The sequence below is a fragment of the Eptesicus fuscus genome, chromosome 18, assembly GCF_027574615.1.
Source record: "Eptesicus fuscus isolate TK198812 chromosome 18, DD_ASM_mEF_20220401, whole genome shotgun sequence".
In the NCBI taxonomy this organism is placed as follows: Eukaryota; Metazoa; Chordata; class Mammalia; order Chiroptera; family Vespertilionidae; genus Eptesicus; species Eptesicus fuscus.
In genome coordinates, this window is record NC_072490.1 from 27908221 (window position 1) to 28051265 (window position 143045).

General features: G+C 46.4%; 3 protein-coding genes across 8 annotated transcripts; 1 reads left to right on the forward strand and 2 right to left on the reverse strand.

The window, feature by feature from the left end:
- Positions 1–19715: 19715 nt before the first annotated feature.
- Positions 19716–26220, reverse strand: ANAPC13 (anaphase promoting complex subunit 13). 5 transcript variants are annotated; one of them, XM_008152992.3, is made up of 3 exons: positions 26131–26220; positions 23571–23696; positions 19716–20719 (listed from the first exon to the last, which is right to left on the reverse strand). In XM_008152992.3, the coding sequence occupies exons 2-3, from the start codon at positions 23667–23669 to the stop codon at positions 20594–20596; spliced, it is 225 nt and encodes a 74-aa protein (XP_008151214.1). In that variant the 5' UTR covers positions 23670–23696; positions 26131–26220; the 3' UTR covers positions 19716–20593. The 5 variants fall into 5 exon arrangements, with proteins under 5 accessions (XP_008151214.1, XP_054585517.1, XP_027984614.1 ...); XM_054729542.1 differs by having other exon boundaries at positions 26135–26200; XM_028128813.2 differs by lacking the exon at positions 26131–26220 and adding an exon at positions 25986–26081.
- Positions 26064–77470, forward strand: CEP63 (centrosomal protein 63). 2 transcript variants are annotated; one of them, XM_054729541.1, is made up of 16 exons: positions 26064–26215; positions 29154–29191; positions 34729–34797; positions 35735–35912; positions 52093–52188; positions 53002–53124; positions 57187–57300; positions 61954–62187; positions 62433–62572; positions 63562–63696; positions 66808–66922; positions 67572–67769; positions 69119–69205; positions 73835–74040; positions 75019–75298; positions 77095–77470. In XM_054729541.1, the coding sequence occupies exons 1-16, from the start codon at positions 26141–26143 to the stop codon at positions 77251–77253; spliced, it is 2247 nt and encodes a 748-aa protein (XP_054585516.1). In that variant the 5' UTR covers positions 26064–26140; the 3' UTR covers positions 77254–77470. The 2 variants fall into 2 exon arrangements, with proteins under 2 accessions (XP_054585516.1, XP_027984535.2); XM_028128734.2 differs by lacking the exons at positions 26064–26215; positions 29154–29191 and adding an exon at positions 26608–26662.
- A 19724-nt stretch (positions 77471–97194) lies between these two features.
- KY (kyphoscoliosis peptidase) lies at positions 97195–139681 on the reverse strand. The gene is made up of 11 exons (XM_008152949.3): positions 139546–139681; positions 136364–136426; positions 132306–132368; positions 120715–120789; positions 118648–118710; positions 116908–116990; positions 113771–113879; positions 112251–112368; positions 103709–103897; positions 102235–102425; positions 97195–98090 (listed from the first exon to the last, which is right to left on the reverse strand). The coding sequence occupies exons 1-11, from the start codon at positions 139679–139681 to the stop codon at positions 97195–97197; spliced, it is 1986 nt and encodes a 661-aa protein (XP_008151171.1).
- Between the last annotated feature and the right edge of the window lie 3364 nt (positions 139682–143045).

Genomic DNA, 143045 nt, shown 5'->3' on the forward strand with positions numbered 1-143045 from the left:
GGCTGCAGAGGTGGAGGGGGGCGACATTGCCCCATCCCTTCCTCCTGCTCTCACCTTCCTTCCTCTTCTCCAGGCCCAAATAAGTCTGGAGCTAGCCAGCCGGGTTGGCGACTATCCAAGGTCTTCTGCCCACACTGCCTGGCCATAGTCCTGCTTAAGTGTGATGAAAAGGCATCGGAAGTTCCTTCCTATTTACCGAGGAAGCGTGGGCTTGTCTCCCGGGAACAGAGTCCACAGACTTTCTGTGATGGAAAGCACCATGGGTCAGAGCTCCTGCCCTGCCTACCTGGACTCCGAGTCACTGGGTCAGTTGCTTCTCCTCTATGCACCTCAGTGTTCCTACCTGTAAAATTAGGGGACCGAGTTGCATGGTTTCCCTGGTCCTCCATCTCTGACATGTGTAGGCAGCCTTGTGTCCCTTTGGGACAGCTCCATAACTCGGCTTTGGGGACCCCTTTCTCCTCAATGGTATGTGACATGTGTGGAGTGTTGGCTCTGAAGTCCCTCCTGAGCATGCCAGCTCTGAGGGACAGGTTGGAAATCTTTGGCAGCTGAGACGATGGCAGCTGGGTTGTTGGATGTGTACCAGAGCATGTGGTGGAATTGGACCTTCACATGGACTTTCTTTTCTTTTCCTTTAAAACTTAGGAAAATGACTGTTTTGTAAGGGTCATGTTGGGGGCACTATTTTGAAAGAGACCACTCAGCACTCCCACTAGTAGTTCAAGATGGGAAAGACTTGCTCCCTCTGGGTTGAGCATGTGCCATGGAGATTCCTGGGGCCCGGGTGGGTCGAGGGTGGACAACAAGATGGAGGATGCCACAAGAGAACCCTGGCCTTGGAAGATGTCTGGGAGCTGAGAGAAGCCAGCATAACAAGGGACTCTAGAAGAGCTGAGCCGGCGGTTCTCCAAGGAGATGCTTGAAGCAGTGGTGGAGAGGAATTTCAGTGCATGGAGTAAGGGGCCAATGGGAGAGCCAGGTCTCCAGGCTGGGCCTCACAGTGGTGCTGTGGCAGGATGCAACCCAGCAACCCACAGAGAGTTGTCCTCACATGGACATTGGGCAGAAGAGGCAGCAGTGCTGGGGCTGAGGATGAGTGAGAAGCATGTCTGAAACCTGGTAGAGACACAAAGGATGGCACCTGAGAACCCTCTGTAAACATTAGGTGAGCACGAGCTGCAGAGAGCCCAGATTCCCTGATTTGGGAGCATAAGGTCTGGGGTAGAACTAGAAGTGATCCTTCCTTTACAACTAGGGGCTGCAGAGACCCGGAGTGTGAGGACTGCTCCTTAGCACTTAACCATCAGCACATAGAGATATGGCCCAGAACAGGGAGGAGAGCTGACTAGCAGAGCAAAATGTGTAGGTCCCAATGCCTGTGGGTGTGTTTACGGAACTGCTGCCGGGATTATCATCATTGCGAATGATCCATTACGGGAATGTTTTCATGAACTGTGACCCAATTTACATGGATCCTTTTGTTGACTTTTGCTTGGTAACCAGAGTACCGCTGTCCAGGCCTGTCCCTCACATTTGTGGAGCCCAGGTCAAGAGTGCAAATGGAGGCCTACATATTTAAGTTTAGCTAACCACCAAATGGAATAGCAATGTGAATTCTTTAATATTGCAAAATGTTCCTTAGCCATCACATACATACAGCTGCTGTGAAGGCAGCGCTAATTAATGAGAACCTCCAGAGCCACACGAAGAGAAGCGAGAAAGTGAATGCTCAGCACTACTGAGAAATTATTTTCTGTTACACAAGAATCTATTGCAATCTTGCTCTCTGAGAGAAAGGATTGAGTAAGTTAATTTGTCTTTTCTTGATCTAAGCACAGTGCCCATCTCCAGTGCCACACCTTCACAGCACTCAGTCGCCTTTGTCTTGAGGATCCAGAGCAAAATGTCTGTTTCTTCACCCTCTCACTTCATCACCGAGCAATCCTTTCTTCCTGAGTTTCTGCCCCTGTGCTGGAGATGACATTGCTGAATTCAAGTTTGTTTTTTGTTTTTTATTCCTTATAGGAAGCCTGTTTCCCCATCCCTGCACATGGACTTTCCCAAGAGGCTAAAGCAGCTCTCTCTGTGTTGGCCAACCTGTTTAGGGTGCTCTGAGATTACTCCTAACTCAGGAAAGCCTGTGAGATGACATTCCAAAGAGGACTCCTCCCATCTTCTTTCCTTTAAATAATTACAGGTGTGTTCCTCCCAAGGCCCTGAAAGAAGTTCCCCATGGGACAAAGGCCCGTGGAGGTGATCCAGGCTCCGCTTTTGGTCATGTGCACTCAGACTTTCAAGGCCATCCTCTATCAATTGTCTCAGGCACTGAGGATGCTAGCAGGTAGAGTTCTGGGGAAAGTCCTGTGTTCCTTTCCTCCTTGGTCATCTTAGGACACGAAGCCAATTGAAGGGCAAGTTGCCAGAGACTCTTCAGTAAGAGTCTCTTTCTACCTGAGTCTCACTCACTTGCTCTGTTTTCCAGAAAACATTATATTACAGAAGAGGAAATTTCTCCAAGATCAAAGTGGGAAAGATTATGTTAATTTAATCATTTACTTATTCAACAAATGTTCATGACATGTGTACCAGGTGCCAGCAATTGTTCCAAAAGCTGAGGACGTGAACAAAACAGAGAAGCTCTCTCCTCTCACAGAGCTGATGCTTTAATGGAGAGGAGAGACCATAAACAAAAGGAAAATAAATGAGCAAGACAATGTCCAATAGTAATGAGTTCCAGGAAGACAAACATGATGTGATGGAGAAAATGGGCTCTTTCTGGGCCGGAGCACTTGTTGTGGACAGAGTTGCTCATTTGGGTTGGTGGCCAGGAAAGAACTCACCAAGGAGGTGCCATCTGAGCTCATACCTGAATAATCCCAAGAAGCCAGGCATACAAAGACCTAGAGGTAGCACTTCCTGGGTAGATGGAAGAGCAAGGGCCAAGGTGCTAAGATGGGAATAAGTGAGGTGTGTTTGAGGAATTAAAAGGAAGTTTAAGTAGCTGAAGTGCAATGAACTAGGGGGAGGGGAAGAGGCCAGAGATATAGATTATGTGGTAAAAATAACCAACCCACCACACTAAGGAAAACTTCAACTAGTCCATGCCCTTCTCAATCTCTAGGCACCTAACACGAGGTGCCTATTGTTGCAGAGGTCATTGATTTGTAATAGGATATGGGACCTGAGCTGACTTTGGTCACTTCCACAGTCACACTTATTTGCAGGTGTATGTGGAATCCTTCATCCCCACAAAGCTTCTAGATGGTCTCTAACACATTTTACTCTCATCCTAGCCAAGTCAACAGAAAACTCAGCATTCCAAACCATGTAAGTAATTTGTGCTACATCAGAGGGAAGTGGTTGGCTCTGTATGCTTTCCAGAGATGCCTCTGACTTCCACGTTAACTCTTTTGCTAGGCAGCAGCAGGCTACACACCAAATCCGACTCAAAGAATTAACACCAAAGCTTCTCACTGATCAAGTCAGGGCTTCACAGAGTTTTGCGTCACCTCCACTAATCCCCCCTAGTGATGGTCTCTTCTCCTACTTTCCGTTGACTGTTTCGTTAGTGTCTTGCGAGCATTTGCGATTCACGCTCCCCACCCACTGAAGGAATCTCAGAGCCACCCATCCTTGTCAGGCAGCCATCCATCCTTGACTGGAGTGTTCCTCTGTCTGAAGGAATTGGTCCCTTTGCTGGACAAGTTTAGTTACTAGAAAACTCACCTACCTCTTGAATGGACATTTCTCTTCCAATAACATTCATCTCTTTCTCTTTGCAAAATCAGAACCAGAATCCAGTTTTAATTTTAACTTAACGTTATGTCACCAGCACTTTCTCAGGTTATCAAATATTCTTGGGAAACACAGGGATTGTAATAGCTGCATGTTACTCTATTATGGAAACGCAGAATAACTCATCGAATCCTCCTCCTATTGTTGGCAAGGAATTGCTTCAAGTCTGAGAAACACATGAAAGGTCATTCCATTGGAGTTTCTTATTTTCCAGATGAGAAGACTGCATTCCCTGAAGCTAGTCATTTGGCTAAGCCTGGCCAGCTGGTCAGAGGCTCAGCTAGGACCTGGCACTCCCAGGCTCAGCCTCTGCTCTTGCTGTCGTCACATGCTGCCTCCTGGGCCTCTGCGAGGCACTTTTTGGAACCTAACTGTAGGGCACTGCCTACATTCTTTCTAAATTACATTTTGTAATTTGGGGCCCATTATTCCTGCCTGTCAAGATCATTTTTATCTTCTGTCATATAACCATTAGCTAATGAGGGACACTGTAGCCAACATCAGAAACTGTGGCTTGTTCCTCTATCAAGATGTGCTTCCTAAATCACCTCTGTGCCCACGAAAGGGAATTATTGTCAAAGCTTTTATCAGATAATTCCAATGGTCACCAGCAATTATAGAGGAGGGTGCTAATTAGCATACTTCAGTCCGTGTTTCTCAGGGATCCCCTGGCTTCTGACGTTCTGTGATCAGCATTCCGGCAGATGCCTGGACTCTGCCTAAGGCCCAGTGCTCATGAGATGGAAGAGGAATAATTATTGGGTAGGGAAAAGAGGAGAGGGGGAACTAACATTTGTGACCAACTCTGCCCAGCTCTGGGTGCCCAGGTGTGGATAATAGAAGCATTACAGGAAGGGGTCTTGGAGGATGGGATTGGTATTTTGGGGGGAAAGCATGTGATCAAGGGTAGATCTCTTTTACTCAGATTCACCCTGAGGCTGTATTATCATACTCTACGTGGAAGAATTCACCATGGTACAAGTGCTCATGCCTAGGAGGCTGGAGTTACCTCTGCTTTTTCCTTCACATTTTATGGAACACATCTTACCCGAATTTTATCATTATCTAAAATGAATCTTTGACATCAGTGTCTATCATCACTAGAACCACTTTTTGAGTCACCTAACATCCTTTTTACCAGAATGCCATGTTCACGCACATCTAAGTCATTTGAGATGCAACCCCTTTAAAACCTGTCTTTGGAAATGGTGTGGCTTGGGTTTATTTTGCATGAATATTTTTCATGTATTGCCTTTCAGAACACGCTTAATTTATATGAATGCCATTGGCAGGCACCAGAGAATGTAATGGTTTCTATTTATGGTTAATGTTAATCCATTGACCATATGGTAGTTTCAATTTCTGGTACAAATTCCTTTTGCATGCTGTTATTGCTCATTCTTGGACTGCTATAATTGTGTAATTTATCAATGTGAAAAATGGACTATGAAATGTAATAGTCCAGAGCTAACATGGACAGCAGCAAGGGAATTTAGTGTGCTCAGAGAAGAGCTGTTTCCATGGAAACTAAATCCTTTGAGCAAGACCTCGGGATCCCTGGGCTGCAGTGTGTGTCCAGGTGTTAGGCCCTAGTTTCCAGGCTCATCTCTGACATGAGTTGCCAGGTGCCATGGGCAAGTCCCTTAACCTCTTTGGGACTTAACATTATTATCCCTTTCAAGAAGAAGTCAGTCTCATTCCGTGTTTACTAGACTTTGGAATATTAGTGACCAATTATATGTTTCTTGAAGTTGATATTTTGGAGCAATTTTAGATTGACGAAGAAGTTGCAAAGATAGTACAGCTCTTGTACATACCTTTCACCCAGCTTCCCCTAACGTTAGCATCTTACATAACACAGCACATTCGTCAAAATTAAGAAATTGACATAGGTGTAACACTGTGATCTACAGACTTTATTTCCCAGTTTTTTCATGAATATCCTTTACCTGCTCCAGGATCCAACCTGGGATACCACGCTGTCGTTAGTTTTCGTGTCTCCTTAGTCTCCTACAATCTGTGACCATTTATCAATCTTTCTTTATCATGACCTTGTTAGTGTTAAGGAATACTGGCTAAGTATGTTGTAGAATGTCCCAACTAGTAATATTTTTTAAGAAGCAAAACAATATTGGATGACTAGTGTAGGGCTGGAAAAGTTAAGACAAGTGACTATATGAGTGAGGTCTCTGAGTGGCAAGGGTCCTATCAAACAGGGAGTTTATTGGCTCATGTAACTAAAAAGGCCAAGGGCATGTGTGGCTTCAGAATGACCCTCGTATCCAGTTCTGCCCTGTCTCTTGGCTTGGTTCTTCTCTCCTCTGAGCTGTCAATCATTCTCAGATATGCTCTCACCACATAGTTACAAGATGACTGCCAGCAGCCCACATGGCTATCTGCATCCAGTGCGCGTGTTTGTGCGTCCCACCTTCCCAACTAAGCTCTCAATAGTTCTGGTTCTGCCATCTGCCCATCCTTGAACCAGAAGGAAAAGACAATCTCTTTTCTGCTTCTGATGTGAGGTTGTGTTGGCCAGCGTTGTGGCCACCATCTTGGGACCTTGAGGGGAGCAAGATGACTGCTGAGGAAGGCACAAGAGCCTTTAAGATGAACAAGCACCTGGGTTCTGGGTGATGCTGTTTAGTTGTGGAATTAATCAATTCTGATCTGGGTTGGTTAGAGAAATAATAAGTGCTTTATTGCTAAGCTTCTGTTAGTTGAGTTTCATATTACTTGCAACCCACAGCCTCCTAAATGAGATTGCAGGTTTCCTAGTGGATATAGGACATTACCTGGATATAGTTTGCTTGTTGGGCTTCTATATTTGACAATAAGTACAAACTCAAGCTCAACATATGCTGGCTCATTAGATTTAATGTTGGAAAATCCTGTTTCACACAGGCATTTTGACCAAAAAAAAAACACCCACCAAGTTATGCTCTTCAGTTTCGCATAACATATGTAGAACATCTGAGTAATGCTCCAATGTTCCTGGTCGCTTCTTTCCATGAAGTCTAGAAGCAAGTTGTGGGGACAGGGGACAGGAAGGGTCTGAGCTCTCACTTTGAGCACATCCAGTACTTAGACTTCTGCTTATCCAATGGGGACAGTTTGGAGTTGGTCAGAAAGGGACACCTTGCCTGTAGGACACTTTCTCATGACAAACATTTGGGTCCCCTGAGCTGAGACGACCTCGTCTAAGGCCCTTTCCACTGGGTCAGGCGAGTACTGTGTGATGTAATGGCCTGGAGACCACCAGGCCAACCGCAGGGGCCCTTTCCCTCAGTGTAATAATTATCACCGGGATCATGGAAACCTGAGTGATTGAGATTTTTTAAATAAAGGTTTTTACGAAAGGATAAAAAGGCTTTTCACCTTTTAAAAATCACCGAGATTAAAACAACAACAACAACAACAACAACACAAAACAGTGTAATTATTACTGAGGAAAACAAACACCAGCCCAAGGTTTCCCTTGAAAGAGTAATCTTTTCAAGGGCTAAAGGAATGACCATTTGGAAAGACGCTGGCTTCTCCCAGCGTCATGCCCTACACCTCACTTCTTTAATGATGGGTATGAATCGTTTTTGCTTGCCCTTCCAGTTTTTTTTTTTTTTTTTAATGAAAACAGTTCCTACTCCTTCCTTCCTTCCCTCCCACGCACACTTTCTCACGAGCAGATACATACTTACATGCATACTCTCAGACCTCTTGTGGATCCACATATTTTGGGCATGTATATAAAGCCATTTATAGGGGTTTAATCCATGAATCATAAACACAAGATTCTCATTAGGAATGGGCAGTGGCCTCTTGAAGCTCGCGTAGTACTTAACTATTTGAAGATGGACAGCTCTCAGCATTTTATGAGAGGCTCAGAGGTTCCTAGTCGACTTTGCATTTTAATATTAAAAACTCAGATATGGTATGAAGCCAAAGAGGCAGTCACAATCGGATATGATCACAGGGCCTGGCATAGCGTAAACTGTCAAAAACATTTGCTGAGAAAGTGAGTAGCACTTCCCCCCATTTTTAACTTCTGAATAAGGGAAATAAGGGCTTTCAGGATAAAACGTTACTGAGCAGAGCTTTAGGGAAAAGCAGTGACTTCAAGATAAACAGCAAGTATTTCTGGATTAAGTGCTGAAACCATTTTTAAGTTTCTCTGTAGACGTCAACAGGGCTGTGGACAGTCTCCTGCAGATTTGTTATTTTCTCGGTGAATGGAATGTCATCTTTAGCATAAAACTGGCTGTTTCTTGTGTCCATTTTGGGGGGTGGTAGTTGTTTTCAGCATCCTACCCAAAGCCTCCAGGCCTGGGTACTCCCTCCACTGCTGAGGCGTACACTTTCCCTTCTTGCTCTCAAATTAGTTTGACTGAAACCCTATCTTTATGTGGGTCAGGGCTTCCTTTTTCCTTAAAAACTTTTTTCTCTCACTTGAAAAAACAAACAAAAAAACACCCTCCTATTTCCAGAAATTCCTTGGACTTATTTCCTGTTGGCTGATTCAGGGGCATTTTTTGCTAATGAAGTTTCAAGATGATTTCTTGAAGAGGTTATAAAGTTATGTAACTTTGCTCATTTAAAACGATCTTCTTTGCTAAATTCTTAACTGTTGAGAGTCTCTCTCTTTTCACAACAGAGGCTCCTTCTCAACTACTGATGGTTATAACCATGGGACTGGAGTGGATTTTACACCATGTTAATCTCAGTTTCTAAGAATGGCAATGCATTATGCATTTCCCCCGCATTTTCTGATCCCCGGGTTAACAATTTTATTACTTATTTTACCACTGCCCATTTATACAATTTCACCTAAACCCATTTGTGGACTTCAAGGGTCTACTCTGGGCTCGTTTCAGGCCCCTGGGACACACTGTCAAGAAAAGAACCTTGCCTGGCCAGTGTGGCTCAGTGGTTGAGCATCCACCCATGAACCAGGTGGTCAAGGTTGGATTCCCTGTCAGGGCACATGCCTGGGTTATGGGCTTGATCCCCAGTAGGGGGCGTGCAGAAGGCAGCCAATCAATGATTCTCTCTCATCATTGATGTTTCTATCTCTCCCTCTCTCTGAAATCAATTTAAAAATGTTAAAAAGAAAAAGGAAAAAAGAAAAAGAACCTTGTATCAGGAGCCAGGACATGAATCCAGTCCTCTACTCTGCCTTGGTTTCCTCATCTGCAAAGCAAAGAGCCTGCAGCAGATGTCTTGATGGTTCCTTCAGCTGGTGACTCTGTCCAGGAATGATGCCTGCCATTCTCTTTGGAAAGGCCTCAGGAAAGAAAGTTCTAGAGACCATAGCTTCTTTTGTAAACATTTTCTGCCTAGTATCGGCAACATTTTTTCCTCTCTCACGTATATCTTTTCTCATTCAATGAAGGCCCGCTTTTCTTCAGCCACATGAATGGCTGGCATCTGCACACGGATGGTGTAGAGTCGAGAATCCAGAATCTGGCTCCAGGTGACGCCGTTGGGGTGCTGGGCCGGGGTCCTTTATTCTGAACACTGCCGACCCCTCCTGTGCCTCCCCCGACCCCCGGGGTTCAAAGCAACAACAACACAAAACTTTCCTGAACTTTCCCGTTCCTCTGCCTCTGCGGCCTGGCTGCGAACGCTGAAATTCCATCCCGTGTTTGTTGTCACCCCGCGGGCCCGTTTCCATGGTTACCCAGATTCCAGGCGCTGGCCCAGGGCCCTCCACAACCCATCCCTCAAAGTCTCCTTGGCAGAGGAGTGACATTCCTCCTCCCTGCGGAGCCGCATGGAGAAGGGGGCGCTCTCCTCCCGCTGCCCCCCCCCCCCCCCCCCCCGCCCCAACCCGGCCCTGTGCGCCTGCTGTTCTATACGTGGTTCTGTCCCTCATCAGTTTGGGGGGGGGGGTAAGCACAATCGAACCATTTTCTTCGTTGCTCTTTTCCTCATTTAAGCTGAGGAATTACTTTCTTGTACTAAAAACATTACACCCTTGGCAAGCACTCCAGATGGTTCTCATTAAAATTCCAATTCCTTCTCTTTTTTTTTTCCTTCTTTTTCTTTTTCTAATCTCGACCCTGCTGCCTCCCCCATTATCCACAAACCGCTATCTCAGAACTGAATGAGGCTTCCTGAGTATCCCAATCCCAACGAGTGGGATCTTTTCAGAGTCCCCTGTTGTGGCCACGAAGGAGCCGCCGGCTCCTCTTCTTTCCAATGGCCGCCTGTCCCTCCATGGGCTGGTTGAAATATACACCTGGGTGGGGCCTCGTTGATGTTAAAGGTGCCCTTAGCCATGGCCCTCCCCCTCTGTAGGGAGAGGAGAGGAGGGACAGCTAGGTCCTTGCTCCCCAACAGGCCCTGGTCCTGACTGTGCCCCCCAGAGGGACTGGGGAGAGGGCTGCTGCCCACCCCAGTCAGGCCACAGGGGCATCTGCAGGCTCCTCAAGTTGCAGGCCAGGGGAGTGAGAGATACTTGCTCTAAGAAACGGTTGAGAAAGATTGGCAATGCCTTTTGGCCATAATTGCAGCTGAGTGAGCCACGGGCTTTGCTTCCAACATCTGGAAAAATCTGCTTGCACAGGAAAAGTGTGTGTGTATCCAAGGATGTGTATTTGAGGTGTTTTTATTTCCATCGTTATATTATGAAAAATGTTAAAAATACAGAAATGTTGAGAGACTAGTACAATGAATGCCCATATTCTTCCACTAGATTCATTTTGTCGTTCTTTCTCTCTTTCAGATATGATGGATCCAACAAGCAATCTCTAGCTTTTGCTTTGACATTTGAAAGTTAAAAAATCTTGCCCATATAATGTTTTATAACCTTTACATTTATGTGTTAATGCAATGATATTAAACATAACATTCTTCTCGTAAAATATTCAAATGTTGAAACAGAATAGAAGTTAGAAAATAGCAGCAAAAGTCCTGCACAAGCCCCTCCTCAGCTTGCTTCCCCTACTCTGCAGGGTAGCTTGGTTTGTGCCCTTCCTGCCTTTGTCTGGGTTTCTGCAGACATATACATGTTTAAATAGAAACATATACTTTCGTTGTATGTGTTTTAAGACATAAATGAGATCTCACTATACATGTTGTTTTGCAATTCATTCTTCACTTGGAAATATGTCCAATGTCTTTCCATATTAGTCCTTGTAGCCCTGCCTCACTCTTTGCCGACTGCAGAGTATTCCAAAGAACAGTTGTACAGTGATTTTCGAAACTATTCCCTCTTGATGGACATTTCTATTTATTGTTGTTTTTCCATTTCTTACAATGGTGCAACTACTGCCCATGGCAACTGTTTCCTTAAGGACATGTGGCAGTATTTCTCCTTGACAGATGTCTAGAGGTGGAGTCTATGCACATTTTACACTTGGATGGATACTGCCAAACTGCTCTTCAAAACGCCTGCTCCAACCTACACAACCTCCAAGAGAAAGCCCGTTTCCCCTCGCCCTCACCAACATTGAATTTTATTAGTCTTTTTAAGTGTTCACATTCTGAAATGAGAAATGACTTCATTGTTGGTTTAATTTGTATTTCTTTATTAGGTTGACCACTGTGTCAGAATTCAGCAACGGATGACAAATAGTTTACGAGATGGACAGATAGAAGCAGGGGAGGGAAACGGCATGACTTAGTATAGGACTCTGGGTGCTTACAATTTTGTCTGGTTGGGTGGAAGAGCGGGTACTCTGTTGAGCTTCCAGGACTGACTCCCAGAACTCCAGTGCAGAACCGATCCATCCGAGGAAGCTCCCCTTCTGCCATGACTAGGAAACTGGGAGTTCCAGAAGCTATGCCCCAGCTGCTGATGTGGCAACTTGAAAACAAGGAAGCCCCAGCCACACCTGATTCCAGGATTGCACAGCTCCAGCTGCGCGATGGATGCCCGGCATCCCGTCTACAACACTCAGGAAGCATCTAGACACTGAGATCTTCATACTGATGCAGGAAGAACCAAACCAAACCAACACACAAAACAGGACCCCGAAGCCCCACCAGAGTCGGTAGGTCTCTGGAGGGTACATCTGCCCAGGGGAAGCCAGGTCACAGGCAGAAGCTCAGCCCCAAGGGATCCTGGCAGTTGGCTTTAGCTTTTCAAGCTCCAGCAAGGCAAGCTACCTAGAAGGGAGGTCACACATTTGATTTGGCTACAAAAGCAGAAAACGTGTGTGGATATCTATGCCAGCAGCTTCTTTATGACCTTGTAATGATCTGTTTACGATGCTTCTCTCACCTACTGGTATTTCTCAATGTGGTCCCTGTTAGTAATTTGGATAGAACAATTCTTTATTGCAGTCTATTTAAAATCCAACCTACCACTAAATGCAGCAGTATTCTCTGACACCCACCTCCTTCTCCCCTTCCCCACAAATATAATCCCACACGTTTCCAGACACACCAGCCCCACCCCTGAGTTGGAAGGATGAGAGAGAGGGAGGGGAAAACTGATACTGAATTAGAAATGACAGGATTTCACCAAAAGGCACCTTCCCAGCTCACTTGCTAATCTCTAGATGTTCAAGTCAAGCTTGTCTTTCAACGGCTATCTTTTCACAATGTCTCCATCCATCCGTTTGTCCATTTTCCCAGTATTTATTGAGCATGTATAGTGCACGAGGCACACTGGCCACTTTGTTTTAGAGTGTGGCTCTTTGCATAAGTGTTTTATCTGGTCCAGCACATTATAATCTCAGGTATAATCCATGTCTGATCCTCCGTTGCATCTCCGAGTGCTTCCCACAGAGCTGGTGCTCCTGCTGAATGTTAGTAGGACAAAAATTGCTGAATGCTGACACAAGTTTTAACATACATCCAAATCTTTATTCAAAGGCCGTGAGAATATTTTTCAAAACAATGCTATTCTTATTTTTGCAATATCTGCATTGTTATTTTTGAAAATTTCCCATAACCCCACCACTTTTTCAGAAGGAAATGAAGATGTGACAATTTCCTTCCTCAGCCAGTTTAACCTTATCCTTGGAGGCAATGATTGCCAATAGTTTGTTGTCTTTTCTTCTTTCAGACTTTTCAAAACATTTTAATGCAAATTCACATGTAGATATGCCGACGTGTTCATTTATTATGTTTAAATTAGCACATATATGAAGAGAGCTATATGAAACATGAACTTGAGAACAAATTATGAATTTACAAAGTAAATCCTATATAATAAAGAGGTAATATGCAAATTGACCATCATGCCCTTGCACAAGATGGCCGCCCCCATGTGGTCACAAGATGGCCACCACAAGATGGTCAGCAGGAGAGGGCAGTTGTGGGTGATCAGGCCTGCAGGGGCAAGGCAGTTAGGGGCGACCAGGCCAGCAGGGGAGGGCAGATGGGGGCAATTGGGCCGGCAGGGGAGGGCAGTTGGGGGCAATCGGGCCGGCAGGGGAGCAGTTAGATGTCGATCAGGCTGCCAGGGGAGTGGTTAGGGGGTGATCAGGCTGGCAGGCAGGTGAGCAGTTGGGAGCCAGCAGTCCCAGATTGTGAGAGGGATGTCTGACTGCTGGTGTAGGCCCGATCCCACAGGGGCCTAAACTGGCAGTCGGACATCCCCCGAGGGGTCCCTGATTGGAGAGGGTGCAGGCTGGGCTGAGGGACACCCCCCCTGCAGTGCATGAATTTCGTGCACTGGGCCTCTAGTATATTATGATGTTTAACTTAAGTGTATGTAGTTCTTTATATCTACAAAATGGTTTTGAATACATTGAACTCATTTTAGTCCCCAGCCCTGTGATGTAGGCTCAGAGAAGTTGACAGGCAGACTTCTGGTCACACAGCTGGTACGTGGTGGAGCTAAAACTTGAACTTAGATCTTCTGCCTCCTAATTCATTCTGTTTCTACTATGCAAAATAATCCCTGAGGGTTATTTGGGAATGATTATTTACATAATTAAATTATTCTTTGTTTGACTTCAGAGCATCAATGTGGAACTCATTTGAAAGCTTATTTTATTATATTGAAAACAGACAACAGCTGATATTTATCGGGTGCTAACCATGTGCCAGAAACTGTTCTAAGCACTTCACTTGCATTGTCCCTTTTAGCCTCCAATAAACCTATCATGTAAGTGGCTTTACCAACTCTATTTCCAATGAGGAAACTGAGGTTCAGGAAGGTCAATAACTGGTTGGGGGATGCTGGAGCATGCTATACTTTTTTTTTTTTTTAATTTTAAAAAGTTTCTGCATTGTTTCAAGTATTATATATTCCCGCCCCCCCACCCCGCCCTCCCCGGCCAATGACCTCCTCCAGCCCCCTCCACCTCCCTCCCCCAACCCCAGGCCTTCAGCACTCTATTGTTTGTGTCCATGGGTTATGCATATATGCATACAAGGTCTTCGGTTGATTACCTCTCACCCACCCACCCTCCCCTGCCTTCCGTCCGAGATTCTGCACTCTGTTCCATGCTTCCATGTCTCTGGATCCACTCCGTTCATCAGTTTGTTACTTTGGTTCCACATGAGTGTAATCATGTGATACTTGTCTTTCTCTGACTGACTTATTTCACTTACCATGATACTCTCCAGGTCCCTCCATGCTGCCTCAAAGGGTAAGAGATTCTTCTTTTTTATTGCCACATAGTATTCCATGGTATAAATGTACCACAGCTTTTTCATACACTCATCTACTGATACACTGGGTTTTGAACCTAGGCCCTTCTGTCTCCAAAGTCTGTACTCTTAGCCATTATGCTTTGCAAGTAGCCTATGTACGTTTTGTTTACACGTAATTTCAAATAAGTAACTAATAACCTATACAATAAAAGGCTAGTATGCAAATTGTCCCCACAGACAGTTTGACTGACCGGGAGTTAGATGTGCGCTGACCACCAGGGGGTAGCGTGGAACATGGCGATGTGGCGCTGTTAGCAGGTGGCAGTGGAGGCACTGCCAGCCCTGATGGGCCCGGATGAGAGAGGGACCACGGCAGGATGGTGGAGCAGGTGAGTGGGCGGCGCCAGGCCAAGGCAGGTGCAAGCGGGGGCCCAATCACCCCACTGGTCGCCCCACAGATGGGCCCTGATCGTCGGCCAGGCCTAGGGCCTCTGGTATAAAATAAAACAGGGTGCAAACTGATGTAAGTTGTACTTTAAAGGTATTTGCAATATAAAAGAAGGTAAGTCTAGTGCATAGAGTAAGGTATTTAGATAAATGCTTGAATACGAGGAAGAAAAACATCAAGAAAGGATGAAGTAGGAACACACACAGATAAAGATTGATTGCTTGGTTGATTGAGAGGAAAAGAGAAACTGGGTAAAGAAGTTGGAAGCAGTCAGTGGGAGGCGTGGGGACCAGAGCTGCAGCCCTTCTCACTCCTGCCAAGAGTTCAGTCCATCTGGGACTCTCCAACCCAGCTGGATGCTCATTTTTTCTGGTACTCTCAAAGCCAATGTTGCCTGTCCTCCTGGACCAAGAACTGGGACACATGAGCACCTAACCTTCACCCTCCTCCCCCCCCCCCCCCCCCCCCCCCGAGGGCAGCCCTGGGTGAGCAGGAGCTGTGAGTGAAGAGGAAGGCATGTCTCAACATCTGTACTGCCCCCAGAGAGGCTGGGAGGAGAGCAGTGGGGAGCACAAGAGCCTGGAAGATGGGACAGGGGAGAAGTGCCTCACCAGACTGGCCCATGGTCCTTTCTGTCTGGGCTGAGCCAGGGGTGGCCATGTGGGTCTTAGTTGACAGATGTTAGGGCAGTCCTACTGGCAAAGAGGTAGGGATGCTGCCACCTCACTCTGCCTCAGGAAGTGCTGCACAGTTAGGTTCTATGCCAGTTAGCGTGACTACCCACATGTGAGCATGGGGTGGGGGCAGGGAACCGCTGGAGACTGAGATGAGGGTGGGAGGGAGCATGGCAGAGATGCCAAGAGAGTGGAGGCAAGATCGTGGCATGGGTGGAGGAAAACCCCTTTTGCCCTTGGGTGGTGGCACCATGATAAAAGGGATCTGAGTCACCAGGGAAGGCATGGAATAACTGGGATGGGTTTATACACCCAACTCCCTCACTTCCTTTGGAGTCATTTGGTTGTTTTCAAATTCTCCACCCGTTGCCGGCTCCCCATCTCTACCCGTCAAATCTGGTTCTCATGTGTGTGTATATGTGCTCAGCTGGCTCGAGGTAAGAATAAAATGAGCTCAAAACATAGAAAATGGTGACTGACAATTTTTGATCTATAAAAACGTTTTGATTTTTTTTCATATGGTTCAACATGAAAGGGTAAATTAAGTATCCAGGTAGAAACCCTTCATAAATGAATGAGTTGATCGTTGCTCCAGCTCTGTAATTGTGCTTCTGGCAATTAATTTCAGTCAGAGGCTCTGTTTTGAGACAACTTCATTGCTATACCCAGAGCGACAGAGGATTCAAGACAGTGGGTCAAGTTAGTCGCCGTCCCACAGGGGATGGCTACCATAGATTTAAGGACCAGCTACGTAACTTATTGGGCCTGGTACAAAATGAAAACATGGGTCCCTTGATGAAAAACTATCTGAATGTGGGACCCTGTGTGACTGCACAGGTTGCATGGCCATGAAGCCAGTCCTTGTTGGCTAAGGGTCAAAGGCAAGGTCAAGATTACCCATTTGCTTTTCCGTTCTAGCCCCTAACCCCTCTACCCCCCAATTGCTTTCCTCAGGATCTGACCAATGGCATATGGAGTGGCAAGGAACTAGGGAAAGAATTTAACTGTGGGTAAAGCAGGGCCAAATCAAGAAAGCAAGCTTTGGCCTGGCCAGTGTGGCTCAGTGGTTGTCAGCTCATGAACCAACTGCTCGATTCCTGGTCAGGGCACAGGCCTGGGTTGTGGGCTCGATCCACAGTAGGGGGTGTGCAGGAGGCAGGCAATCGATGTTTCTCTCTCATTGATGTTTCTATCTCTCTATTCCTCTCCTTTCCCCCTCTCTAAAAATCAATAAAAAAAAACATATTAAAATCTATTAAAAAACATATCGAGTGAGGATTAAAAAAGTTAGAATAAAGGAAGGTTTTGAAAACAGTCATTCCATAATGATGCCTAAATCATTTAAATGATTTAACACCAAAACGTGGGGAAACGCTTAATGAGAGTCCCCAGGCCTGACGAAGAGTTGGGGTCACAGGTGAGCAAAGTTCTGAACTGCCCTCACCTTCTAGGTGCCCTCACTTGGCCTCCTATGAAGCACCAGTGAGGAGCCCACTAGGTGAGTTGCCCAGCCCAAGGGTGGGTGGCCAGAATCCCAGGGTTTCACATATGCAGAATCACTTCCAAGCAAAACACCACATTTATTCAGTACCTTCAGTTTCAAGTTTACTGACAGATCTGCCAGGGATTGACTTTCTTATAGAAATTGACGCCCCCTGCTGGCATGCTACTAACTAGCATGGGTACTAAATTGTTCACTCTCAATGTACCCAAATTGGAAAATACACACTTGGGATTTAACCTTGAATAAAAACCAGTGAAAACAGCATGACTCATGCTGCTATGAGTTATATATGGATTCGGTAATAGGTTGAATTTTTAAATGTTTCATGACTCCCAGGCTCCTAATAAAAATTATTCTTTCAGTTCTTTAGCTCAATTATAGAAACAAGGTTGACATTTTGAAATTCTGAATGTCCTGATGGAATATTCCTCCCATTTCAGAATGGAGTGGTCACAGTAGGCTTTACAGGGAGGTCACGTGGTCCAGGGAGAGGATCCAGGTTTGGGGATCAGACAGCCTACGTTGGAATTCATTTACAATTTGAGTGACTTGGAGTAAGTCTTTTAACTTGGAACATGTCATTTAAGTTGCCACCTCCTGATCAAGGAGGGTAAAAATATCCACCTTCAAAGTGGACACCAGGGCTAAAGATCATGTGTCCGAAGCACATGGAAGCATTCAGCTAACCATTGTTTTTGTTACTATATTATTCAGAAGTGGGTCTAACTTGGGCTTCAAGGGATGGGGCTCCTGGACCCAGATTCTATGTTCCCAGAGGACAGAGGCTGCATCTGGAGTCCTGTGTCTGATTCAGAGAATTCACCCCTGGGTCACAAGGGCAGGGTTCACACTGGGCACTCGAGTCTCTTTCGAACCACACAAACATGATCTAGGTGCTGTCGTCATGCAACATGCCTCTCGCTGGGCATATCTGGATAATTCTACCTCTAAGAGGTATTCCAACTTCCTTTATTTCCACCTCCATCCTGTTAGCCCAAGGCATCATCATCTCTCACCTGAACCAAGCAAAGCTCTTGTCTTTCCACTTCTACTCCTGCCTGCTCAAAACCAGAGGGACTTATATTAAAAAAGATAAAATATAATCTAATCAGGCCACCCCACCTCCTCCTGTCTGCCCCCCACCTTGCTTGTAATGCCAGTCCCACCTCCCAGCTCAATGCAATTTGTTTTCTCTGCAATCACTCCTTATGCCCTATTCTTCCTCTGGCTACTCCTACCCATCCTCCAGGTGTTGGCTCACACACTCAAGGAGGGTACAGGAAATACCCCATTTCCTTCAAGTCTTTTTGGCCTCACTGTACAGTGCTGAAGTTGTAGTCATGGAGTGTTTTTCTTTCTTTTTTTTTTAACTTAAACTTCTTTTAAAAAAATATTTTATTGATATTTTTACAGAGAGGAAGGGAGAGAAATGGTTAGAAACATCGATGAGAGAGAAACATCCATCAGCTGCCTCCTGCACACCTCCTACTGGGGATGTGCCCACAACCAAGGTACATGCCCTTGACCAGAATCGAACCTGGGACCCTTCAGTCCGCAGGCTGACACTCTATCCACTGAGCCAAACCGGTTTCGGCTGGAGTCTTTCTTTCCTTCTCTTAGGGTCTCACCAGCATTTAGGATGCTCACGAATGACCTGGGACATGAGTGAGGACCTCTACTGTCTACCTGGGTCACTGCTCCTGTCCTCACTGCCAACGCTGAGGGGCCCTTGGAGGAGGTGACTCCAATGCTGCAGGATCTTGGCTGGAAGACTCAGAATTGAGCTTCAGGTCTCCTTTGGGGCACCCCAAACCATGAATCGCTGAAGTCCACCATGTCACTGGATACCACCAGTGACTGGGCACAGCTTTCTACTCCTCCTAAGAGGCTCCTTTTCTCCTTCCCTGCTTCCCAAACAAGGGGTAGGCTTGTTTTGGGGCATGTCTGCTTTCTGCTATGGACAGGAAGCATAAGGGGCCTGGCCACTTCCTTGGAGAGTGAGAAACATTCAGAAACACAATTAAACTTCAAATTACTGCTATAAAAGCGGCTTATCATAAGATCTACCCATAATGGCCCAAACTGAATCAGGTCCCCCCAGTCACACCTTATACCCTATAGTACCCAGTAATGGGCCCAGGCATGCTTTACCTGGTCTGTGTGCCCATTCCCTGGATACTGTTGGCTTCTCAGAGCTGCACTGTTCTCTGGAGAGCCACATCCTCTGAACAACAGGCATTCTGCTAAAAGGCCTAGCCTCTGGTCTCAAAGTGGGACAACTCTTGATGCCACCACTTTCATAGCTGCTGTGGGGTTTGCCTTAGGCTAGACTTCAGCTGAAGTCACACCTTTGCTCATCTTTCCCCTTACCCTACCCTGCTGCTCCAGAGCACAGCAGCCTCTAGAAATCCTTTGCACGAGAAACTCTGCCTCAGGCTTTGCACCCAAGTGACATCCAATTTTTCTTCCTAGAATGTCACAATTTGAAATTATATGTTTGTATGACTCTTGGTTCAATGCTTGTTTACCCTACTAAACAAAGTCAGAGGCCATATTTATTTTGCTCACTACTGTATTCCCAGCACGAAGCCAGTGACTCCCACACAGAACACACACATGCTTTCACCTGTTTGGATCACAGGAGAGTTGTTACACAACGTTTCTATTGAAACCCCCCAAATCAGCTCACTTGTTTGTGATTTACTTCTTCCTCCTAAGAGCTAGGGAAACAGAAAGACCCAGTAAAAACAGGATGAGAAGAGATTTCAATTACTCAGTGTTTTCACTTTTTCAATGATGGATACAGAAGTATAAGCCAGGGCTTCTTCCCAGAGTTTACAATCTAGACAGAGAACAAGGCAGACACCACTTAACAGAGGCAAATAATTCCAAGGAGATAAATGTAAGTGTTTTGCAAAGTACAAGTTCTCATACAATTTATAACCAAATACTGACTTCATGGTGTTTTGGTTATACCTCAAAGGGCTGAGAAAGTAAATCACCTTACTAGATAAAACCAGTGATTCATCTAGCTGAAGATCCTTCCTAGAGGCATCAAAAGTGGTGGGGAGAGCAGAGGGAATGTCAGATACTGTTTAATTTAGAAATGTACCCAAGGTTTGAAAACATCATGGGGAATCTCAGGCATCCCAGCAGTCAGTGAATGGGCTTCTGAATGTCTAGTACATCTCCACACCCACTCAGACTGCTTCTCCAAGTGGGATACATGGGAAGTTAGTCATTCTCCTTAGCCTAGCTTCCTCCTTAGCCTTTTCCTCTCCTATCTTCAACCACCTGTCACAGGACACACACAAGCAGATGGGAAGTGTTAGACTCGGACAGTAAAGCAAAATTAAAGGCAAATGTTTAACCAAACATGTTTAAACACAAGCTAACACATGAAGAACTTCAGGTTCAAAGAGCCAAATATTCTGCATTCCTGAGAAATCTCAACCCATTTCCCATTCTGGTATTTCCACATTGCACTTTGCTGCCACAAATTAAGTGGGTGTACATTTTTGAGTGTTGGATCTATCACTAAAAGATTTCAATTAGGAGACTGAAAGAAAACATTTTGTATCTCTATTAAAAAATAAAATCTGTCCGTGAGAAGGGAGCTAGGTGTCAGTTTCCTACGGGGGGGACATTCTCGTGCAGGTACTGTAAGGCCAAGTCGGTCCACTTCATCTCTTGTTCTTTAACTGATTCCGTGGTGCCACCGTTGTCCTGCTCAGGTTCAGGAAGCTCATTCTGAAAAGGTACAGTGGATATTCAGGACGACAGTAAATGTACATTAACAAACCCCTTAAAACTCAAGAGCACATAGGATTAAACTGAGCTCCTAGAAACAGGTAGCATAATTGGCAGAAATGTATCCTAAAGAAATAGCTGAATAAAAAGGTGTGAGGAAGTATCATACCGGTCCTCTCCAGAAGGAATGATGGTCTTATGGCTCTAGCATTTGTGCAGGAGGCCAAGGGCACAGCTTCCGGAAGCTACCAGGATCCAAGCCACCACCCCACCTTGGGTTACTCAGGCAAGGTATTCAAACCCTTGGAGCCTTTGTTTCCTCTCTGAAAATATGAGAAATGTAGCCATCACCTCCTGGGACTGCCGTGAGACTAAACACTGTGATTTAGATCAAGTGCTTAGTACTATGTAGGACATCTATGTTCAAGGAATATTTGCTATTATTAATGGCTGGGAAAACTGAAAAGAATCTTTTTAAAAATTCTATTAAGGGGCTGCCTTAATAGAATATCACATTTGCTGGCATATTCCTTAAGCACAAGAAATGTATTAAGAAACTACCCTGCACCCAGCATGCCTAGATTATAATGGAGCTAAGTGGGGAGCAGTGAAAATGTAGTATAATATGAGACTACCCCCTAGTGGTGGAGCCGGGCAACATAAAACTTGGCAAATGACGTTTATTTTACATGTAACGTTCTGCAAGTTTAAGGTGTACAACATGATTTCATACACATATAGTGTGATACAATTAGCACAATAAGTCTAGTTAGCACATCCATTACCTCATTTTTGTATGTAGTGAGAACTTTTAAGAAAGTTTCCTTATATTTAAATGTAAATGTATTACTACCAGGACTCTGCTTTGTATCAGTGTTCACTGATACCAACATATTTCTTTTTAATTATCTGAATTTATGTTTCTTTTAGGGTTAGCAAACTGTTACTATCCAGACTTATGATTTTCCAATGATTCAAATTTTCAGTATATGAATATAATGTTCTTCTCCTTTAGAATTATGTTCAGTATATATAAAACGATATTTTTATAATATGACATGTATATGGGGATCAGATAAATCTTGCTCTATAAATGTTAAGACTGAAATTCAAACATACTGGTACAAACTGAAAGGAACTATCACTTATTGTAAAGTAATAATACACTTAAAGTTTGGTTCCAATAATTAGTTATAGCTGACAAAGCATAAAAAAGTCCTTGCTTAATGAATTATTTAATTCAGAAGTAGGCAACTTTGCTTAATTTCATCCCATCTGTGGTATGTATTCTAAAATGATGTCGTTCATTTGGTCACGATTGTCCCTTGGCAATGAATGCCAACATATAAAATTGCATATGAGCTTGGAAAACAAACACAAAGTATCATAAATGCAGCCATCTATTATGGTACACTGTAAAAATGACCACAATTCTTTGCAGCTACTCTATGAAAAGGCAGTGTATTTTCCCATCCCTCACTCTCTTTCGAAGACTTTAAAGCTCTGAGCCTCTGCACAGTCCCCACTGCTGGAGTGCCCTTGTCCACCCCCACTAACCTCTGGTCCTCACTTATGACCAGCTTAAACATTACTTTCTCTCTGTGGCGTCTCCTGTTGCCCACAAGGCAGCGAGCCACTTCCTATACTACGGTGGCTGTTCATGACCCCCCTTAAAACCCTTATTATAATAATTACTTATTTTTGTGTGTTCCCTCCCTAGACCTGCAGGGGCAGAAACTGTATCTTCTGTTTACATAATCTGGCACACAGAAGGCTTCCAAAGACATGCTTGTGGAATGAAAGAAATCGAAGTTCACAGGACAGGATCTGGAGCCTCACAGACCCAGGTGTGAAGTCCAACTTATCAGCTACCCAACCCTGGGCAGGTTCTCCTCTCTGATCCTATTCCTTTCCTGTAAAATGGGGATAACAGCACCATTTTGCAAGGCTGTTTCAAGATTAGAGATAATGTATGTCCAATTTCAACCTCCGTCCATGGCATAAACCTGGTTTTCACTAAATGGCAGCTATAATTCTCATGACCCTCCCTTTTGACTATTTTTCTAAAGTTGAACTAAGCTGTGATTTATTATGTGATATGTGTATTACTCATTGAACATATTATCATCTTATTCTTAAATGAAAACATTGGTGAGCTAGATTTTCTTTCTCTGTAATAGCAGCAGCATTCTATCTGTAAGCTCTATCTTATTAACAGCTCTTCTCAGGATAGTTGGCATACTTGTAAGAAAAGCATTCCTCTATGACATAAATAGGATATTTAATAAGCACTTATACAAGCCAAGCTTTTAGATCATTTATTACTTAAGGTTTAACAAACTCTTTGCAGGGCAGTTTCATAGAGAGCAGACAAGTGTATTCCAGGAGCCCATTGATCCAAAGGCAAAAGAAGAAAAGCCAGATTTTTTAAATTATTTTCCAGGGAACTTAGGATAGGTGTATGTTCTAAGAATGTGAGTTTTTAATAATGTCAACAAGCCAGTGATAGGGAAGTAAGAAATACCATATAGCTTATATGCCACTGCTTCGTATTCTTCCCCATCTTATGCATTAAACCCCATTATCTGGCTTACTGGCTTTGGTGTAATTGACAGAAAATGGCTCAGAAGGCCTGGGTTCCAGTCCTGAAATGACGCCTAACTGAGAAGTTCACATCAGCTCTCTGAACCACATTTCTCTTCAAATAAAAAGTCTAGATGCTCTCCGGAAGCTTCTAGTCAGTGGACTCTACAGCTTTGATTTCTTTGCCTTACTAGTTTATTTGACCATTGATATTCTACCTCTACCAGGGCCCTCTAACCCATTCCCCTCGGCACAAATGACAGCCTACCAGTGGTATTGCAACATCCTCGTAGGGCAGCTTATCTTCTCGCCACGCATCATCAATCAAATCCAAGATCCTTCCATCTCTCTGTACTTCACTGTCCATTCTCCTGCAGCTCTGATCTTGTCAAATCTGTCAAAGAGGTTATTTCCAAAACATAGACTCAGGAGGTGATGTAATCCAGCACTAGGATTCCCCCCAGCTTCTTAGCCTCGATGTGTCGTTTGGTCTATCACCCTGGGAAAGACTCATCTTCTCATCTGGGTCTGGTAACAACTTATTTATATATAATCATAGTCCCTCCTGTTTCCCCTCCAGCTGATACTTTGTAGCATACACTGAACATAGGACGTGGCCCAGACCAGTGTCATGTGACAGGAAGGCAATATATTCAAGGGCCTCTATTATAAGGCCACTGTACATCTAGAATGCAGCTTTTCTTTCCTAACTGGCACATTCACCGCTCCCTTTCAGGATGCCTTTGATGAGTCCCTGACTCATAAGCAAGTTTCCTCTCGGGTGGTTTCCTGCACCATTTTTTGTAAGAGTCACCACCTGCCTTGCCTCGAATGTTGGCATTCTTAGCCCAAGAAGCTAAATGATAACATTGAAGTGGGATATACAAACTGACCAACCAGAGATGTGACAGAAATCCTCGGCTGAGCTTGTGAATACATGGCCTCCTATCTTAAGATGGTGCTCAGGCTGGACCCCGAAAGCAGCAATAGCGGTAGGTCTCCATGCTGCTTGTTGTTCCTTCCCTTTGGGGTGACTCTTAATGCTGCAAGCCCTTTAATGCCCGGTCCAGTCATGCCGATTCCCTCCCTTTTACTTTCCCCTAAACAGATACAGCCAGCTTGGAAGGTACCTCTGGGTTCCTCGTTTCCAAGTTTGGGCTATTCTTCATCACAGGCATCACCCTATTGTGCTCCTGCTACAAAACAGCCATCCTGATGGCCTGTGAGTCAATGGCAGCAAAGGTACTCTCAGTCACTCCCACCTTTGAGTATGAAAACTCATACAAGAAACGATCTTTGGGAGAGGAATCCAACTCCTTCATATAGGCCTGTGCTTGTCTCCAACAGTATGACTGCAAGATTGCCCTGATACTTGGATAATAATTATACAGGTTGGGATGAGGGGAAGGGTTTTTCCCCCATGGTAAGGATCCAGACGAAACTGAAGCAAAAGGTGCACCAGTGAACCAGATGTCTTAATGTTTCACACAAGAATTAATCCAGTATTACCCAGTAAATAACTCAAAACAAGGCCCCCGTCTTTAGAAAATTTACACACAGGGGGTCCTTACCCTCAGTTCCAGTTATGTTTCTGGAGTCCCTGTCCTACAAAAGCCCTCCCTTTTCCTGCTGCCACACCTTTGTCCTTGATGCCCTGGTCTATGGGATACCCTCCTCCCTATTCCCTGCTGTTCAAAACCTGATTTTCCCGGGCCCACAAAGATTCTACCTTTTTCGTAAATTTTTCTCAACTCACTCCAGCTTCAGCAGCATTCTGGCCTTGAACACTTCCTTCTTGTTCTTATTACCCACTAAACATATTTGGTTGGAGATTGCTCAGGGATTATCACCTCCAGCTGTTAACGTGTACATTTTGTATCAATGACTCAACACATCTTTCCCCTATTTGGCCTCAATCTTTTTTCACCTGTCACTCTTTCAAACACCTCTAACCCTATCATACTTTCTGTCCTCTACACTTCAAAGCCTCTATCCCCCATCACTAACCTGTACTTTTCCTTTCAAACTCAACGTGGGCCTAAGATCACCCGGGTCAACACCCCATGTCTAGAGTAAGGTGCTAAGGTGTTTTCCCTCTGAAGGGGCTGGAAAGCATCAAGAGAGGCATTGTCCAGGACGCGGCCACTGGCCCAAGCCCTTGCTACACTGGGCAGAATTAACCACTACCAGTTTCCTGAACAAACTTACACGTGTGATTTGTCCTGATCCTGAAATGCTCGTTCCTTTCTTTTCCCCCCAGCTGGTCTAAAAAACTTGGTTCCGGCAGGAGGCCTTCTTCAAGCCCCCGGCAGAGCACAGCAGGCATCCCCCCCTTCCCCTTCTCCTAACCCCCCGCAGATCCCAGCTCCTAGCTCCCTGTGCGCACAGAGTGGTCCCCCACTGGGAGCTGGTCACACCGCCGGTTCCACACTCTTCCCAGTGCGTGCGTTCGCCGGGGCAGGGGCACGTTTTATCCATCTGTGTTTTATAAATACTTAGTTAGAAGGTCAAAGCCAGAAGGTCTTTTCCCTCGCTAGAAATGACCCTCGCAGGCCACCACCATCGGTACGGGTGTGTGAGGCCGCCCACAGCACCCACTTCCGGCTTCAGGCTGGAGAGACCAAACGTGGAGGCGGGGGAGGTACAGGTCCCGGCCCACCACGCAAGTCCCTTTCTACCCGACCTGGCCAGCGGCCAGGGCAGCGATGAGGAGGATGGAGTGAAGACATCGGCCTCGGCCGATGGGAGTGGAGGGGAAGTGTGAGGCCGAGGAACGAGCTCGTTCCCACTCTCCAAAACCGAGGCTAAGGGGCGCGGGAAACCCTTACCGACCCACTGATGCGCCCGCTGCCGCCGGAGCCCGCCCCTGCACCACGTGGCCGGCACACCTCTTCCTCTGGTCCCCGGATGTGGGTGAGCCCATCTGCTTGCACGGAGGGGAGGTCAGGAAGGAGGTGGTTCCATTAAAAGTAGGGGGGGGGGGCAGGGGGCGGAACCAACGTGCGGACGGCGGAGGCTGGACGTCGGGTCGGGCGTGACGCGCGCGCGCCCGGCCGAAGGTAACGGCGGGAAGAACCCGGGCGCGCGCGGGCGCGGGGGCCCCCTAACCGCATGTGCGCTCGGAAGATGGGCGAGGGGCGGGCGTGTCCTAGTCCGGAGGCGGCCCTGGCCGCGGCGGAGCCTTCGGCGGCGCGGGTCTATGGCCCCGGGCTGGCCTCCGCGGCAGCCCGCCGGCCGCCGGGCCCGCCTCCGCCGCCCCGGGCTCGCCCCGGCGCCCCGCCCCTCGTCCTCGCCACGTACGGCAAGCGGACCCGCGGAGGCGGACATGGCCTTGCCGGGCGCGCTGTCGGGGCCAGCCAGGTGGTCAGCCGTCCCCTGAGGCCGGGCCGGCGGCGGGCAGCGGGGTGGGCGAGCTGCTCCCGAGCCCTCGGCTCCCCGGGACCATCGCACTTACCCTTCCTGCCTAGTCTGCCCTGTGTGTTCAGCTAGCTTGCTGCTGGCATTGTTGTGATTCGGCCGGTGATGCCGCTTCAGTTACCGTGGGAAGTTTGGCAATTTAAAACAAGTGAATTCGTTTAAAAACATAAATGTTAGTACAGGACGGTCTGAAGTTGGGGAACCCTGAACTATGGATTGCTCCGTGCAAATCGTGGATGGGAAGTAAATGATAGCGTGAGGGTGTGACAGGGATGGTTCCCGGCTTAGGGACACTTTAATAATGGAGATATCGAAGATAGAAAATGTAGGTTTGTGGTTTTTCTCATGTCCCTTACAACATAAGAGAGTGAAGATGAGTGAGAATTCAGTGACTAGTCTTCATTTTAATTGCAGTACACTTTTTTTTTTGCACAAAGTAGTTTTTCTTGAGCCTTACATCTGATTCCTGAAACTTCAAGTGTTATTCCTTTTAATAAATCAATGTTATAGGGAAGGTACCCTATAGTTTCACATGCTTGCACTTAATTATAAGAAAAGGAAATCCTAAGGATCATCAGCTACAACATGTTACCTGCAAATATTAATGTTTAGTGTATTATTTTATTATTTGGAATGTAGATTTGAATCATCTTTAGATCAACTTTTACCCTGACCTTCTTGTCCTTTGATTATATATTCAGTCACCAATATAATCCTATATAATAAAAGGCTAATATGCAAATCGACCTAATGGTAGAACCACCAGCCGCTATGATGCTCACTGACCACCAGGGGGCAGACGCTCAATGCAGGAGCTTCCCCCTGGTGGTCAGTGCACTCCCACAGGAGTCCTGAACCAGCCAGAAGTCCTGAACCAGGCTCACGGCTGGTGAGCGCAGTGGCGGTGGCGGGAGCCTCTCCCACCTCCACGGCAGCACTAAGGCCTGTGGGGAGCAGGCCTAAGCCATCAGCTGGAAATCCCCTAAGGGCTCACAGACTGCAAGAGGGCGCAGGCCAGGCTGAGGGGGACCCCCCCCCCAGTGCACGAATTTCGTGCACCGGGCCTCTAATGTAGTAATAAAGACAGTGTAAAATGTGTTAAAGATTTATAAACATTGTCACACTCACTGCCCTTTAAAATGTATGTAGATTCAGGTTTTAAGTTATAATAATTATTCATGTCTATTGTACTGATTCAATTTTCCTCCTATTGAAAGGAAGACTGCTTGGTCCTTCCTGTTTTCGGTGGTAGAGGTGGCCTATGTAGTCCACTCTCAAAGCTTCCTACTTTAAAAAAAGGTCCACTTGATTTAAAGTTCAGCTGAAGCCAGCATTGATATTGGTTTCAGACACTGAATTTTTTATTTTTATGTTATGTTAGGGTTGGTTTTTTTCTCTTCAAGAGCTAGGCTTACATTTTTTAGTTTTGCAAAACCACAGTACTGTCATCCACCTATGAAAATTAATAAAAATTCCATAATGTCAGTATTCAGTCTGGGTTCAGATTTCCCTACTGCCCCTTAAATGTCTTTTTATAATTAACTTGTTTGGGTCAAAAATCCCATTGAGATCCACATGTTGCATTTGACTGATACACCGTTTAAAGCTTTTAAATCTAGCAGTTCCCTTGCCTCCCTTTCCCCTTAACATTCTACATTTAGCTAATTGCATCTGAATGGTATCCTTTAACTGTTTAACATGTACATCTGTTTCCTTTATTTTCATTAAACTAGTGGATCTAGAATTATACTGTCCACTATAGTACTCACCAGCCAGCTGTGGCTATTTAAATGAGTTAAAATGAAATAAAACAAAAAATTCAGTTCCCTAGTCACATTAGCCACGTTTCAAGGGCCTGTAGTCACAGGTGCCTTGTGGCTACTGTTTGGTGTAGATAGAAAATATTTCCATAATTGCAGAAAGTTCCATTTAACAGCACTGATCTAGAAGCTTGATCAGATTCAACCTTGATTTTTTTTTTTTTTTGGTTGTGGTAGGAAGGGGGCCATGAGGGAGGAAGCTAGAGGGGCGGGGAGGGGGGGCCCAAGGCCATGTCCTAGATGGTGCAGTATACTTCCTGTTGCATTAATTATTAGAGAGGCACACAACGAATTGTCTCTTTTTGTGATGTTAAGATTGAGCAGCATAGTGGGTTCAAGTGTTGTCAGCCCCATCCATTCATCGTGAAATTCCCTGTTAGCCTTTCCCTTAAAAGTGAAGTCTTCATGGATTTAGATTGCCTACATCCATTATTACATTAGGAGTTTAATATGGTGATTTTATAATTGTATCATTCCTTCAGTATTTATTAGCTGGAAATCTTTCATGAAGAAGAACTTTCTCCCATCAGCTATTTGACTACCATCAGTTGTTTGAAATACAATTTGTACAGGAGAGGCAAGAAAAATGCTTAATTCTTTCCCTCTATTTTCAGACTACAGTAATGAGTTGGTGGCCTAACAACCTCCAAAGGTAACCATGAGGGTTTTTGCCTTTTTAAGAAAATCATCATGAACTTAATTGACTTGAATATATTTAAACTGTTTCAACCTATTGCAGTCATTTTTTACTTGTTGGATGCTCAAATTGTCCTGTCTTTGGCCAGTGGTGGCCCCTTTAAGTTGGCTCCTGTAGACTTTGATGTGTCTCGTGGTCTCTGATAATTTCCTCATTTTCTGGTAAAACATGTTCCTGGCCCATTTATACATTTCTGGCCATCAAGAAGCCTGGTTCCTTTGAGTGGGAGATGGTATTGAGAGACCACAGTCTGGGTGCTAGAGGTACTCTTGTTGCTAGGTTGGTCATTAGTTCTAGGTTTGCAATGGTCAGAGTTAGGAAATAAAATTTTTGAAGAGATATATACAGAATTCACACTGATATTTCCAATTTAATTTTAATTTTATAGTTTTTTTTCTTCTAAATTTGATTTTATATTTGTATCTTTTTCTCTTTTGCTAAAAATATTGGTACCTAATGTCATTAACATAATTACTGTTTTCTTATCCTATATTTTAGATATAACTGTTTCAAATTAACATCACCGATTTTATTATCAACAATATGATTCCTGAGTAGTGCTCAGGATTTCTTTGCAATTCTTTTTTATCCTTACTACATATCCCATTTTTTGGATATATACGGTACAATTATTGCATTTTGAAAACATGAAACAATTTGTTATATTGTTAGGCTGTCAACCTGATATCTAGTTGATTGTTGGTTTATTTCATTTTGTTTTCAGTTTTTCAATCTTGCTTTTTCCCCATTTGGATTTGTTTTATTATATGTAAAACATTAACATCGTTTCTATAAAACAAGTACCTGTAAAACAAAGTACATCCCTCTTTTCTCCACCTGACTTCTTTTCTCATAGGTACCAAATTTACTAGTTTTGGGTTTATCTGTTCCTAAAAACAAATGCATCACACACACACACACACACACACACACACACACACACTCCCTTCTTAGATAAAAGATGGTATTCACATACACTGTTTTGTATCTTGCTTTTTCCCCCCAACCTAATATATACCTTGTAGAGCCCTCCATAGAAGTATGTAGAGATTGTTATCCCTTTTTACAGCTTCATAGTATTTTATTGGTGGATGAATATTCAAATAGTTCCCTGTTGATAGGCATTTGTGTTTTTTCCTACTATTGCAAGTAGTTGTGCAATGTATATTCTTGTGCATATGTGACTTCGTATTTTTGCCAATGTGTCTTTGGGATAGTTTCCTAGGAGTGGCATGTTTTGATCAAAGGGTAATAAATGCATGCATATCGGTTTTAGGTATTGCCAAAATTTCTATAGTAGTTGTACCTCTTTATATTCCTACATACAATGTACGTGGGTGCTTATCTTCCCATGCTTCATGAGTGTATATTGTCAAACGTTTACTTTTTGGTTACTATAATACAAAAGAAATGCTAATTCAATGTAGTTTAAATTTGGTGAGCAAGGTCAAGCATCTTTTCATATGTTTAAGGTCATTTGTCTTCTGCCCATTTTTCTCTAGATTTCTCCCTCTACCCCCATTTTAGGTTCTCTGTATATTTGAATAATTAAGCCTTTATGATAAAACTTTCAAATACTGTTGTCATTTGTCTTTTAACTTTGCTTATGGCATTTTTCCCATGTAAAAATGTATTTTTTAAAAACTATATTTTTATTGATTTCAGAGAAGAAGGGAGAGAGAGAGATAGAAACATCGGTGATGAGAGAGAATCATTGATTGGCTGCCTCCTGCACCCCCCTTACTGAGGATTGAGCCTGCAATCCAGGCATGTGCCCTTGACCGGAATTGAACCTGGGACTCTTCAGTCCGCACTGACACTGACACAGACACTCTATCCACTGAGCCAAACCGACCAGGGCAAAATGTATTTTTATTTACTCAGATTTCTCAGTCTTGCCTCTTATTCTTTCTGGATTTGGAATCACAGTGTAAACAGTGTTTTACACTTTTATTTTGGAAAATTTCTTTGATATTTTTGATATTTTATCTGCTGATCTCCCCTTCCTCCCTTCCCCTCCCTCCCCCCTGCCTCCCCCCCCCCCCCCCCCCGAATCCCCACCTTAAGTTTAATAAGTAGGGACCTTTCTGGGCAGTGGTAAATTATAAATTATATTGATTGTCTTTTGGACCAGCCATAATATATCTGACAGAACCATCTATCTTTATAATCATGGTAACACCAAGGCAGGTAAGGGACAGAGCATTATATTCACCTTTAAATGAGAGTTGATGGGTAGATATGTCCCTTCTATTAGTACACATTTATTTGTAATTCTACCCAGAGTTTTTTTCTTCCTGTGTCCCATTTTGTAAATAATTTTATCTTGGCCATATACTCTAGATATTTTTCCTGATCTGTAAAATGAAGAGGTTAAATTGGAGGTCTCAGATCCTTTCTAGCTCTTAAATTCCCAGAAATATGTTAATGAATTTCAAGGATTTGCCCATTATTAGTTATCCTATTTGCATTATTTCCCCATAAAATTTAAAGTGAAAGCCTGCTTCCCAGTCTTGATGAAAAAGCTTGTATTTCCTTTAATCATGCTATTCCAGATTTCACTGATTTAAAACAGCTTTGATTTCAAAGGATAGTTTTAATTAATAACTTTTGTTTGTTGATGTCTTGCTATAAATGTAGAAATGACTAAGATTGCCGTGTAACAACTGTAGAGCTATACAGTTTCCATTGAACCACATTTTATGTTAGTGGCCAGGAGTGGCAGATTACCAAACAGTAATTACTTAAGTTTGTATTTAATATTATGAACAAAGAATAGTTAACTTTACATAATTATCACATGGCACAGGCAAAGTAGAAAGCAAAGTAACATTGTGCATAGAGTTGAATGAGAGCCAGATTGGTTAGGAAAGGAAGTAGTGATGTAGCTATGAGAAACTGAAATGAGAAAAGTCCACAGAAAATCTAAATCCTTGATGTTTACCTGATCCTAAGGAATGAGAATAGATGGTGTTGACAGCTACTCAAGCAGATTGGTGAGGGTATTGTTAAAGAAACACATTATACGTTAGTAAGATTATTTTACACAAAGAATGCTGCTGCTCCCCCTCACAACCTACCCCCACCTTTAAAAAGAAGGATCTCTTTATCTTAGACCATTATTGTGAATTCTGAAATAGCAATTTTCCTCATTTTCACTATTGTGCTACTGCCACCTGGTGGCCATGGTAGTGATGTCATACTTAGTTTATATTTTTTCCTGTATTCAGACTTTTTGATTTGGTTTGATTTGGTTTATTGCCAAGAAGACTCTACTGAACCAAAAGAAGATATGAAGGTATTTTAGGATCTGGAATACTCTAAAATATATAATATTGTACATTGGCTGAGACTCAGCAGCCACACTACCTATGTTTGAATCCTAGGACTATACTTTGTAGTTTATCATAATCAAGTATTTAGCCCTCCGAGTCTCAGTTTCATCAGAGTAATAGTATCTGTTGAAACTATACTATAAATTATATTGATTGTCTTTTGGACAATCTGTCTTTTATGAGTGTTGTGAAGAATTAGATAATATATACAAGGCAAAATAGTTGAGTACTCGTTTACCTTTTGCTTCTATTATAAATATTGCTAATTAAGTAATGTCACCCAGAAAATATATCAATGTATTATATCTAACTAAATGTGTATTATTAATATATATTACTAAGTATATTAATGTTTAAGAATAACATGACCTAATGAAATATAACTTTACTAATGATAATTTTGAATAATAGCACTTTCCTACATACTTAATAAATACCCATGTATAGTTATCAGGAGCAAGCTAGTTACCCTGAACATTTAATTGGATACTAGAATTCCATGGAAAAGCTGGAGGAAACCTTGGCGATTATAGTTCATAGTCCTCATTTTACAGATGCAAAAACTGAAGTCCAAGGACACAGCTAGTTAGTTGCAGAGCAGGATTGCATCCTGGGTCTCCATCTGCATGGAGCTGGGTGGACCCTGCCCTGCCTCTCAGTTCCCTAGAGTGGACCAAAACAGAATCTGGGCTGTGTGGGAATTGACCATATCATGAGTAGAACATGAAAACCTTTCTCTTTACGTTTTTATTTTGTCTAATGAAGGACAAACCAACTAGAAAAAAATCCTCTCTGCCGTATTTATGTATGAATAGTTTAACACTCCTGATAGAACTTTAGAAGTAGATGCAAATAACACACAGTGGCCGTATTTTCCAGTTTTCTCATTTTCCTCTGTGCTTTCAGGAGAATGCCTCTTCTCTATATTTTTATTCTGGGGAGAGAATATTCTTGGTCATTTTTTTTCTTTTTATACAGGACTTTTAATTCCTTGAAAAGGGTCATATCTTTCATCACTATATATCTAGTGGTTAATGCAACACTGAATTCTTTGTTGAATGAAAGAATCCTTAGAGAAATAGAATTTTTAAACAGGGCATTAGGACAAAGAGGCAGAACCTCCACACCACAATATTTGGAAATTAACTAAAAGATTAACTCAGGACTGAGTCTTTGAAGGTTTAAGGAAAAAGCATTATCTCAGGAGTGAGAAGTGATTTGACATGACTAATATTTTGAAGATTTGTGATAATAGGGAGAAACCTACAGTAGGTATTACTACTCATGGGCACTTCTGAAATTAAAGGCGGTCTTTCCTCCTCATCTTTCTTTCTTTATGTTATTTTTCTCTTTCTATGACAGTCTCTTCTGTCTCCTTTCCCTTCTTTCTCTACCTGACCCTTCTCTGTAGCTCTCCAGCTATGACCACTTTGCATAGGAGGATGGATAAAAGGGAGGGGAACTGTCATAAGTTCATCCTTTTGAAATGCTACACTAAGCTCTGGAGCTGCCGGGATGAATAACATTGGCTTTCTGTCCTCGAGGGATGGACAGTAAGGAAAAGGATGCGTCCCACTGTGAAAGAACCTGTTAAGGACTAGGAAGGATGAAGTGTGGAGGAGGGAGGCTTTCAGGCGAGGGCGGGTCTTCTAAGAAGCGTCCAGGGTTTGTCCTCTTGAGGTTGAGTAGGCTGTCCTGTGATGGACCAGGGAGTTCAAGCTCAGGGCACTGAGCCTGTTTATGATATCTCAAAAAACAACAACACCCCTCCCCCTCCCAAGCGACACCTTTTCTCTGATGTGTGTGACCCCTAATTTCTTATGTATGGGGGTTTATGTCAGTGTCCCGCTGCTTCTAGCACCCCACCTCCACCCCTGGCCCACCCTTACGTTAGGAAGTAGGCATACAACAATGAAGCATTTGATTTCAGGCACGCAGGGAGAGTGTTAACAGCAGGTAGATCCCTTTAAGTAATTTTGTTTTGGTCTGAATGTATTTTGTCCCAATATTTTTGGAAGTTATATGCCCCTACAGTCATCCTAAGAAGCACAGCATTTTCTCATTGTTATTTGTATGCGTTCATTCACATTCTTGTTAGTTGGAATGTTAGAACTTAAAAAATGAATTTTCTCCTGACTGATATTTTTCCTTTTCCAGTTGCCAAAACAAAGGGGATTTGGCGATGGAGGCTTTGTTGGAAGGAATACAAAATCGGGGGCATGATGGGTAAGTTTGCTTTTGACTTGAAGCTTCTCACTGAATTTAAACAGCGTATTTGAATGCTGCCTCTGACCATTTTGTGCTTTGGGTACAGAAGCAAAAGTGTTGATTGAACTAAAGCTAAGCTGATTCGTGTTGTTTGTAAAGAGCGTCTCTCTGGGATGTTGGCCTCATCTCAGCAGTGTGAAGCTGGACACTTCCCTTCAGCCCTCTTTACATTTTCTACTCTTAAAAAGCAAAAGTAGAAGTACAGAGGTTTTGTGACACTAAGAGCAATTTTTTTTTTTTTTAATATTTAAGCCTTAGTAGTTGTGGCTCTCTCTGACCATTCTTGGAAGCCTTTTTGCATCCCTTACATCTGTGTCCACTTCTGTCCCCAAGTCTGAAATATCTGGCATCCCCTGAATCTTTGCAGGACATCAGTAAGTTTACAATAACCCGATAGGTTGCAGCAAGTTTCTCATAATAAGGTGGGGAAAAATAATTGAAATAAGTCTGACTCAAGGACGAATTTCTTGAAACAGCTCTTAAAATTGTATTATCATTTTCCCAATAGCCTAGTTGCTTCCAAAACTTTTTATTTTGACTGAGACTGTGACATAAGCTGGCTGGGATTCCTCCTGAAAGCTTCCCTAAAATATTACAAAAGTGCTAGTTATTGGTTGTCAAAGTCTAACTTACAAGCCAGACTCAAAACATCAATTTTGTGTTTGACCCCAAAACTTGGGCTTTAGGTTGGCTGTTAGAGGAAGATAAAATATTTTGTGGGATAAGTCATCACCTTAATATGAACATTAAAAGGAAAGTCCTGTTCTTTGCTTCTGATAATTTATTTATTGGCATTGTTTTCCCCCAGGTAGATTTATGTCTGCTATATTTTTGCATCTGAAAGATGAAAAGCCACTCTGACATGTCTGTTTTAAGGGTCTGTTCTTATTTATAGGGGATTTTTGACATCCTGTGAAGCAGAACTACAGGAGCTCATGAAACAGATTGACATAATGGTGGCTCATAAAAAGTCTGAATGGGAAGGGCAGACACATGCTTTAGAAACGTGCTTGGACATTCGTGAGCAGGAGCTTAAGTCTCTTAGGAGTCAGTTGGATATGAAACACAAAGAGGTAAAGCAGTTGATTTACTCTTACTCTTTTTGACAATTTGGCCTTTTACATTAAAAATATTTCTTAAATATTTGTTGAATAAAGCATTTTTGTGTCTTTAGTTTCTATGTTGTCTTGTAATTCTAGTGGTTTCTTTTAGAAGAAAAATTCATTGTGAAAATGCCCCAAAATATTAATATTTATTTCAATGGTCATGTTACTTTGGTCACATATAATAAATACATATATAACTTTTTTTTATTGTTTAAAGTATTACATATAGTAGTACATATATCTCCTTTTTTTCCCCCCATTAACCTTCCCCCAGCCTCCCCTACCCTCTGTTGCATGCCCTCATCCCCCCCGCCACCCCTCCCCCCAGTGTCTTGTGTCCATTGGTATGCTTATATGCATGCATACAAGTCCTTTGGTTGATCTCTCCCCCCACCCCCCAAGACTCCCCAGCCTTCCCACTGTAATTTGACAGTCTGTTCTGTGCTTTACTGCCTCTGTATCTATCTTTTTGTTCATCAGGTTATAATGTTCTTTATTTTCCATAAATGAGTGAGATCATGTGGTATTTTTCTTTCATTGCCTTGCTTATTTCATTAACATAATGCTCTTCAGGTCCATCCATGCTACTGCAAATGGTAAGAATTCCTTCTTTTTTATAGCAGCGTAGTATTCCATTGTGTAGATGTACCATAGTTTTCTAATCTACTCATCTGCTGATGGGCATTTAGGCTGTTTCCAAATCTTAGTTATGGTGAATTGTGCTGCTCTGAACATAGGGGTGTATATATCCTTCCTGATTGGTGTTTCTAGTTTCTTGGGATATATTTCTAGAAGTGGGATTACTGGGTCAAATGGGAGTTCTATTTTTAGTTTTTTGAAGAAACTCCATACCGTTATCCATAGTGGCTGCATCAGTCTGCATTCCCACCAGCAGTGCACGAGGGTTCCTTTTTCTCTGCATCCTTGCCAGCACTTGTCGTTTGTTGATTTGTTGATAATTGCCATTCTGACAGGTGTGAGATGGTACTGCATTGTGATTTTGATTTGCATCTCTCGGATAATTAGTGACTTTGAGCATGTTTTCATATGTCTCTTGGCCTTCCTTCTGTCTTCTTTTGAAAAGATTCTATTTAGGTCCGTTGTCCATTTTTTTATTGGTTCATTTATCTTCCTTTTATTAAATTGTGTAAGTTCCCTGTAGATGTTGGAGATTAAACCTTTATCAGTGATAACATTTGCAAATATGTTCTCCCATAGAGTGGGCTTTCTTGTTGTTTTGTTGATAGTTTCTTTTGCTGTGCAAAAGCTTTTTATTTTGATGTAGTCCCATTTATTTATTTTCTCTTTAGTTTCCATTGCCCTAGGAGCGGTATCAGTGAAGAAATTGCTTTGGCATATGTCTGAGATTTCTCTGCCTGTGTATTCCTCTAGTATTTTTATGGTTTTCCATAAAAAAAAGGACTTATGTTTAAGTCCTTTATCCATTTTGAGTTTATTTTTGTATATGGTGTAAGTTGATGGTCTAGTTTCATTTTTTTTGCATGTATCTGTCCAATTTTCCCAACACCATTTATTGAAGAGACTGTCTTGACTCCATTGTATGTTCATGCCTCCTTTGTTAAATATTAATTGAGCATAGTGGTTTGGATCAATATCTGGGTCCTCTATTCTATTCCAATGGTCTATATATCTGTTCTTGTGCCAGTACCAGGCTGTTTTGAGAACAGTGGCTTTGTAATACAGCTTGAAATCTGGTATTGAGATCCCACCTACTTTGTTCTTCTTTTTCAGGATTGCTGTGACTATTCGGGGTCTTTTTTTTTTCCAGATGAATTTTTGGAGAGTTCTTTCTAGGTCTGTGAAATATGCCTTTGGTATTTTAATGGGGAATGCATTGAATCTATAGATTGCTTTAGGTAGTATGGACATTTTAATGATGTTGATTCTACCAATCCATGAACATGGTATGTTCTTCCATCTGTTTACGTCTTCCTCTATCTCTTTTTTCAGTGTCCTGTAGTTTTCCACGTATAGGTCTTTTACCTCCTTAGTTAAGTTTATTCCTAGGTATCTTAATGTTTTTGGTGCGATGGTAAATGGGAATGCTTTTTTAGTCTCTCTTTCTGTAAGTTCACTATTGGTGTATAGAAACGCCACAGATTTCTTGACGTTAATTTTGTATCCTGCTACATTGCCGAATTCATTTATTAAGTCTAATTGTTTTTTGATGGAGTCTTTCGGGCTTTTTATGTACAATATCATGTCATTTGCAAATAAGGACAGCTTTACTTCTTTTCCAATTTGGATTCCTTTTTTTTCCTTCTTCTTGTCTAATTGCAATGGCTAATGCTTCCAGTACTATGTCGAACAGGAGTGGTGAGAGTGGGCATCCCTGTCTTGTTCCTGTTCTTAGGGGAAATGGTTTTAGTTTTTGCCCATTGAGTATGATGTTGGCTGTGGGTTTATCATATACTAGAGGCCCGGTGCACAAAATTTGTGCACGGGGCGCGGGTGTCCCTCAGCCCAGCCTGCACCCTCTACAATCTGAGACCCCTCGAGGGATGTCCAACTGCCCACTGGGATTGGGCCTAAACGGACAGTCAGACATCCCTCTCACAATCCAGGACTGCTGGCTCCCAACCACTCACCTGCCTGCCTGCCTGATTGTCCCTAACCACTTCTGCCTGCCAGCTTGATCACCCCCTAACCACTCCCCTGCCAGCCTGATTGATGCCTAACTGCTTCCCTACCTGCCCGATTGCCCCTAACTGCTCTCTCCTGCCAGCCTGATCACCCCTAACTGCCCTCCCCTGAAGGCCTGGTCTCCCCCAACTGCCCTCCCCTGCAGGCCTGGTTGCTCCCAACTGCCCTCTCCTGCCGGGCTAGTTGCCCCTAACTGCCCTCCACTGCCAGCCTGGTCGCCCCTAACTGCGCTCTCCTGTAGGCCTGGTTGCCTCCAACTGCCCTCCCCTGCTGGCCTGATCACCCACAACTGCCAGCCGTCTTGTGGGGCCATCTTGTGTCCACATGGGGGCAGCCATCTTTGACCACATGGGGGTGGCCATCTTGTGTGTTAGAGTGACAGTCAATTTGCATATTACGCTTTTATTAGATAGGATGGCTTTTATTATGTTGAGGTATGATCCTTCTATTCCCACCTTGCTGAGTGTTTGTTTGTTTTTTATCAAGAAAGGGTGTTGGATTTTGTCAAATGCTTTTTCTGCATCAATTGATATGACTATGTGATTTTTATCTCTCAGTTTGTTTATGTGATGTATCACGTTTATTGATTTGCGGATATTGTACCATCCTTGCATCCCTGGGATAAATCCTACTTGGTCATGGTGTATGACCTTTCTGATGTATTGCTGGAGCCGATTAGCTAGAATTTTGTTGAGGATTTTGGCATCTATGTTCATGAGGGATATTGGCCTGTCATTCTCTTTCATTGTGTTGTCTTTATCTGGTTTTGGTATTAGGGTGATGCTGGCTTCATAGAATGAGCTTGGAAGTGTTCCTTCCTCTTGAATTTTTTGGAATAGTCTGAGGAGGATAGGTTTTAGTTCTTCCTTGAATGTTTGGTAAAACTCCCCTGTGAAGCAGTCTGTCCCTGGGCTTTTGTTTGCCAGAAGCTTTCTGATGATTGCTTCAATTTCTTCCATAGTTATTGGCCTATTGAGGTGTTTAGATTCTTCCTGATTGAGTTTTGCAAGGTTGTATTTTTCTAGGAATATGTCCATTTCCTCCAGGTTGTCCAGTTTGTTGGAATAGAGTTGTTCATAGTATTTTTTAACAATCCTTTGCATTTCGGTGGGATCTGTTGTTATTTCTCCTCTTTCATTTCTGATTTTGTTTATTTGGGTCCTCTCTCTTTGCTTCTTGGTGAGTCTGGCTAGAGGTTCATCAATCTTATTTATCCTTTCAAAGAACCAGCTCTTGGTTTTGTTGATTTTTTGTATTTTTTTTTGGTCTCTATGTCATTTATCTCTGCTCTGATCTTTAATATTTCCTTCCTTCTGCTTACACTGGGCTTTTCTTGTTGCTCTCTTTCTAACTCTTTGAGTTGTAGGGTTAGGTAATTTGTTACCATTGTTTCTTGTTTTTTGCAGTAGGCTTGTAGAGCTATGAACTTCCCTCTCAAGACTGCTTTCACTGTGTCCCATAGATTTTGGATTGTTGTGTTTTCATTGTCGTTTGTTGCCATGATGTTTTTTATTTCTTCTTTGATCTCTGGTAACCCAGTCATTGTTTAATAGCATGCTGTTTAGTCTCCATGTGTTTGATTTTTTTTGGATTGTTTTTATTGTAGTTGATTTCCAGTTTTATGCCACTGTGATCTGAGAAGGTGCTTGATATGATTTCTATCTTCTTGAATTTGAAGAGACTTTGCCTGTGACCCAATATATGGTCTGTCTTTGAAAATAACCCATGTGCACTTGAGAAGAATGTATATTCTGTGGCTTTGGGGTAAAATGTTCTTAAGATGTCAATTAATTCCATCTGGTCTAGTGAGTCATTTAGGATTGATGTTTCTTTGCTGATTTTTTGTTTAGAGGATTTGTCCAATGGTGATAGTGGGGTATTAAAGTCTCCTACTATGATTGTATTGCTGTCAGTCTCTCCCTTGATATTCTCCAGAAGTTTTTTTATGTATTTGGGTGCTCCTGTATTGGGTTCAATATATGTTTACCAGAGTTATTTCTTCTTGTTGGATTGCTCCCTTTAGTATTATGAAGTGGCCTTCCTTATCTCTTTTTATGTCATTCACTTTGAGATCTAATTTGTCAGATATAAGTATTGCTATCCCAGCTTTTTTTTTTCATTTCCGTTCGCCTGAAAAACCTTTTTTCATCCCTTCACCCTCAGTCTGTGTGTGTCTTTTTTTCTGAGGTGGGTTTCTTGTAGACAGCAGATATATGGGTCATGTTTTCTTATCCAATCCGTTACCCTATGTCTTTTGATTGGGACATTTAATCCATTTACATTTAAAGTTTATTATTGATAGGTACTTGTTTGTCGCCATTTTTATTCTTTACCCCTGTGTTCCTTCTTTGCTTCCTATTTCCGTTTTTTTTTTTTTTTTACAGCAGATCCTTTAGCATTTCTTTCATTGCTGGTTTTGTGGTAATAAACTCCCTTAGTCCTTTTTTGTCTGTGAAGCTCCTGATTTCACCTTCAATTTTGATTGATAGCCTTGCTGGGTACAGTATTCTTGGATTCATATCCTTCCTTTGCATGACTTTGTATATTTTATTCCATTCCCTTCTGGCCTGATGTGTTTCTGTTGAGAAATCAGTCACTAGCCTGATGGGGGATCCTTTGTAGGTAACTTTCTGTCTCTCTCTGGCCGCTTTTAATATTCTTACTTTATCGTTGGTGTTTGCCAATCCTATCTAATAAAAGAGTAATATGCAAATTAACCACCACTCCAAAACACCCACAGACCACGCCCACAAGCCATGCCCACCAGCCTATCGGGAGCGAATATGCAAATAAACCCAACCAAGATGGTTACGGCCACAGAGAGCAGGAGGGAGGCTTGGGTTTCCCTGACAATGGAGGAAGACAAGCTTTCCGCCTGCCCTTGCCAGCCTAGGCCTCCACTCAAGGCTACAAAGTTTCAGTGATAGAAGATACATAAATCCAAACAGAAATGGCTGCAGCCATGGAGCTGGAAAGAGCAGGAGGCTAGGGTTGCCCCCAGCGATGGAGGAAGCCAAGCTTTTCCGCACACCCTGGCTGGCCCAGGCCTCCAGTTAAGGCTACAATGCTTCAATTATAGAAGATACATAAATCCCAACAGAAATGGCTGCCACCACGGAGCAAGCAGAAGGCTTGGCTCCGCTCCAGGCTACAAAGTTACAATTGTAGAAGATAAATAAACCCCAGATACAAGGGCCTCCGCTTGGGTCGCCAGGGTGCTTGGCCGGCCTGCAAATGACCACAGGCCCCTCGCCCAGGCTGCCCCACACCCCAAGGGAACCCCCACCCTGATCTGGGACATCCTTCAGGGCAAACCAGCCAGCCACCACGCATGCACCAGGCCTCTATCCTATCTAATAAAAGAGTAATATGCTGATTGACCATCACTCCAATACACAAGATGGCTACCCCCATGTGGTTAAAGATCCTGCCTCCATGTGGACACAAGATGGCCAGCAGGGGAGGGCAGTTGAGAGGGACCAGGCCTGCAAGGGAGGGCAGTTGTGGGCAATCAGGCCAGCAAGGGAGGGTAGTTGGGAGGGACCAGGCCTGCAAGGGAGGGCAGTTGGGGGCGATCAAGCCTGCAGGGGAGGGCAGTTAGGGTTGACCAAGCCAGCAGAGGAGGGAAGTTGGGGGTGACCAGGCCTACAGGGGAGGTCAGTTAGGGGTGACCAGGCCTGCAGGGGAGGGTAGTTAGGGGCAAACAGGCTCGCAGGGGAGCAGTTAGGCATCAATCAGGCTGGCAGGGGAGTGGTTAGGGGGTGATCAGGCTGGTAGGCAGAAGCAGTTAGGGGCAATCAGGAAGGTAGGCAGGCGAGCAGTTGGGAGCCAGCAGTCCTGGATTGTGAGAGGGATCCCAGATTGGAGAGGGTACAGGCTGGGCTGAGGGACACTCCCCCACCCCTCATACACAAATTTCGTGCACTGGGCCTCTAGTTTAATTATAATGTGCCTTGGTGTCGGTCTTTTGGGGTTCATTTTGCTTGGGACTCTGTGAGCTTCTTGGATTTGTGTGGGTTTTTCTTCCCTATATCAGGGAAGTTTTCTGTCATTATTTCTTCAAACAGGTTTTCTATTCCTTGCTCAGTTTCCTTTCCTTCTGGCACCCCTATTATGTGGATGTTGTTTTGTTTCGTGTTGTCCCAAAGTTCACTTAGGCTCTCCTCCTGCTTTTTAATTTTTTTTCTAGAAGCTGCTCTATTTGGGTATTTTTTCCTACCTTGTCTTCTATCTCACTGATGTGGTCCTCTGCTTATTCTAGTCTACTCTTGATGCTTTCTATTTAGTTCTTTACAGCATCGATGTCATTTTTCATTTCTTCTTGGTTCTTCATTTCCTCTTGGTTCTTTCACATATTGTCGAATTTGTCTTCCATTCTTTTCATCCACCTCATGACCATTTATCTGAATTCTTTCTCTGACAGGTTGCTTGCCTCCATTTCGTTTACTTCCTTTTCTGGTGATGCTTGCTTTTCTTTCATATGCAGGCTGTTTCTTTGTCTCCCCATGATCTCTCTTCTCTGGGTGTCTGGTGAAATCTGCCCTTTCTGTGAGGGATTGTAGAGCTCCTCTGAATCTGCGTGCTTGCGCCACTCGGGGACCGATGTTCTCAGGTTCATAGCTGTTTGGTGGGTGCCATAGTTGTAGATTCCCCAGGCTTTTCAGGCTTCCGATAACATCCACTTTCCCCTTCAAGATGGCGTGGCCTCCGCGTCCGAGCTGGTTGCTCCAGGAGGGAACCCAGCAGCAGTGGGGGCTGCCTGGTAAGGGGAGTCCTGTCCAGCAGTCCCCCACTATCTCCTGGAGTATAGCTGTCTCTCAACTCACCAACGAACACTCCCCGTGCAAACACACACACTCGCTTTGTTTTCTCACTCACTATCTTGCAGTCTGCCTTCCCGTTGGCAGCCATCTTCTCTCCTCTGTCCATATATAACTTCTTTATGAAAATGTGAATTATGTCACATGATCTTTGTATAACCTCCATCCTATATGTCTGTATTAACAGTCACTGAATTTAGTGAACATTGTTTTTGGTCTCACTGTATGCCTAGTATGAAAAAGTAAGCCCACAATTCAATAATTTGCCTCTTTTGGTTAGATCTAAAACAAAATTCAGAAAATCCTTTTTTTTTTTTTTTTAAATTATATTTACCCTTCTTCAAAATTAGGGGAAAAGAAAGAACAAAGGAAAATAAAAATTACTTGAAATCTCACCACCCACAGTTTCTGGTGATTTGGGGGAAAAGTTTAACATTTGCCTTTAGCTGGTACAGTAAAAGTACACTGAATATTGGAAGGGAAGCAGAAAGCATTTATATAAGTGCGAGAATTGCCTCTGCATTTCTGGCATGGATGGCAATCTCAGAAGGATTGGAAGAGTTGTAGGGAAACACTGGTCCAAAGCCCCCCTCTGATGGACTTTACTGTCTGTGGGATCATCACTCATTAGTGCTGCTGTTCAGTTATTCAGGTTTTTTCAGGTGCACTTCTGTGAGCGGTACACTGAAATTGTGACTCTATTGATGCCACTTACCAAGAGTATTTTAGAATATTTCACTTAGCTAGGAGAGAGCTAGGCTTGATGAAAGTATGTTATACTTGTCAAGTGACTCATTGTTTGGCCATTTGCACTTTGGGTGTAAATTTGGCCATGTCAAATTTAGCCCCTTGCTAGACTGGGATTACTTTAAAATTTGGATAGAACTTGAGAGTATTTTAAAATTACATCTCGTGCAAAGATATAGGTGGTGAAAAAGTACATGGAATCATATTTGTTTGTTTTATTGTAATTTAGGTAAGGTCAGTGCTACTTATCTGGTAAGTTGCTTTAACTACCACTTCTTTGTTCTCTTAGAGAAAAACAAAAGTAGTTCTGATTAAAGTAATAGTGATATCCTAGTTAAGAAAATTAATATATATATATATCTCCAAGCCATTTATTTTGGTATAAACCCATGAAATAAATTCCTGTGTGTGTGATTATGAGAATATTTAGTCACTTTGAGGCTGTTTGAACTTAATTCTGTAGCTTAGTTTGGATGTCCAGGGCATTATTGCTATTTTTTCATACCGTAAAGAGAAATTATAGTTTCCATGTTAAGAATTTGAAGATTACAGGTTTGTCCTGGCACATAAAAGAATTTTAGAATTGTAGCTGTCTGGTCAATTTGCCGCTTCACTGAATGGGCTGCTGAAAGTAGATTAACTTTCTAGAACTAAAGTGCTTTTACCAAACACTGGTAATGGGAATCTGTTCCATAGAGTTTGTCTGTGAAATTGTGTTGAGCCTTGGCCAGTGGCTCAATTGGTTAGAGTGTCGTCACATACCCAGAAGGCTTCAAGTTGGATTCCTGGTCAGGGCACATACCTAGGTTGCAGATTTGATCCATGCATGAGGCAACAGATAAATGTTTCTCTCATATTGATGTTTCTCTCTCTCTCTCTCTCTCTCTCTCTCTCTCTCTCTCTCTCTCAAAAAAAACACACAAAAAACAATAAACATATCCTCAGGTGAGAATTAAAAATAAATTGTGTTGGTAATACCATGTTCATATTCTACTTTGAAGAGTAAATGACATAAGAACTAAAAAGTAGGGCTGCAAGTTTTTTTCATTCGTATTTGTTTGCCAACTGAGAAGCAGTTAGTCCTGTGATATAAACCAGTGCTGCTCTGGTAATGGGCCCATGATGAGAGCAAAAGCTTGCAGCAGAATGTCAATCAGTGCATTGCGTCCTTCACTTCATAGAAGGTTTTGCTATAGAAAAATGTCAGTTGCACTAACCCATGTGTTTCGTGACACAGTTGATTTACATTCTGCCTCAAGCTCCTGGTACCTGCTGGATTGCTGTTGAGACTAGCGCCAGCCCATCTGCAGGTCATATGTGGAGGAGTACTAGTATAAACAGCCCATTTTGATAGTGAATGCTTTATGATTTCTGATTATACTCTTGGGACTGGGTTGTTTTTCACGGACATTTCTGCTGCTATTACTTTCTCACGCCCCACAGAGCAGGTAGACTTAATGAAATGAGTAAGGAATTTGGAGTCCTGGCTCTGCCTCTTTTCAGCTGATTGGCCTTGAACAAATAATCTAACTTCTCTGAGCCTGTTTCTTCATGTGTAAAATTAGGATGAAAACCCTAAGTCCCAGTGTTGTTGTGAAGAGTTACTGTTTAAGAAAGCACTTTGAAAACTATAATTTGTATCTAGAATCTGTTATTTCAGCTTTTTTGTCACCCACGATGACCGTTTCAAACCTTGGCTCCCATTTCTCTACCTATGCCATCCCTCACTCTCAGCATTTAACCTTTTTTTTTTCTACCTTTAAGAAATTTAAATATTTTGAGTGCCAACTATGAGCCAGACCCTGGTACATAAATAAAATAAACAATATTTTCCATTTAATATTTATATTTGCCATATTCTACACTAATAAAAGAGTAACATGCTAATTGACCGTACCTTCATGATGCCTACCAGCCAATCAGAAGTGAGTATGCAAATTAACCCAACAAAGGTGGTGGGTTAATTTGCATATGCAGGTGCCAAGCGGCCAGGGGCAGGACGCTTGCATTCCACACCACCCCAGCCACTCTGGGCCTCTGGGCAGCGTGGGAAGGTGGAAAGGTGGCTCTGGGCCAGAGCGAAAAGGTGGCTCCGGCCAGAGCAAAGGTGGTGCCAGCAGCCAGGGAAAGGAAGGCCCATTCTTGCACAAATCTTTGTGCATCGGGCCTCTAGTGTATAATAAATAAATAAATAAAAAAGATTCTACAAGGCTTATAGAGGAAAACAGAAATTATCTGCCCAACCCCCTGAACCTAGGATTTCTGCTTCTCTGAAGCAGTCATTTCAATACCTTTAATTCTTTCTTTTGTATTCTCCTCATGTTTCTAAGTAACATTTTATACTCACACTAGAGGCCCGGTGCACGAAATTCGTGCACGGGGGTGGGGGGTGGGAGTGTCCCTCAGCCCAGCCTGCACCCTCTCCAATCTGGGACCACTTGAGGGATATCCAACTGCCCATTTAGACTTGATCCCGGTTGGAACGGGCCTAAACAGGCAGTCAAACATCCCTCTCACAATCCAGGACTGCTGGCTCCCAACTGCTCCCTTCCTGATTGCCCCTAACCACTTCTGCCTGCCAGCCTGTTTGCCCCCAACTTCTCTCCTCTGCTGGCCTTGTCACCCCTAACTGCCCTCCCCTCCAGGCTTGATCACCCCCAACTTCCCTCCCCTCCAGGCTTGATCACCCCCAACTGCCCTCCCCTCCAGGCTTGATCACCCCCAACTGCCCTCCCTTCCAGGCCTGGTCCCTCCTAACTGCCCTCCCCTGCTGGCCATCTTGTGGTGGCCATCTTGTGTCCACATGGGGGCAGGATCTTTGACCACATGGGGGCAGCCATCTTGTGTGTTGGAGTGCCGGTCAATCTGCATATTACTCTTTTATTAGATAGGATATCCTAGTTTTCAGGTTTAGCTATTTATCTAATGACTTTCTACTATGAAAATTAAGGGTTTTGCTCTCTTCCATGCAATTTCCACTTCCTCATCCTGCCAGGATTGTATGTCTTAATTTTTGGTTAAGTTCAGTGTTCAGTATTTATGTCATGAAGATAGTAAATACTATTCACAGCTGAGTCAGATAGTATAATGATAATTAAACTTCTTCTTGTATATTTTTTGTTTTCCTGGGAATTAATAATTGCCTCATTTTCATTTGCTTTTTAAAAATGTACCTATCATTGATTCTTCCCAAATTCTCTGATACAAATGTGAGTCTTAGTGTTTTTCAGGCATATCAGGTAAAGTATTTCTTTTCTTTTCTTTTTTTTTTTTTTTGAGCTTGCCATTCTCAAATATGAATAAGTGACTCTCTAGACCAGCAGTATAGCTTCATCTTGGAAACTCTCTTCACTATTATTCTGGAGCTTTTATACATTTATTTCTTCATCTTGGTAGAACATACTTTTATATATCTGAAGATATCTTTATTCTCTTTTCAGATCTGATTGAAAGTTTGATTGGCTGTAGAATTCTGCTTGAGAAGTGAATTTCACTCGGGATGTTTTTAGTTAAATGTGAATCTTTCAGACTTCAACATTTGATAATAGCAGACTGGGCAATTTGGGCCAGTTCACCTTCTGAGGACAAATAACGTTAGATTAAAAAAGAAATGCTTGAAGTAGAGTGCTCATAAGATAGTGAAGGCCAGGTCTAGGCTGAGCTAGAGGTCCACAGAGGTGAGTTCCAGGATTTGGGGAAATTATTAGTTGAAACTAGAGAAGGCAGTTGAGAGGATAGAGACTGAATCGGTTTTTTAAATAATTTCAAGGGGTTAGGAAAATAAAAGATTTGATGTCTAAGGTGGCTCTGAATTCTTCTGCATTTTCAGTCAGGAACCTGAAAGGAGTAAGGATGGGCCAGATGTAGATCAGGCTCTTTTCAAACTGCTACCAAAGTGCAGTAATCTTCCCATATACCCAGCATCTTCCCATATACCCAGAGGTTGCTGGTTCTATTCCAGGTCAGGACACATACCTGGGTTTTGGATTTGGTCCCTGGTTGGAGCATGTATGGAAGGCAACCAATTGATGTTTATCTTTCCCTCTCCATCTCGCCTTTCTTCTTTCTAAGTGTGTCCTCCGATGAGGGTTAAAAAAAATCTCTGAATTAGTTTAAGATGATCCTAGAGTGCTACTGTCCTCAGGCAGCGCAGAGTGCTAGGGCTTCTAGGAACCTGGAAAAAAACAAACTTACATTTTCTCCAAAGGGAAGGAAAATTACCATTCTGGGTCTTGAATTATTTCTTCAAATAAGTTGCAAATATAATGCTTGATAACCACTGAGATAGTAACCTCAGGCATATAAGGAGACAGGACAACAACAATTTTAAAAAGGAGGGGCAATAAAATATAGAAACAATCCAAGACAAAGTTAGATACGGGCACTGCCATGCTTAGACTTTACAGTAGTTATAGTTACTGTGTTCAGAGAGACAGAATATTAGAGCAAGCAATTGGAAGAATTGGAAACTATAAAAACAACCAAAATGAATATTGAGAAATAGAATAATTGAAACCAAGGTCTTAAAGATTGAGGTAATTAGTAAACTGGAAGAAGCACAAGAGAAGATGTTTAGAATAAAGTAGACAAAATAATAGCAAATATAGAAGAGAAAGTACAAGAAAGAGGATACAGCGAAAAGGTCTAGAATGCTTTTGGAATCTCTGAAGGAGAAAAAAGAGCGGGAATGGGCAGAAGCAATATTTGAAGATAAATTGGCTGAGTTTTGCCAAAAGTGAGGAAGACCATGTATTTAAGAAATCCAATCATCTCAAGCAAAATAAGTAAATATTTACCTAGATTGAAAACTAAAGACAAAGTAGAAATCTGAAAAACAATCAAAGAAAAAAAAAACACAAAAGTTATCTACCAAGATAAAAAGACATTATTTACAAACAGTTCCTAACAGTTGACTTGTCAGCTAGAACAGTGAAAACCAGAAGACAGTAGAAGGTTCTCTACAAAGAAATGACTTATTTTCTCTGCCAAACCAGAAATCTATACCCAGAATAAAAATGAAAGGGAGATATTTTCAAATCAACAAAAATTGAGAGAACTTGTCACTGGCAGACCTGTACCAAGGAAATGCTAAAGAATGTTCTTCAGGCAGAGGGAAAGTGACCCTGATGGAAGCTTAAGAGATTGAGGAAGAAAGGGAAGGAAATAGTAAATATGTGGGTAAAGCTAAGGGAATATTGACTGATATAACAACAATAACCTTTTCAGTTTAACATGTGTAGGATTATGATGGCATTTAAGTCATGTTTGGGATAAATGGAATTAAAGTATTTCTATAGTCCTTTGGTTGCCTGGGAATTGGTAAATCTACTAATTAACATTAGATTTGTTCAATCATAGACACATGAGAACCATTAAAAACACATATTAACATGTTAACAGTATACTATATCTTCCAAGCTATAAGAGAAAAATGAAATGATAAGAAGTTATCATTTCCAAAGAAGTCAAGAAAGGAGAGAAAAAGGAACACAGAGTTTATTAAGTACAAATAACACTCAAGATACAGATGTAAATCTGAATAGGTCCATTCAATGTAAATGCACTAAATGGCCCAATAAGAAGATAAAAATTGTCCAACATGATAAAAATAATTAAACTTCATTATTTGGGGCTTATAAAGGTACAGCAAAGTTGAAAGTAAAATGTAAAATAAAAATATATTTCATGTAAACACTTTGAATAGAAATATTATATAGGTATATTCATATTAGAAAAAGTATACTTGAAGCAGAAGCAATGAACATTACTCAGGTGAAGAGAAATCCTTCATAATTATAAAATACGAAATTTCAGTACATATAACTGTAGCAGACATTCTCTGTGGCCAGTACCACATCTTCTTTGTCTCCCTCCTGATTTCATCTTGGCTATTATGCAGCTCCTGTGCACTGCCAGCATCTCACTACACTATGCTTCTCTCTCTGGAGCCTTGGAAAGCTGCTCAGGTGAGCCTTAGAAGTGTGGGGATGTTAACACTCACAGGGCAACTTTTAAGCAGTGGAGGAACTGGAATCGGTGCATAAATTCTCCAGCTTACCATCCTTTAGATAGAGGGACAGTTCTGAAACACGTCCTGTCTGGTTCCCTGGTGAGTTCCCAGTGTGATTTAGGCGCAGCTGCTTACCTGCAGAAATCGACTCATGAACACACCTTTTTATTCCTTCCCTGGGTCTCCCTTTCCATTTCCTCACTGTGCTGCCTGGGATCACTTCCAATACTTGCTCCGAAGTCTAAGTCTCAGGCTATGTTTTGGGGGGAACTCAAACTAAGACAACCCCCCCTCCCCCGCCACTAAATTTGTAAGTAATAAAATAGTCTTAAAAGAAAGTTCTTTCACTCCTTTATCTGTATGCAAAAAGACACAGAACTACAAGGAGAACTAGATAAGTGACAGTTGTAGCTGGGGATTTTAACCTGCTCTTCTTAGTAACGGATGGAACAAGAGACAACCATCAGTGAGGATATAGACTTGACCTAAGTTATACATACAGAACATTTCACAAGAGGACTGTGGAGTACACGCTCTTTTATAACACAAACAGAACTCTTTCCAAAATTGACCATTTTCTGGGCCAGAAAGTAAATCTCAACACACAGGGTATGGTCTCCGAACATAGTGGAAACAAATTAGAAGAAAATACCTAAAAATTAAAAATCCTTTGAAATATTTTTATAAATGGTTTTCTCAGTTTATTTGCTTTTTAACTTTAATGGGGTTTAAAAAATAAAGAATTTTTACATTTTTACATATTCAAATCTATTCTTTTTAGAATTTTTACATTTTTACATAGTCAAATCTGTTCTTTTTAAATGACTCAGTTTTAAGCTCAGAAAGTTTCATCCTACTCCAGCAATCCAGTAAATATTCACTTAGATCTTTATTAAAGAGTAGTTTTCTCTTTTCTATTTTAACTACATTTAATCATTCTTCCAGTTTGAACTTCAGAATCCCCTTTTCAAGTTAAAAAAAAAACCTAGAATTTTTCATTGGAATTGCATTAACTTTTTGTTCTTATAAGAATTTTTTTTCTGTTTTTTTTTTACACTGAAGTATAATTGAGCTATAATGTTATATTCGTTTCAGGTGTGCAATGCAATGATTCAATATTTGTATAAATTGCAAAATGATCACTGCAATAAGTCTGCTTAATCTCATCATCATACATAGTAACACATTTTTTGTGTGTGATGAGAACTTTTAGAATTTTTAAAAAAATTACCATTCTATATCGTATTTGAGATTACTCCTGATCCTCATTCTTCCTCTTCCTCCTCACTTAGATGAAATTCTAACTGGAAGAGAGGTCGAGAAACACTGAGGAATATTGATGAGGGTGATGGCTAGGCATGAACTAGTTGTGGCTGGTATCAAACCATTTGAAATGGGTTAGGATAATGTCCTTGCTCTGGTTGGTAGAACTGATTTCTCTGAACTGGGATACATGGGAAAGCAGGTGCAAGTCTCCTACTGTCTTTTCTGTCTGACATTACTATTTTGCATTTTGATTTATAGAACTTATTCTTGATGTCTCAGATTTTTTTCTTGTTCAATATTCTTAGTTTCCAAGGCTCTTATAACTTTGTATCTTAATTTTTTTATGTATTGTATTTTTTTTTTATGAAAAGGGTTAGGGAGAATAAATCAGACAGTGAGAGCAAGTTTTCATCTAAACCTAGAAATAGAACAGAACAGTTGTTTGTTTTCAATTTTTTTTGGCAGTGTTATGGATCATTAAATAATTAGATATTTGACTTAACTGAGAAGTGGGGTAATACCTTATATAATTGAGAATTTGTGTTTACAAATAAGTACAAAGGTTATTTTCTATTTTTATGTTTCAGGGATATTGTTTCAATGCTAATAATGAACAATGCTACCACCTGTCTACTTGTAGGTTGGAATGTTACGTCAACAGGTAGAAGAACATGAAAAAGTCAAGCATGAGATGGCCATGGACTATAAGCAGGAGTTAAAGAAACTACAAGAAGAAGTGAGATTTGATTCTGTTAGGAGTTGTATCATTTTGTCTTATTAACCTTGAGAATTTTGTTAACAGGCTAGTTTCTACTTTGTAAAGTGGAAAGTATATATTTCATGGGAGTAACAGGGGTGGGAATTGATCTCTCTGTTCTTAAGTCCAGGCAAAGAATCTTGCCTAATTACATGTTTGGTACTACCTAGAACAGAGATTCTAAAATGTGTTTCTCAGTTGAGTACCTGAAAGAAATAGAGCTATTTTTGTATAATACTGTGACATATTGCTACCAAAACCATACTAAATATTATTTTTGAGTTAAATCAGTTACTAGATTTTAAGTATTGGAGGATCCAACAGTTTTAGAAGCATTTTGGGATAAATAAGAGAAGTAAAAAAATTCTGTTAACTCAATTTTATTCTTCAGATTGGAAAAAATTACTTTTACTTAATTCCAAAATACTTCTCTCCTGCTTACTATTAGTGTCCCACAGGAGAATGGCTCAAGAGCCTTAGCCTGGCTGCTTTTATGGGAGGCGAGATGAGTTGTGGGGCTGTTAAGTACAAGGCTTTTGTAATAACAATTAAAGTTTTGTTAAGAAAAATATTTTCCCTTTATTCTATCTTTGACTCAATGTATTCTCTAGTGTTTATGTTTTCTATGTAGATTTGAGTTGTTTTGTATTTTAATTTGCAAAGCAAACATGCTCTTAATCTACTTTCAGTAGTACTATTTAGTGCTATTCTTGCTTTCACAATACCAATTTGTTCCACCACCACTGTTTACAAATTCTTAAATTTTAAGTCTAGAAATAACTGTGTCTACAGTTAGGCAGACTGAAGAGAAGTTATGAAAAACTACAGAAAAAGCAAATAAGGGACTTCAGAGGAAACACCAAAAATCACAGGGAAGATCGATCTGAAATTGAGAGGTTAAACGGAAAAATAGAGGTACGTTCATAGTAATAATTTCTTTTTAGTGATTGTCAGCCTTCTTGGAGTAAAGTGCTGTTTCTAGTAGCATTGGTTTCTGAAATCAATTTTCTACCATTTCCAGGACTGCTGCCAAGCTATTTCAAAGGTCGGGGGTGATCTATACATCCTATCATCATATGGTTCCCTGTGGTTGACGGGGTTACTAGCTACCAGTAATTCTACACAGGGCAGTACCACCCTTCAAGGGCATTTGGGATTGTATGCAGACATTTTTTGGTTGCCAAAATGACTGGGAGTGAAACTGGTATTTAGGGGACAGGGACCAGGGACACTAAACATGCTGGGAGCTGTTCCATACAGGAAGGATTGCCATAACTAAAATGCTAATACTGGGAAACATTGACCACCAGTTACTAGCAGTCTTTGGTGGGCAGTGTCCTTGTCTTTCTTATTGATGGGAGTAGGAGCTTAGTAAATGTTGAAAGCACACGGCTCTTCTGTAGAGAGTACTCTGCATATCAGATTGTTTATCCTCAGTTCCCATTTAGATATAGTAAGCCATTTACTTCCCTCTTTGCTGACTTTATTGTATATTAGTAGCCCTGCACACGAATCCGTGCGCCAGTAGCTCTCTGCCGCCCTCCTGTAGCTCTCCGCCCACTGCCCTGTCCTCCTGTATCTCCCCCCCCCCCCATAGCTTGCTGCCCTGCCCCCTCCTGTAGCTTTTCGCAGCCCTCTTGTAATTTGCTGCCCCACCCTCCTGCAGATCCATTAGGCGGTTAGTCATTACGCCTCAAGGCATAATGGATAATTAGCATATTCCTCTCTTATTTTATAGGACTAGAGGCCCGGTGCACGAAATTTGTGCACAGTGTGGGGGAGGTGTCCCTCAGCCCAGCCTGCACCCTCTCCAATCTGGGACCCCTTGAGGGATGTCCGACCGCCCATTTAGGCCCGATCCCACCAGGATCGGGCCTAAACGGGCGGTCGGACATCCCTCTCACAATCCAGGACTGCTGGCTCCCAACCGCTTGCTTGCCTGCCTGCCTGCCTGCCTGCCTGCCTGATTGCCCCTAACTGCTTCTGTCTGCCAGCCTGATTACCCCCTAACCACACCCCTGCCAGCCTGATCAATGCCTGTTTCCCTGCTGGCCTGATTGCCCCTAACTGTCCTCCCCTGCCGGCCTGGTTGCCCCTAACTGCCCTCCCCTGCAGGCCTGCCCCCCCTGCAACTGCCTTCCCCAGCAGGTCTGGTCCCCCCAACTGCCCTCCCCTGCAGGCCTGGGTCCCCCCCACCCCCCAACTGTCCTCCCCTGCAGGCCTGGTCCCCACACAACTGTCCTCCCCTGCAGGCCTGATCGCCCCCATCTGCCCTCCCCTGCAGGCCTGGTCCCCACACAACTGTCCTCCCCTGCAGGCCTGATCGCCCCCATCTGCCCTCCCCTGCAGGCCTGGTCCCCCCCAACTGCCCTCCCCTGCCGGCCTAGTCCCCCCCAACTGCCCTCCCCTGCAGGCCTGGTCATCCCCAACTGCCTTCCCCTGCAGGCCTGGTTCCCCCAACCCTCCCAACTGTCCTCCCCTGCAGGCCTGGTGCCCCCAACTTCCCTCCCCTGCAGGCTTGGTTCCTCCCACCCCCCAATTGTCCTCCCCTGTAGACCTGGTTCCCCCAAACTGCTCTCCCCTGCTTTCCTCGTCCCCCTCAACTGCCTTCCCCTGCTGGCCTGGTCTCCCCCAACTGCCCTCATCTACTGGCCTGGTCACCCCTAACTGCCCTCCCTGCTGGCCTGATCACCCACAACTGCCCTCTCCTGCAGGCCTGGTACCCCTCAACTGCCCTCCCCTGCAGGCCTGGTCCCCCCCCAACTGTCCTCCACTGCAGGCCTGGTCCCCCCTCAACTACCCTTCCCTGCAGGCCTGGTTCCCCCTCAACTGCCCTCCCCTGTTGACCTGGTCTCCCCCAATTGCCCTCCTCTGCCAGCCCGGTCACCCCTAACTGCCCTCCCTGCTTGCCTGATCGCCCACAACTGCCTTCCCTTGCAGGCCTGGTCCCTCCCCAACTGCCCTCCCCTGTAGGCCTGGTCCCTCCAGTTGCCCTCCCTTGCAGGCCTGGGTCCTCCCCAACTGCCCTCCCTTGCTGGCCTGTTCACCCCCAACTGCCCACAACTCCCTCCCCTGCCAGCCATCTTGTGTCCTCATGGGGGCAGCCATCTTTAACCACATGGAGGCGGCCATCTTGTGTCTTGGAGTGACGGTCAGTTTGCATATTGCTCTTTTATTAGATAGGATTGTATGGAGTCCCTGAAGTCCTTAAGGGATGTGGTGAGCTAACATTGCCAATAGTAGATGAAGGAGCAGCATGGGGCTGACACTCTTTCCCCTGGAATCTGCCATGCCCCTCCTCTGTCACTGCCATTGGTTCTCTAGTGCACCTAGGAACCACTCAGGGCCCTCTTCAGGCTCCCAGAGATGCTAATCCAGTAGTATGGCACAGGACCCAGGAATCTGCATATTATCCAGCTCCCCTAGCTGATTCTAATTTGAGAAACGTTGGTCAACATCTTTGTATGATTACTTACAATGTTTCTACTCAGAGCAACCTGTTAAATGATAATGGCCAATGTATTATTACTACCTAGAATTGCAATTTCTGTTTAATATTCTTCTATATCTCAATATTTTATACATTTGAAGAGCTTAGAATATGAGGACTACAGAGATACTGCTTCCTCTCTGGCCCTCTGCAGTGATACCTGGGCTTCCCTCGCCCCCCCTCCAAACGCCTCCCAAATTCCTCATTACTACTTCCTGACCAATCTCTTTTCTTTCTACCTGGAAAACCCCATCTTTGATTTTCATGTCATCAGTCTATATCACCGACCAATGTACATATAACCACAGTAGTCATACAATGAATGCATTGTCTATTACTCTCACATTGAGTGGGGCTGGGATTTTGTTTGTTTTGTTAGCTATTGTATCCCTAACACCTGGAACTATACCTGGCATATATGATCGAATGAATGAATGAGCGATGATCTGACAGTTGGTTAACAATAATTAACCCAAGCTAGCATGAGATTTCTGGAGTTGTAGGTTCTGGAGGACGGTAACAGAAAGACTTGAGTTTTCATTCCCTTTGATTTGTCCTGTTTTCATAAATATTGGGCTCATTTTCTTGATCATGCAACTCAAAGTTACTATTGATCTATCACTAACTTTGGCTATCATATCTGTTAAAATTTGGTACAGATTTCCCTTGTTATTCAAGTGTTTGCAGTTGTTCTGTTGAGAAAGTAAAAATTTGCATTTGAAAGGATATTGTGTTATCTGGGTCTATTTGGTTCCTGAGTTTTAGATACTGAGAAATAAGAATTGGGCTACCAAAGGACTTACCCAAAAGTTTATTTGAATCTGTTCAATTCTGGGTTTGGATATCAAGACTTTGGATAGCACCCTGGCTGGGTAGCTCAGTTGGTTGGAACATCATCCCATGCACAAAAAGGTTGTGGGTTCAATTCCCAGTCAGGGCACATACTTAAGTTGTGATTCGAACCCAGATAGGGGCGAGTACAGGCGGCAACTGATCAATGTTTCTTTCTCACACCGATGTTTCTCTCTCTCTTTCTCCCTCCCTTCCTCCCTTTCTCTAAAAACCAATAAAAAAATATCCTCAGGTGAGGATTAAAAAAAGAGAATTTGGCTAGCAAGGGATATCTGTAACCATATTTTGAAATTTTAGTTATCTTAGCATCAGTTTTCTGAAAAGTCACTAAAAAATTATAACAGCCTTTAGGTGGCAGCAAATCTATGAACATCTCCATGAACCAGTATTAGCCTCTGTGTTTCATTCTCTTCACTATTAGGGTGTTAAATTTAGAAAGACAGATACCCAGACACACAGTATGTAAGGAATTCAGTATTACTCTACAGTCCTATCAGCTAAGTGAGTAATGGGGCTCCTGCTGTGGGGAAAGGTGCATGTGTACCCAGGGACGTGGGGGAAAATTAAAGGAAAAGTGAATGTGGGAGGTATGACAGCAAGGGGAAGCACTTAGAAGTACTTAATTGCCTCTTCAGGAATTTCGTCAAAAATCACTGGACTGGGAGAAGCAACGTTTGATTTATCAGCAACAGGTATCGTCTCTGGAGGCTCAAAGGAAAGCTCTGGCTGAACAATCAGAGATAATTCAGGTAGGATGTAGGCATTTTAAAAGAATGCGAGGCAGAGAGGTTTTGATTAAATTAGAACTAGCTTGATGTAATTCATGTGTGCCTACCCACATCCACTGTGTCCTCATGCCCACTTGCTCCTTTGCCTTCTTCCCTGGCTTCCTTTCCCTTACTCATGCTCTCTCTCTTGCGGTCTCTGTCAACTTCTTGCATTCTCAGTCTCGCTCTATTCTCACATTCATGTTCATTCTCCTAATCTTGGTCTCCACCCCTCTCCCTCCACTTTTCTCTTTCTACCCCTGTTCTCTTTGTGTCTCTGGCTTACTTGTTCTGGCTATTTCTGGCTGTGTCTTGCTCTGACTCTGGTAGCTGGGGTACTTGAGCTGAGCTACCTCAGCTGGGAGCTTCAGCAAGCTGCCTGTTTGGACACAGTGCTAAGTATTCACACTGCATTGGTGTGCACACTAATTACAAGCAGTATCTTTGTGGCAATAGAAACACTTTTTAGAACACTGGTACAAACCGCTTTTTAATGAAGAACTAATGGCTTGAGCAAAACCAAAATATAGCCACCAATTTAGGAATATTTCTTTTTGGGACAATTTCAATTTGTTAGCTTTTTCAATTAAGAACTAAAAATATAACGGGAAACATTAAAGGAAATGAATATTTGTGACCATCTATTATGTGCTAGACACTATCCAATGCCTCTTCTAGATGCAGTTCTCTAGAATATATAGTTATATGTTATCTGTTTTATATGATAATTTATTGAGATTGGTAATTATCTGTTTTATACAAGGAGGGAATAGACTGAATAAGTTAAGAGAACTGGAAGGAAGCTTTTTAAAACAAAAAAATCTGCTTATTCTCTGCTTCAAGTCTCAGTAATGTATTTTTTTTATTGAGGAAGGGAGAGGGAGAGAGAAACATCGATGTGAGAGAGCATTACATCAATTGGCTGCCTCCTGCATGCCTCCTACTGGGGATATTGCCCGAAACCCGGGCATGTGCCCTTGACTGGGATGGGATGAGACTCAACTGGCAACCTCCTGGTGCATGGGACAACGTCCAACTGAGCCATACTGACTAGGGCAGTGGTCGGCAAACGGCGGCTCGCGAGCCACATGTGGCTTTTTGGTCCCTTGAATGTGGCTCTTCCACAAAATACCATGGCCTGGGCGAGTCTATTTTGAAGAAGTGGTGTTAGAAGAAGTTTAAAAAATTTGGCTCTCAAAAAGAAATTTCAATCATTGTACTGTTGATATTTGGCTCTGTTGACTGATGAGTTTGCCGACCACTGGACTAGGGCAATGTATTGGCCTTTGACATCCCCCTGAAGTATCAGCCTGCTGATAAACTACCACTGATGGCTCTGCTGTGAGTGACTCCATTGAGAATGTGGGAGGTAATTTATTTTCAAAGCTGCAGTAAGCTACGTAACCAGAATGAGCCAATAAAATCCTGGATGTCTAGACCTGAGTTTTTTGACATGAACTAAAGTACTAAACAAATACAAATACACATAAGATATCGTTATATTCTAATTGTAGCCTTCAGGTTGGCAAAAAAGAAAATTGAGCTTTTAATAGTTCTCAATTATTCATCTATAGAGTATACTTATTATTGATTGCAGATCCTTTATTTTCAAATTACTATTGTGATTACTCTGCATAATTAAAACTTCATTGTCAGTAAAAATGAGATTTTTATATACTAAAATTCAGCTAGGGCTAGAATAATAGGCCTTTAAAAAGCCAACATTTGTTTTCTCTTCTAAGAGTATTTGAATTATTCTTCATACTTTTATTTAAGTTAAAACATGTTCCTTATATTTCTCTTTCTCCCTTAGCAAACCAACCAAATGAAATCTTTCTGTGATTCATATGTAGCAGAGCTGTATGGTCCTCATTTAAAAAAAAACAAACTTTTAAATAAACTTCTGTATACTGTTATCTAGCATTAATAGTTCTCATTTTGCCAGTTTTAAAAATATTGTGGTAAAAAGCACGTTAAAATTTGCCATCTTAACCATTTTAAAGAGTATATAGTACAGAAATGTCAACTACATGCAGATTGTTGAGTAACAGATCTCTAGAACTTTTTCAACTTGCAAAAAACTAAGATTCTGTATCCATTGAACAACTCATTTGCTAATCTTGTTTCAGCCTTTCCTACTTTTTATTTCTGGCTGGAATATTATAAAGTTTGTAATAGACATTGTCTTATTTCCCAACAAAAAGAATAAAAAAACCCCATGCTTTTAGTATACCAGTATCACATTAGCAGAATAAATAATAACTTATGTAATTTAATATCTGGTGTGTTCAGATTTCCCCAGCTCTCTTTTTACAGTTCTATGCCCAAATTGGAATCCAATAAAAGTTGACAAATTGCATTTTGTTCATTTGTGAGTTGCTTTGAACAGTGAGGTAGAAAATCTGGGAAATTAGATAAGTAGATATCAACATACTTCCCCCCAATTTAAAAAAATTTTTGATGTAAACTTTTTTCTTATGTTTCTTAACATTTAAAAGTGGAGCTCAGAATAACTTCTCACTCTTTGATTTATGTATTTGCTTGAGTTCTTTTCTTTTAGTCAGCTATTAAAATTACATAATACATGATCATTTTAGAAATGTAAGAAAATGTAGATGAAATGAGAATTAAATAAAGTTACCTATAATTTCATCCTTTAGAGATTTACTATGATGATTATTTTGGAGTAAATTTTTCCAACCTTTTCTATGCTTATATGCAGTGTACATTGCATTCATATACATTTGGTAGAAAAACATGTATATGTATCACAAGGGAGGGATAGTGATAGCAAACTTTAAAATTTACCAAGAATGGCAAAATGGTAATTGTTGAAGATAGGTGATGGAATATATAGGAGTTCATAATTTTATTCTCTCTATATTTGTACTTGGAAATTTTTTTATAAAACAACTTTAAAACATAGAGTGCTTACTCTGTGACAGACTGTATGCTAAGCTCTTTATAATACTGTATTTTATTTTCACAAGTTGAAAAGTTTTCTTCTTTTAAATATGACATATCAATAAATGTGTGGTCAGAATGATTGCATAGAAGTTCAGTCTGCCATTAAATGTACCATAATTTATGTAACCAATTCCTTGTTGCAGAACATTTAGTTTTTTACTTTTCCACTCTTGTAAATAGTGAGTGTTGGGAGAACAGCCTTATATAAACATTTAGGAGTACATGTTTACTTATTTTCTTAGGAAATGGACCTAGAAGTGAAATTGCTGCATCAGAGTAGTTGTACATTCTTAAAGATTTTAACATATATTGTCAAAGTGCTTTCCAAAGATGTATTGATCTAGACTTTCACTAGCAATATTTAAGAATGTACATTTTCTCTCACTTTTCAATATTAGACACTATTACTTCTTTTAATTTCCCCTACTTTTAGGCTTGTCTTTGCCAGTCTGTTCGGTGAAAAACAATGGTGTCTGATTATTCATTTTAATTTGTATTTCTTTAATTATGCATGAGGTTGAACATTTTTTCATCTGCTTTTGGCCATTTCCATTCTTTTTTAAATTGTGTCTTTTGCTCATTTTTCTTTTAGGATATTTCTGTTGTCTTAGTCTTTACCTATTTTTATAAACTTTAGAATCAGTTTGTTGATATCCATAAAGTAACTTGATGGGATTTGATTGACTCCACAGTTCACATTGAGAACTGACATTCAGACAATATTGAGTCTTCCTATCCATGAACATGGCATACCTTCCTATTTACTCATGAATCACATCTTTTTTTATTTCATTCATCAGAGTTTTGTAGTTTTTCTCATATAGACATTGTACATATTTTGTTAAATTTATACTTAATATTTAATTTTTAGGTGTTCATGTAAATGATATGTTTTTAATTCAAATATCACATGTTCATAGTTGGTATGTAGGAAAGTGATTGACTTTTGTATGTTAACCTTGTATCTGCAACCTTGCTATAATTGCTTATTAATTTCAGGAATTCTTTTTGTTGATTTTTTCAGATATTCTACATAGATGATCATGTTATCTGTGAACAAAGATAATTATGTCTTCCTTCCCAATCTGCATACCTTTTGTTTCCTTTTTTTGCTTTATTGCATTAGCAAGGACATCAGTGTGATGTTGAAAAGGAGTGGTAACAGGGAACAACCTTGCCTTATACCTGATCTTAATGAGAGAGCTTCAAGTTTCTCCATTAAGTATAATGTTAGCTGTACAGTTTTTCTTTATTTGTTTTTTAATTCTCTTTTATTTTTCAATTACAGCTGACCTTCAATTTTATATTAGTCCCAGGTGTACAACATAGTGGTTAGACATTTATATAATTTACGAAGTAATCCCCCAGTAAGCCTAGTACCCACCTGACACTATGCATAGTTATTACAATATTATTGGTTTTATTCTCTATGCTGTAGCTGTACAGTTTTTATAGTCTTTATCAAGTCAAGAAAGTTTTTATCATGAGAGGTTTTTTTTGTTTGTTTGTTTGATGGTGCTTTTCTTATATCATGAATGGGATATATTTTTGATGAGCTGATGCTTTATGTTTTTATGAAAGTAAAACTCAGTTTCATTTTAATTTTCCTTATTCATTGATTATTCTTTTATCATTTCACTTTTACCTATTGGTAATCTGTGTTTCTAGGCTCAGCTTGTCAACCGAAAACAGAAATTAGAGTCTGTGGAGCTGTCCCGCCAGTCAGAAATTCAGCACCTGAGCAGTAAGCTGGAGCGGGCCAATGACACCATCTGTGCCAATGAGTTGGAAATAGAGCGCCTCACCATGAGGGTCAACGACTTGGTTGGAACCAATATGACTGTTATACAAGACCAGCGGCAAAAAGAAGAAAAATTGAGGGAATCTGAAAAATTGTTAGAGGTGTGTTTTAAAATTGCTATAATTGGGGAAATGTGTGTATGTATGTTTCGAGAGAGACTAATTAACCTAGAACTATTCCCAAAATCTGTGGTTTCTTCCCTATTCTGTAGCCGATGGATCAGATATTGATAGTCTTATTAATATTATGCCTGTTAAAGAGCTTACAGTCTGATTCCCTGGTTTCCTTTTCTCTTATAATAGAAAAATTGTATTAACATCTGACTTTTTATCTGAGTATTTTGTAGGTTCTGCAGGAAGAAAAGAGACAGTTGAAGGCAACTCTTCATTCTCAAGAAAATTTCATCCATGAGACAAAAATGCAAAAGGAGACTCTACAAGCAAAATTAAGAGCAACCGACATTCAACACACAGCAGAGGTCATAAGGTATATTTCATCTTATATTTCAGTTTTAATGTTGCATATTTATAAATTTGTGTTTGATTATATTATGGGTTTTCTTAGTTTTAACCTTTTGCACTTGGATGTTGAGATTAAAATTACTCTTTGAATGTATCAATAATTTGAAATATAAAAAAATCCAAATAAATAAGTTTATATGAAAAGAAACTCCAGTTTTTTATTCTACTGCCGCGCTTTGTAAAATCTGGGGTATTTAAAAAATTAAATCCTGAGTAGAATAAAGGAATCGAGAAAAAAGCAAGCGAGTGCAAAGGGTTAATTTCTGAGTTAAATTTTTGTAAAATTTTGTGTGGTTAATCTTTTCTGCCTTCAATTTGGGTCCATAACCTAGAGACTCTGATGTTTAGAAAGTTAGGAACCGCTTGGTTAATCTGTACCCATGGCCAAACTCCAAATATGAAAGGAATTATAGGCCTCATCTCTTGGAAGGCCTCCCTTCCTTGGTAGATTAGGTCATGATATTAGCTGTTTATTATCGATAAGCCAGCTATTGAGATGGCCCTTTAAAATTTTTTCTAAAACTGATTTTATTTCTGAAATGAATTACTGCTGTGATATTTGCGTTGGAAAAGATATAGATATAAATCAAGCTCATTTGGCTTGATTTAACTCTGGTGTACATTTCTATTCTTGCCAGAACTCTCCAGTAATTTTCTAGTTTCTTTGACTCAAGGTATCAAGTGTCAACAAAGTGATTTTTGTCATTTTTTCTTTTCCCCTTGAAAATCAGGCCAAGTTCCAGTTGGGAAAGGAGTGAACTGTTACCGACATTTTTGAGAAGCATATCTCTTGCCTCTTTACTCCTCCAGTGTCCTTTTCCTAAAGAGGAAACAAACTGAAGAGTCCCAGAGAGTTTTGTTACCAAGAACAGTTGGGAAATGTGAACGTGTTGCGTGTTATTTTTGTTTGCAAAGATAAAAGGCCTTTAATAGTCCTCTTGTATCCCTCCATAGGTCACTGGAGGAGTCTCAGACTGAAAGGCAGTACACCACGCATGAGCAGGACTTAGACAACGTGCTCTCCCAGCTGGATTTGACCCACACCAGTGAGGAGCTTCTGCAGGCAGAGGTGACTCGTCTGGAAAGCAGGTGGATACTTGTATACACATTTCAGAAATGGCCAAGTTGTTAAAAATGGTGTTGATCATCATATTGATAAAGTACTAATATAACCGTCAGTGAAAACACAATTTTTTTCCCTCTAGCATCCACAAATGGCCTAACTTCTTATTTCTTTGAGAAAACAGAAGCAATTAAAGGAGAACTTCCTAATCTTTCTGCCACCAAATGTACCAGCCTGCCTGCATCTGTGCCCATAATCTGTTGCGGTGGCTTAATTGATGGGCGACATGTCTGCTCCTAAGACTCCACTTGTGTACTGTTCACAGTTTTTTCTCTCCTCTTTTGCATCATAAAGTTCTTCTCTGATAAATAATTTTTCCAGTGGTATAAAATATGCTTTAATATTTCCTATCTTGGGGGAAAAATTTAAACTTTCCTTTAGTCTTATATCCCTGTCAAGTTACTTCCATATTTCTCTGCTCTCTGTCAAAACCAAATTCTCAAAAGGGCTGTCCGTGCTGACTGTCAGTACTTTTTCACCTTCCTCTCCTCCAGCCCCTTCCTCTCCTCCAGCCAGCTCGTGGAACTGCCTTGGCGAGGCACACTGGACACGCGTGTTCCTTCTGTCTGTACTGAAATGCTGTTGGTATTTCCCTGGGTGTTAATTTAATCCTGAGTTGTGTTATTCCATGCCCAGCTCACTTGTATCATTGTCACACTAGTGAACTTTTTTGTTTGTCATATCTTTAGACTTTTTGACTGGGGAGAGTTTGATATTTTATTTTAAACACGAATCATGGTTATTTGTACACTAACATTTTCTGTATCTAAAAGGTAAAATATATAAACTATTAGCTTTTAGGCAAACAAACATCAGAAAATTATTGCTTTACCCTTTTAAGTTTAACTTTAAGTAAGACATTTTTTGTTTTTACTTTTATTTCTGTTTTTGGAAACTACCAAGTATTTTCTTTACATATTAAATATACATGCCTACACATATCCATGTAGTTTTTGCTTTATTTCTTTTTCACCCTGGAATACTTAAGACATTGCTGGTTATCATTATTGAGGTGTTTATGTACACTTTAGATTGAATAAAATAAACAAAATCTTCTTCTTTTTGACAGTAGAACTAATTTGACATTTTTACTGTAGCTTTTCCAGTAATTGGCTTCTGAGCAATCTGTTGCATGTATGTGTGTTTTACTCTGCTCTCCTCTTGCTCTGACATGCAGGGTGACCTGGAACACTTAGCCTCTGTAGGCCCTGACTTCCTCACCTGTACAGAGGACAAGGGTGTCTCTGATCTCTCCAACTCAGTGTTTGACATATCAAGTACCAAATAAGTGAGCACTGTAGGATTTTCAGAAATAGGTAAAATTGGAACGAATGGATACAAACACCAGTGTTCAGTACTCAAACACTGGATTTAAAAAAAAATTTTTTTTTTTGTATCTAAAGGCAACTAGAAAAAAGAAACCCTTTTAGATAATTTGTGTTGTTCAGTTTGAATAAAATATTACTTAATTGGAGGGACTTAAATAATTGTTTTTGTATTATTGAATTTTAAAGATTGTTTTTTTTAATAACAGCTTATCTGATAAGTTGGCTGTGTTGCTGAAACACTCTAGGTAGTTATTAAGCATTTATTGAACAATCTGGAACCAAACGATCCAGGTGCTGAGAGGATGGTGGGCAAAGCCAGAAGAAAATAAGAATAAAAAAACATTATTTTAATCATAGAATTTGTAGTTCGAGAGACAAAATATACACATTAAAGGACCTGAGAGCAATTTAAAGTAGGTAAATTTTTAAGTCCGATACCCAGTGTTGGGCGTGCAGGAGGTAGCCAATTCTTTTTCATCATTGATGTTTTTATCTCTCTCCTTCCTTCCTCTCTGAAATCAATAAAAATACTGGTTTCCATTTGATGAACACAGGTGAATAGTAGACGGAAAGAGGGATGGAAAACTAAGATGTGTCCACATCAAACTCTAACATTTGTATACATTAAAATCTAACGTTGGAGATTGCATGTAAACCACCATCAGCATTTTTTATTAAATATATATTGGACTGTCTCTTGGCCATTTAAAAAAAAAAAAAATATATATATATATATTTATATATATATATATTTAAAAAATAAAGTAGCTTTAAGGTAGAAAACTTGCACATTCAAGCTATAAAAATGGAAAATAGACTACATTTAAGGTGATTAGGGAAATGACCAGGAAAACGCTGGTCTGATTCTTGAAAGGATGCTGACCGTCCATTGCCAGGCAGGAGAGGAAGCTACTTCGTGGTCAAGGGGATGGTCTGTGCAGAGACAGGAAGTCAGGTACAGCAAAGGGCACACAGTAGAGAGAAAGCCTGTTGACTCAGAAGGAAAAAGATTTTATTAGTAAAAATGTGCAATGAGGTAAGAGAGGTATGGTGCCCATGAGGTTCCTATACCTGATAAGGGATTGATTCTTAAGTAAGGGTGACAATTTGGAACTCTAAAGAAGACTTTTCTGACAGCTGTGTGTAGAATAGCATTGTAATTAAGTGTAGAGAGGATTTAGATTATGATGGCAGCTCCTGTACAGCTATAAAAGGAAAATTAGCTACAATATTTAGCATGTTGTAACCAGTTAAATTTTAAGCAGAAGGAAAGACTATAGGTAAATACAGAAACACAAGTATTTCCAGCCCTGGCAAATTTAGCTCATTGGATAGAGCATGGGCCGGCGGATTGAAGGGTCTGGGGTTTGATTCCTGTCAAGGGCACATACCTCAATTGCAGGCTTGATCCCCGGCCCTGGTTGGGGTGCGTGAATGCAGGAGGCAATCAATTGATGTGTCTCTCGCACATCTATGTTTCTCTGTCTCTCCCCATTCCTTCCAACTCTCTCTCTCTAAAAAAAAAAAATATGTGTATATATTATATATATATATATATATATATATCTCCAAAAGTTTGAATTGGATTTAGCTGCCTCAGGTGACAAGGAAATTGAAAATGAGTTTTAATTTGGGGTGGGAGGTGGTGTTTACGAACATGTCTTGGATATCAAAAAGGTAATTTAGATACTTCCGTTTGTGGGTTTCGGGGTTTTGTTTTAAATATGTGATCCTATTTTTGTCATACAGCTTGGAATCTGTGAGTATAACATGTAAACAGCTGAGCCAAGAACTAATGGAAAAATATGAAGAATTGAAGAAGATGGAAGTACATAACAATGAGTACAGGGCAGAGATTAAGAAGGTAATTGTACTTATGGATTGAGTTCTGGGTTTCGGAGGTTGTAGGAGTTATTTTTAATAGGAGAAAAATGTAGTTCAAGGGGCCACTTGTATTCAGGAGTAGATGGTGGTATGGATATGTCGCTTCTCTGTGCTGACTGTAGTTAATATTCTTGTTAGCTGTTGAGGTGTGCAGAGCTGTTTGTCTCTGCAGTAATGGGCCCTGGCTGTCCTGCTTGTTGACTCAGATTTTTTATTACTTCTTTGAGGTTACTTCTAGCCCTTCTTCTCTTCTTATCTTTCTGTTATCGTCTATGGACCAGGAAACCATGTGAGCAAAATTTTTAGATTTGTAGCTAACAAAAGAATGAAGGTCCCAGGTGCTGTCCTCTAAATAATGTGTGCATGGGCTTTGATACTGGTTCTCAGTGTTTGAATAGGAGGGACAGTTGTATCTGTCCAGTTTTGAGATGTAAGTGATTATGGGTATAATTAGCTGACCTTCAGTATAGATATGCAACTTGGTAAATTGCTAATTTTCTGCAGATTTAATCTAGGAAACTATTCATGTTTTAAGGTAAAAATTATCATGTTATTTTAACTATTAATGTATTTTTCAATCTATATGCTTTCTCTTAATGTTTTATGTTTTCCTTTCTGTTTCTTTGTAGTTGAAAGAACAGATTTTGCAGGCTGACCAGAGTTACAGTTCTGCACTTGAAGGAATGAAGATGGAAATCTCCCAGTTAACTCGGGAGTTACATCAGCGAGATGTCACTATTGCTTCTGCCAAAAGTTCTTCCTCTGACATGGAAAAGCGACTCAAAGCAGAGATACAAAAGGCAGAGGAAAAAGCAGTTGAGCACAAGGTGATACTCCAACAAAACCTCATTTTACTTGAAGTTTGTTTTTGAAGATTGAATTTATTAAAGTTATAATTTCCATAGTACTTAATTCGGTAAATTTTTATTAGACACCTGCTTTGAGCTGAGACTATCTGGGTAACGAGCATTCTAGGGAGGACTGGTGGGGAGGTGAGACTAGACACAGACAAGTGAGGAGGCTGTTGCTGTGGGGTGTGGTGAGAGTGTGACATGTTCTCCGTGACAGATTAGAATACAAGTGGGGCAAGTGACAGTGGAAGGGACTGGAAAGCAGGGGCTGGCTCCTGAAGGGTCCCGTCAGTCGTGTTTAAGAGTTGGAGTGTGGCTTCAAGTAGGATAAAAGATCTCTGTGGTCATCATGTGGGGAAAAAGCAAGGAGGCAAAGAGACCGCCCAGATGCTGTTCTAACAGTAGAATGGTGGCCTGAGCAGTGGGCAAGGGAGGTAGAGGGAAAGGAATGAATTCTGGAGATATCTATTTTTGTATTTGATTGGATGGGGGTGGATTGGGGGTGAGTTAAAGAAAGATGTCACTGGATTCCAACTGATGAAAGTGATGCTCTTTAGTGAAATAGAGAAAAGATAGCAAGCAGTTAGGGGGAGGATAATGAATTTGTATGAAAGGTATACAAAACAGGGAAGCTGGTAGAGGGGTCATTGGTTTGGCACATTTGGCATGTGAGGAAGGCTGAACTTTCACATGGAAATTGCTAATAGTCAATTCCACAGAGGGCCTGGAGTTCAAGATTAAAATCAGGATGAGACATTTAGCTGTGGAAGTATTTGCATGAAGTTGGCATTTGAAACATCCTGAGAGACTTAGATTATAATGAGAAAGCATAGAGTATGAAGGGCAGAGACTTGAACCAAACTTAGGACATTACTCATTTAGGGTAAAAATGGTGTTGGCATGAAGCTAAAAAAAAAAAAAAAAAAATAGCAATAAGGAAGGAAAGTTTCACTAAGGAAGCAGGAAGCCAAGGAAGGCAGGACTTTTTAGTCGAGCAGAAAGACAGGAGAATGAGGACTGAAAGTAAGGTATTATTTTTTGAAAAGCGTGCAGTCCACGTGATGTTGGAGGTAGAAGCCCAATCAGAGGAAGCTAACACAGGGAGGGTTAGAGCTCTGCTAGTGAACTGATTCATCTTCTTAGAATAATATTTTAATCACATGTATGTTGGTTCATCTTGAAACACCTTTAAAAATATTTTAAGAAAGTATGTATTAATGAAGAATATAACTTCACCTAATGAAAATTACACGTGAAAACATTGTGTAAGTTGTACTTGATTTGTTATTTCTGTGTATTTGTGTTTTCTGCTTTTTCCTTCTCAGGAGATTTTGGATCAGCTGGAGTCACTCAAGTTAGAAAATCGTCATCTTTCTGAAATGGTGATGAAACTGGAAGTGGGTTTGCATGAGGTACATAAATAGAAACGAGTTTTTCTGCTACCCAAGCCTTTAAAGAAAACACTTTGTAAATATTGATATTGTAAAGAGAGTTAAGATCAAATATGAAATGATCTTTCTGCAGAAACCTTCTCAAATATAGTGATGGAAGTGAGCCAAACTTGATTCTCTCCTCCAGCAACTGGAAGATAACTTTGATATTATGCACGTGTTAAAATACATTTATGTATATAAAGGATTTAGCATAGTGCTTGGCATTTAGTAAGTACACACAAAGTGTTAGATGCTGTTATTATTATAATTATTATGTTCACAATATATTTTCATTATAAAGTATATCATCTTATTAATAATTTAGTTTTAATTACATTTCTATAAGAAGGAATTAATTTAATCAAATATTCTAAAATCTTTTATGTTCAGATCATTTTGCTAGATGATGACACAAGGACGAGTAAGAGAATTCTTCCCTTTAAGACAGGGGTGGGGAACCTTTTTTCTGCCAAGGGCCATTTGGGTATTTATAACATCATTCATAGGCCATATAAAATTATCAACACAAAAATTAGCCTGCTATATTTGATCAAACATTTAATTACCCCAATGCCTTGGCAGGGCCAGACCAAATGATTTTGTGAGCCCTATACGGCCTGCACGCCGGACCTTCCCCACCAATGCTCGAGATTGAAAATAGTCTAGTAGAGAGATAAGAAATGTGTTCTAGCTCCTATGAAACCAGAGAGAGCATGATTAACTAACAGTGAGCCATAAAGTGTTAATGCTCTTAACTATTTTGTTATAAATTCTTATAACTTGCAAAATGACCCATATATTCTAACCCATCTTTTTTTTGATGTAGGTCAAATGCTCAAGGACTATAGAAATTCTTTTTTTTCTGAACTTCCAAGAGAATACATGCCTCCAAAGATGCATAGTTACTCAGTGCCCCTATTTGCTCTCATGTAGTTCTAATTTCACAATTACGGATTATGGGGGCTGGGTGGGAGGAAGTGCAACACACTAGATGACCACTTTATTTCAACTAAAAGAAAATATGGGGAACTATTTTTATAATCTTTTGGAAGGGTAAGATTCTCTTAACATCATGAAACCATAAAGAATTTACAGTGTAAGGAATTTTACAAAATAAAAATGCAAAATTTCTGGGTTGCAAAAGATCCCATAAAAAAAAAAAAAGACTAATAGACTGGGGAAAACAATCTATAAACAGACAGATGGTTAACATAAAATACTATATAAGGATTTCATACAAAGATAATAAAAGATAATTCAGTAGAAAAATGATCAAAGGACATAAATAGATAATTCATAGAATAAAAAAATCCAGAAAACAAGGAGAGCTGTTCAACCTCCCTAATAATCAAAACAAAATAAGTAAATGTTTTATTGCTTACTGGGTTGACACTGATGTTTATAAACTCATTAATATAGCCAGTGTTGGCAAACACACAGGGAAGCAGGCCCTTTCATGCTCTGTTAATGGGAAAGTGAATTGATAAAGCCTTTCTAGGAGGCAATTTAGCAACATCCAACAAACTTGTAAATACATATAGCCTATATGTCAATTGTTTGCCTCCCATAGGAGCCCACACCAGGAATGGGATCCCAAGTCATGTGCCTTTCTGAATTTGATAGTTATTTATACTAATAAAAGGGTAATATGCTAATTAGACCAGATAGACCAAATGTCTTCCAACATCCTTCCGGACAAAGCCACGGTGGCGGGAGCCGAGGCAGAGGCGGTTAGGGGCGATCAGGCTGGCAGGGGAGAGCAGTTAGGGGCGATCAGGCGGGCAGGGGAGCAGGTAGGGGCATCAGGCAGGCAGGCAGAATGGTTAAGGGTGATCAGGCAGGCAGGCAGAGGGGTTAGGGGTGATCACGCAGGCAGGCAGAGTGGTTAGGGGTGATTAGGCAGGCAGGCAGGTGAGAGGTTAGGAGCCAGCAGTCCCAGATTGGAGAGAGTGCAGGCTGGGCTGAGGGACCTCCCCCCAATGCACGAATTTCGTGCACTGGGCCCCTAGTTGCTAAATAATTCCCCAGAAAGGTCCAATCAGTTTTCATTCCCAAAGAACCCGTCCTATAGGAGCAAATGTGCAGAAATGGTCATTTTATTGTTGTTTGCAATACCCAAAAATGTGAAATGAACTAAATGTTAATTTATAGAGGGATGGTTAATTTGTGGCTTCCTATACTATGAAATATTATGCTTCCACTATAGGTGGCAGATGAAAATATGCCTCTACCCTAGCTCCCTCCTCCTAGCCCTCTAAAACTATAATGAAAGGAATTACTTTAAAGCACAAACTTACAAGATGGTAAAAATAGGAAGAGACAAGAGCTAAATATCTTGTGAGGGGGAAGATGAAGGGAGGGATAGAAATGACTTTCTATGCCCCGATAAAGCCAGTACTAAGTTAGCAGTGGAGAGAGCCAGGAGCTAACTGGTTTATAACACAGAATCTTCAGAAGGCCCAGGAGTTGGCAATAACTGATTGATAGAATCTTCTCTCATGCAGTGAGGACCTGTTCACATATGAGTTGGGAACTCTCAGGGTCGCTTAAGCCTGACCATGACCAGAGATTCTGTTCAGCTCTGTTTCTCCTGAGACCTCCACCGAACAGTGGTAGTACTGCCCTTTCTTTATACAGCCAGGTGTGTGCTTGCTGCAGTTTTTATATTGCCTTTTACGTTCACTTATCTGCAATTGTTGTTAATAAAATTTGGTAAAACTTAAAAAGATGCCTGGCAAAGGCAAGCATTATCTTAAAAAAAAAAAAAAAGTATATTTGATGACATCAGGCATCAGACTCAGGCTGGTGAAAATCCTGTCATAGTTTAAATCCCCTCTGGTTTTGGGGTTACACGCAGTGGGGATATGTTGTACATATTAAGAATAGTTATTACAAAATGTCTTTTTGTATTTTTCCACCTAGGAAGGTAGAATTGCTTTTACAAATGAAAGTTTGTGTTAAATAACTGTTTTTTAAAGATTTTTTTAGTTGAATTTGAGAGAGAGAAACATCTATGGAGAGCAAAACATGAAGCAGCTGCCTCCTGCATACCCCCTACCAGGGATTGAACCTGCAACACAGACCAGGAATCAAACTGGCAACCTTTGGGCATGGGATGATGCCCAAGCAACTGAGCCACACTGGCCAGGGCCTTTTTTTAATCCTCACCCAAGGATAGATTTTTATTGATTTTAGAGACGGAGGAAGGGAGAGGGAGAGGGAGAAAGATAAAAACATCGATTGGTTGTCTCCCGTATGAGCCTGAACCAGGAATCAAAACTGCGACCCTTCTGCGCATGGGCCAATGCTCCAACTACCTGGCCACACTGACCAGGGTTAAATGACTATTTTAGTAAATCAGTTACCTTAATGAGAACAGTAACTCTGGTAAATCAATTATTTACCACATCTTAAAATAGTTTTAAGTTTCCAGTTTTGACAATAGTATGCAGTTTAAATCCTGTGTTCTGCAGATTCTTTAAGGGGATGGATTTTAACTGGCATTGACAATTTATTGAAAGATTTTGTAACTCATTGTCACTAGTGGTACACAGGTAGTTGAAAGGTTGTAAAGTTGATGCTTTTGTGGGTAAATTCTGTATGTCAAACTACTCTTGACCAGTTTATTTAAAAAAAATTCTTTTACAGAAAAGACCAAGCTAAATGTTGTACTAAACTTCAGAGATTACCGTAATTTTTCAGACTGCTAATGGAAATATTTTTTCATCAGAAAAAATAAATAGTCCAGACACCTCCCACCCCCCAGGTACTATATTACTAGGCTATAACATTTATGATCAAAACTCAGACCAGATCAGAGTAGTAATTCCCAGTTTGTAGTTGAGTGCTGCTTTATCATGTCCAAATATATTTCACACACAAGATTAGGTGCCAATGTTATATAAAAATATCTAAGGCTAAAAAGTATTTATTTAAAAGTTGTCCCTGCTGGCCAGAATTCCTTTTTGGAAACTTCTGTTCAATTTCTTTCTTTCTGTCTCTTTGTTCTCGATATTCTTCCACAGGAGTTCCAGGGCTATTCAACCTTCTCTTTCTTTTTTAATATATTTTTATTGATTTCAGAGAGGAAGGGAGGGAGAGATAGGAACATCAGTGATGTGAGAGAGAATCATTGATTGGCTGCCTCCTGCACGACTCTTTTTGGGGATCGAGCCCACAATCCTGGCATGTGCCCTTGACCGGAATCGAATCCAGGACCCTTCAGTCACAGGCTGACACTATCCAGCCAAACCAGCGACGGCCAACCTTTGTGTTCTTGAAGAGCCCATGACTGCTATGTTGTTTTCTCTGTTTCTGATTCTCACCTGGAGCTTTCCTCCCGGCTAGCTCTGAGCCTCCTCCACCTGTGCATCGTCCTGACAGCAGGAAGGCCCTGTGTGCTCCACGTGTGCATCCATTTATTGCAGGAAACAGAACCCATTCTCTCTCAGTCTCAAGAGAGCCAAAAGCAAATCTTCACTTTCCCAAAGTAAAGGTGTAGATGAACTAGTTACAACGAAAAAGAAAGTAATTTTCCACTGGCAGGGATATCACAGATCACAAGTATTCTTATACAAATTAAGTGACTCTAGTATTCTTTTTTATTAGGCAAAAGGGATTTCACTAGCAGACCTCCAGGAGAATTATATTGAGGCATTAAATAAGTTGGTGTCTGAAAATCAGCAACTACAGAAAGATTTGATGGATACCCAATCTAAGCTGGAGATTTCTACTCAGATGTGCCAAAAAAACCATGACACGCTCTTAAAACCGACACACAGCAGAACACCTGGGTTCAAGAATACAGAGTTCAAGTAACATTTCTTCACAGTCTATTAAAAATGTGTATCATTGTGATATAATTCTCATTTCTTTGAGAATCATTTCTGACTTACCGATATTAAATCTTCAAAGGGCTGTATGTTTAATTCTGAAATACAGCGTACACAAGTAAGGCTACTGTCAGGTTAAAACCTGGAGGGGGTTATAGAGAGCGCTTCCATAGGTATAAACAACATCCTTATTCCCTTGAGCCTTTCATGTTGCCTGCCACCACCTCAGTCCCACTTGCCCCATAAGTTGTTTTTTTTTTTTTTAGAAAAAGCTTGCTTTGTATTTTTGGTTAGTTACAAGCTGTTACCATAAGTCAGCCTTCAATGAAAAACCACCTGGCTTCCGGCCTTTCTACATGGTTTACATATTTTCTTCCCCAAAGCCTTTGCTGACACCTTCATTGCTCTAACCCTCCTTCATCCCAGATAAGGGTAGGTGCCTTCTTTTTTTCAATCCTCACCTGAGGATATGTTTATTTTTTATTTTTTTTTTAGAGAGAGAGAGGGAGAGAGAAACATCGATGAGAGAGAAAAACATTGATTGGTTGCCTCCTGCACCTGACTTGACTGGGGATCAAACCTGAAACCTAGGTATGTGCCCTGACCAGAAATTAAACCCACGGGATGATGCTCCAACCAACTGAGCCACCCGGCCAAGGCTAGGTGCCCTTCTTATGTGCACAATACCTCCCCTTGTCCTGGCACTAACCACACTAGGTACTCTGGCAACTTGCTTGCCTTCCTTCCTGTGTTGTGTGTAAGGGCAGGGGCCTGGCAGTGGGGATTGGGCATTTGGAACCTGAGTGAGTGAAAAACACCTGGTCTCGGTGGGCTGTTTATTTTACAGCCTTCTCTAATTAGCCTTCTCATTTACTTTTAAGTGAACTGCCTTCAACATTTCTGTTTTAAATGATAAAAATGGCTCCAATTTTTACCTTTGTTTCCCAATCTGCTATCCAGGCCATCCCATGGCCAGCACAGGCATGATGGAATGAACACTGAGCACTACAAAGCAGGCCTTCATTCTGCACGAGGACAAGCACCGGATAGGGTAGAGTCCGTGGCCAGGGCCCTCAGCTCCCTGAGCTCTCACCTGAGCCCTTCCAGCTCCTGCAGCTCTGTGCCTTCCAACTTTCTGTACAAAGCTCACTCTCTGCCTTCAGTGCTAGATCCAAATGACGTCCTTTTTTCTGACACTCTCTCTGAGAGTGTAAATGACCGAGAGGCGTCTATGTGTTCGGTATGGAAACTTCCTGATCTTCTTAGTTTATTAAGGTTACTTAGTTTGATTTTATCTTTTATTTTAAGGGGGAATAGTGTGATATGTTTTCATTTTGTTTTGTTTCTTACTGGTTCTCTATCTTAAGTACTAAATACCCCTTATTATTCTCATGTATTTCTGTCTGACGGTTTTGCTTATGAAGACACATTCAGCCATGATTACTTTGCAGAATACATCTTAATTCTGAAATATAACCTAAGTTCTAGATATTCATTTGGTTTTACCCTAATTGGAAATTCCCTTCCTTTCTTTTTTAAAAGAGAGGGTCAATTTGTAATGCAACTGTTGGTAAGGAATACCTCTGGATGGCAGGATAGTCCTCAGACAGACAGTGAAGCAGGAAAAGGGAACTGTTGGAAAGGGCAAGGGGGTAGGGAGGGGTGGAGGAAGGAATTGCATCTGACGTGTCGGAGCCACAACAGTGGTGGCCCTGCCGGCAGAGGCTGCCCTCTGACACTGTGCTGGCCCTTGGTTCCTGTGCAAACGCTGGCATCGTTTTTGCCTTCTGTACCGAAGCACTGGCCTCGGGCCATTCATCCCCATCATCGGTTTTAAAACAAATCCCCACTTCACCTCTATGTAATTCTAAAGTCCAAAACAGTCCTGAAACCTAGCTTTCTTACTGAGTTTGGCAGCAGAACCTACTTGACACTAAAACCTGACCTGAATTGATGTGATTTTATTTGTTCCATTAGCATTTGACTTCAACAATACCAGTGTGTTTGATTATAGAATGTTACCTCAGACCACTAGGGAATACAGTCGGTCTCATTAGTCACAGATTCGGTATTTGTGAATTTGCCTCCTTGCTTAAAATATCCGTAAACCCTAGTCTATAGAAGTTCTGCCACCTCATTCGTGGACCGGAGCAGAGCTATGACAAATCTGCGTGACCCAACTTGCACATTCCCAGCTGAGGTGGCCACGGCGGCCCTGCCCTCTTGCTTCAGCTCTCCTACAGCGCACTGTAGCAGGAAGCTCGGGCCCAGGGAGCAGGGTTTGAGTCCCAGCTCTGGCATCGTTAGTGGGCTGGCCTCCAGCAAGTCCCTAACCACTTCTGAACTCATTTTGTAAAATGAAAGTAGACTCTACCAGGATCATTTGCTTTTAGCATGATGATTCATATGAGATATGTGTGTGTGTTTCCCCAGGGGCAGTGATTCTGTATTTGCTAATTCAATTGCTTGAGGTGCTTTATAGAAAACAACTGCAGCCGATGAGGCTTTACTGCCTGTGGCCTGTGTTTCCTTTCTAAAGTCTGAGGTCTGAACTATCACTGAGCCCAAGAGTGTCAAACAAGGGACACAGACAGAAATTTTGGAGGAGGGAAAAATAATTGGTTTTAACCAGTGTCTAATATTTTATAGGTAGATATTCTGTTCTATAAAGTGAAAGTAACATATTCAGAGTTCAAAAGTGGGTTTGAATAACAGGCATTAAGTGTATATTTTCTTTTGGGGTAAAGAGGATGTGCAAGTGTAAAATGAGACATTCTTCGGACCAGTAATTAACATCTTATATAACACTTTACACTTAAAGAATTGGGGTCAGAACAGAAGAAATCTGTGCTATTTTTTGCAGAACTATTTTTTAGAAATATTCTTGCGTTAGGATAAAAACAAAAACAATCTTAAGAGGAAGAAATATTCTTTTAAAATCACCTCTTAATATTTCTAGTTAGAAAATATCATGCATAACATGTCTTAGAAACAGACCATCCCACTTATGTATGTCAAAATCTGCTTCTCCTCTAGTGTACCACGGCCGTGTCTCCCCTGGGCTCAATAGCTACAAGGTTTTTGGAGGAGGAGGAGCTGCGGTCTCATCATATACTCGAGCGTCTGGACGCCCACATTGAGGAACTGAAAAGAGAGAGTGAAAAGACAGTGAGACAGTTCACAACCTTAAAGTAGCTTCTTCAGAAAAACCACAAACTTGGAAATAAAAACAAACACCCAAGAGTTACTGTCATCTGAAGTAGTGGCTCTTTAAACATGGAGATAGACAAATCGTAGCGCTGTTATGAAGAAATCTGAAAGACGGATCCTTCTCCAAGGCATTTCCACCGCATAGTCTGTTTGAAGAAACTTTCCCAGCAACTGACTTGTAAGAATAAACCACTTTGCTAGACTTGTTTCTCATCTATGTTTATTATCATAAAGTGATACTTTCTCTTACTGACTTAAATGTGACTAGCTATAGGCTAAAATAAAGATTTTATGGTACGTGTTAAAAATCAAGTAACTACAGGTACGTTTTTGAGGGAAGTAGGCAGTCACACTGATCTCATTGATGTATTGGTTTTGCTGCTTACTAGCCAGTGGGACTGGTAATATGCAGGGTTGGGCTGGAGGAATATAAAAGGGTTAAAGCACTTTGACGGGAAGGCCTCTTGCTCAGGGCACAAGTATGGGAGGTAGAGGGAGGGCCGGGTTGGTTCTAGTGAGTGCTGCCCATGGACCATCCCATGGAAATGTCCCATTTCTAAGAGGATCGAGTGGGAGACAAAGATCTCAATGTGCAGCAGGGATTTGAAACCTTGGAGAGTTGATAAGATCCACCTGATAAGATCTGCCAAGGAGGGCGTGGAGAAAGTAGCAGAATGCCATGCTTGAGGCCCTGAAGGGTGGCAGCGTGTGAGGATCATAGGAAGAAGATGAGCAGAGAGCTAGGATGTGCAGTTAGAGACAAGGCGACCCGTAGTATACTTGCCAGCTCAAGGACAGGGCTGTTGTGGTCCCCTCTCCAGTGGTGCTTTCCTGTCAGCATATAACCCCCTGTGCGTGCTCCTTTCTTTAAAACTCCTCATGCCTCCCTGTCTCCTGCTCCACATAGTTGCTCCTCTTCACCCACATGTCTGCAGTGACTATTGGCACCTCCCCACCGCCCACTCTCTTCTTAACTCTCTCCAACTCCACTTCCATCCCCACCAGGACACTGCTTTCTTGCCCTTGAGGTCACCAGAGCATTATTTCACACAGCTGGCCTCTCCCTCTTCGTCTCCCGGTTTCTATGACCTTACACTCCTGGTTTCCCTCCTACCTCACTGGCCACTCCATCTCATCGTAGTTTTCTGGCTTTTCCTCATCTAAAGTTCCCCCTCTACCCTGGACCAAGACATGGGTTTTCTCACTCAGCATACTCCCCTAGAATATTCCATTCGAGCTTTAACTACCATCTGCAGGCGAGTGACCCTTAACTTTGAAAACTAATGTGGAACTCACCACAGAGCTGCTGTCTTAGACGCCTGCTCATGGACTATCTTCACCTGAATGTCGGATGAGCATCTCTGCATTCTCACAACATTCCATGCCAGGACAGTGTCCTGTTTGCCCATTGCTAGGAGTTATCCTTAATCCCTGCCTCACTCACACCTCCATATCCAAACCTTTGGGAGGCCCTGTCAGTGCTGCCTCCAAAAATCTATCTCAGATCAAAACACTGTCTCTTCTCCACCGCCATCACCCTGATCCAGGTTAACCTATCTCTCACTTAGATTCTGGCAGGAGCCTTCTAACTGCTATTACTCCTACCCCTGGCCCCAATAATTCATTCTTCTCAGCCTCCAGAGTTATCCCTTAGGAATGGAAATGAGCAGTGTCACCGCTGCCTCCCTTGAAAGGCCCCTTACTGCACTCAGGATAAATCTGAATTGCTTGCCATAGCCCACAAGGCCCCCATCACCCACCACATCGTCTTTCTTTCCTGCTCCAGCCACGCTGGCCTCCTTGCTGTTTCCTGACCACAGCCAGCTTCACCTGTGAGGGCGCCATACGTGCTGTTTACCCCGACTCCCTCTCACCTGGCCCGTGATTGGCGTTTTCTCTCAGCTCTGCACTCAGAGGTCCCCTTCCCTGATTGCTGCACCTGAGACCTGCTTCGCCCAATTTCTCCAGCTCATTCCCTGAGTTATTTCCTTCTTGTGCTCACCCCTCTCTGAAATCATATTTTTATTTGGTTTCTGTTTTTATCGTTTATTTCTACCTTAGGATTAGGCTCCTTGAGGACAAGGACTTTGTCTCATTTGTAGTAGGGTCCCCATCCCCCAGCACCAGCCCAGCACTTGGGCAGAGCTCAGATGGTTTGAATCAGCAGGTAAATGTCCTTTCTCAGATGCATTACATTTTCCCTTTGTGCCTCTGCATGTGCTGTGGGTCAGTGTCTTCTCTCCACACACTTTGACGTGTCTCCGTTACCTTGCTTTGGAAAGCTTTCCCACACCCTGCCCAGGCCCAGGAAGACTCTCTCCTCATTTCTCATGTGTGGGCTGCTCTTTGAATTTTGCCTCTCCCACTTAATAGAACCTCCCTAAAAGCAGGGGCCAGGTCCTGCCCAGATCCTAAGCTCGCTCCCTAAGACACAATTATTACTAAGCAAGTACTGGATGGATGAAAATCACTACCCTCCTGGGCCTTCTTGTTCTAACCTATAAAATGGGATCATTACCTCTTGGGGTTGGGAGGGTTTACTGAAAATATAGTTCTGGCCCGACCAGTGTGGCTCAGCCATTGAGCATCAACCCATGAACCAGGAGGTCAGGGTTCGATTCCCGGTCAGGGCACATGCCCAGGTTGCAGGCTCAATCTCTAGTAGGGAGCATACAGGAGGCAGCAGATCGATGATTCTCATAATTGATGTTTCTATCTCTCCTCCCTTCCTCTCTGAAATCAATAAAAACATATTAATATATATAGTTCTGACTAGGCTTTGCAGACTCAAAAAAATACTATACCCATGTGGGTTGCTATGAGGGGATTTCTGAGTTTCAGACTGTCCCAAACTTCTGCTTAAACTATGCAGGGTCCAATCCCTGCTTCTGAAATTGTCATAGGACACGTTGACGAGGAGACAGTGACAGACTCTCATCATTGGAAATACCTAAGGCATCCTGAGGTCCGATGTACTTCCTTAATGTACACTGTGTTGTTTAAAGTTGAAGCAGTTAACTGGTTGTCTAAGTTTGGCAGAGCATTTGACTGTAATCCCTCAGCTTCACTTTTCAGAAAGATGATGCCAAATATTAAAATATGTCAAAACAGAATTTGAGTTCGTTTCTTAATACACATTTTAGAAAGCCTCTCAGTGATAGGTACCCGCATGAGAAGAGAAGATGGGGAGCTGCAGTCTACTTTTGGCGTTTACAGGTCATGTTTTGTTGGGTGAGTTATGCCCCTTGGCCTGGACGCCTCCTGACGTTTTGTCTGGATTTCTGTGCTGATTTAGCCAAAGAGGACCAAGTTGGGTTCCCGTTGTGGGATGGACACCAGCTTTGCATGGAGCCTCATTTAATCTCAAGTCTAGGATGCAGTGGAGGCCATTGTCCCCAGGTGACAGGGAGGATTTAAGTGGCTTGCCCAGGGTCCTAATGCCCAGGGTCGTTCTAGCAGAGCCTAAGGATAGAGTGTTGACTGCAGGCAGAGGACCCAGTTCCTAATCCTAGCTCTGCCATTTACTTGCCTTGTGACCTTGGGTAAGTTAATTAACCTCTCCATGCCTCAGTTTTCTCATCTGTAAAGTGGGGGGAAATAAAAAAATCATACCCAACTCACAGGGTTTTTGTGAATATTGAATTAACACATGGAAAGCTGTTAGATCAGTGCCTGGCCTAATAAGTGCTATGGAAGTATCTTGTTGAATAGAAAAAATACAACACTCTGTGTTTCTGTTATGTCTACTTAAAAAAATCCTACCTTCCCTCTTCTACGCAGACACACACAACACCTTGTGAATTATGGGCGAGGATTATCTGCTTGCAAAACACCCCAAGTCTAGTACCTCAAAGTTGCAGGTGAGAAAAAGAACTATAAAGTAAGTTCTGTCACTAAAAACACATATCAAGCAAACAAACAGTTGTCATGAATTGCATTCAAGTGCAGAATGGCAAGGCTAGAAAAAGAAATGCGTTGACTTGTTCTAGAAGCAGTTTGAGGCAGAAATAGAAAAATGCATCAAATAGGAACAAATGGTGGACTCGGGCCAAAGGGGAAACAAGGGCCGTAAATGTTGGTCCGCAGGCGAGCATCTAGTCACGTCCAGCTGCTGGAGGCAGGCAGGCCTCCGAGCTTCTTGAGAGCAAAAGCAAACCATTATGACTTAAAAGCATTATGGCGCCGCCAGATGAAAGCAGACTGTGGGTTCAGGAGAAGCATTTCCCTGCGCGTGTGCTGCACTGGGCTGGGTGTGTGAGCACAGTGTTTCCATAACTGCTAGTAAACGGATGTGGAGAGCGGCTACAGCGTTTGGACAGGTTCAAGCCTCGGACTAATGAGAGGGCACAGTCCTCTCATGGCCACGTGCAAGTCCCAGCTTGGAGGGCAGAGCCCTCCCCGCACAATGATAGCCAACAGCTATAGTTGTAAGCTTGAACCTATGGTCCGAACACGTGGCCCCACGTGCCTGAGTGATGTGGGCTTGATAGAGTTCAGGTGCATGTAGTTGAGTAGGATTGAAACCCACGAGAATGTTGTAAACATTTTGACCACGCCCTTACTTTGCCTCGTGGAATCTGGCTATAAAATAAAGACACGGCTTGTGGGCGCGGTCGCTGTCTCTCAGAGAAGCAGCGTCCCACCGAGACCCAGCTTTCATTCTCTTGTCTGTCTTTTCTAAGCCTTTCAGCCGCCCCCACTCAGGCTCACCCTTGGCCGTGCCGGCGCGGCACAACCGGAGGGTGTGTGCAGCTGCCTTACAGTTGCTTCAGTACAGGCTGATGGCATAGACTGAGGTGCAGTTTGCAGGAAGCCGTCCTGAGAGGGTCCCGAAGCTCTCGTGTCCTGGCTTGATCAAGGGGGGTGGGCATTTAGAAGAATGGCGGGCTGCAATCTTTTGTAAAGGCCATTTCTCCACAGTGCAATTTTGATACTTCAAATAACACAGTTCACTCTCATCCTCCCCCCACACCATGGGAAGCTAGAATTTGGAAATTTTATGTTGTCCATTACGGCCACATTCAAATGATTTGACAATCCGATTGGAAGAAGTTTATATTCCTCTTATGAAAAGCAAGAACCTAATCAAAGCGATGTTCGAGTGGTGTTAGGCCCAGGGACTTCCTTATATTAAATGCAATGTATAAATCTGCATATGTGTATTTCTCTGAGGGAGAGAGTCTATGGTTTTCATCAGACTCCAAGATATCTGTGAGCCAAAACAAGATTAAGAACCACAACGTTAGGGACTGGAACTCTCCCAGAATGGTGTTCTGGAGAGAGATGAGACTGCAGGAGCCCAACCAAGTCCATTGAGGCTGAGTTTTAAAGTGAACAGTCACTAAAAGGTGAAGGAATGATCAGGAAGTGCACAGGGTTTCCTGTTGCCATTATGAAAATGTTCAAAAATCAGTTGTGACGGTTGCCTAACTCTGACTGGAACACAACTAAAAACTATTCAATTGTACACTTCTAATGGGTGAATTACTAGTATGTGGTATGTGAACTATAACTAAATTAAGCTCTTACCAAAGAACGACTCTGATAGGTAGCAATAACTACAAATCCAAGCTTATATTCAGAAATCATCACAGCACACGCAGCACATGCTGTTCTAACATTTCATATTTTCCACTCTCGGCTCACACTCCGGAGTGACGGTGGCAGCCATCTTTGGGGAGTGGCCATCAAGCTCTATCTGAATAAGTGCTGTGGGTGGGGGCTCCTGCACCCTGAGATCATGTAGGGAGGGGCTTTGCCAGGGCCCACACTCTGCAAGGCGCCTCTCCCTCTAATAGAGCAGGGACTTGGGCTGCCTGTGAGGGGAGCAGTTTCCAGGATTACTGAGGGTTCTGGCAGCCAAGCCCCTAATAACCAGCCAGGCCGAGCTTCTGGGCTAAGCATATTGTACGTAGAGGCCGCAGGAATGCTCAGCGCCAACCTCGGTGGTGAGACGTGGACTGTTTACAGGACGTTTGAGAGAGGGTTATAGACCACTGATGGGAAACGTGGTGCGATGGGCGCTGTGCCCTAAGACTGCTTGGCAAGTCCCCCAACATCTCCACAGGCGTGGCTGGGCAAAAGAGAGAAAGAGAAGCCAGGCGCGTGACATGAGCCCACTCCCGTCTTCAGCTGTGGAAAATGGAGCAGCGGCGACACTAGTTTGCCCAGAGCTTTCACAGAACAGCCATCCCTTAGGAGGCACCCAGTGTGGGTGAGCTCACTGCCCGTTCCCAGCGCTGTCCTGATGCCCATGGCACGGGCTTGGGGAAGCAATGGGGCCTCTGGGTGGGGCTGTCTCTTGGATTTGTCTTATCTCTGGTGAATAGCATGAGCTAAAACCAGTCCCTGGACCATCCTGCAATCTAGGAGATGTGTCTCAGATCCTCAGCCTAAAATTAAATGCTACAAACAAGGCAGGAATGTCTTCTACCGGTTAATCTCTCAGCCATGATTGAGCATAGTCTTTGCTGCCAGCAGGAGCATGGACTGCAAATGTGCAGGTCCCCATGGATCCCCGTAGTGAGCAGTGGCTGGGGCAGGGGTCCACGGGCTTCCCTAGGGACATCCCTCCTGGTAGAGAGGCCCCTCAGCCCAGCACAGCACCCTGGCAGCAGCCTGTTCATGTGGGAAAAGGATGGGGAAAGTTCTAGATTGCTGGTAGGTTCAACCTGCCACCTTTGGCATGGGCTAACATTTGTAGGCAAAGATCTCTTTATTTGGCTCCAAAAAGGTTTCACACTAACACATTTTTTTTAATAACACCAAGCAATTCCAGTATCTTCCCAGGCTAAGTCATTCCTTAAATCCACATTTCTCAAACTGTCTTCCAGAGATCCGAAATTTTTCAACGTGTTAGTAAGTGTTCTTTAGAAATATGCCAAAGCAGAATGGGAAAGGCTATGCATCGTAACCCCAGGGCCCAGGACCAAGTTGGAGCTGGGAGAGCTGCCTCTCTTCCTCCCACAGGCCAGATCCCTCCATCCCTCTCCCTGCTGGCCTCCCGGATTACTTCCCAAGTCCCTGGGAGCTGGTGGCCTGAACTCTAAGTTCAAAACTTAGAGTTTTGAACCTTCCGTGGGCCAGTGACTTCTTTGACAGTGGTGGAGCCTATGGATCCCTGAGAATAATGATTAAGTGCATAACATAATATTAAAAAGAAAACCAATTATATCGGAATTCAGTTATCAAAACCTAAGAAAAACAAATTTGTGATATAATACGTGCCTCTGTTAATTCATTAAATAACATGACCAAGCAGCAGGTCTGTCCCCTCCTATGCTTTGAAGCAAGGATGCATGAAAATAATATTTTGAGGTGTCTGGCACACTGAAATGAAATATGAAAAGATCTGATTTCCATGGGAAGAAAGCCCCAGGTCTGCCAGCACTGCTGTGGCGCATGGCCTGGAATCCTAATGGAATAAAAGCTCAAGTTCAGGGAGAGCTATTGAGCATAAGGATGCCAGTGTTTCCTGTCCAAATTCACCGCATCCTAAAATCTGTCTTTGGACCCTGTAGTAGGGAGTCTGTGGACTCCAGGTGAAGAGGCCTTGAGCTTCCTTGTGCTTTACCTCCTGTCTGGTCAGTCTGGCTGTCTGTGAACAGTCACGTGTGTAGAGGGGGCAGTACTTGTGCTTAGTGTCACCTGTCACACTAAGAACGTAGTCTTTAAATGGATGGGACCACAAACCGACTCACACACATTCGGGGCACACCTCTGGGCATCTTGGAGAACTGGTGTTGTACATTAGACAAGTCAGAGCATTCCACCTGGGTTACTGGGGAGCCCTGAGGTCTTAGAAGCCATTCACAATTGGGGCGGCCAGGCCAAGCCCAGGATGGCCAGAGCTTCTGGCTTGGGGCTCCTGGGAGGAAAGCCAGGTTTGGCTAAGCAACCCATAGTCTCTGTACATTACAAACCCAATGAGTGACACACAGCATCTTGGGCTTGCTGTGCGTGACTAAGGGGAAGCTGGACCACGTGTACATCTCCTTTGACACTGTGGACAATGGGCGGGGGCCCCTGGCATATTGGAGGGGCTGGAGCTCTGTGCACTCAAGGGGAAGTTTGCAGTCCCAGTGCAGCTGCCTGGGGACAGTGAGGGAAGGGACAGATGGAGGGTGGTTGGTGCAGGAAGGCCAGGTGGAGTTCTGTGGGTGCAACTCTCGATAGCATGTCCACATCTGTCACAAAATCACCCAGTGGTCTGGATCTTTCTGGAATCTCAACTCATGTATTTTGGACCCTTGGCCTACAGATAAATACCACAAACAAGGCCCAAAGTGTTATCCAGCCGTGGTCTTTTAATCGCAGCTGTCTGCTGGCGTGCCCTGCTGCCTCTCGCCCCCAGCCAGCTGCAGGGTGACTGCTCCAATAAGAAATTCGTGTTTTGCATTATTTAACACTAGATCTGAAAATGTTTGATTGGATTTAAAATCTACCCATAATACTACCAGAAACTTCCACAGCAAATTTGTTAGTGTCTGAAGAGGAATTACAATTAGAGTCTTTAAATACAATTTGTATTGATGTAATTTTCAAATTAATGTTGTAATGAAACTTATCACTACTTAGCAAAGTTTCTCATCACAGCAAATTAGGAAGAATTTAAAGACACTGTTCATTAAAAACATCGTGATCAGAAATTGCAACAATTTCAAGCATAAATCCTGATATAAAAAGTTAAGATCACGAAAGAAAGCTCAGAGTTTTCATTAAACTTTCTTGAAAAGATAATATTGGAAGTTTCATATAAATCCAATGTCTTTCCTAATACTTGCATTTTATTTTTATCATCATAATTAAATACTGCAGAGAGAATGTAATGAAATTTGTTCCATATGGACACCCTTAAATCCTCTTTCGGTTTTCCCCAGAGGGTTGTGTAAGTACTATTGTCTGTGCTTTTCAGGGAGGTCCTCAAATATTCAGCCAGGAGGTGAGAGGACCTCGCGGCCAGGACCTGAGAAGTTGTAGGCCAGCCCTTCCACCTCTTCCTTTCTGCCTCAGCTAAAATATTTCTGCAGTTAAAACCCATTTTGATTAACAGTTAAACATATGTGGGTTACTCAGATGACAATTCATCCATTTATTAATTCATTCATCAAATGTTTAATCAAGCAAACCCCTGATCTTAGAAGACTGAGCTCCTGCTAATTCCCCGAAGAAGCCACACAGACCCAGCTCCCTTCACGCTCCCAGAACCTCTGACAAGTGCATACGGTGGACACACCTGCGCTTTTAGCAATTTGCATTACCGATGCTCACAGTCAGCTCAGTGCCAGGGCGATGGGGCCCAGTGGAATGAGTCTGAGAGCGGAGAGGAATGCCTCAAAGCTGTCTAGCCACTCAGCAGCTGTCTGCCCTTGGGCGGTTCTTCCTATGCAGAAAGCGGACTCTGATCCTCCCTCAGCGAGGCTGCTACCCGCCCCGGTGAGGCACTGGATGGGGAAGAGAATCAAAAAGCTGTAGATGAGGCCTCGGAGGTAGCATCAGGCATGGAAGAGGGCAGCCTTGGGAAAGCACCTGCTCAGGGTCAGCAGCTGACCTGGCCTCGGTCTGGGAGCCCATCAGAGGGTAGGAAGGGGTCACCTGGATAGTCAAGTCAGTCTGTCCAAAGGTGGCCTGCAGCTTGGTTTTGTTTGGAGGTTTTCACAGGCTTCTTGGGAGATGCTGGCCAGTCAGATTTTAATGTGATTTCCTGATCGGCACTGATTAACCATTTGTACGCCATAAGCGTCTATAGACGCAAGCGGCCGACCTTTTTTAATTAAATTCAAAACATCGTGGCAGTTAACTGGTTAACTTCTTCTTCTTTTTTTTTTTTTTTAAACATTGTGCAGGCTGAACAGCAAAGTTTGCAACCTCTGGCCACACCAGTGTTGGGATAATAAAGATGGGCCCATCACCACAGGCAAGGTCCCCAGGAAAAGGTGTGGGGAGGGCGGCGGGAGGAGAGGCCACTTGCCTTGCCTGCAGGGTTCCCAGGGACACGGATGCCACAAAAGCTGGCCACGCACCACGTGTGCGCTCCATCCTCCAGGGAGGAAGGGCTCATTTTGCAAAGAGTTTGACTTCTAGGAAGAGCGAAGCCCATAAAACTTCTGGAAGAAAACAGGAGACAATCGTGAGCCTGGGTTAGGCAAAGGTTCTTTTTTTTTAAATGGTGGCGTGGATCATTTCTTTTCCCTTGGGTTTAAGAAATGCCAACACCTCATCATCTATGCTTCAAAGCTTACGTAGAATAAAAGGTTTCTGAAAACTGCTTTGTGGCGCCTTCTAATGCCATACCCTTCCTTCCGTCTCCAGGAGCAAGCTCTCCTGGTGACAGTGCTGACCCTTCGCAGCCATTTTTTGTGTGTATGTTGTACACCTGCGCTAAGAATACATAGCACGGTTTCATGCATCGTAACTGTGTTTATATACACTAGAAACAATTAGATAACGAGCTTGAAATTGATACCACTTACCACATCATCAATACACACCTGATAATACCAAAAGTATATCTAATAAAAGATATGCAAGACCCCACAGAAATCTGCTGCACATCACCAAGAGAAAGTAAGAATTGGCTCCCTCATTCTCTGAGGTGGGAGACGGGAAAGGGAGAATGGGGTTGGAATGGCATCAGATGTCCACACACTGTCCGACGCACCAATATTCATAACGTGGACATCATTATAACCATGGAAATATCAGGATGTAGTGGACCATAATTAATGTGACTTTTTTGTGTAACTCTTCCACCATGGAGTTAGCATTTGTTTTGTTCTCTGCATACCGTTCACCAAATAGTCCCCCAAACTCCTTAATGTCACTCCAAAATTCCTCAACAGAGTCACCTGCATCAGGTGCCCAATTTAGGGGACCCCTTTTATTGTCTCCTAAGGCAGGCTTCCAGGGCGGGTCTGCCCTGCTCCTTTCTAGACGGCTTTGGTCCTTCCCGCTGGCTGCACAGCCAGACACACCCCTGACTGCCCTCCTAGGTCCCCTTGTTCTCTCATTTGGGTAGGATTCCCCAGTCCCAAGCGGACTCTGTTCTTGGTTTACGCCCTCATTGGGTAGCGCTCTCTGCCAGTGAAAGGGCTCATGGGAAGCTCTAATGCCTTTTATGTCCTAGTCTTGAACATCACACACCCTCCTTTCTGCCACATTCTGTTTGTTAGTAGGGAATCGCTACATACAGCTCCCACTTTAGGTGGATGGGAATTGTGAAGGGGCGGAGGCTATCAAAGAATTTGTGGGCATAACGTTAAAGCCCCACAGATGTCATCTGTAACCAGAGGGTTCCTAGGGGGTCCTGGTTCTTTCACTGGAGTCCTGCTCACAGTACCTGTGGGTCTTTTCTTGGGTTGCTCAGAGAGGACACTTCCAGTCTTTGCTTGGAGAGTATATAAGCCAGGCGGCCAGGTTTGGGGTGTTAAGGTGGATAAAGGCTTGGGGGTGGTCTCACCACTCAGGATGCAAATTGTACCTATTTTTAAACTCTTATCTTTCTTCACGTGGTTTCAGATGTTGGCTTGCAGGCTTTCTTGAGTGGGAGGTTTTCCTCTCTCTGGGATCCCCTTCCCTATATCGAAGTTACAGCTGTTCTACCGGCTCCCAGACCCCAGACTAGAGCTGGGATTTGTACCGATGGCTCAGGCTTCCTGCTGGGTGGTCCTAGGCTCTAATAGGTAAGATCATGAGCCAGTGGGGCCATTCCATATGAGGGAAGGGCCTTTTGAACAAAGGTGTCCAGTAATGTAACAGCAGCTTGAGGAGTGGTAAGCTCCTGGTCTCCGGGAGGGTTCCAGGAGAGGCAGGGTGGCTGGTGTTGGAAACAAAGTTTCTTCTTTTAGAGACTGAAATCAGTGACATCCGTGATTCCATGAGGGGCCCGGGCCTTTGGATTCTTCAGGGAACAGGATCATCCTCATAGTGCGGTGACCACTGTGGAGTGGTGGGGATGACAGCCAGCCAACCCCTCTGAGCACCTGCTGTGTGCTGGGGACTGTTCTGTTCCCGGGGTGGGTGTTAGCTCATTCCAGCCCCACAAGAAACTCACATGGTCAGGCCCTGAGTATCATCCCCTCAGCTGCCAAGGAAGCGAAGACAGGCGGCGGCAGGGCTGGGGTAGCACTCTTCACGGTGTGCCATCCTGCTGTGTCCCCCAGGGTCTGAGCCCAGCCCCCCAGCCTCAGGACGGCCAGAGCTCTGTGAGGAGGTCTCCAGCTGGCTGCAGGGCTTCCCCAGGCCAATCCATGTTTGCAGAAGGAAAGGGAGCCTTCGATCCCACAGTCGTGGCTCCTGACTGCACAGGACGGCTTTCAGCTAAACAGGGACCAGCGGCTGAGAGGTCATCTTTCCAGAGAGAAGCCCATTCGCTTCTTTTATTTTTCCTTTTTATTGAATGAATTGGAGTGACACTGGTTAACAAAATTATACCGATGTCAGGTGCACAGTTCCACAACACATCGTCTGTACACTGCACTCTGTGTGCACCACCCCAAGTCGGGTCTCCGTCCATCACTGTTTATTCCCTACACCCTTCTCCACCTCTCCCTCCCCTCCATTAGCTTCTTTTTAAAATGGCCTTTTAACGCTCTCGCTGAGCTTTAAAAATGTCACGCGAAGCTTTGACTGACAGTGGGCTTCCTCCCATGACCAGGTGACATCTTCTCCTCGTGTTTCTCCTGGGAGACGGGAAGGGGATCCGAAGCTGATGCAATGGGTGCCCACGCATGCCTGGCGCCCGTCCTCGCCCCAGACCCATGGGCGGATGACCACAGAGGAGCCGGGGGGCGGGGGACAGCCTCCAAATGCCTCTGGCATCTCGGCTACGCTAAATTTTTCATAACATCACAAAATGTTAAATTTCAGATCCTCCGGGTGTTCACACACACACACAGATACATACACATCGCCAAGTGTTCACTGGGCAATTTGCAATTCTGCAGTCACTTTGCATTAAATAAACGTTTCCTCACTTCCCCTTCTTGCGGTTGTTTGTCCATATGGGAGCTGCCCGGGCCCCTCACTCCTGACATCTGGGCTGTGTTAATGCTGCTGCCCACTTGTTCCTGGTCACTCACCGAGTGGCTGCCCGCTGCCCTGGCTCCACAGGCCTGCCCACAGAACTCCCTGCCCCCCCTAGAGGGGCGCGCCTGGGTGCCCCCCACAGCCATGCTGAGATGATGGCTGATTCCTTGTGTCAGGGAGGCAGTCAGCCGTCCCTTTGATGAAAACAAAGGATGCCAGCGAGCGCTGAAGGCACAGGGTCCCTGGGAAGAAGGGCGCGCCTCCGATCGATCCGTTGCCCTGGTTGCACGCGTGCCCAGCCAGGTGGCCGCTTCTTTCTTCCTGGAAACAAACATTCCCCACGGGGCCGAAGGAGCTCGCCGCCCCGCTTTCGCTGCGTTAGTCAGCGGGGATGAAGGAGGACATAACTACTTAGCGGTTGTAACTCAACAGTCTTTTTGGTCAACAGCCATGTATATAAGTCCAGGGATGTGTTCATTCCTTTTTGAAACGACCAATTGATGTTCACGTCAAACTTACTGATCACTTATTCTAAAGGCAACGCATTGTTTGATTATGGAGATGAAACAGCAAAGGAGGTTGGCTCGGGCTCGCTCCTCCTGGAGCAAAATGTCTGTGCACTTGTGTGCTAAGGTGGGGACGTTGAGTGGCACCTCCTGGAGCCCAGAGGTGGTCAGGGGGCCTCCAGCGCATCCCTGGACCCACGTTTGCTGGTTGACTGGCTGTCAGTCAGTGGGCTAGGCTAGGTTGCTGGGAAGCCAGTGCTCGCCCACGGATCGGATCGGAACCACCTCCTTTGTTGTTTTGGTCTTAGCCTGATTTGGCTGCCTCTAAGTCAGGATTGGCAAATGCATGGCATACCTCACCCTCCAGTGGAGGGGCTGTGGCTCGCTAGCTAATCACAACACTCTTTCCTGCAGAGCTCCATGTGACCTCAGAATCCTTAACCCAGTGCTCCAGGCAACAGCGGCCAAACATCTGGAGAGCTGGTGTCAGGCAAAGGCAAGAAACCCCTGGCAGGCCCTGTCCAGGTGTCCTTCTCATTCTCAAACCCTCGTGACCTGGCTTTGCCACCGGATGTGCCCAGAACCTCGAGGCTCCTGGTCTCTGACACCTCACCCTGCAGGCGTTCCCTTTAGGGACCAGCCCTGAGGACAGCCTGGCTCAGAGAAACCCGGCTCTGTTTTCTAAGCGGGCAACGCTCCTGGAGACAGTCCCACTTAGGGCGGGAAATGTGTGTGCATTTTGCTCTTAAATAACCAAAGATTTGCCACTCCACAGCTCTTTCCTAAGACAGCGTGTTCCCCTGGGGCTCAGGAGCTTTCTGCAGGATGGTTTATTTGTTGGGCTCTGTTTGGGTGGGTGTGGGTGGGGCCAGCAGACACCCTCAGCTCTATCCGTGTGCTTTTCAACAGGAGCACCAAGCTGAGGGTATGGGATCTCATTCAAAAGGGGTTGGGGGTGGGGGAAATCTGGGCAGGAACCCTAACTAGATTGAGAAAAGGAAATGCCATAAAACCATTCATGGCCCCAGGGAGTCCCTGAGCGCCCTCTGCCGCCCACCTTCCTGTGGGTACTCTGACTGACCAGGTGTAGCTTGCTCACCTTCAGGGCTGCACCGCTGCACCCTGCCTCAGGTCCCCACCTGGCCGTGGTGCTCAGAGCCATCCTACACACTGTCGCCTGAGAGTGAGGACTGCAGCACCTGGCCTCAGAGCCCCCCAAATGGAGGGGATTCTGGGATGTTTCCTGCCTCCCGATTAAAACCAGTTTTTGTTTGAAGACCTACCTTTTCCATCAGTGCCGGAGACAAATGAAGCCTTTTCCATAGGCGGGTGGCCAGCTTCTGCTGGAAGGCTCTCAGGGAAACCTTGTCTTAACACGACCCAGTAGCAGGGTGTTCACGTAAGAGGCGGAGCCATGGGGCAGGTAGGGGGAGGGTTCCTGCTTCATAGGAAGCAGTCACAATCGTGTAACGGAGAGATGAGGAGGGCTTGAATTATGGCAAAGGCTGTGCAATGGAGTGGACGTGGAATTACTAGTAGAAGAGTAGGATCAGATATGAGCCACAGCCAGCATAGACCAGATTTCACCATTGGGGGGCGGAGGGTGGGGGGCGAGCGGAGAGATGGAGTCACTAGTGGCCACCAGCAGTTTAACTTAGGTACCTGGGGGTGGGGGTGGGAGGGCATTTACTGCCTTGGGGGCCCAGGAGGAGTTGGAGGTAATCTAGGGGAGAAAGGTGACTTTGGTTCAGTATCTTTTGACTCTGGGATGCCTGTGAGACATCTGAGGGAGGACATCTCAGTTGCTGCCTGACTTTTCGTTTTCTTTAGTTCTGCTGGCAAAACCAGAGAGAAGCAACATTGTGTGAGGGGCTGTTGCTTCCCCTTTGGTCCGAGGCTGGGCTCTCTCCAGCCCCTTGCCCTCAGGCGAGAGAGAAGCCAGCAGCACCGTCTGCCGGGGGCTGCAGGGCCGGCCCTCAACGCAGCGGGGCCCTTCAGATGTTCCGCAACTGACAATCCCGGGTCCACCGCCTGCCAGCACCTGTTCTCTGAGACACAGCATCACAGGCGCTCCCGACTGGAAGGAACGTTAGAGGTCACCCATGCCGGCCCCGGGTTGGCATTTCCAGAGTGTTCTAATAATTCAGGAGTTCCTCCTTTTAGTCACGCGAAGACTGTTTCCTCTGACTCCCCTGAACCTGCTGTCAGAGGCGGGGTCCCCCTGTGGCCTCCTTCCTGAGGAGAAGCCTGCTGGGACTCATGCTCTCGGATCTAGCAGCCAGGGCCACGACGGGGCGGGTTTGGGAAAACAAATTCTTTTTGTCCTTCACCGCACAGCGACGGGAATGGTCTCCATGGTTACGGCAGCTTCCTAGAGGTGTCTATAGATTTTCATTTGCTATATTTCCCTAAATGTCTAATTTATGAATAATCTGTTTAGGAAGCCTGCTGGAAAGTTTCTGCATGTATAGGACTATCAAGACATATATATTTAAATATTCAAATAAAAAATACGGAGATAGGCATTTTGGGTAGATTTTTTCCCCCCCTCTCCTACTAAAAACGGAAATTCGGACTGACTTTAAAAATTTCAAGTTAAACAAGATTCAATGAAAGAAACACTGCCTTCATGTTCTTCAAAGGCGTGTGAGCCAGAGAGGGGCGGGAGCTAACCTAATTACGTTTTCTTTAATGTGAAGTAGCTATTTGCCTGACATGCCATTTGCATCTCACCACCACATTCAAATGGCTGGGACATTGATTTTTTTCCCCTCCCATCCCTAGGGCTTCCTTTGAACATGAAAGTGTTTCTTCCTCTGTGTGTGTGTGTGTGTGTGTGTGTGTTTCCCCTTCTTGTGAGAGCAGTGATAAGAATGGATCGATAATTACATTGTCGGATAAAAATGAATATAAATTTTATTGAAAAACAACACCAGCAACAATGTGGGAAAAGCACACTCAACAGCCACCGGCCCACACAACTCAATGCACGCATAATGAAAAGTAATCACCTCGGAAAGATGTCCAACTAGTCATTCCAAAGGAAAAGAAACGATAGACCTCCGATCGCCCGATGTGGGACACAGATGCACCCCGCCTCCGAACAGTGCCCACAGCGAGGGAGGCGGCAGTACCGCTCGCCCTGTGTTTGCGGTAGGTGGTCAAGTGCGTTGCAAGAGGAACTGGTTTGGAGAGAGCCTGGTCCTCGCAGTTAGCGTGGCTTCTAACACGTTTCCACTTTCCAAGCCCTTTGAGAAGAGGATTTCACAGACTTTCTCGGCAACAACAGGAGGAAACAGTTCTTTATGTCTAGCCTAAATCCTTCATGCTTCACTTCATCTATTTATTTCCCTTTAATCTCAGCAGGCTGTGTGTGTGGAGTCTGTCCTGGTGGGACAATGTAACATATGGGGAACTCACAAGGATCAGAATCAGACTGAAAACGGAGTCCAGCTGTGCTGGAGCCGCTTCCCAAACAAGCTGAAAAGAAGTTAATTGCCTTCGCGGGTGTAGCCCATTTGCTCCTGCACCCTCCCTCCCTCTCTCCCTCCCTCCCTTCCTCCCTTCCTTCCGAACCCAGAACCCACCGCACCTTTCCGCCTGCGGCCTGAGGGCTGGCCATCCTGGACTTGCCAGCCAAAGCTCTCTGAGTTTGATCGGCTTCAGTCCTTCACTGGCATAGTAATGAGTGTGGTCAAAGCTGTCCCATCCTGTCCTACGTCCAGTGTTCCTGTTTCAAGACGGGGATTTCCGGGCCAAGCACGCCCAAATCCTGTTATATTCCGTGTCTTCTCCCCAGGCTCGCTTCACAGCTTGTGCGTGGCAAAAATGTGCTCGGTGTGCACACGAGAAAGCACTGAGAAGCCACGAGAGAGCACCAAGTGAATTTAACACAAACATCTCAGCAGCACTTAACAAATTCTACAGAAAAACCCCGGTGAGAGGTTCAGCCTCGCGGAGGTGTGCAGCGAAGAGTTCTGCACGTTGGGCACCAGGGGGCGCCCGTGCCATTCCACCGGCTGCTGGGACTCAAAGCCGGGGAAACAAAAGACGGGGATTTGAATAAAAGACTTCAAAAATGCAACCCCAAATTCCACCCTGAGCAGCATGCGTGTAAAAATTCATGAACGTGGGATTTCATTTCATGTATTTTTACTTCAGTGGAAAAGAAATGCAGGTGATTTTCTGGCTGTGTCTACAGCTGTCTTTACAACGGGGGTGCCTGGTTAAATGAGGAGGGAAGGGCACGCGGATGCCCTGCAGGCACTTTGAGAGGCTGGGCCTCCGTCTCTGGACAGCTCCGGTTTTGCTGGGTGGCATCCTTGGCATGGTCCAGAGCATTGCTTTTAAAGAGATGCGTGTCCTTCTCAGCAGGAGGCGGCCCGCTCTGGGTCCAGTGAATGACAGGAGTCATGGAAGGCACTTATTATTTTGATGAAACAGCACATTCCTTTCAGCCCATAAAATCAAAGGTGTGAGAAAAGGCTGTTTTCAGGGTGGAAACACCCCTCCTGCCCCCCTGTCGTGGAGCACAGCGGTTCTTTCTCCCGGGCCTTTGTGCGTCCTCCAGGCGAGAGACATGGTGCTGAATGCCTGGGTGGCAGAGCCTGCCAGAAGGCACTGGATGCAGGCCAGGGCCGCTCAGCCCCCCGTGGGGTACTCCCCTCGTGTCCCAGGGCCGCCAGCCTGGTGGGGGATGATGGACTGACGTGTTGGGAGCCGGGAACTTCAGACAGGTCTGGGTGAGGAGGCTGCTGCCACCCACCCTGAGCTCTGGGATGAGGGGCAGGACCCCTTTGTTTCCTGTGTAGCCCCAGCATGTGCCTGATGCTTATGAAATGCCCCCACAAACATGGGTGGAATTTTACACAAATGTGAGAATGAAGGCAGAGGCGGCTGAGGATCCCTGGCTGACCCTGGCTGTAGCTGAGCCTGGGGGCAACTGGAGCAGCAGTGGGGGGAGGGAGGAAGTGCTGGGCAGTGCTGGCTCTCAGGGGCGGGGGCACTGAGATAGGCAGAGGCCACAGAGCTGGAGAAGCCAGGAGGTCAGCAGGGGCCACCTGGAGAGTCTCTGTGTGTCGGATGGTGTTGCATCAGCCATGCAGGGCATTCTCCATCCTTCCCTCTCCCCTGCCCCCGCAGGAGCCGGCCTTTCCACTGTTGCCAAGGCAACGCCTGCCCGAGGTGCTGCTGAGGGCCAGCTGGACAGTCTCGGACCTGAGTAAGCAAGAGACCCTGAACTGTTCCCATGGAAGGTGGGATCCCGAGGGTCTCTCTTGTCAGAGAAAGGGAGGGAGATGGGATAGGGACCAGCACAAAAACTGCTCCCAGGGCAGGCTGAGGCCCCCCCCCCCCCCAGCTGTGGCTTTGCTGGTGGGGACTCCTGGGGCCTGCAGAGCCCTATTATCTGGGAGCCTCCTTGGCATTGCAGTGTCGCACTGCTCCCTCGCCTGGCCTCCCGCCCAGGTCTGTGTTTAGGGTTATCAACAAGGCTCCTCAGGGGCCGGCAGGCCTCTTGAGGCTCCCTGCGCAGGGTGCAGGCTCAGAGGGGGCCTGGAAGGGCACCCCCAACTGACCCAACTTGTCCGGCAGGCTCCTCTGGGAGCACAGAGCCGGAGGTGTCGGCCCTCGCCTCAGCACTGAGCTGTGGCTGTCAGAGTGGCCTTTGGCAAAGATCTGCCAGGATACCCAAGAGCGGGCACTGGCTTCTCTCTGCTTCAGTCTCCTCATCACATCTCTGTTGCCACATTTCCAGTGTACACAGGGGTTGTGGGGGCCACCAGCCTCCAGCCAGTTGGGGGAGCTCCCATCCTCCTCACACCTTTCCCCCCAGGGCTCTCGAAGAGCAAGAAGCACCTAAGGAAGAGGCAGCAGGAATGCGGAAGATGCTCAGGTCTGGGGCACACATGATAGTCCGACCTGGGATCCAGGAGTGGGTGAGACACTGTGAGGCCACTGGGAAGGGGCCGAGGATGGAAGGCGACTCAGCCTTGCAAATCACGTCCCTCTGGGGCCCAACAGAGCATGAATTCTCTCACCATCGCGTGAAGAGCGCTCAGCCTGGCCAACGCCCCTGCTTTCCCACATCAGCCCTACAACAGCGACAACAGCATGGATACGAGAGGGGGCACCTGGGCAGTGGTGTACAGTTTACAAGACCATGGATTTACATAGCACCTTTTTCTTCCAAGGGGCCTTTGCCTCCATCCCCTCGGCCATCGCCACAACTGAGCGAAGCCATCGGAGCACAAGCATCACAGCTGCGGCAGCAGGGCAGGGAGACGGAGGCAGAGGCCTGGGAGTGATTCCATGCAGACTCCGTGGTGTCCAGGGCTCTCTGCACTTCCCTGGGCCCCCCCCCCCTGGAGGGGTACGGGGCCCGGGGCCCGGGCCCTCACTGGTCGTTCACTTTATATTTCAGGATGTAGGAATAGAAGTTGTGGTTGGCGTTCTCCAGCACCATGACGTAGACTTCCTGGCAGCCGGCCGTGCTGCAGCTGCCCTCCCAGTAGCCCTCGCTGTTCAGGGTCAGGGGCCACGTGTCCTGCCCCTTCACCAGGGCTTTGGCGACCCCGTGCAGCTTCAGCTTGAACGGGACGTTCCGGTTGGCGGGAAGCACCCCCGACAGAGGCTCCAGCAGCTCGTTGTCCTGCCCCCAGTTACCAAAGCTCTCGGGGAACATGGGCCAGTTCACCTTGGTGTTGGAGCAGCACAGGAGATAATTGAAGACAAAGGCATAGTTGCCCGGTTCCTGCCTCTTCTTGACGAAGATCTTGAGGGCAAACTTGCCGGCGTGGGGCAGCTGGACCTTCAGCTCTGTCCGCTTCTCCCGGTGCAGCTGGAAGATGTAGCGCCGCTGCATCTCCTCGGTGATGGGGCCGTCGTCCCCGTGCAGGGAAGCCAGGACGCTGATGCCCTCCTCCACGCCGAAGCTGATGGAGCAGCGCCCATCGCTGGTGTGGATGATGGGGTCAGGGTGGGAGGGCTTCCGGATGCCCATCTGCTCCGAGAACCAGCTGGGACCCACGGGCTGGTGCAGCTCAGATGGCAGCCGGACCCCCGAGTCCACGTAGTTGCACTTGAGCGTGTACTCCAGCACAGAGCTGTAGATGTCAGAGTTGCCTTTGGCAAAGATCTGCAGCTTGTGGGTGCCCATGGTTGGAGGGTAGACATCCAGCTTCATCCCATTCTTCTGGAGGCTCAGCAGCCCGTGCTCCTGCTTGCCATTGAGCATGAACATGAACAGAGTCGGGGCACAGCTCTCCATGGTGATTGTGGCCTTGCCGTTCACTGTGGAGGGAAAGCCAAGGCCAGGTGAGATGGGTTCAGCCCGTGAGGATGTGCTGGTAAATGTTTAACAACTGGCTCTCTGGATAAAGAACCCCTGACTTGTAGTGTTTGCCCATTTCCGTGGTGTAAATACTTTCACCATGATGGATTTTAAGTGTCCGATGTGATGTCACCAAACATGACATAAGCCAACTGCAGCACACCACTGGGAGGGTGCCCCTATGGCCTTTACAAGGTTCTCTTTGAGGGAGTTGAAAGCTGGGGTCTCAAGAAAAAAATCTGCCCCCAGCCTTAGGTGCCCACCTCCCTCATTTGATTCATGTTAGAATGAAAGCTGCATGGAGGCCTCGCCTGATTCCAGAGCAGGGGAGGGGCCCAGGAGCCAGGAGGGCCCGGGCCCTGGCTACAGAGCCACCTCTGACCATCTCCTCCTCCAAGTCCTGAGCCTTGCTTTCACACCGCTCCCTCCAGCATCTGCTTATCTCAGTGACAACAGCTGTCACGTCAACACATCACCTTAAAAGTGGTTTGGAGTGGCTTCACTCCTGGGGACTGTGCTCAAAGGGTGCGGCTGCTTCCCTGCCCCACCCGCCTCTGCCCCATGCTTCTCTCATGGGCGTGGCTAGCCATGTTTGTGGCGTGAAGATCCAGTGGGTGCACGGGAGGGTCTTTGGCATCAACCCTCCCTCTGCCTCTCCCCTTACCCTCTCAGGCACTGCCAACTCCTCACCCTCCTTACACCCCCAAACCCCACCCCACCTCAGGTCCCCTCTACCCATTGGGCTCTGAAATCTGGCCTCTGTCTCCATTCTCCAGTCTTCAGTGGCTTTCTCGGAGAACCCAGGCTGCAGGCCACACCCTCTCCAGCTTGGCCCTCTTTCCGTTCCTCTGACTGCCAACGGCTATCATTCCTTCTCTTTCCATCACACTAATTGTGGGGTTCTTTGTGCTTTCTGCTATTTTCTTTTTCTATACGCTGTGTCTACGGCCTTCGGTACCTATGGGACACGGGTCCCAAGGTCACCTCCAAAGAAAGTGACGAAGAACAACAGAGGGTTGAAACCCTCTCCCTTCACTTCCTCTTCTCAGTCAGCTCAGTGGGCACAGCTGTCTCCGCCCTCAACTGCTCATGGCCCCGTCCTGTTCCACCTAACATCTGAGTTGGTTGTGAGGTGCCCCTGCAATTCACATTTGATTTGTGGGACACCGGCCGGGGCCTGCACACGGCAGCCTGAGGGCTTCTGGGAAAATATCCCCAACCCCCCAACTGCCTCTCCTGGGCTCACTTCTGCGGTCACCATCAAACTGCAGACCATTGCGCGGCCTGGCCAGCGCCAGGGCCTCCTCCTCAGGGCCACAGGGCGTTCTCTCACATCCTCCAGGCACTGCCCTTCACCCCCAGAACCCTCTCACCTGTTCTTCCCCTCCACAGCATCCCCCAAACATGGGTAAGACCTGACTGCCAAGGAGCCTTCCAGACCCCCCAGATGAGGCTGAGCATCCTGAAGGCCCCTCTCCCGCTGTCTCCCTTTCAGGGAACTTAGCGCTGCTGTCAAGAATTTGTCTTATTTTAAAAAACACTTTTATTGATTTCAGAGAGGAAGGGAGAGAGAGAGAGAGAGGGAGATAGGACTATCAATGACAAGAGGGAATCATTGATCGGCTGCCTCCCGCATGCCCCCTACCTCGGATCGAGCCCGCAACCCGAGCAGGTGCCCTGACGGGGAATGGAAATGATAGTGGAGAAGAGCCCGTAAGAAGAATAGAGCCACAGCTGTTTAAGAATTATTCATCTTACTAGCTATAGATAAGAAGGTTTCTTACAGGCCTGGGACACTGGAGGATGTGCGGCAAGAAGAAAACAGAGCTGTAATAAGATAAGAGACACCTGGGGCCCTCGAGTTTGCCTCAGGAATGCTGACCATTCTCTGTCCCAGGAAATGGCAAGCTGTTTTTAACACTACTGAAAATTAACTACCTTGTTATCGGACTTCAAGATCCCGGAAGGAGACACACAGACACACAGACCCCAGGCCCTGCAGCCATGTCCTCCCCTCCCCTGCCACCTCCCCTCCTGCTTGCTGCCTTTCTTCCTTATCCCTATACAATCGCCAGCTTGTAGGAGGTGGGAGAGCAGATTTTCGTGGATGACCTGCTGCTCTCCCAGAGTGCCGGCATATGTGAGCGTTCCTGGAACAAACGCTCACAGATGATTCAACTCTGTCTCTGCTTAATTGGCTCAGCTGGTAACAGGAAGCCCGGATCCATGGATTGTCAGGTTTCAGAACTGTGACCTCCTGGTTCATAGGTCAACACGCAACCACTGAGCCACACTGGCCAGGCATGAATTCATTCTGTGGAATGTCTGTCCTCCCTGTTGGGTGGGGGTGCTGTGACCACGGGGCCCTCTTTTCCTGCTTGTCCCAGTGCCACCCAGAGGGTTCTTGGCAAAGGTGAGGGTTATGGCTGGGGAGACACAAATAAAGGGCTGGGGCCGCCTGGGGACGTAGGAGCCTGTGACCACCTTTGTCCCTTTCACACCCCCCCCCCCCACACACACACCTTGGCCCTCTCCAGCTCTCTGCTCTCAGTGGCTTGCCACCCCACTGTCCTGTGTCCTCTTCCTGTCCTGCCTTGTGCACCCCGGTTCCCTTCTTTTGCTTCCTCCCCATCCCCACTCCTAACTAGCCCCAACCCAGAGGCAGTCTTTAAATAAGCATCTCGAATATGGAATCACACTGCAGTTTACTGTCTAAGATAGTAGCCTGTGCTGACATTTCCGGCAAAGGCACGGCCAGCTCGGTGGCACTAGTTAGATGTTGGTGCGCCTGGTGCATCCGTCCCTGTGGCTCCCAGGCCCACCTCAGACGACAGGCTCCCCACCTGCCGCGACCCTGGCAGCCCAGGCCATCCTGCCATGCTCAGGAGAGTGGCCTCCCCCTGTTATTTCAGCAGCAGGAGCCCCCGGGTGTTTGTAGTTTTAAAAAGTAAGCTGGGATTCATCCTGGGGAAGGAAACCCTGGTGAGGCAGAGGGATAAGGCAGCTGGAACTAACACAACTGCCCCACCCCCCTGCTGCGGGCCCACCCTCAGGCCACCCCGTGTGACCACTAGTGTGAGCTCACTAGTGTGAGCACACAGGCCCCTGGGACTGGAGAGGGAGAGCCCTGCAGGCAGTCCTTCGTTGAGGTGTGGGGGAGCACTGACTGGTGTGCTGAGCCCTGTGGTGTGCCCAGCCATGTGCCCAGCCCAGGGCCTTGGAGATGCATAAGACCCAGTCCTCTGGAGAGAGTGCTGCGAGATCCATGACACGATTTTGGATCCCTGGAGCTGGCCCCCATATGCCTCATAATGTGCAGACGATGCTGCCATGGGGACGTGGGGAGCAAATGTCACAGCAGGCCAGCCATGGGGACCGCTCAGCTTGGGGTCCTGCATGCCCAGCCCCAGGGGAGCTAGCTGGAAAAGCCTGGGTCCTGTCCCAGGGAGGAGGGAGGTGGAGCAGAGGTGAGCAGAGCCAGCAGCATCCTGGGCACGGAGGAGGCTGCGCTGCCCTCTGGAGCCTGGCCTGGGTCTCCAGTCTCCGGTCTCTGGAGCTTGAGCTCAGAGGTTCCCGGAACATGTCCGTCCCCACGTACCAGGATGCCTGCTCTCCTCCAGCTCCCAGGACCCAGCTCAGTGGCCCCCTCCCTAAGAAAGCCTCTCCCCACCCTGGGTCCTGGGGGACCCCTGCCACTCCGGGCTTCTGGTTAGACCACTGACACACAGACACCGACCCAGCTGGGCCAGCCGTGCTCTCTGCCAGGAGTTTGGGAGGAGAAGACAGCAGGGCAGTCAGGGCTGAGCTGCCCCCGCTGCTGGGAGCTGAGCGAGGCTCAGCCAGCGTGGGGGACTCAGCCCGTGGGGTAGGAAGGCCCGCAGGCTCCCTCCATGGCCCTTCTTGGTACATGCTGGTGTGAGGAGGCTTCTGTCCCTGCACGTGTGACCAAGGGCTGCCTCAGTGCCCCCCCTATGCCCCCCCACATACAGCTTACACGGAGCTCACGGGCCTGGAAGGACAGTCCCAGGGGGCCCAGGCGCCTAGAGGCACTGAGCAGGCTGCCCTGTCCCTGCTGCGGGTGCACCGCCACCTGCCCGGGGTTACCTGTTCTGATCACGGGAGTGTCCGGGTGGGCACTCAGCATCCCCTTGTTGTAGAACTCACTCTTGTGATACATGTTGTTCTCGAACTGCCTCAGCGACTGCGGGGGTTTCAGCAGCTGCCAGTTCTTGTTGTCCGGGAAGTGGTCCTCGATGAACAGGGCGGGATGGGTCAGGAAGTAGAACTCATTGTAGCTGGAGCGGAGGGAAAGCTGGTCAGCAGCCGCGTGGGGTGCTCAGGGCCAGCTCTGTGGAGGGGGAGGCGGGGCCTTCCAGGGGGATCTGCGGGGCCTGCTTTGGGCTAACACCCCTTCTCCCCCCAGGAGGGGGCCTGCCTGCTCCCTGAATGGGAAGTGGCACCACCTCCAATCCTGACATGGGCGCTGGAGACGACCCCTCAGTGTCTGCTTCTCGAAACAGGAGCCAAGGCAGGATGTGAGGCCCAATCTAAAAGGCGGGGAACAGCTGTGCCTGGGAGAAGGGCCCCCCTGTTCAAAGAGCCAGAGGCTTGAAGGGAACAAAAGGCATGGCCTGTGCAGCATGGGACGAAAAGTGCTCAGGTGGGCCGGCTCCATCACCCCCCTGGTCTCCTTGCCTAAGCAGCTGCGCGGGAGCAGGCCTTCTGCAGTTTCTAAGGTGGACCCCACGAGGCTCTCTGGGGGTCAGCAGTGGGCATCAGGAAGAGAATAGGGAGACTCATCTGAGATGGGGAGGCTTTACTTGGCCCAAAGCGAGCAGTGCCCAGAGCTGACAGAGGTGAGGAGGCATGTGAGTGCACAAGGTCCTGCGTGTGTGTGTGTGTGTGTGTGTGTGTGTGTGTGTGTGTATGCACACGTGGGCACACGTGCAAGCTCTTGCATTTGTCCTGTATGCGGGGCTGTCAAGATTTAAACTGAAAACATCAGCGAGAGAGACAACGCTCATTTCTCTCATGGATCCGAGCTGCTGATGGACATCACAATCCACAGTGAATGTCAGGGCCTTCGCTTAAGGCCAGGGGTGGCAGAGCCTGCACTCAGTGTGGCTCAGGGACCCTGCACACCAACAGCACCCCTTCCTGCAACACCCTAATCCCTTCCTTGGAGATGGGAAATGGCTGCATTCAGCCCAGAGAGGAGGAGCCGACCTGGTGTCTGGGGAGCAGCAGGAGAGGGTGCGGGTATCGGCACCGTGACACAGTCAATGGACCAAAGGCCTGCGGGGACCCACGGGGAGTTACTGAAGGTCCCCAGCCCTGCCTTTCCTCACACGTGGCCCGCGGGCAGAGGCCGGAGGCTTTTAGCTCTTGGGTGGAGGGCGTAATAGGGAGCCAGGGGAGTTCTGCCTTGTGCACCCCGTCAGTTCTGGGCCTGATAACTGGCCTGGAGCTGGCTCACTTTGGAGCTGGAGGAAAGGCTCTGGCCCTCCTCCCCTCCGGCCGCCTCCTTCCCCCTGGGATCTCCCCGGATCCCCCTCCCACGATGGAGACTGGTACTCACAGGAAGGTGAATTTGGAGGTGGTGGTGTCCACCAGGCCACTGCCCCAGGTGCTGTCCAGCAGGTGCCACCTCCCTTCCAGGTACACGGCGTTCCAGGCGTGGTCAAACTCCCCCGAGAAGCTCTGCCCCGTCTGGTAGCCGAAGCCCTTGGAGTAGCCGGGCACCGTCAGGCACTGCACTCCAGCGATTCTGGGGGCGACAGCGGGTCTGAGAGGCAGCTCTTCTGGGCTGTCTGCGCCACCCCCCCCACCCAAGTCTGTCTGTCAGTGGCCCCTGGCCTCCGGTGTGTCTGCTGTCCCTGAGGCCCTGTGCGTCTCTTTTTCCTTACCTCTCACAGAGCCACATATATACAGCCTGCGGGCTTTTCTCTCCGGAGCAGGGGGCCGGACAGTCCTGCTGGGGAACACTGCCTGTCCTGCTGCCTGCTCCTCCCTCGAGACTAAATGTCTCTCCCCAGAGCCGGCCTGGGTGCTCACCGCAGTGAGAACCGCCTCAAGGGCATGGAAACCAGGGAAACGGTGGCCTTCTCGAACCAGAGCAGCTCCAAACGCGTGCACGACTGAGGGGCGGGGTCTAGGTGACACGGTGGGGTGTCAGGGAGGTGTGCTGGAAGCCGGGGTGCAGAAGAAAGCTGAGCCCTATGCCGCCTGCTCAAGGACCTCTTTGTGGGGACCCCTGGGGCGGGCAAGCCTGAGTGTCCAGCCCTGGCTCCAGGATGGTTCTGGTCCGACTGCCAGGCCACCGCACGCGTTAAGGTCATGACTGCGGTGGCCACAGGTTTGGAGTCCCCCACAGTTGTCCTTGGGGACGTAGAACGCTGATGGGTCTTTCCAAGCTCTTGGGCCCCTTTGGGGGTGCAGCCCCTGGTGCTCACACCTGAGCTGGTGACACTTTCTGGGGCCTGGACAGCGGGGCATGGGCGCTGGCCACGTCTGGGAACCTCAGGGATCACTGGCAAGCGCCAGTGTGGGTGTTTCTAGCTGAAATCCTGAGGCCCAGATCTGAGTGTTGGGGACCACCCCAAGGCCAAGCCAGATCCCGCAGAGTCCTGGGATGGTCGGCTGTCCTTCCTCTTCAGGATCCTAGGCCCCCAGATGGCAGCCGAGGGGGTGGACTGCTGGTCTGACTGAGGGGACACCTGAGCTAGCCGTCTGGGGCCTTAGTGGGAATTAGAAAACGTTGCCTCTTCTTCGAGACACTTTCCTTTCGCTTGTGGACGACGGGCCTAACAAACCCACAAACCCACGCTCCCCGGGGGTGCATGTGGCCCTCAGAGGGGGCTCCTTGGAGCACACAGGCTGCCCACAGCGCTGGCCCGATGAACTGACTTTGCACTCCGGGGGTCACCAGGCCTGGTTCAGGGAGGAGGCTCTGGTGGCGGGGTCCATCCATGGGCCAGGTCCACCGCCTCAGTTGCTCTACTAGAGTCTAAGCAAAAGCGCCACAGAGCCTCTCAGGTACGGGGGTGAAACGGCACACACTCACCACGAGAAGGGGGAAATTTCCCCTATAAAAACGAATGTTTAATGAACGGTTAGCAGAATGCTGGATTAAGTATTACTTATCGATAGCTACATGTTATTTGTTGAGAGTGAACGAAGCGAGATGAGGAGCCTGCAGGGGACCACATTCCACCCTGTCTGGTGCTTCACCTGCACGGGATGAGCCCTGCCCCCCGCCCTCCCAACCCAGGGCACAGGCCGCTCTGCTGGGGCTCCTGATGGGCCTGGCTGTCCTGCAGCCCCCGCTTCTGCTGCAGCCTCACAGGGAACACACCAGCAGGGCCCTGTCGGAGGATTTTGGGAGCACGTGGGGGACGGGGGCAGAAAGCAAGAGACACTGGATCCTGATGTTTAGATTTCCTGCTGGTAAAGATCAAAACCGACTCTCGGAGGAGAAGCAGGGCGGCTCAGAGGTTGGAGGCCCAGGAGGCAGGGCGGGGTGGGCCCATAGGAGGGGAGAGGGCAGCATGCACACCTGCAGAGCCCCTGCCTCACCTCGCTGCAGAGGAGGGGGCTGCGGGGCCGCGGGCCCCAGGGGGCTTGTTCCCAGGATGAGGAGATCTGAACATTTCACAGTCTTAGAGCAAACAGCCAGCAAGAGGGGAGGTCAAAGCAAGGCCAGAGGGGTGGGAAGGAGGTCTGGGTGGGGGTTGGGCCTCTACTGGAGGGCTCCACATCCTCCGAGAGTGGGTGAGGAGGAGAAAGCTGTGAAGAACATTTAGTGAGGAAAGGAATGCTCCTGAAGCAGTGCTAATTGACAGGAGCCCATAAAACTCTGCCCTCAGCACATTGTGTATGAGAATGTGTGTGTGTGTGTGTGTGGTGTGAGTGCCAGTGTGAGGCAGTGTGTGCCCACATTCATGGAGGATGAGAGACAGAGGGGGAGGGCAGAGAGAGAGAGAGAGTGAGAGTGCAAAAGTCACCTGGGATTCTGGGGGATTTAAATTTTCTTCTTTGAACTTCCCTATATTTTCTAAATTTTCAATAATGATTATGTGTTACTTTTGGAATTGGAAAAAATGCATACATCCTACTTGAAATTACTTTCTTCAGTGAGTTATTTTCCTTTCTTGCCCAGATGTCTGTGCATATCGATTTCGAGTACGTGTGGAGGGAGAGGGGAGCTGGCCTGTTTGCAGGGAGGGGCACTGAGTGGAGCTGCACCTCCGTACACCTGCCCTCGGATGCGCGTCCGCTCAGAGCCACCGGACACCTAGAATCAGGAAGGGAGGAGGCTCCACAGTGAAATGGAGCTGGTGCTGATGTGGGCAGCATGGCCGGTTCAAACTCGGCCTGAGGGTCCTCCTGGGTGATGCCGTGTCCCCGGGCTGTGTGCCATCGGGGACCCTCCCATGGAGGGGCTGAAGTGGAGGTAAGATTTGAGAACCTGCCCAGGCTTGGGGTGCTCCAGGCTGGTGTGGGCAGTCACTGGGCTGAGCCAGGAGACCCCAGCTCTACCCCCAGCTCCCATGGTCACCTCCAGTGTGACCTTGCCAGGCTTATCATGGGCAAAAAGAAAAGCTGGCATTCAATGATCTCTAGGGGTTGATTCTCCTCTGACAGGCCGAGGAGAAGATGGGAGGGCCGTGGGGAATGCCCGGGGCAGAATAAAGATGAAAAAGGAAACTCAGCTCTAAGCTTATGCCATGCTTGACTATGATATGAGGATATTTTATTATCCTGGCAGCAATGTGCATGATGAATTGGACAAAGCAGTCCTAATGTAAAGCATTATTGTTCATATTCCATGATTCTCATGCCAAATTGTGGAACTAGTGATTCCAGCTGCTGGTAGCTAGTCAGGATGACCCATGACCATTTTATGCCATCAAGACATCGCTGATGCATACACTCTGGGCCAAGCACTGCACCAGGCACCAGGGAATTACTATCATATCATATCATATCATATCATATCATATCATATCATATCATATCCTACAATATAGTAAAATGTAATATTCCAAACAGTAAGCTCACTGGCTGCCCTGGAAGTGCTCATAGTTAGAAGTTGGAAGGGGGCAGATAGGTGAACTGTCACTAAAATGCTAGTGATAGACAAAGCCCTGGGAAACCCAAAAGAGGAGGGATTTGCGGGAAGGAGCTGGGAGAGTTTTGAAGAAGGGGCAGGGGCTGAGAAACCTCCTCAAGAGCTCAGGCCAGCTGTCCTAGAGCCCCAAATACCACCCGAGGAGACCTGTCTACTAGCTCAGGCAGGCTGCGGAACCTTGGGTTTTACCTTTGACCGTTTTGAAAATCCCAAAGCCAATGGTATTAGTTGTGGAGGATCCAGACTGACATTGTGTACAGAAATGGTCCAGGCCCTGCCATCGGAGCCATGTGATGCTGCTTCAGCCCCACACGGCCAGGCCCCCAGCAGGTGCACCCACCAGGCTCTGACCATCAGGAGCTTCCCCGGCTCTGATGCCCTCTCCCGCATGTCTAAACCCCGTGGGAAAAAGGGATGGAGGGTGGGCAGGAAGGATAGTGGCTGCAGGAGAGGCAACAAAGCCTGCTCTTTATTTATTTATTTTTTGGCATCTTGTTGAAAATATTGTGATTTCAAATAGTGAAATTAGGAAATATGGTTTCATTAACTTTAAGCCCAATGCCCACTTTCACTAGGCAAGTATATGTGATTTAGAAGTCTTAAGGCCTTGCTGTTGCCGAAACATTGGTTCTCAAGAAGGTTAATATCTTACCTAATAATAGATAAACATGTAAATTGACCGTACCTCCACTACGCCACCAGCCAATCAGGAATGATATGCAAATTAACCCAACAAGATGGTGGTTAATTTGCATACACAAGCGCTGCTTGTGTCGTTGCCATGGCGATGACACAGGTGTTCTGCCCCATCCCCATCTCTCAGGGCCTCTGGGCAGCGTGGGAAGGTGGGGCCAGAGCGGAAAGAGGCAGCTCCGGGGCCAGAGAGGAAAGGGGCTGGGCCGGAGTGGAAAGGCAGTGCTGGCAGCCAGGGAAAGGAAAGCCCATTCTAGCATGAATCTTCGTGCATCGGGCTTCTAGTTATTGCAATAAAGGGGAATGCTAAACTGGCCAACACAGATTGTGATTTCCATTCTGCAGCAGGACAACCACAACCATGACTTAAGTTTCACATTTTATGTGGTTGATTGTTGTAAATTTGAAAGTGTCTTTATATTCCTGTATCTGCTTCCCTTCCCCTTTTCTTTTTTTTTTAAAAATATGTTTTTTAATTGATTTGAGAGAGAGAGAGGAGAGAGAGAGAGAGAGAGAGAGAGAGAGAGATTGATCTGCTGCTGCTGCCTCCTGCATGTCCCCTACAGGACTATGGTCAACCAATCTCTGAGCCACACCAGCCAGGCCCATTTTCCTTTTCTTACATCACCCTTATGGTGAAGTCAGTGAGTGTAATCACAGTAATAACTCTTTCTTGAAGGCCCTGTTTAGAGCCTCGTGAGGTGACCTCAGGGGCCTCTTCTCCAACAGGTGGGGAGACAGAGGTTCAGAGAAGGAGGCTGACTCACCTGGGGACACACAGCCAGTCAGTGGCCAGCGCAGCTCTAGCACTTAGTTGTCCTAATGCCCAGTTTGGGAGGCTTTGCCTTGCACCAGCCCTTTTGTTCACCAAGTTATGTTTTAATCTATAAATTGATGGGTGGTATACAGAGCAAAATGAAAGGGTGGTTTGCTCTAGTGATGTAATTCATATTTGATGAAGCTGCAAAGGTGGGGGACTTTAGATGTCTCTTTTGGAGGCCTTATAGGACAAAGTCAGATTTGGGGATAATTTAAGGTTACCCTGGTATCTATCTGCCTCTTTAGGAAGCTGAGAAGGCCACTCCCCAGTTTTGAGGCCTTTGGGGACATGAGATGTTTTGGGATCATCCAGGACATCATGCAAGGCAGAAGCATGTCACTGCGCTTGCTCTCTGTGACAGCTGAAGGATGGATGGATGGAAAACTGACTGACATCTGATTGGTGACAATCAGTCTCTCAGCATCAAAGCCTCAAACTGGTAATAAGCTCCTGGCTTTATCGAAAGCCTCTGGAAAATCTGCTAGCTGGTGCTCGAGCTGTGATAACGGGGCAAGGGAATGTACTGGAGACTGACTTAGGGCCAGGGATCTGGGGAATTAAACTGGGCACTGCAAGGAAATTAAGCAGAATTCATTAAGGCTGTGACAATTGAGGCAAAAGGAAAGACATTAATGCCAGATGATAGAAAGTCAGAAAGAAAGCGGACCAGCAGTTACAAGCAATAGCATCCACAAATAACCTCACCTCGGTTACTTGGGAAAGACGACGAGGAAATGAAGGATGTTGTGAAAATATCTGAATTCCCCACCAAATTACTTTATTAAATCAGTCTTTAATGAGGCCATTGCAGGGCGGCAGAGTGGACTGGCAGCTGTAACGATGCCGTGTGGGCACAGCTCTCGAGAAGAGAACATTCTGACAACGAGGCAGGGATAAATCAGCAACTGTGGATTACCTGTCTTCGGTTATTAAGGAATGAGCTAATGAATTTACCAAACCTTCGACAGTTATTTTAAAGGTAAGGGGAATCAGGGAAGTGATGCATAGATGAGGTTACTGATCTTTAAAGCAAGAGTTAAAAGAATTCAAGGAACTGTGAGCTATTGTTAAACACCCAGGCAACAACATGAGGAGTCTTGCACGTTGGGGCCTAACTTTAAATGATGGAAAGTGTTGGAATGTGTTTTAATGATCAGCTGCAGGCCAGAACAGGGCCATTGTTAAGCATCTGGCCCAGGCCAAAAGCTGACTGTTTCACTCCGGGCAAGTGTCAGTTTCCTGAGTGGCTGGGAGTCCGCCTGGGTCTGTGGGAGAGGGCCACAGAGCAAAAGCACTTCCGTACTCAAGGGAGACAAGAAAGCTTAAAAACAACAATCCCAGAGCTAGGCCATCCACCCCAAACTGCATGTTCTTGTTGAGTCCTGCAGTCCTGCCAGCAGGCGGCACAGCCCCGTGTACAGATGAGGACACTGAGGCGCCGAGGGGGTAAGTGCCCTCCCAAAGGCACGGAACGAACCCGTGGTAAATGAAGGGCTGGTGAACTGAGGACTGGGCGGGGGTCTTTCTGGCGTTAAATCTGGCACTACTTCCAGCCTTCCATGCTCGAAAGCTTGTGTTGGATAGAGAAGGACATGTTCTATGATTTAAAAACCCCGAATGTTTTCAAATGAACAAATTCAGGTGAAAAGAATGAAGGTCTGGAAGATGCTACACACAAATAGAGCTGCAGACAGATTGATGGTTATTCCATATTTTAGAAGAGAATAAGGCCCATTTCGTAGAAGTTTGCTGGAATATCCTGTCTTTTCCTGACTTTGTGGTCACGGGGCGGGGGAGGGGAGGAAGGGAGGGAGGAATAGAGAGAGAGAGAGAGGCGAAGACATATAAGCCCTGTCGACATGTGAGAGGAATGAGAGGAAATGAACACAGGGTAGCACCTCTATGGGAGAACAAAGCCCAGGGAGGCATATGACACAATGTTATCTCTATGTGGTAGGATTCAGAGTAATTTAATTTGCTTCTTCTTGCTTCTGTGCACTTTACACATCACCTACAATTAACAAGTATATTTTTAATTTAGAAACGTATTCAGTAAAAGCATAAGGCAAGACAGGAGCTTGTGGATGAGGTGTGCTGATGACGTCCTGGCGCGGGGCCTGGAAGGAGCATTAGGGAGAGGGGCGCAGCGAGCTCTGGAGGTGTGGGCGGCCTCAAAGGGCACAGGGCTGGAAGGGTGGCTGAGGTCAGATTCTGGAGGACTTTACAGGGCAGCCTTGTTCAGGAACCTGGGGCCAGAGGAGCCTGGGCAGGGGGCTGGAGAGGATCCCAGCTCCTTAAGGGGCCCAAAGGCACGTGGGGGGATGTAGGTCTGGGGTGGGGTGAGAGTGGGAACGTTAGGGGTCATGAGGGCTGCTCTGGCTGAGTGAATGGGGAGTGGAGGGGCTGGGGTCCTCTGCACCGGACCTGCCCTGGTTGCCTCTGTGGTCGCAGGGGTGGGCCTTGAGGCCGGGGAGGGTAGGGGAGGGGCAGGAGGGGCAGGCACATGGCGATGGAGATGGGGGATGTGGGAGGCAAGCACTGGGGGTGAGGCCAGGAATCAGTTGAGTGGATGGATGTCTAGTAGAATAGGACACCTTGCAGCCATCTGCTACACTTGGTTTGATGGCTCGCCCCCTGCAGCCCCGGTGCCTGAGAAAACACACTCCCAGAGGCCTGCAGAGTGGACAGCGGCCCATCCCTCCCCTGTGGAGCGGGGGTGGGGTGGGGGTGGGTGGGAGGGGGTTCAGTGGCCCCTGGGGCTGGCTGATTGTGTCCTGGGGAACCCAGCAGACCTCAGAGAGCAGGTACAGGAACTGGGGGGATCAGTGGGGCTCCCCCAGCCTTTAGTCTGTCTCAGGGTCACCCAGACCTGGCAGTGATGACCCCAAACACAAATGGTTTCCTTACCGGCCACTCAGCCGCTGTCACCCACCCAGGCAACCTGGCCAGGTGCTCACTCCCAGAGCAATGAAAACGGAGCCCAAAGGCTCCAAGACAGACGCTGCTTCCTAGTTATTCAGCTCTTCCAACGGCCAGCTCCTCGGGTAGGAGGGTTTTCGCTTCCCCTGAGAGAGGCCCCCAGTGCCAGGCGTGGAGGACAAGCCTCTCTCAATCCCCTTGGCGTCAGCAGCCACTGTCCTCCCCTTCCCAAATCTGCCATTCTTCTAACCTTCAGCTGCACAGAGATGGGAGAAGGTGGAAAAAGGGCCTTTTATAACCAAATTATTTCTGTGCATTCATCTGCCATTATGTTAATGCATCGCGAAGCCTGGCAGATGGTACAAAGTCAATTATGCTGGTGTTAAAACGGGAGAAATTGACCTTTTCAGGACTCACTTGGATTCCCGAGCAGAGTTTGCAAACTCAGGTTTCAGGGCTGGCATGTGGGCGAAGGCACATAGCACTTTGGAAGGGGGAGGGCTGGATGGGGGTGGCCGGCCCCGGGACTGCCTGCCTTGTGCAGGGCCTCTCTGGTACCTGCACATTTTCTCAAAGAGCCCCGCGTAGCCATCACAGTTGGTCTTCTGGGTCTGCAGGATGTTGCTGGGTTTGAAGGCCTGGCGGTCCTTCTCCTGGGCAGCCTCGATGTCGTACTCTAGAGGGCAGAGTAGGAGGCTGTGAGAGGGGGTCCACAGCCGTGGCACAACCCCTGCCCTCGGCTGTGCTTTCAGCAGAATTTGGGCTGGCCTCCCTCGGGCCTGGGAGAAGCATCGGGCGTGGGGGGCTCTGCATACTTATCCCACCTCCACTCAGCTCTGCAGGCTGTTCTAGGGACAGGGATGCTACTCCTGTCCCTGCTGCGGCCCCCAAGGCCAAGGCCTCACACTGACCCACAGGGGGCGCTGAGCTGCCGTCAAAGCTTGCCCCAAATAGAGGACTGTTACCTACAGCCTGTCACTTCACTAACAAGAGAGCTGGAGGCCTGCGGTGCGGCCCTGAGGCACAATGTCCACTGAGGACAGACGTGTGTATGTGTGTGTGTGTGTGTGTGTGTGTGTGTGTGTGTGTGCAGTAAAAATGTTCTACCAAATATTCTGTTTCTGATCCTGCCCCCTTAAGGACCAGGCTGAGCTGCTGGGGTTGGGGTCCTGGGGAACCCAGCAGACCTCAGAGAGCAGGTACAGGAACTGCGGGGATCAGTGGGGTTCCCCAAGCCTTTAGTCTGTCTCAGGGTCACCCTGAGCAGGTGGGCCCTCAGGCCTATGGTCACACCCCCTACCTGTGTCAGGTGAGTTCATCCAAGCTGCCTCTCTACCTGCTGCTCTGGGAAGACAAAGGAAAAGCCCCGGGCAGCGGGTCAGGAGAGTCCCCTGGTCCTTATGTCACAGGGAAAACACTGAAAGTACACCCACCACCTGGTTCTTCCATCGACTGCAAGGGGCAGCATCTATTATCGTCTTAGCAACCACCTGTGGGGCTTGGCTTGGCCTGGTCAGACTCCCAAGATGGTCCTGTGAAGAGCTGTAGGCGGCTGCACAGGCCCAGGTCCCCCGAGGTGGCTCTGAGAACCTGGACACTGCGCTGAGAGCAGTGGCTGAAGTTGCTAGTACGGGAACAGGAGCAGGGGGAGGAGAGCCCACCCTTCCTGGCACTGTGACTTAAGCAAACTCGGGTCGCAATAACTTTTCAAACAGCTATGACTCCTCCCCAACTGATGGCCATCCTTTTTACAAATGCCCTGCCCTGGGTTCTCATCTCTCTGGAGCAGTTTTACCAGGAAGCCAGGACTGAAGGAAGGGCCTCAGCTCCAGCCACTGGCTGTGGGCAGAGGGCCACGTGGGACCCTCTACCCAATGACCCTTCATGGTGACTTTTATTCTGCTTGGTTAGTCATAGGTTATTCAACCTAGCCATCTGGGAGCCCCTGTCTTCTGTCTTTCATCTTATTCCACACTCACTGGTGATTGAGTGAGTCCCAGAGATACTGCTCTGGGAACAGGGCCTGCCAGGAATGGCACCAAGGGGTCCTAGAACCAGTAACACCACAGGTGTCCTACCTATATGGTGGCAGATCCAGATCCAGATGGCACGGACTCTCTCCAGGTCACTGTGGGCCTCCTGGAGCAGGTCGTTCACCAGCTCATCCAGGCCACTCTTGACTGTCACCTGGGGGATAGGAGGGGTGTGCTGTGTCAGGGCCTGGACGAGGGCTGTGGGGAGCCCAGCACCCTGCCACCTTCAGCCAGTACTCCCTTTCCTCCAGGCAAAGAAGGAAGAGGAGAGGCCCAGAGGGACAAAGCCTGGGCTGAGGGCAACTATTGGTGGTGGTGGTGGTGGGGAGTAGCTGAACATGATGAGTAGTGCTGACCAGCTGACTCACTGGCCCTAGAGCCACTACACCTTTTCTTTGTAGATTTTGGGACCAGCTAGGTGAGTATCTGGCTGGCTGTAGCAGCCCCTAGTCATGGCAATATTACCCAAAGCAATCTACAGAGTTAACAGACTCTATATAAAATTCCAATAGGCGTTTTCCCCCCAATCCTCAAATTGATAAAGAATTGCAAAGGACTGGAATAGTAAAAACAATTTTGAAAAAAGAACAAAGTTAGAGGACTCACATTTCTGTATTTCAAAACTTACTGCAAAGCTACAGTAATCAAAATGGTGTGGTACTGATATAATGGATCATATGGACCAAGGGAATAGGATTGAGAGCCCAGAAAAAAACTCATAATACATCTATGGCTGACTTTTGATAAGGGTGCCAAGTCCATTTAATAAGGGAAAGAATAGTCTCTTTAACCAACGACGTTGAACAACTGGATATCCATATGCAAAACAAAGTAGAACCCCTACCTCACACCATATAAAAAATTAACTCAAAAAGGACCAATGACCTAAGCATAAGACTTAAAGTATAAAACTTTTAGAAGAAAACATGGGTAAATCATCATGACCTTGGATTTGGCAATGGATTCTTAGATATGATAACAAAAGCATGAGGTGCAAAAGAAAAAATAGAATAATTGGGCTTCGTAATAATAAAAAAAACTTCTTTGCATCAAATATCATTATTAAGAACTTGAAAAGACAACTTACAGAATGGGAGAAAATATTTGCAAATAATGTATCTGATAAGCGTTTAATATCCAGAACATATAAAGAACTCCTACAACTCAACAACAAAAAGACAACTCACTTTTAAAATGGGCAAAGGACTTGAATTTACATTTTTCCAAAGATATATAAATGGCCAATAAACACATGGAAAGATGCTCAACATCATTAGTCAATAGGGAAATGAAAATCAAAACCACAAAGAGATATCACTTCACACCTATAAGGATGGCTGTAATAAAAAAGACAGACAAGAAGTGTTGGCAAGAATGTTGAGAAATTAGAACCCTGTACATTGCTGGTGGGAATGTAAAATGGTGCAGCTGTTGTGGAAAACAGTTTGTCTGTTCCTCATAAAGTTAAACATAGAACTACCATATGATCCAGTAATTCCACTCCTAGGTACATACACAAAAGAACTGAAGACAGGGACTCAAACAGATAATTGTTCACAAACGTTCATTGCAACATTATTCACAATAGCTGAAAGGTAGAACCCACCCATGTGTCCATCAGTGATGAATGGATAAATAAAATGCGATAGGTCCAAACCATGAAATATTATTCATCCATTAAAAAGAATGAAGTTCTGATATGTGTTACAACATGAATGAACCTTGAAAATATGATGCTGAGATAAGCTAGCCATAGGAGGACACATATCGTATGATTGCACTTACATGAAATATCTAGAATAGGTAAGTTCATAGAGACAATAACTAAATCAGAGGTTACCAGGGGCTGCGGGGAGGTAGAATGGGAACTTATTGCTGAATGGGTATAGAGTTTCTGGTTTTGGAAGTAGATAGTGGTGAATGTAATTACTGCCACTTATAAATTATTAAAATGGCAATTTTATGTTAGATATAGTTTACCACAATTAAAAAAAGGAACAAATTAGGTTTTCTCACAGGGGCCCTCAGGAGGAAACAGGGTTGGGATTGCTGAAAAGGCAGTCCTGACCCTATTCAATCTTTCTAGAGAAGACGGGGCAACTGGAGGCTCAGTTGGGCCGCAGTTGCCCACATGTCCCTCAGCCCCCACCCTAGGGCACTCCTTGACCTATTATCTCATGGGACTGCCCCCCTGCTCACTGGAACTCCAGGACCCACTCTCTGACCACAAGGAGACCTCTGGGCCCATCTTCTGTCTCCCACTCACCCTGCTGCTCTCTGCTTCTTTTTCTTCTATGTCCAGCACCAACTCCACGTCCTTGTCTTTCTCCCTCTCACCGGGCCGAGAACACATTGCAGGCCCACACGATGGCCAGGCTGACTCCTGATTTAACCCCAAACTTCAGTCCTGTGGCTTCTGGTCCCCACCCTTGGCCCTCCCTGGCCCTCCCTGGCTCTGGTTTTCCACTGCTCCGTGGCAGTGTCTGTGGCCTCAGCTAGGCTCCTGGCACTGCCCTCTGAGCCTGGCCAGCAGCCTATAGATGACTTCCTGGCTTGCCAGCCTCAGATGGCTCATCTGACGTCACAGCAGGTCCAGCTCCTTGGCACTTCCAATCAGATTCTCTGTGGTGAGGGTCCTGCTTGGCTCTCACGACCCCAGAGTGCCCCTAGTGCCTCAGCTCTTGCTCCTTCCCAACCCCCATGCCACACATGTCCAGGCCCAAAGATGTGAGAGCTCAGCAGCCTACACGCTCCAGGGATGAGCTTGGCTATGGTCACAGTGGGTGCTGGCCATCTGCATCTATGGTCCTCCCCCACCCTCTTCCTCCCTTCCTTCCTGGGCGGGGGCTGGCATGGCTCAGTAGCAGCAATGCCAAAATGGGCAGGGAGAGGGCAGGACAGGGAGGGCTGCCAATGAAGCGGCTGCAGGGTGTGCAGCCTGGGGTGGAAGCATCAGGATTGTAGTGGGGTCGGGGGTGGTGGAATGGCCTTTGGACCTGGGCAGGGGCCTGCTGCTTGGGCCTTTTGTCCTCCATCCATACACTGTGAAAGGCACTCTGTGCCATCCGTCCAAGGGACTCGGGATACATTCAGGAGGGGCCTGGGGAAAGGCTGAGGTACCCTGGCTCGGGGCGCTCTGAGCCACACTGGAGCGCTGTAGGCAGCGGGGCCAGCTCTCCTACCTGTGAGGCATAGGTGTCCAGTTTCTCAAACTGCTGCAGGTCCAGGGGCATGGATTTCAGGCTGGACCGATCCCAGGGGTAGGCTGGAAACACAGGGGGGCTTGGTCAGCTGCTGAGACCTGCTGATGAGGGCTGCCTGGCCGAGGCCTCCCTGTCTTTTCGAGAAGCTGTGCCTGCCTGACTTCTGGCATGATTTGCAGAGCCTGAAACTCTGCTCCCAAGAGCTGTCTCTCTTAGAAAGGTCCCCTGGTCGAGTTGGTTTGGGGTCTTAGAGACACAGGGGAATGAGACAGTGGAGCAGGTATGGTCAGTGTCACTCTGCTCCGGGAGGGTGCAGGTGGGGTCTCTGCAGTTAAGTGCGGGGGGCCGGCCATGAGCCTCAGTGCTCTGTGCATTTGCCCACACATCCCTCAAGGGCTGTGAGAGCCCACACCTTGGTGCTACAGACCCCAGAGGTGTGGTGAGAAGGTGAGGATGGGTGTCACGGCCAGCTCCGGTCTGAGCTGCTCCATGACCCTCGCTGGGCCAGCACTGGATGAGAGGCCGTGCCAGCTGGTTAGGCAGCTGGTCAAGTTTAGCTGCCAGGAGCAGGCCACATGGATCCTTCTGCATCTCCCCACCGCTCCAAGGTCCCTATCGTAAAGCTGTGGACTCGCTCAGCAACTTAGCATTTTCTTGCTTCTTCTGCTTCTTCTACGAGGACTAAGACATTTCCTGGACCCCACACCCCAGATTCTGCTGTCCTACACAACCTCACCTTAGAGCTCCCATGAAGCCCAGCACCATCATGGTTACCGCTCTGGTGCCGGAGCTGGGCCTTCTCGTCTGCCATTACTTAGGGCACCATCAGTCCCTACCCTGCATGGTCTGAGTGCAGCCCTGGCCCAGACAGCCCCTCAGAAGGGCACGGGGACATGACGGCAGGCCCTCATGAGCGCCCCCATTTCTCAGTGCCCTCTCCCTCCACGAATCTGGCTCCTACCATTCTCTGACAAGGGCCATGAGAGTGACCTAAGTGGATAAGAAAGGGTCTTGCACATCGAACAATTTCTGCTCAGTACAGCTCTGCAAATGAGGTCTCCCTGCCCCCATTTAGAAGAAAGATGGCATTTCTAAAATGGGACTGAAAACCCTACTACTAGTTTTACCCTTTCTTGGTTCTGTTTTACAATGTCTGAACATTAAAATTACCCATAATGATTTATGCCTCATTAAGTTTACCTTCTGAGCAGATTATATAAATCCAAATATGATTTTGCACAAATACATTTAAAATGCCAGTGGCATTAACAAGATTATTCTAATTTTAAAGCAAAACAATGGGAAGAAGTGCCAACCTGTACCAAACCTTAGATGCCATCTGGTTTACTGAGGGGGAAACTGAGGCCCAGAAAAGGTGAGGGGGAAACAAAAGCAAGATTCGAACCCAGGCTGTCTCTTATCCCACGCAGGGTTTCTTCCTCTGCCCCACGCTGCTTAATTGCATGCCTCCGACATTACAGGTGATTGGCATTCTATTTAAAGTTAACACAATTCTGGATTTTTGTTTTAATATGTTTCCCATAACAGGCAGACATTGCTAATCAATCACAATACTCCTCCCTCCCTGAGCCCAGAGGTGGCCCCTGACTCTCAGCACAGGGGCCCAGGGAGCCATTTTCAATCGATTGGAGACTCCCCCATGAGGCTAAATGAATTCCCGTCTCACAGAACGGCCCAGGAGAAGGTCCTGCAACTTACCGTGAGCATCTTTCCCTCCAGGCTGCCGGGGTCTTGTGTTTCCATTTTTATCACCTTGCAAACCTACAATATCCCAAAGATCAGGAGTAGAGACACTTCAGAAGAAACAGAAATGCAAGCACGGACGATTCTCTGTGTGGGCCTTGCTTCTGACCCCTCCCCTTCACTCTCCTTCTCAGAGCCTTCTTGCTCCCATCCCCACCTCTGACCCAATTGCTGCTGGAATTGCCCTAGACGCCCTGGTGAGGCAGAAGGAGGCCTGGGAACCAGGGAAGGGTGACAAGAAAGACACCTGCCGCCTGCGAGCATTTCCTCCGACAGCAACATTTTGGATTATTGAGCGGCCCGCCTGGGGCCTGCTGCCCCTGCCCTCCTCCACGCGCTCCTGCCACCCAGCAGCACAGCTGGGGATGCCGGGAGCACCGGCGCATTCGTGCCAGATACCCCTGGACGAGAACTGACCATGGACAGACATGAAAGTGGGGCGAGAGAAAAGCAGTTTGTATGGAGCTGAAGCCCAGAGAGCAATTATTAAATTATCCCCTGGGAAGGTTCAAGGGCAACCACATCCTATAAATCCAGGACTGTTAAGGCCGGATGGTTGGCAACAGTTCTTAGACTCCATGGGCAACAGGAGAGGAACCCTTCCTGCTGATCTGAAAGCAGGTCAGGAAGATGAGGTTCCTGCTGGGACCTGGAGGACCTGGGGGTGGGGGTGCCGAAGCAGCTGTCTCGTGCCCCTGAAGCCCACTGTAGGCTGTAAATATAACAACCGAAGGTTGCAGAGGTATGAAGGCCATTCTAGTAACAGTGGGCCTTTTCTTGCACCTACATTTCCCCCCATCTACCTTCTTTGGTAGAATAATGAGGGTTCAAAATAGAAGCTAGCCTTTATTGTGTACTTAGGATGCCTGGCTTGTGCTTTGTATTGGCACTGTACCTGGTACCTCTCATTCAACTTCACAAGAATCTTATGAGGGATGCTGAATTGCTTTCCTCCTTTTACAGATGAGGAAATTGAGTCCAAGAGGGAGGTCAAGCCACTTGCCCAAGGTCACAGGGCTGAGATCTGAACCCAGCCAGTTGATTCCCAGGGTCTGTTCTCTCTCCATTTGGCTGTCCTCCCGAGATCCTGACTGCCGAGGGCTGTAGGGCCAGGCAGACTTGGAGGGTCAGCCTTGGCCCACTGAGTGGACTCAGAGAGAACCTGAGTCTTGGCTGCTCTGTGGCCTCTGTTCCCTGGCTGGCATTTCCCTAGGTCCTTGTTTAGCCACAAGATGGACAGATACAGGAGGAAGTCTAAGAAGGGATGGAGGAGACATCGTGGGCCTGGGTCTGGGCCTGTGCGCATTGCACTGAGGCTGGCCATGTAGGGAGAGCATAGGCCTCAGTTGGACCTGGGTTCTGACCCGCTTCCCAGCTGGTCATGTAGCAGTTATTTCACCTTTCTGAGCCTCACTTTACTGATCTAAAAAGTGGATATAGCCCTGACCAGTTTGGCTCAGTGGATAGAGCATCAGCCTGCGGACTCAAGGGTCCCAGGTTCGATTCCAGACAAGGGCATGTACCTTGGTTGTGGACACATCCCCAGTAGGGGGTGTGCAGGAGGCAGCTGATCGATGTTTCTCTCTCATTAATGTTTCTAACTCTCTATCCCTCTCCCTTCCTCTCTGTAAAAAATCAATAAAATATAATAATAATAAAAAAAGTGGGTATAACACTGGTATATGCCAAAGTTAATGAATGCAAAAAACTCACATGGTACCTTCCAGACAGTCAATAAATGGTATCTAAAAACAGTAACACTCCTGTGATGCAATTCATCTTTAGCTAAAAGCCTTGTTCACCCACACCACACTGCAGGCACTCAAGCATAGTGATTACTGGGAATGGAGAAGAAATAGAACCCCAGCACAAAGCTGTCCTACCTCTGCCTCTTACCAGTGTGTAGGTCCAGGCTACCCCTCTCCTTACCCCAGAAGATGCCCAGGCTGGGCTCTGTCCATTCAGTTGCCCTCAATCCTCCCTGCCAGACCTCCACACACAAGCAGCCCTGTACGTACGTACGTTTATCCAAGGAAAACTTCTTAAGCAGCTCGGGCATGGCGTCTCGAGGGTGCACCTCCACAGTCAGCTGTGTCCCTGTAAAGGAATAGGAGGTGACAGTCTCATCCCCATCCTACTAGGAAAGGATGCAGTGTCTCATGACAGAGGTTTGAACAACAAAACACAATTGGTTTGGGGGCTTTCTTTTGAACATACAGGTAATGCTTGTTTAAAAAGAACAAAGACAAAACACAAGCCGACAGTTTCCAGGTCCAGGTAAGACGGAGTAAGCCCATTCCACCTGGCCGCTCCCACCGAATGCAGCTATAAACCTTGGAAAGAATGCACGGGGCAACAATTTGAGGAAGCTGAAGTAAATGATAGAAGGAATACTGAGGAAGAAGATTAGGATTTAAAGCATCACCAAATTGGCAGTGCGGTTACCATTCCCTCCCCCCAGCGGAATTACTTAGGTTGGACTCAACAGCAGCCCCAAACCCAGAAGTGCACAGTGGGTGCAGGGAAAAAATGCTCCAAGAGGAGCCTTCTCTTCCGGCCTGTGGAGTGAGAGAGAGAATCTCTAAGAGTAAGAGAGTGGGTGAAATACCGTGTTGTACCCCCCGCCCCTTTTTCTGTTATTTCCCCACTCAGCCCCCAGGAAATTCTATTGGTAGCAGTGCAGAGTGATTTTGGTGGCCAGGTAGGCACATAAAGTCTTTGAGAGAGGGCACGAGAGAAGCTAAAATTCCCAAGCGTGTGGGGCAAATTCTTCTTCTTCTTCTGTTTCTCTCTCTGTTCTCACTGACTGGCTCCAAAAGCAGACACAGTTGTGAGAGGTGCCTGGCAGAGTGGGAAAACAAAAGCTCCAGCTTTTTGGCCAGAGGACTGGAAAGCAGGTTGTGAAGAGGAGGGAGCTCAAGAAAACAAACCCATAAAGTTGTGGATGAACTCTTGTAGTTACCTCTGAGTTGTACGTACTGGGATCTCATCCTAAAATCATATCACAGTCTTTGAGAACTAAACTATAAACTGAAGAACGAAATAGATACAGAGACATGGAAGCATGAAACAAACTGGTGAATCTCAGAGGGAAGGGGGGAGGGGAATGGGAAGAGATGAGCCAAAGAACTTACATGCATAGCCCATGGACAGACAATAGTGCTGTGAAGGCCTAGGGAGTGGGGGCCACGCATAAGAGCAAGGGAGTCATTGGCGGGAAAACAGGGTATCTGTAATACTTCCAACAATAAGGATGAATTTTAAAAAAGTAATAAATAAATAAAATCTAAACTGTGGGGTAGACTAAATGCTCAGACAGGCCGCCGGGTGGTGCATGTACAGGGCAAAACCGTATAACATTGCAAAGGCTACAATCCAAAATTACTACCCAGCATAGGAAGACCTAGGAAAATCTCAACTTGAAAAGGAAAAGATAATCAACATATGCTAACCCCACAATGACACAGAATTTGGAATTAACAGCAAAATAAAACAGCTATGCTCTAAAAGGTGAGGGCAAACAGTCTTGAAATAAATGTAAAAATACAAAGTATAAGAAAAAAAATTTTAAGTTATGAAGAAGAAACAAATGAAAATTTGAGAACTGAAAAATATAGTTTAAAAAATTCTCTGGATATGCTCAATAACAGAGATGACAGAAATAAGATGTAATGAACTTGAAGATAGATTCATAGAAACTATACTATATGAATAACAGAGAGAAAAAGTGAACAGAGCCTCAGGGACCTGTGGAACAATACCTAAAAGCCGAGCTTTCATGTCCTTGAGATACAAGAAAGAGAGGAGAAAAGTGTGGTTCAGAAAAAAATATTTGAAGAAATTAATGAGAGAATAATCAATGAAACTGAAAGCTGGTTCTTTGAAAATATTAGTAAAATTGATAAACACTTTAACCAGATTGATAAAAAATAAAAATAAAAAAGAGGTTAAGACACAAATCAGAAGCCAAGACACCAATATCAGGAATGAAATGGATGGTATCACTACTGATGATCCTAAAATTTAAATGAAAAGATACAGCAACTAGAATAGCCAAACCAATTTTGGAAAAAAAATCTGAGGATTCTAACTATCTTATTTTAAGATATACTATAAAGCAACAGTAATCACAACAGTGTTATAGTGGCAAGATAGATACATCGATCAACAGAGTATAATAAATAATTAAGAAATAGAGCCACACGAATATGGCACATTGACTTTTTACAAAAGTGCACAGAACAATCCAACTAGAAAATGGGTAAAAGAACGGATATTTTGCCAAAATAGAAATGGCAAGTAAGCACATAAAGACATTCAACATGGTTAGCCATTAGAATGCAAATTAAAACTATAATGAAATATCACACTTATTTGAAGAGCAATACTAAAAACATAGTGATAATACTATTTGCTGACAAGGTTGTGGAGAAACTGAAGCTCTCATGCATTTCTGGTGGTATTGCAAAGTGGTATAGCCTCTCTGGGAAAGAGTTTGGCAGTTTCTTAAAAAACAAGACATATAATTAACATATGACCCAACTACTGCACTCTTGGGCTTTTATCCCAGAGATGTGAAAATTTATGTTCACACAAAATCCTATGTACAAATGTTTATAGAAGCTCTATTCATAATCACTCCAAACTGGACATACTCTTCAGCCCTAGCTGGTTTGGCTCAGTGGATAGGGCGTTGGCCTGCGGACCGAAGGGTCCTGGGTTCAATTCCGGTCAAGGGTGTGTACCGGGCTCTGATTGGGGCACGTGCAATGTATTTCTCTCACATTGATATTTCTCTCTGTCTTTCCCTCTTTCTTTCACTCTCTCTAAAAAATCAATGGAAAAATATCTTCAGGTGAGAATTAAAAAAAAAAAAAAAAAGAAAGAAAGAAATACTCTTCAATAATGCCGAGAAACTCTTAGGAGTGATGGGAAGATGTGATTACAAAGAGTCTTACAAGATAATTTTGGGGGTAACAGAACTGCTCTGTAATCTGGTTGTACTGATGGTTACATAAATCTATGCATATGTTAAAACTCATAATTTAAAATAAAAAAAATTAAAAACACCCAACCTGATAGAAAAAAGCCCAAGCAGAATTAAAACAAAACAAAAACCTGGATGATAAAGAAAGATACAAAATAGAAATTGAATATCCAAAGTAGGATTATTGTAAACATGCTTTTTGTAATTTGCTTTCTTGCTTAAGTCTTTACAAGTCAGTGAATACAGTCATATGTCATCATTTTACATGGCTGCATAGCACTCTATTCAATAGATGGTTTATAATCCATATAACCAATCCCTTTTCAATGGATAGTTAACTTTTCCCAAATGTTTTGCTCACATAAACAGTGATGTGATGAACATTCTGACACACACCTCTTTGCATACTTTTCAAATCAGTTCCTTTGAATAAATTCTTAAACCTGGGTCAGAAGCTGTGAAGATTTTTAAGGCTCTTGCTTGATATTGGCAAGCTTTACCCATGGATGATTTTATCAGTTTATGATCACACCTGCAGTGCAAGAGAATGCCCATTTTGCTCATTCTTGCTGTTTGATTGCAAAATTGGCCGCAGTACTTTGTACTTCCTCCTGTCGAGAGGTGTTTTGGTTTGGCCAGATGACTTGGCTTGGCTAATTAACATGTGGCAGAAGTGATGAAGTATAAGCTCTGAGCCTAGGCCTTAAGAGACTTTGCAGCTCCTGCCGTCATTCTTAGGATTCCAGTCACAACTGCCATGTGAATGAGCCCAGGCTACCTCCTAGAGGATGGGAGACCACATGGAGCAGAGCACAGCCATCTCAGGTGCGGCCACCCTAGACCAGCAGGTGTCCAGCCAACCCTCCAGCTGCCCACAGCACATGAGCAAGCCAGCCGGGACCTGTTCTCAGCTGGGTGTGGCTCAGACAAGAACGCCCAGCCAACCTGTAGATTTGTGAGCTGGTAAATGCTTATTGTTTTAAGCCCCTGAGTTTTGGAGTGCTTTATAATGCAAAAATAAATTACGACTATCTCCACTGACATTTGATTTTTACCATTTTAAAAAACATTATTATTGTTATTTTGTTAATCCTCGCCCAGAGATATTTTTTCCATTGATTTTTAGAGAGAATGAAAAGGAGAGGGAGAGACAGAGAGAGAAACATTGATGTGAGAGAGACACATTGACTGGTTGCCTCCCACATGTGCCCTGTACCCTGACTGGGGCTGGGGATTGAGCCTGCAACCGAGCTACATGCTCTTGATTAGAATTGAATCTGGACCCTTCAGTCCACAGGCTGACGCTCTATCCACTGAGTTAAACCGGCCAGAGTCAACTTTTTATTAATGAACTAGAGGCCGGTGCATGAAATTTGTGCATGGGGGGGGTGTGTGTCCCTCAGCCCAGCCTGCACCCTCTCCAATCTGGGACCCCTTGAGGGATGTCCGACAATGGGCAGTCTGACATCCCTCTCACAATCCAGGACTGCTGGCTCCCAACCACTCGCCTGCCTCTACCTGATTGCCCCTAACTGCTTCTGCCTGCCAGCCTGATCACCTCCTAACCACTCCCCTGCCAGCCTGATCGACGCCTAACTGCTCCCTGGCTGGCCTGATTGCCCCTAACTGCCCTCCCCTGGTGGCCTGGTCCCCCCCCAACTGTCATCCCCTGCAGGCCTGGTCCCCTCCAACTGCCCTCCCCTGCTGGCCTGGTCACCCCTAACTACCCTCCCCTGCAGGTCTGGTCCCCCCCAACTGCCCTTTTCTGCAGGCCTGTTTCCCCCTGCCCCCGCCACCAACTTCCCTCCCCTGCCAGCCTTGTCCCCACTAACTGCCCTCCCCTGCAGGCCTGGCCCCTCCCAACTGTCCTCCCTTGCAGGCCTGTTCCCCCCCCAACTGCCCTCCTCTGGCCTGGTCACCTCTAACTGCCCTCCCCTACAGGCCTGGTCCCCCCACAACTGCCCTCCCCTGCTGGCCTGGTCTCCCCCAACTGCCCTCCTCTGCCAGCCCAGTCACCCCTAACTGCACTCCTGCTGGCCTGATCACCCACAAATGCCCTCCCCTGCAGGCCTGGGTCTCCCCCAACTGCCCTCCTCTGCTGGCCTGGTCACCCCTAACTGCCCTCCCTGCTTGCTTCATCACCCCCAACTGCTCTCCCCTGCAGTCCTATTTCCCGCCCCCCCCAACTGCCCTCCCCTGCTGACCTGGTTCCCCCCAACTGACCTCTCCTACAGGCCTGGTTCTCCCAACTGCGCCCCCCCCCCTTGCTGGCCCAGTCACCCCTACCTGCCCTCCCCTGTTGGCCTGGTCACCTCTAACTGCCCTCCCCTACAGGCCTGGTACCCCCACAACTGCCCTCCCCTGCAGGCCTGTTCCCCCTCAACTGTCCTCCACGCAGGCCTGGTTCCTCCCCCAACTGCCCTCCAATGAAGGCCTGGTCCCCCTCCAACTGCCATCCTCTGCAGGCCTGTTCCCCCCCAACTGCCCTCCTCTGCCGACCTGGTCACCCCCAACTGCCCTCCCCTGCTAACCATCTTGTGGTGGCCATCTTATGTCCACATGGGGGCAGCCATCTTTGACCACATGGGGGTGGCCATCTTGTGTCTTGGAGTGATGGTCAATTTGCATATTACACCTTTATTAGATAGGTTGATGACATCTAGTGTTTTTGTGCATTTCTTTAATTTTTAGTGTAGTATTTTTCATACATTTATTTGCCACTTTAAATTCTTATTTTGTGGATTGCCCCATTTACAACTGATTTTTTCCTTACTGATTTTTTAAGAGCTCTTTTTATTAACCCTTTGCCTGCTAAATGTGTTACAGTAATTTTTCACAGAATAACAATACTGGCTTTCTTGTGCAGCTCAAAAACTTGCTCAGCATGCCAAAGAGAGTAATTCTCAAACAACTTTAAAAGCTACAACATGGCCTCCTGAGGCATTACTTTGAAAGGGTTAACATTCATTTTGAGTGTAGTTTCTAGACTATTCACTTTCAAAGACAATCAGCTATGGCTTTACAATTACGACTTGAAGCATTTCAGAGTTAAAAGCATGCTTCAGATTTGGCCTTAGGAACCGAACCGGTGGCATCGCCATCAGCAGCAAAGACTCCCTGCGTGTCCTCCCGTGCTGGGGGAGGCCTGGGCCTGTTCCCCTTTGCCTCCTCACTTGCCCACCCGAAACACTCTCAGGTGTTTCTCCAAAGGGGGTGCCAAACTTCATTTGACTGCCCGATGCCTTGTGAAAACAAAGATTGAGGAACATGACCACTCTTTCCCCTTTTGCGGGTCCCAGTACACAATGCTCTGAGAAGCCCTGCAGCAGAGAACTCTACCGACTCAGTACTACTTTGTCAAAAACAATTTGGAAATGCTGGACTAGAACAATCTCCAAAAGCTTAAAGAAACTGCAAAACTGAACAATGTGGTTGATGGTTTAGGGCTCAACAACCAACCTCTTCCCCAAACTTCTCCTAATGTCCAGGTACTCCCCACCTCTCCCAATCCAGCCACATCTCTTTGTTAAAGAATGAGCGAGCTGAAAAGGGTGGGTGTGAGGGAGTCACACGCAGAACGCACCACCATTTCTCATCTCTCGTTCCTGCACTTCCTCTTCTCTCTCCCCTCTTGGCCAGGGGCCGATGTCCAACATTCTCCCGAGTCCCACTTCCTGGCTCTCCCCAAAAGTGGTGCTGCTGACCAGCACCTTCTGAGCGAAACAGCACAGCTCCCTGCCTGCCTCATCTGTGTGGGAGTGAGCCCAGCTCCCGTTTCCGGTCTGTAAGGGCACTTCCGGGAGGCTCTCTGCTCCAGGAACTGAGCCTGGGCCTGGGCTTGTGGCCTCCAGGTGAGCAGCATCCACGGCACAGCCCCTGCTTCCTAAAGGTAGGAAATGGTAAGAATTTGCAGACTGTAGCATTCCTGCATCAAATAACATTCTTAATTTAAGAAAAAAGATTAATTTGACCAATCTCCAATGATAAGGAGTGGGACATCATTTAGACAAAATTTAAGGTATGCTTTAAACCCTAAATCTAGTCAGGTACCGTTACACTAATCTTAACAGTCACCACCAATCCCAGAGGGACTTTCGGTCACCTGGCTGGCGATTTCCTGACATCCCTCCCCACTTCTACCAGTTGTCACCCAAATTCCATTTCTGAAGCTGCAGTTCTGGCTGTCCTAGTGGAAGTGTCTAAATGATTGTTTTCTGCGAGCCTAAGAAGTGGCTCCCACGGGCGTCTCCAGCTGCCGCTGGCTCTGGTCCCTTTCCCTCCCGCTCTCAGGAGCGGAGATGCGGCCGGCAAGCCCAACATGTCCACGGCACGCTGCTCCGGCCTGCCATTCACCCAGCCAGGAGAGTCCTCCCACCCGACAGCTTCCCTCCAGGTCTCGGCAGGTTTGAATCAGGATTTGTCTAAAGGCCTAATTTGCTCAGAATTACTAATGCAGAGACGGCAAACAGATTTCGTGTTGTTCATTAACTCTGATTGGAAGTGGCTGCCTGAAGCATTGATCAGTTAGCAGAGGCTGCGTGTACACACGGGTGTGTGTGGGGAATGAGGGACTCATCTCAGATGGCTGCCTTCATTGACTGAAGGTCTTCATTAACTCTTTCCATAACTGGCTGCCTCACTTACAACCTGAATTCTTTGCCTTGGGATATTTTCCTGCAGTAGCGGAGCATCAGCAAATCTCAGCTAAGGTGTTTGAAAAATACCCCTAAAACAGACTCTAGCTAGGCAGGTGGTCAAGAGACTTGCTGTGGTTTCTGCCCCGGAGTGCAGTAGTCAGCGTTAGCGCAGGGCGTGGTGAGCTGTGGCACCCAGGAGCAGCCTGCTGGATGGTGATGGGGAGAGCCCGGCTCTGTGGCATGCTCACCGGGGACTGCTGGACACGCTATGAAAGCCCCACTCAGCAGCTCTAGTTATGAGATGACAACTGAGCATGCCAGAGCTCAGGGAGAGGTCACCGGGGCCCCGGCCGGCGTGTGAGACGAAGGGCGCCTCTGTGGCCCTAACTGACCCGGCTTCCACTGAGCTCTTGAGAACACAGGGCCATTGACGATTCCTTCTGCAGAGCGGAGAGCCCTAGGGGAGTCCCAGCTCTGGAAACAGGGTGGTGTGACGCTAGTGCATGCATGATCAAAGAAGGCAGGGGGTCTGCAAGGGGATAAGGGCGGAGGACCTGAAGGACGAACGCCTCAACAGAAAGCTAACTCCAAGAGTCATTGTCGAGGCCTGAAGTTCAGGGGCGCAGTAAGCACGCTCTTCTCATTCAACCTCACACCTGTTACAGACTAATCTTCTGAAGCCCCTTCCATGCGAAGATCCACGATTCCAATGATCCTTTGTTACCTACTGTGTCAAGTCTTCCACTGAATGACAAGGTGAGGAGGAGGGGGAAGCTGGACCCCTCTGAGTAACAGTTTGGACTGAAATTTTGAACTTCTTGTCTGGCGGGAAAGTGGAGGGGGTGCCGCACCCAATCGTCCCCACCAGATTGGTCCCTGCCCTGTATGGAAGGGGGCGTGTGGTGGAGCAGTTATGCCCACTGGCTTTGGAAGCTCCCAGACATGGGTTTAACTTGCGGGCCTGGCATGTGCCCGCTGTGTAACTTCAGGCAAGTTACTAAAATCTCTCTGGTCTCGGTTTTTCCATCTGTAAAATGGGAGTGATAACCTACATAGAAGGTGGTTGTGGGGTTAAATGAGGTGACCCCTAAAAGGGGCTTAGGTCCCTGACTGGCCCACACCAAATGTCCCCCTGGGGCCCTGCTGTTACTGTCATAGAAAGAGCTGCCGAGGAAGCTGCACGGGGGCCGACGTGGTTCCCAGAACAGAGCTCACGAGGCTCAAGGCTCACTGGATGCGTAGGAGAGTGGCACACGGAATACTGATGTCCTTGGTCACGCTGATCCAAAATAGCAGGCATGTGGTTGCTTGGCCTTGGCACCAACCTCAGCAAGGCCCCGTCTGAATTCTTCATGTTTTTTCCCTAAAAGGCACCTCCTGCAGCTCCTCCATCTCCATCCTCAGCTCCCAAACCTTGACTCCTCTCTTTCTCTTATACCCCAATCCACCCCAGGGAAGCCTCTCTTGCCTGGATCATCATGCTGCCATCTACAGGGTCTTCTGGCACCCACCCTCACGCACTTCTGTTTATTCTCTACTCTTTGGAGGCTCTCCTGTTTAAAACCGAGTGGTTTCCAATGGCACTCAGACTAGAAGCCAGCATACTGCGGTTAGCCTCACAGGTCCTGCAGGGTCTGCCCTGTGTCCACCCGCCCCACGCCCCTCAGACACAGCGACCTGCTCTCCGCTTCCTGAACACACCGGGCCCTCACACCGGGCTCCCTCTGCTGGAAGCTCTTCCCCAGACACCTGCACGGCTTGCTCCCTCACCTCCTCCCTTACTTGAATGTCACCTTCTCAGGGAGGTCTTTTTTCAACTATTCTATTTTAAATTGTCCCCTGTGGTAGGCTCCATAATAGCCCTTAAGGATATCCATGTCCCAATTCCAGGAACCTGTGAATGTCACCTTATACACCAAAGGGGACTGTGCAGATGTGATTAAGCGAAGGATCTCGGGTTAGGAAGATTATCCTGGAGTATGCAGGTGGGCCCAGTGCAGTCACAGGGTTCTTATAAAACAGAGGCTGAGGGGGATTTAACTACTGATACAGAGAAAAGGCGATGTGACAATGGGAGCAGTGGTTAGAGTGATGCAGCTACAAGTCCAGGGGTGTCATCAGCCTCCAGAAGCTGAAGAGGGGAGGAACAGGTTCTTCCCATGACCTGCCTGACGACACTTGGACTTTAGCTCTTGAGATGTACTTGAAACTTGGGGTCTCTGGAGCGATTTAAGAGATTGAACATGTATTAAGTCACTGACTTTGTGATAATATGTTACAGCAGCTGTAGGAGGCTAATACACACCCATGTGCACATACACCCACCCCCTATTCTCCTTCCTGCTTTATCTTCCCCTCCAGCCTTATCTGACTCCCTTCGTTAGAGTCATCTGTCTCTCTCACTAAGGTGTCAGCTCCATAGGGATAGGAGCCTCTGTCTGTTTCCTTCTCTGATGGATTCCCAGTGCCTGCATCAGGAACCGCTTTTTGTGGAATGAATAGGTTAGAATCAGTGTGAACTCTGGCTAATGGGTCAGTATCAGTGTTAACTCTGCCCCTAAAGACGGGAAGCCCTCCTCTCTCAGTGACCCAGGCCCCCACAGGACCCTGCCTGGCCCATCCATACCAGTCTACACAGGGCACCAATCCTCATAGGAGGACACAGCTGCCCTTCTTCTTGTCCCCCTGGAAGCCTTGAATGCTGGGAGGTGGCATGCAAGTGGCACATATGAGCCAGGGTGCCAGGTGCAGCTCTGGTGACCAGCCCACCCCTGTCAGTGGCACAGGGAAGGCAGTGCAGTGCAGAGGTCTGACCTTAGACCAGGCTCTTGGGATGGCAGCATCCCCAGCCTCAACTTTCTCCTGTGCAAACAGGGATAACACCAGGACCCCATCAAGGGGTGTGGCCAGAACTAAGCAAGACAAATGGTCGCTAATCCATTCTCATTTACGTGAGGTAGTGCTTATTCTTGTTCTGTGGCCAGCTGTGTGCTGCTAGTCCAGAGAAACGGTAAGGCCAGGCTTGTCCTTGAGGTGCTCAGGGCAGGTGGCAATTCTTAGTGGGCCCACCAAGAGGCCCTGGGTCCTGTCCTGGAGCCGCAGTCTCAGGAATTTTGGCCTAAAGGGGTACTGAAACCCGTATGGCCAGGTCCTTCCTGCACAAGTTTCAGGGGACAGTCCCCCGAGGACCCTAATCCTCCTGGGAGCCACCACTGTCCCCTCGATGTCGTTAGATAATCTCCTTACTGGTTAGGACAACGGGGCTAAGAGCACTGGTGATGAGCTCTTAGGGCTGAGCCTATGGGAACGCTCAGACCCAGGCCTTGAGTCTTTAATGCAGAGCAGAAAGCTGAGGCAGGGGTGGGGTCTCTAACCTGGCCTCACCTCCAGCCTCAGCGGTGGAGCCCTCCTCCACATGAGCCAGCGGGGGAGACCGGTGTTGGGGTTGGGATGCGGGGGCGGGGGGGGGGGGGGCGGGCGGCTGTGGTGAAAGCAGAGCTTTGAAGGTTAACAGCTCAGGACTTGGTGGTGGTTGGCGGGAGGTCAATTGCACAGCTCTGAGTCTTGCTGGCCATTTGATCTTGGACAGATGTCAACCTTTCCAAGCCTCAGTTTACTCATCTGTAAAATGAGGATAGTAGGAGTAGCAATCAAAAAGGATTGTTGTGAAGCTTAATTTATATGAGAATAATCATGTAAATGGCTTGGCAGGGTGCCTGGCACAAGGTTAGCACTCAGTAAATGACGGCTAGAGCGATGGCAATGAGGGTGATGATGATGATACCAGTGGGTTCTGTGGCCCAAGGTCTATTTCTCGATCCCATGATACCATGCAGCCTCTCATTGCTTCCCATGGGTTGTAAGAAGAGGGGAAAGGGGCTCCAACATCTGTGGAACAAAGAGGACCTGCTCCCCAGTCTGAGCTCCACACCCGCTGTCTCTGGCACACGGGAGCTGGAGAAGGGGTCATGACGTGGCGAATTCCTTACCTTGGTTGTCGTAGGAAGTGATGACCTGGGTCTGCTGAGGATGCTGCTTCTCTGCCAGGTTTCCTATTTAAGGAAGACAGAGGAATCTGCCGTGACCACTGGGACCACAGTGGAATCTTCCCCGGGCAGAGCGGGGAGCTGCTTGTCTGCAAGAAAGGCAGGCTGCTGGGGGCCCAGGTCATCCCAGGCCTGGCCTGGACACAGGCACACCCGCCTGCACAGCCCCACAGCGTGCACGCGTGGGAATCAGCAGTCACACACCTGAACGCAGAGGCACACGACTGGAAGCCCTGTGCACACACCTCACACCTCCCAGCAGGTGCCAACACAGATTCTTTTTTTTTGTGTGTGTACTTTTACTACTAGCTTCTTTTGATTTTTGGAGTCTGGTTTTTAGTGTTCCTCATAGTTTTCAGTATACCGTATTTTCTGGCATATAAGATGACTTTTTAACCCAGGAAAATCTTCTATACGCCCAGTCGTCTTATACGCTGGAAAATACGGTATATCCAAACTTTTATACTATTATGGGAATGTAGTTCTTTGGCCTTTTTTTGAGGACACTAATGCGATTCTCTTCCTTTAAGAAAACTTTTATTGAATTTATTGGGGTGACATTGGTTAATAAAATTCTATAGGTCTTGGTGCACAATTCTATAATATGTCATCTATATGTTGTATTGTGTGCTCACCACCCAATACAGAGTCTTGAAAAGAAACTGGGGATGCCTCCATGGGTTAAGTAACCATGACTTCAGACTTGGGTGTCACTGGCACAGTCTTCAAAGCGCATGGGGATGCCTGACATTCCCACCGTTTAGTAGAGCAGGCTGAGAGGTTCCTGTCCTGATTTTACAGCTAAGGGACCTGCAGCTTGGACTGGTTAACTTTTGCCAGTCTCTGCAGCTAGGGAGCATCAGACCTAGGGCTTGACCCTAAGCCTCGGGGCTCCTAGCTCAGCCTCTTGCCTCCTTCTGAGAAGAATGGGGCAGCCTGCCTCTTACTCCAGCCCAGGAGTTGGGGTGATTTGCAGTTTGGTTCAGTTGCACAAACATTTGCAAGGCAACCACTGTATGAAAGCGCTCTACGTGTGCTAGTAATGTTTATGTCCCCGGGACACGGAGCTGTCCTCAGGGGCTAGTGGGGTCAGGCAGGAGATGGCCCGTTCCTGCTATAGGCCATGAGGAGGAACCCACAGGCTTCTTGGGGAAGCACCACTTTTCCTACATCTCTCCCTTTACAGATGCTGGGGTGGCCTGGTCTTGCTGAGGTTGCCCTTGAATTTCTGCTTCAGAGAGGTGGAGGAAGGAGCTGGGAAGGCCAGGGTTGTGGCAGCCAGGGAGGTGATGATGATGATACCAGATGAGACCCACTGCTACCACTTGGCCGGCCATCTTCTCGCCTGGTCTCCACTGGTCTGCAGAAAGGCTGTCGGGCCTGCCACTGGAAGTGACCACTGGACCAGTTTCTGGGTCTGGAAACAAGCCTGACTCTGGGGCACTGGCCTGACCAAGTTCCATTCAGATGCGTCCCTCGTGCACCCACCCGGATCTGCTGCTCAGTGCTCCCACGCCTGGGTCCACTCAGAAGCCAGTCATGGTGGGTGGTGGGCCCCTGAGCTGGGCTGGGCTTGTGATCCACCAGGCAGGGTCTTGCCCTGGAGAAACCTGCTGGCTCCAGCCTTCTGTAAGCAGGCCAGCCAGGACCCTGAGCCCCCGAGGCCGTGATAGATTGATCAGCTGAGGGCCAGCTCCAGGCCAGACTCAGGCTAGGGGACAGGGAGGCCACCTCCTACGGGCACAGCTGGCTGTATTTCGGCTGGCCGAGGGAGGAAACAGGATCTGGGAAGGGAATCCTCAAGGAGGCGATTAGCTGGCATAGCTGTTGTGGGGTATTTATAGTCAGGGCTGCACAATTGGTTTCCCTGTAGCTGTGGGGCGTCAGTCCCTGTGCTGCTAGGCAGACTTCAGCCAGGACCAAGGAAAGCAGCCAATCACAGCAGGGGAAGCCCGTTGCTGGGCAAGCTGGGGTGTGGGGGTGGCTTGGCCCTACACACCAGTTGCTTGGAAAAGTTGGAGCCCTCCAAGCTCCCCTCACCCTGCCAACACCCCAGCCCAAAGAGTGCACAGACCAGCAAAAGGGGGCACATGTGCCCTTCTGGATCAGTCCCAGGTTCAGCCACATTTGTGCACACTCCCCCAGCACAAGCCATCAGCTGTTTCCTTCTCAGATGAGCACGCCACCCAGTTTCCAGGGCTGGGCAGGAGGGCCTGCTGGTACCAGGGCTGGGTGCCTTAAGCACCAGCAAGGCAGATATGTGCTCAGAATCTCACCATCAGAAAACAGAGAAAAGCCATACCTTTAACTTCTGCATGCATGCAAGTGTGTCATTTAAACAATAAATAAAATTTTACTTTAAATTACATATATTGGTGGAGTGGTCTGGGTTCGAGGCCTCTGTGAAGCCTCTCTTCAGCCCTGCATGTACCTGAAACTCTTCGTTTTTGTAAGAACTACTTTAATCATCCTCTTTTTTGGCTGACACATTCTACTAAGACCTCTTAGAAGAGTCTTGTAGTAGTTACCGTGTCCCTTTGTGTTTTGTTGTATTTTTCCACTAAACTTCCCCCAAATCAGGAACCCCAAAGATGATAAAAAGAGGATGAATTCAATATAATTCAATGCTCTCCTGATGTAATAACATGCCCGAGAAGACATAGGATGAATTTCAGACAACCCAGGCAAGGTAAGAGGGCTGCAACAAACCACTGCGGCCCGATTGTCCACTCGCCCGTGGGCACAGTGGCCAGGCACACAGGCCTGCATGGGTTATGTGTTTCTGTGGCCAGGAAGTCTAAGTTTTATCTTAATTCTCACAACCTGAAGCATAGTTTTGCTAACTTTGGTGTCTGCTTCAGTAGAGATGTGGCAGCAGGTGCATCTCCCATCAGATGGCCCCACAGCAAGGTTAAGGAATCCACCCCCCCCCCACGCATGCCCATCAGCTGGGACTCAGCGGGTGGTCTCTAGAAGTGCATGTCATGAGAATGACTCATCCCCATGCACAGGGCAGAGGACAAAGGCACGCCTTCACCTCCAGGACACTGAGGCTCAACTGCAATCAATGGTGTCATGATTACAATCATTTTAATATGGCCTCACGAGGGCAGGGGTTCTTGACTGTATTGTCTACTGTTTCATGAGGACATGAGTGAGTGAATTTACTTTTAGAACCTCACCCTTCTCTTTTGTTACTGTCAGAGGGATGGCAAAGAAGAGCTGTTTGGTCTTGTTCAGTTGGGATTCTGTTTCCCCATTTGTGGAGGGTCATAGAGGGTGGTTCCTTCACACTGGCATTTGATCTGTCAGTCATCTGACCCGGGGTCTGACTGAGCCCCCTATTGGAGTTCTGGGTGGCGGTCTGACACTTACTAGAATTCTCACACACCCCAATGCAGTTACACTGGAGGCTGGCCTAATGAATCGCTGAAGGGCACAGAATAAGGCTTTGTAGAGTTGGTCCATGCATAGAATTCCCAGATCCTGAGCTTGCAGGGCGACAGGCACCTGGCACCAGAGAGAGGAGGCTTTGGAAGCTGACTTCTCTCAGATTTTATGGTCGTCTGGGTCCCGGGCCAGCAGGTAGCCACTGGCATAGCCCAGGCCTCAAGGCAGGACGCTGTCCTCTCTATTCAGAAGCAGTTTCCAAAGACGGATGCCCTGCAGGACATGAGCAGCCACACCTCTGTGGGAACACACCCACCTCCCATCCCGAATGACACCAGTGGACACGTGGGTACAAAAGCGTATGGCATTGCCCCCATCCAGCCTCCTGGAAATCAGGGGACCTGATGCCAGGGAAAACTTTCCAGGGTCACAGTGGCCCCAGATGCCTGGCTGAGTTACAAGCAGCCACTTCTGAGTGGTTAGGTGACTAGAGCCAGTCTTCAAACAAATGAGACCCAATGCGTCCAGTCATTTCAAAACGTGTTGAATTCCAGAAACTAAAAATAAAAAAAATAATAAAAAAAAAGAAAGAAAGAAAAGGGAGAATTTACCATACAGGCCGTTTCCTTCTATTTTCTGCCATTTCTGTATTCCGTTTCCGCCGCCTTGGAGTCCTGTGAAATAACAAGGACTGGCATGAGGCTCTCTGTGGTGCAGAGACCCAGGCCCAGCAAGTGATGTGCTAGTTGTGTACACATCTGGATTGGCGTGGGGCTGGTGGAACGTGGCTCTCCCGGGATCTGAGGGTGGCTGCCCACGGATGAGATACACTTAGGAGCATGAATGCAACCATTCATATTTTAAACATTTAAAAAAATATTAAAACAGTAGTTTTCAATGGGGGAAGGGTTGATTATCAGAATCATTGCAAATAGAGATGCCCATTTTTCACTCCCACATCTCCACTGCATAAATATGGAAGGATTATTGTCAAAGACATTTGCCATTCATTTTGCCTGCCTATTTCTGTATGTGGTAAATCTCCCACTTTTAGAGTCTTGATGTGGGATGGGAGTGGGCAAACACTGCCTATCCCTATGGGAACTGAAAGTAATAGTAGCCTGCTCTCCCAGCCTCCCTTGCAGCTAGAGCATGGACATGTGTGGCCTAGGCTTGGCCAGTCAGTGGCACCTGTGTCCAATTCCACCTTGGGACCTGGTGAGGCAACAGGAAAGAGAATGGAAGCTTTCTCTACCTCCGGTGACAGTTGGAAGTGGTGGCTGCAAGGTCAAGCTCCTGGCACAGAACTGGCATATGTTCTGGCAGTGGGAATAGCTGCAATAAAATCAAGTTCCTGGTGCGAAAAGAGCACCTAGGGACCCTTGGTGGCAGCGAAGGTCTCCTCACCAGAGCAGCTTATGAGGCTGTTCCTGGAAGTTCAGCCTCAAGCCTGGTTCTCCAGCCCTTTCCACCGCTCCAAGGCTCCCTAGTCCCTCCCTCCTGCAGAGCCCTCCACAGTCAGTGTCCGGGACCTACCACCTGGAAACCTCACCAGCACACCTTTGGAGAGGAATGCATAGGTCACATCAGCTTTGGGAATAACACCTAAAACTTTGAAGCTCTTTCAGTCTTGGTGCAAACAGCTTTAGGCCACCTTGTCCACTGCAGGGCCTCCAGGCATGGTTTTGAGAAGCACTGCTCTAAGGCATGGCCGGGAAAATGCTAGGGCCCTAGAGGAAAGGGGAGAGAGCACCTGTTGGCCTTGCAGCCCAAATTCCTGGTGCCACACTCCTTGCCTCCTGTCCCTTTGACTATTTTTTGCCACAAGGACACAGCTGAAAGCCCCTTAGTCACATCCTCAGTCAGTCCTCTGCATGGTGACAGTATTTGAGCTCAGGCCAACCTTTGCAGAGTGGAGGGCCTGGAGCTGGGAGGAGCCAGGAGGAGACTCCTGGAATTGGGCATGGGTGAGTTCTGGGTCTGTGCACCAACAGGAGGCCTTGGAACAAGCTAGACTTGCTCAGCATTTCCCCTCCTTAGGCTGCATGGGCTTGCAAGCCGGCTTAGCCAGGGGTCTCCTGGACAACACCCCTGCCCAGCAGGCCTCGGAGGCTGTGGACGCCCCCTCTTCTCTGCTCCGGTGCAGAACTGTCTGACTGAATATGAGACACAGGTCTCTCCACTGACATAGGGTCTGGGAGAAACATCTGTTAGGAAAACATTTGGAGAAAAATATCAGCAGAAAGGGCTCACAAGCAGGGTCTTTTTTCCCTGAGCCACAGTCATTGAGTGTCGAGTGCACCGGCCTGGAGTCCTGCAGGGTTGGTGGTAGGCGTTTGACACCTTCCGGAGCAGTGCAGATCCCAGGCACTTCTGGGGCTTCACCCTTTCTTTCTAGTGACAGAGCCTTTAGGAGAGACGTGATCAGAGCGGGAGAGCAGCTAGGGACTCATGGGCTGGCCCAGAGCTGGGCCTCGTGGGGGTCCTCTGGCTGTGCCACACACGGCGGGAGGCCTTCTGGTGTGTGTAGTAGGAGCAGTCTCCTTTCTATGAGAAAGCTGACGGCCTCTGCCCATTTCCTCATTGCAGATATCCTGGGTGGGCATTTTCCCTTCTTCTAGGAGCAGCTCTGAGAACCAAAGAACCAAGCAACCCAAACAACTGTTGGCCCCCAAATTGCTACTGAGACTAGAATACCTGTCAACATTCTCAGCTCTCCAGAATCCATTCCCCTGCCCCCCTGCTTGCCTCCCCAAGGGGTCACCAGGAGCTATGGGACAGCTTCAACCTGTGTGGCTGGTGGGGGCAAAGCCATCCATGGTGTCATTGCTTCAACACGGAAGAAGGTGGCAGATGGACGTTCAATGTGCAAGGGGGCTAGCGGACAGAAGAGCTGGGCAGACTCCAAGGAGCTCTGGAGCTGGAGGGGAGGCGGGAGGCAGAAGCCACTTTGCTGCGGCTCAGGCATCCCTGGTGCACAGTCAGCCCAGTGCATGCGCACACCTTTCCACCAGGGTTCCTGGGGCCTTCCTCCTAGACCTGGGACCCAGAGGTTCCCAGACACCTGAGGGGCTTCATTAACAATTATGTGTCTGTATCCCCCTTCACGCTGTGTCCTCTCCTCTGGAGAATACAGAGGCGTGGACCTGCCTCCCACAATCGCTTTATAAAGTCACTTTGTTTTACCGGCCTACACTTGGCCAGAAAGTCGGAAGAAAAGGAAAATTAGCAGATAAGGCGGGGACAGCAGATTTCAAGCCTAACCCTATCCAAGCCTGTGTGCCCTTTACACCTCTTACGCCTTCTGTGGAAGAGGGGGAGAGGGCTTAAGAAAGGGAAACCGAGGCTGTGAGTTGTGCAAGGGCTCCAAGGGGGCTTCCCGTCTTCAAGTCTGACTCAGCACCCAGATTTCCCTGGGACCCTTGCTCCCTGCATGTGCCTTATGGGGAGCAGGCTTTGGGCACCCAGGAGTCAGGCCCGAGGCTCTGGCCCCCTTCTTCCCGGGCATCTTCCAACCCTGAGCTGCACCTTTCAGAGAGTGGTTGAGGAAACTGGCTGCCTGGGTTGACGGAAGCACCGCAGGCCTGCACAGGAGTCAACTCAGGGCAATCACGGGGCTGCGCGTTGCCAGGGGACGCCAGAGCCACAGCTTGGAGGCGCAGGCAGCCATGGGGAGAGGGTCGTGTCGCTGTGCTCGTTCGGGGGCGTGAGGGGCGTCCCCACGGCGGGCGGGCCCTGGGGTGAAGAGGCCGAGGTGCTAGGACCCTCTGGGGGTCCGCTGGGCGCGCGTTACCTCCTCTGCGCTGCGGCAGCGCGCCCGGGTCCGCCTGCCGGTCCGAGTGCGTGCCCTGCGCGGCGCGCCGTTTCTCCGAGTGCACGATCAGCAGCATGTCGATGGACACGGTGTTGCTGTCTTTCTTCAGCTCCATGGTGCCACCTCGTTCCCCGCCGGCGCGCCGCGGCCGCTCGTAAGGCTGCCTGCGCTGCAAATGGCCCCGTGCGCGCTGCTGCCCGGCGCGGGAGATGGCGAGGGCGCGGGAGAGGGCGCTCCCCCGCCACCTAGCCGCTGCGCGCTGCGTTTCGCTGACTCTGCCAAACACGCCATTAGGCCCGCCCGGGAGGGCGCTCCCCTAATGTAGCGGCTCTAAGTCACCTTTGAAAGGAAATCCCCAGTTGAGCCCAGACCTGCACCGAGGCCATCGACCCCTGCCCGCCGCTGTAAGCACTTGTCCCAGGCGCCAGGACTGTCTTCTGGGTGGCTGGTGCACCTCATTCCTGCCATCTCGGGGTGGGGGGTTCCCCAGAGGGCCCGAAGCAGACCTTCTCCAAAAGCCATGGCAAATACAGAATCGCACAGTGCTGTCAACAGTGGGTCATTTCAGAGGAAGGAAAAACAGGGCTCCAGATTGCATTGCAAGGTGTGGAGAAATTGGCCAACCTTTGGCCTTGGCCCCACTCCTTCCTGGGGTGGGTTTTGGAGATTGACAGCTCCCTCTCTAAGAAGGAAATGGATGGGGTCTTGGGATCATAAGCTCCCCCTTCCCCCCTCCCCAATTATGGCCCTACCAGAACTTGGAACATGCCCTCTGGGCATCAACCCAACAGTTCTCTCTGGCTTGAAAACCTCAACATCTCTGTTCCTTCTAGAAGCCTGGATTCTGCCGGTGGGGGAAGTGGGGAGGGGAGAGGAGGAGGCTGGGCCCAGGGAGCAGCCTGCTGCTGTGGCCAGGGAGCTGGACCTGAGAGCCCTTCTATTTTTAGCGGGGCCCGGCCTGCCCAGGCAACAGCAGCAGGGCCTTTGGCTCCAGGTCCTAGGAGTGTTTACAGCGGCATCTTCCTGATAGCCCTTGGCATGGGCGGCCCACCTCGCCAGAGCCAGTCCCCTAACTTGAGTGTCCACCATGAATACATGCTGAGCATATGGAGGCCTTTCTTTTTGCCTTGGAGCATGGTCCCCTTGGAGGCAGACTGTGCTGCGCAGGCCTGGGTTCCAGTCCCAGCTCCGCTACTCATTGCCTGTGCAACCTTCGGCCGGCTCTCTCCCCTCGATTTTCTCACCCATATCACAGGCATAATACACATTCTCACAGGGCCATTGTGAGAAAGACGTGCACCTGAGGTGCCTGGCTCATAACAAATGGCCTCCAAATGGTAGCTGTCATTCTTACCTCATTTGAAGGGTGAGGAAAGAGACAGGTAAAGAGGCAAGTCAGTGATGGAGCGGGGGGGCGGGGGGGGGTCACCCAACTGTACCCTCAGACTCAGAAGATCTCTCCCCTCTGACTGTGGCTCACACTTTGGCTGCCTGTAAAGGCAACCAACTCATTGCATCACCACCACCCCCTCTCCCACTGGGCATCTGGTGAAAAGAGAGGCCGCTGGCTTCTGACACTGTTGAACTGGAGTCCTAGAGAGCTGAGCTGAGGACCAGTGGAGGTGGGTGACGCCCTAGGCAGGTTTCCTCATGCAGTGAGTCCTGTCTTCTCTGCGCACGGCTGAGAGGCTGGCTGAGCCTTGCTCCGATGGCTGGGGAAGTAAGATCTATGGATTTACGCAAAGCCCCTGGGGTCTTGGAGATTGCTCAGGCAGCTCTCTCATCTCAGTGTACCCCGTCTCACTGGGAGAGTGTGGCCCACCTCCTTCGAGGGTGCAGATCCCGACAGAAGCTCCTTGGCAGCACCTTTCCTTAGGAGGGGGCTGAGTGGGAGAGCGGGGACCCTGAAGCCCCTTTACCTGAAATTTGTGTTCCTACCCTCCACACATACTCCCCTGCTTCAGAGGGTCTCACTTAGGATCTAGCTCCCCATGACGCCCTTCTCAGAGCTGCCGCTGGAGGGGATGCTGAGCAGGGCTTCTCCTCTGTGGCACTGTGGACATTTGGGGACCCGGTAATTCTTTGTTGTAGGGGGATGTCCCATGCATTCCTGAGATCTCATGACTAGAACCCCAAAAAACCACTTCTCTCTTGTGACAACCCAGAATGTCTCCAATCATTGACACTATTTCTGGGGGACAAAATGCAGTGACAACACTGCTTTGGAACAAAGCCATGAAATAGGGGTGGTGTTGCCTTAACTGCTCTGGGAGATGCTGCCGCTCCTGGATCCTGATTCTGCCCAGAACCTGGAGCCACTCCCCAGGGCTCCGCCTATGGCCCTCAGCCCAGCTGCAGGCTTCCTGGGTCTGCAGAGCGGCTCCTTGCCAGGAGCATGGGCAGAGAGATGAGATGCTCTCCTCACTGCCCACCTCCTCCTTTTGGCAAAGTGGGCAAAATGGCTGGACTGTTGCCTTTATCCTCCATCGCAGGTGATGATCAGGCATGCCCAGCTGTCACTCACACTGCCCCCACCGCTGTGCTTAAAGGTGGGATTCGTCAGCTGTCTGACTGGTTCTGAGCCACGAGCTGACTCTGCGTCTTGGAGAGGGGCAATGGGCAGCAGGGGGAGGCTTGCTCCTAGTAGATGAGGCCCTCGCCAGAGAAGGGTGTGTTCTGATGCACATTATTGTCTTTCCTCAGAATCAGGAGTTGATCAGGGGCCATCAGCCATAACTCTTTTTCCTCTCCAGAGATTCCCAAGAGGCACATGGAGAGTGGGGAAGGGGCACTTGGAGAGTGGGGAAGGGCCTACGGTGACCTACCCAAGGTCCTCTCATAGGTAGCAGCTGACACCCTACCTTGCATGATTCCAAAGCTCCTGTGCTGAGCACCCTCCCCCATGACCATCACACACGCCTGTGAGCTGAGGCTGCTTAGCGCCCTGGTCCAGGGTAGAGCAGCCGCCAGCCTGCAGGGAGGATGGTCTCAACAGTCCTGATGAACACAGCTTGAGCCAGGGTCTAAGATCTCTGCCGAGACTCTGGGAAAAATTCTTTGAGCTCAAGCCTTTGGGGACAGGTTTCCCAGGCTGTGTGGCCCGAGTGGCAGAGAACTGCTGGCAGTGGCAGTAGTCACAAGTTGTTGGTCAGGCGCAACCAACTGCCTTCAGGAGCAGTGAGGTAGCCCGGGGATGCAGGGGGAGGCAGAGGTCTGCCATTTTCAGAGCCATGGCAAGGAATGTTGTGCTGCAATAAGCTCCATAGCATGAGGGGGGCTCTCCAATTCTGCTCGGTTTGCTGCCAAGCCCAGGCAGCAGCTTGTTCCTGAGCCCCTATTACGTGCAAGGACATTATGGTGAAGTGGCAGAGTAAGCACAGGGGAGGGGCACCTGTCCTCCCCAACAGGAGGGTCCAGGAAGGCAGGCTACTAGGTGGAGCTGACCTCTGAACAGTGGCCTTGTGGATGAATAGGTAGGA

Excerpts from the sequence above, each read along its gene's own strand:
- ANAPC13 (XM_008152992.3), bottom strand. The coding sequence starts at position 23,669 with ATGGACAGTGAAGTACAGAGAGATGGAAGGATCTTGGATTTGATTGAT. Across the intron at positions 20,720-23,570 it reads AGGATGTTGCAATACCACTG|AATGAGCTTCCTGAACCTGA; the intron begins GTAGGCTGTCAT and ends GTACCTTTTCAG.
- KY (XM_008152949.3), bottom strand. The coding sequence starts at position 139,681 with ATGGAGCTGAAGAAAGACAGCAACACCGTGTCCATCGACATGCTGCTG. Across the intron at positions 136,427-139,545 it reads GCTGCCGCAGCGCAGAGGAG|GACTCCAAGGCGGCGGAAAC; the intron begins GTAACGCGCGCC and ends GTTATTTCACAG. Across the intron at positions 102,426-103,708 it reads ACCTCCAAATTCACCTTCCT|CTACAATGAGTTCTACTTCC; the intron begins GTGAGTACCAGT and ends CCTCCGCTCCAG.
- CEP63 (XM_054729541.1), top strand. The coding sequence starts at position 26,141 with ATGCGCCCGCTGCCGCCGGAGCCCGCCCCTGCACCACGTGGCCGGCAC. Across the intron at positions 66,923-67,571 it reads ACAGGGCAGAGATTAAGAAG|TTGAAAGAACAGATTTTGCA; the intron begins GTAATTGTACTT and ends GTTTCTTTGTAG. Across the intron at positions 75,299-77,094 it reads GAGAGGCGTCTATGTGTTCG|TGTACCACGGCCGTGTCTCC; the intron begins GTATGGAAACTT and ends CTTCTCCTCTAG.